Source organism: Mesocricetus auratus, unplaced genomic scaffold (assembly GCF_017639785.1).
Source record: "Mesocricetus auratus isolate SY011 unplaced genomic scaffold, BCM_Maur_2.0 Super-Scaffold_100010, whole genome shotgun sequence".
In the NCBI taxonomy this organism is placed as follows: Eukaryota; Metazoa; Chordata; class Mammalia; order Rodentia; family Cricetidae; genus Mesocricetus; species Mesocricetus auratus.
Window position 1 is genome coordinate 33,721,320 of NW_024429194.1, and position 142,517 is coordinate 33,863,836.

The 142,517-nt window shown below is 45.2% G+C and overlaps 4 protein-coding genes and 1 long non-coding RNA gene across 12 annotated transcripts in view; 1 reads left to right on the plus strand and 4 right to left on the minus strand.

Annotated features, from left to right (window-relative positions):
• Positions 1-11,939: 11,939 nt before the first annotated feature.
• LOC106021173 lies at positions 11,940-14,299 on the minus strand. The gene is made up of 3 exons (XR_001196510.3): positions 14,126-14,299; positions 12,927-13,043; positions 11,940-12,293 (listed from the first exon to the last, which is right to left on the minus strand). It is a non-coding gene; the product is annotated as an uncharacterized LOC106021173 (long non-coding RNA).
• A 1,845-nt stretch (positions 14,300-16,144) lies between these two features.
• On the plus strand, positions 16,145-25,868 carry Prkag3 (protein kinase AMP-activated non-catalytic subunit gamma 3). The gene is made up of 14 exons (XM_005070488.4): positions 16,145-16,505; positions 16,839-16,878; positions 17,435-17,587; positions 17,904-18,310; positions 19,502-19,583; positions 19,714-19,772; positions 19,857-19,902; positions 20,072-20,126; positions 20,577-20,703; positions 20,849-21,014; positions 23,482-23,519; positions 23,678-23,824; positions 24,124-24,358; positions 24,886-25,868. Exons 1-13 carry the CDS (start codon positions 16,473-16,475, stop codon positions 24,238-24,240), a joined length of 1,470 nt encoding a protein of 489 aa, XP_005070545.1. The 5' UTR covers positions 16,145-16,472; the 3' UTR covers positions 24,241-24,358; positions 24,886-25,868.
• Positions 25,869-26,975: 1,107 nt separating this feature from the next.
• On the minus strand, positions 26,976-55,374 carry LOC101842686 (sterol 26-hydroxylase, mitochondrial). Its single transcript, XM_005070489.4, has 9 exons — positions 54,934-55,374; positions 33,018-33,208; positions 29,549-29,748; positions 29,264-29,461; positions 28,972-29,144; positions 28,028-28,194; positions 27,755-27,836; positions 27,471-27,683; positions 26,976-27,327 (listed from the first exon to the last, which is right to left on the minus strand). The coding sequence occupies exons 1-9, from the start codon at positions 55,192-55,194 to the stop codon at positions 27,208-27,210; spliced, it is 1,605 nt and encodes a 534-aa protein (XP_005070546.1). The 5' UTR covers positions 55,195-55,374; the 3' UTR covers positions 26,976-27,207.
• Positions 55,375-63,619: 8,245 nt separating this feature from the next.
• Positions 63,620-102,454, minus strand: Ttll4 (tubulin tyrosine ligase like 4). 5 transcript variants are annotated; one of them, XM_013113784.3, is made up of 20 exons: positions 102,222-102,454; positions 91,917-92,090; positions 85,793-87,361; positions 84,881-84,990; positions 84,475-84,538; positions 82,028-82,152; positions 81,524-81,634; positions 81,157-81,233; positions 80,061-80,252; positions 79,894-79,976; positions 79,601-79,729; positions 79,167-79,289; positions 78,804-78,902; positions 78,028-78,162; positions 77,244-77,390; positions 70,003-70,105; positions 69,176-69,386; positions 68,963-69,033; positions 68,501-68,586; positions 63,620-68,081 (listed from the first exon to the last, which is right to left on the minus strand). In XM_013113784.3, exons 3-20 carry the CDS (start codon positions 87,265-87,267, stop codon positions 67,826-67,828), a joined length of 3,597 nt encoding a protein of 1,198 aa, XP_012969238.1. In that variant the 5' UTR covers positions 87,268-87,361; positions 91,917-92,090; positions 102,222-102,454; the 3' UTR covers positions 63,620-67,825. The 5 variants fall into 5 exon arrangements, with proteins under 5 accessions (XP_012969238.1, XP_040609239.1, XP_012969239.1 ...); XM_040753305.1 differs by having other exon boundaries at positions 91,879-92,090; XM_013113785.3 differs by lacking the exon at positions 91,917-92,090 and having other exon boundaries at positions 85,793-85,902; positions 87,124-87,361; positions 102,222-102,443.
• A 14,770-nt stretch (positions 102,455-117,224) lies between these two features.
• Positions 117,225-142,517, minus strand: part of Stk36 (serine/threonine kinase 36) — a 28,424-nt gene continuing 3,131 nt past the window's right edge. For all 4 annotated transcript variants that reach the window (XM_040753314.1, XM_040753312.1, XM_040753311.1 and 1 more), the window contains exons 5-27: positions 140,734-140,864; positions 140,016-140,265; positions 138,009-138,102; positions 137,573-137,742; positions 137,243-137,430; positions 136,277-136,379; positions 133,043-133,186; positions 129,659-129,838; positions 128,489-128,586; positions 127,905-128,010; positions 126,878-127,028; positions 126,377-126,504; positions 125,824-125,928; positions 125,133-125,231; positions 124,956-125,044; positions 124,631-124,694; positions 124,356-124,466; positions 122,509-122,583; positions 121,530-121,701; positions 121,168-121,315; positions 120,800-120,947; positions 119,517-120,263; positions 117,225-118,520 (exon numbers count right to left, since the gene is read on the minus strand). In XM_040753314.1, coding sequence (XP_040609248.1) covers positions 118,377-118,520; positions 119,517-120,263; positions 120,800-120,947; positions 121,168-121,315; positions 121,530-121,701; positions 122,509-122,583; positions 124,356-124,466; positions 124,631-124,694; positions 124,956-125,044; positions 125,133-125,231; positions 125,824-125,928; positions 126,377-126,504; positions 126,878-127,028; positions 127,905-128,010; positions 128,489-128,586; positions 129,659-129,838; positions 133,043-133,186; positions 136,277-136,379; positions 137,243-137,430; positions 137,573-137,742; positions 138,009-138,102; positions 140,016-140,265; positions 140,734-140,864 — 3,645 coding nt within the window. In that variant the 3' untranslated portion in view covers positions 117,225-118,376. The remainder of the gene's footprint in view (positions 118,521-119,516; positions 120,264-120,799; positions 120,948-121,167; positions 121,316-121,529; positions 121,702-122,508; positions 122,584-124,355; positions 124,467-124,630; positions 124,695-124,955; positions 125,045-125,132; positions 125,232-125,823; positions 125,929-126,376; positions 126,505-126,877; positions 127,029-127,904; positions 128,011-128,488; positions 128,587-129,658; positions 129,839-133,042; positions 133,187-136,276; positions 136,380-137,242; positions 137,431-137,572; positions 137,743-138,008; positions 138,103-140,015; positions 140,266-140,733; positions 140,865-142,517) is intronic.

Sequence of the window (142,517 nt, forward strand, 5' to 3'; positions counted from 1 at the left end):
ATGGAGAATGCAGTCACTGCATCTCACCCCCGGGCACGCCTGACCCGTTGTGCGCATGCTCAGATCCCTTACATTAGTCCCTTGTTTTGTAATGAAGCACTATTTCATATAATGCATACTGTCCTTAAATGAAGAGTGGAAAGGCTGAATGGGGTACAGCCCAAAGGGTTGAAAAAGAACCCTGCAAAACACAACATGCAAAACACACAAGCAAGCCCAGTGTACAGGAAGGACCGCTTCACGTTTTCCCCTGGTTGGGGTGCCCTGGAGCTCAGGCGAGCATCCTTCTGCATATCACTAGCACAAGAAATGAGAAGGCAAACATTGGTAGGCACGGTGAGCCAAGAGCAGTTTGTAAGTAGCTACTCAACCACTATAAAAGTTTGGGGTGTTGCTCTCAGGATGGGAGAAGGAGGCAGTTGTGTCTCTAGGAGCCCGTAGAGAGGGTTCACTAGCAAAAGTCTGTGTCTTTTCATGGAAATTCATCTCATCGATGTGCAATAAATTGTACATTTGTTTGATGCTCTTTTTGTATTCATTATTTTCAATAGAAAAAGTGTGTGTGTGTTTATATAGACACATGGTCACATTTTATCTCTACAGATTGGAAAGCTACAAGAGTAAAAACTCATTCTCTTAGTTTCCTTGCAGTGCTGAGATTTGAATGCAGGCCTTCATGCTTCACCACACCCCCAGACTAGAAATATCCTTCAGTCTGCCATAGGGGCAACCTTTGAGTTCTACACGGTCCTTGAAACAAGTACATAAAAGTCTCATGGGTTTTGCAGGAAACAGGGCTGACCTTAAAGAAGCCTGTCTATATTCTATAGAGAAACATCTAATGAAGTTAGGAGGTTGAGGATTATAGGCGTCTGGTTTTTCCAGAAGCCCAGAAGTAACTCCCTTGTTCTCCAACATCCATTCTGTACTGCTTAGTCACACAAAATGATGTTCCCTGCAGCGGGGTGACAGGAGCAAAACAGGAGGGGAATCAACATAGCACACCACGGTGGAGATTTCACTGGGGCATTAGGGCACGGTCAGTCCCATGGTTTGAGAAGATGGGTTATAACAAGAAGACTAGTTACGCCGGGCGTTGGTGGCGCACGCCTTTAATCCCAGCACTCGGGAGGCAGAGGCAGGTGGATCTCTGTGAGTTCGAGGCCAGCCTGGTCTACAAAGCGAGTTCCAGGACAGCTTCCAAGACAATACAGAGAAACCCTGTCTCGAAAAACCAAAAAAAAAAAAAAAAAAAAAAAAAAAAGAAGACTAGTTACAAGGCTCTGTGGCTGGCTGTCAAAACAATGTGGCTTTGACCTGGATGTGTGGCGGAGGGAAAAAGAGAAGAGAAAATGGTGGCCAGTGTCAAGGATGTGGATTGGACCAGGAGACTCAGTGAGAAGGCTGAAGGGAAACTCAAGATGCCTCAGAGTTTTTTTGTTTGTTTCTTTGTTTTTATGAGACAGGGTTTCTCTGTATTGTTTTGGAGGCTGTTGGTCCAGCCCGGCCTCGAACTCACAGAGATCCGCCTGCCTCTGCCTCCCGAGTGCTGGGATTAAAGGCATGAACCACCACCGCCCGGTGATGCCTCAGAGTTTTAACCCCCTAACAGCATGGATGCCAGCTAGTGTCATTCATCCTGTGAAGAGTGCTCGAGGGGGATCGACATTGGGCAAGGTTGTGTGGGGGAGTTTGGGTTGTGAATTCGAGATGCTTCCAAAGCAAACATTCATGAAGATTTGTCAGGCAAGCAGTTAGATATATGGGCCTGGTGCAGAGGGCTGTAGGGTACAATTAGTTAGATATATGGGCTGAGTCATTGTGATGTAGGGTACAATTACCCAGGACTTCCCAGAGGACAGTAGGAGGTTGAGAGTAGCCTTGAGGAAGATGGTCAGTCGTGGCTAAATGAGGGACAAGGATGCAGAGGAGACAGAGGAGGGGCTGCAGACAGGAGCCAAGAGCATGGCAGTTTCACTGAAGCCGAGGTAAGAGCCGCATCGGGAGGCAGACAGTGGACATACCTGTCAGCTCCTCTGGGAGGTCAACACTAGAAATGTCTTTTAGAAAGCAGGGAGGAAAACATCGAGTTAGCTAAGCCCCAGGCCAATTTTGCTGATGCCCAAACAGTATCTCACCACTTTCTTGCCGCAAAACTCTCATTGGCAGTGGGTGGTTTGCCAAATACAACCTGTCTTGGCATCCTCCTGCCCCAATCCAGTTTGCCTCTTGCTTGTCTCTCAGCTTTATCTTGCATTTTGTCTCCAGGAAAAGTCCTGGCTGTCTAAGTAGCCCTTGGTGGAACCCTAAGCCCTGGCCCACCCACTCTCCTGTACTCCCTGACATCACGTCTCAGGCAGCCCCAACTTCCACCAAGAGCTTTGATATCTGTAGCAGCCCCTCTATTCCCAGGAACTCACAGCACTTTAGATCTACTTCGTAGGAAATACAGTATTTAGACTGGGTTTGTGTATGTTTATGTATGTTCCTCCCCTTTGCTTCTGAATGTGTTACAGGGTTAGGGCTGAGTATCTGACCTGAGGATGACACGTCCTAACTCGACTGCTGTTGGTTTAATTGCTAGAAGGGGTGATAGCCTGCAGGGAAGGATAGCCCAGAGCAGTTTAGTGGAGAATGGTGTTATCCTCACCCAACCAGGTCTTCTGAGCCTAGATAAGAAAATGGAGAGTCTATCAGATTCCTGGTCTGGACCCTCTCCAGAACCCAGTTAACTCCACACTCTGGTTAACTCTAAAAGCCTCCTCACGAAGTCCTAGCACAGGGCCACAGCGCCATCTCCTGGCAAACCGCACACTGTTCCTTAGGAAAGCCCGAAAGCTTGCCCACAGGACAGAAAAATGTGAACCTAGAATGAATTCCAATTTGTAAGGTTAGCAGCACAGCTAACCTTAGGGGCTACAAAACTAAAGCCTTGAAAAGGCGTGGAGAAAGCCTTTGTGTATCTGGGGTGGAGCTGTACATCTGGCCTGGCCTTCCGGAGATCGTACCACCAACAGCGATCAGACACTTCATAGCCTTCTGAATTGATACTCAAAAGAAGTTCTTCAAAAGGAGGAAAAATACTATCTATGTGAGGAATTATAACTATAAGTACATTTTGAGTGTTTGAATAGCTGGAAGTAGCCATGTTTATACACAAGTATAACTTGACCGCTTGATAGAATATTACACAGGTGCCAGCCACAGAGAAATCATATCTCAAGCTTCCCCCCCTTAAATAAAAATCACCCAGGTTTTAAAATGCGAAGTATGTGTATTGTATTGGAACCAGGAACATTCGATATAAAATAATACCAAGTGTAATGCTTCCCCCGCCCAGGTCTCATTTGGCCCAGACCGAGTAAGTAGTCAAGGACGGCCTTGAGTTTCTAGTCCACCCCGCCTCTACCTCCTCAGTGCTGGGATGATAGGCGTGCATCCCCATTCCAGGGGTATGCAATGATGGGAAATGAACCCAGGGCCTTCTACACACTAGGCAAGGACTCTACTAACTGAGCCACACCCCCAACCTTGCTAATTTTTGTTATCCAAACATCAGCCATTTAATTGGGAAAAAACAAATAAGAGGGGGACTAACTAGGAAAATGTTGCAAGTTCACAAGGTTAAGTGTCCTTCAGGGACAGTCATGGTCTCTAAGCATCTCTTCCTTAGCACAGGGCCTGATACACCTGTCACCTTCCTCCTTGATGTTCTTCTCTGCCCTTCAGCCTGTGGCCTACAGTTACCCATTCTGACTGTAGGAGGTTTCAGCCTATGCAGGAAGGCTGTCACTGAGCCCCAGAGACCAACCTTACACTTCCCTCTGACAGTGCCTCCAAGTGAACCTTACATGGCCAGAGGGTGGCCCCCAGTGAGTCAGGTAAGTCTTACCTTTTAGATTCATATTGAGAATCACTGAGTGGAAAGTGAGTCCATGACTCTTTGCATCTTAGGCATGTAAAATGGATCAGTTACAGGATGGGTTCTGTAGACTTAAATGTTGAGAGGACATTGGGGTATGAGAGGTTTGCTTAGAGCAACATCTGTAAAAGATGGGAAGCAATAGGGTTGGGTACACAAAGCCTCAGTCAGTCTCCAACCCAGGAGCCCAGAGTACCAGAGGGATTTTGTATTGTAGGTGTCCCTTGCCAAGCTGAAATTGTCATGGCTTTGCCATCTTTGTCATTGGCTATGTGGGCAGCCCCAGCAAGGGTAAGAAATGTTTTCTGCCACCGAGGTTTTGGTTCTGGAGGATGGACATCTGCTAACTGCACTCCGGGTAGCTACTGAGAAACCCCTTCCTTGAAGAGGAACCTGAGAGGTTTGGCTCTGTGTTTACATGAATCAGGTGTTGGACAAAGAGAAAATTAGAATCACGGTCACCATCAGGAGTGAGATGATCATTCCAGGTTGTGATACTACCCTATCCCCCTCCCCAACCTGGTCTGTCTATCCCACACTGGCATTCCCCAGACAAGCTACCCAGTCCAAATCAGATTCCCATGGAGACACCATTGCCAACGGCCTGCCCAGAATGAGCCACAAGACACCCAGAATGCTCAAGAATGTTGTTTCTCCTCCTGACTGCCCTTCCCTGAGTTTCCTGTGCTCCACATCCCACATTTGCCCCTGCCTTTGTCACAACAAGTTCCAGTTGCTGCAGTCACACACCCACTGTCTGCTTCCCTGGCACACCAAGTATTTCTATTGCTCAGACCCAGTCTCCACTCTTACTGCTTACCTGCCACTGTGGGTCATTTTACTGTAAACTCCAGAAGGCAAGCAAGATCTCATCAGTTGAATTTACATATAGCCAGATGTGGTGGCCCCCAAGGGAGCTGCATTCCTAGGATATGTGACTTTGCTGGAGTGGGAGAGAAAGTGTGTCACTGAGGAGATGGACTTTGGGGTCTCATATATGCTCAAGATATTGTCCAGTGTCTCAGACCACTTTCTGCTGCCTGTAAACCAAGATGTAGGATACTCAGCTACCTCTCCAGCACCATGTCTGCCTGCATGTCTCCATGTCCTACCATGATGATCATGAACCGAACCTCTGAACTGTAAGTGAGTCACCACAATTAGACGGTTTCCTTTATAAGCGTTGCTGTGGTCAGCCAGACAATGGGGGGTACACACCTTTACACAGCACTCGGGGGCCAGAGGCAGGTGGATCTCTGTGAGTTTGAGGCCAGCCTGGTCTACAGAGCGAGTTCCAGTGCAGCTAGCGCTGTGACACAAAGAAACCCTGTCTCAACAAGCAAACAAAAACAGTTGTTGTGGTGGTGGTGTCTCTTCACAGCAATAGAAACCCTAACTAAGACACCAGATTACGATCAAATGCAGAAAAACCACTTATCAGCTCTGAAAATTTACCCAGAGAACTAGCTGGCCTGTGCCTCCCATGGGGAATCTCAACGTCAAGGGCCAGCTCCTCAGAGCTGTGTGAGTATTAGGTAGTATCCTGAAGGCACAGAGAAAGGCCAATACCAAAAGATACTAGGGCCGGTCTTGATGGTGTATACCTTTACCCCAGCACTCAGGAGGCAGACGCAGGTGGATCTCTGTGAGTTTGAGGTCTACTTGATCTACATAATGAGTTCCAGGATAGCCAGAGCTATGTAGAGAGACCCTGTCTAAAAAAATGCTAGGTATCTTCCCTAAAATCATCTTATTTTATTTTGGGGGGAGGGATCTCATATAACCAAGCCTGGCCACAAAGTTGCTGCGTAACTGAGACTGGTCTTAAACTCCCTATCCTCCTTCCTCCATTTCCCAAATGCCAGGGTTACAGGTTTGCACCCCACCCTCAGACGAAATTTATTTCTATATATACTTATGGGTGTATGTCTGAGTGTGTATATGTCACATGAGTCCAGTTGCCTGAAGAGACCAAAACATGGCATTGGATTCCTGGGAGCTAGAGTTAGAGGCTGACAACCAAACCTAGGTCCTCTGGAAGAGAGACAAGCACTCCTAACTGCAGAGCAACCCTCCAGGCCCATGATTTTTCAAGTGAAAAATTTAGGATAAGGATCAAATATTCCTGCACTAAATGAGGATAATTCCTAAAGAATCAGAGGTATCTATAGCTCCATTACCTTGGAGCTTTAAGTTAAAATAAGACAATTTGAAGAGTAAGTGCTAAGTCATAATAGTTTAAGTGGAACACAGATACCGCAAAATACATTAAGAATCACGTGGTGATAGCATCTGGAGGAACAGGACCGATACCCCGATGTTAAACTCATCCATGCTTGCGGGGGAGGCACTCCATGGGGATCAATAGGACCCAATGTCCCTAGGCATCACAAAGGACAACCTAAGCTGGCCTGACACTCTTAGCTGGAGGTCCTCTGTGTGACTGGTGCTCCTGAGAGGCTGGGGGATCTGGTCTGACAGCTCGTCAGTCTTTGAATATTTTCTCAACAATGGTGTGCTTCAGGAAGGTCCTGGGAGTTGAGCGCTAACTTTGTATTCCAAGTCTGGCCTTTCCCCCATATGACAAGGAAGAGTGGACCTGGCTGAGTGTAGAGCACACAATCCTGTGTGATGAATCATAGTAGCCAGCAGAGGGCGCCATACCCCCAAAGAACAAACTTGAAGCACACTCCAGGGATCACATCAGACACCCAGGGTCAGGAAAGCTCTTTGGGGTGAGTAAGATCTTGGGGGAGCTGCCTAGACCACAGCCCCAGTGGCCAAAGCCCCGAGAAGGGACAGGGTTAACCAGTGGAGTTCCGGGAAGTTGTTTCTCTAGAGCAGTGATTTTCAACCTTCCTAATGCTTCAACCCTTTAATACAGTTAGTTCTTCATGTTGTGGTGACCCCAACCATAAAATTACTTTCATTACTAATTCATAATTGTAATTTTGCTACTGTTAAAAATCATAATGTTGGGCTGGAGAGATGGTTCAGTGGTTAAGAACACTGGCTGCTCTTCCAGAGGACCCAAGTTCAATTCCCAGCAACCACGTAGCAACTCACAAGTGTCTGTGACTCCAGTTCCAGGCATAGGACACCCTTGTACAGATGAATGTGCAGGCAAAACACCAATGCACATAAAATAAAAATAAATAAATACTAAAAATAAAAAGAATCGTAATGTAAAAAATTGTGGAGATACAGGGTTTTTCGTGGGGCTGAGACGAACCAGTTGAGAAACACTGCTCTAGGCTAATAATTTAGAGTCTACCCTCAGCCTTCCAGAGTAACATTCCATTCTCGCACCACCCTCCCTTGGGGACCTCCACACTGGAGAGGAGGGAGGCTGCTTTTCTCTTTCTCCATCTTACCACTTCAAAGCGTTTGTAAGATGCTCTTTGGGGAAAAGAAACAGCATCTTTAGAAGCTGCTGAGTTCCACAGAAGACACAAAGGCACCATTTTTGCCTCTGAGTTCAAAGTGAATTTGTGATTTCAAGATGTTCAGGCAAAAGTAGTCTGTAGCCATTACTAGTGATGGTAAAAATAAAAACAAGAAAAATGCTCATAAATAGAAAGAGCATTATTCTTCTTACAGCAACTGATGGATGCTACAGGAACCAACAAAGCCAAGACAGTCTGTGAGTGAAATAAACTGGAGCATATCTAGGATAATCCTAGAAATGGTGGTGGTGGCAGTGGTGGTGGCAGCTCCTTCTCCTTCTCCTTTTCTCCTCCCCCACCCCCTCCAGAGAGGGTTTCCTGGCAGACCAGTCCCACCTCTGGCTCTCAAGTACTGGATTAAAGGTGTGTGCCACCATGCCCGGCTTGAGTTCTCTCTCTTTTTTTTAAAGATGTATTTATTTATTACGCACACAGTATTCTGCCTGCATGTATATCCGCAGGCCAGAAGAGGGCACCAGATCTCATTATAGATGGTTGTGAGCCACCATGTGGTTGCTGGGAATTGAACTCAGGACCTTTGGAAGAGCAGTCAGTGTTCTTAACCTCTGAACCATCTCCCTTGAGTTCTCTTTTCAAAAGCTGTTATGTTTTTATTTTAAGATAGGCTGTCCCCTACTTATTGCATAGCTAAGGATGACATGAACTCCTGATCCTCTGCCTCTGTCTCCTGAGGGCTGAGAATTCAGGCCTTTGTGACCATACCTGGTCAGGGCCTTCTGCCTGCTAGGCAAACATACGTCTCTAGCCTCTTTCCAGTTTTATGCCTGTCTTAATTCTTTGGAACTTTCTCATCATATGCATGTGTTATTTTTGAAATGCCAACCCTTCAAGGAAACTATTACTACTCCCATTTTAGGAATGTGGGGATCAAGGCTTAGTGAATGTTTGCTGTGATCGTCTGAGTCATGTGACCAGTGCAGGCATGTCTGCAGCCAGGCAGAGCAAGGACTCTGCTGAGACCCTAAAACAATTGAGGCTACACTCTACCCAAAGTCTGGTTTTTGTTTTTTGTTAGTTTGTTTCTGGTGCTAGGAACTGAACCTTGCTTGGTACACAATAGACAACCACTGAGCTGTAACACCAGTCTTACCCAAGAGTTTGCTATTGGTTCTGGGAGAACCAGAACTCTTCAGGATATACAAACAGCAGCTCTGTGGATAGGAATTTGACCCTGCCTTTAAGGTAACATTTGTTCATTTGTTTGTTAAGTTGTTTTTTTTTTTTTTTGGTTTTTTTTTTTGAGACAGGGTTTCCCTGTGTAGTTTTGGAGGCTGTCCTGGAACTAGCTCTTGTAGAACAGGCTGGCCTCAAACTTACAGAGATCCTCCTGCCTCTGCCTCCCGAGTGCTGGGATTAAAGGCGTGCACTACCACCACCTAGCTTGGCATATGTTTATTTTTATAACATCATTTTATTTCTCTTTTGCAGAACTGAGGGTTGAGCCTTGGGGGTACTCTCAGAGAAGGTGGGAGACCCTGAATTAACTCTCAGAAGACAGGCTATATTAGAATAACTTCAGCCATATGCCATGGTGAACTCAATTTAATTTAACTAATTGGAAATTGGTTGGATCCCTAGGGCACTGGGTGGAGGGCTGGCTTTTATTTAATTTAAACCAGGAACTCTGGTATGCTTTCCTTTTATCTTAGCCCTCATTTTCTCAAGCATAGAGATGGCAATATTAGTTCCGGGGTCCATGTCCCACATCCTGCAACCTCCATGGAGGAAGAGACTGCCATTTGTCTGGACTTTACAAGGAAACATCCCATATCCCAGTGGTTGGTCCCTGAAAAATCCTTATACCACAGCCCAAAGTCTCAGGGTGTGTGTTGTGGGGTTAGGGAGTAGTTCCTACTTTCGAAGATTACCAAATTCAATCTCACTGTCCAACCTGGATTCACCAATAACATCCTCCAATGACCAGGGTTAGGCTCAGCTCTACTGTTCAGAACAGCCTCACCCCTGCCATGCTTCTTTCACATACAGTGACTTAGCTTCAGGGTCCATCATTCTCACCATTATTTGTTCTCTGGATGTGGTTAGTGCTCTTCTGTAATCCCAGCCCTGGGGAGGTAGAGACAGGAGGATCCCTGGGGCTATCTAGTGGGCCAGCCTAGCTGAGTCAGTGAGCCCCTGGTCAAGGATGAGTCCTACCAATAGGAAAACTGGGGAGAAGTCCCCACTGGGCTCTTTGTAGGATCTGAGAGCAGAGATGATCTGTGCCTCATTTCCATTAAATAACTGATCATAAGGGGCTCCGTGATGAATCTAGGGACACAGATCTTTAGGAGCCTTCCAGAATGTTCCAGGCTCAACATGCTATCTGAACAGCAGAATGATTCTAGTACCAACAGCAATGCAGGAAAGACACAAGTTTGAAAATCTCAAGAATTTTCCTGTGACTTAGCATAGCAAAGAGACAACATGATTGGCTACTGTGCTCAAGAGGAGGCCAGATATGGAGAGAGAAAGCAACGGACAGAAATGAGCATGGACCTGTGTGGCTTACCAACTGAGGACTGGATGGGTGATGGATGCCTGTACTCTCAGATGATGATTGCAGACCAGACTCTCATTCTTACATCAGATCTCAGCATTATGTAAGTACACTCTCAGGGGCCAGGAGATGGTTGTCAGTAATGTGCTTGTGCAAGCATGAGGGCCTGAGCTCGGGTCCCCAGCATCCAAGTAACAGCTGGATATGTGTGCCTGTGACACCAGCACTGATAGGGGTGGGAACCAGGAGATTCCTGACACTCACAGGCCAGCCAGTTTAGCCAAATTGGTGAGCTTCATGTTTGGCAAGACACCCTGTCCCCAAAAGTAAGGTGGAGGGCTAGAGATGGCTCAGGGGTTAACAAGCTCTGGTGTTCTTCCAGAGGCCTGGAGTTCAGTTTGCAGCACCCATGTTGGGCAGCTCACAGCACCCCTGTAACTCCAACTTTAGGGGATCCGATGTCCTCTTCCAGCCTCCACAGGCACCTGCACTTACTTTCACAAGCAGTCAGCCACGCTGATACACATAACTCAAACAAACAAAATGAATATTTAAAATGCTAGAAATTCAGGAGATAAAAGCTTAAAATGAGAGAACAGTTGAGAAAGACGTTGATATAAACCTCTGCCTCCACGTGCATGTGCACGCACACACAGACTACACACAGACACACACACACACAGACAGACACACAGACACACACACACAGACAGACACACACACAGACACACACACACAGACACACACACACAGACACAGACACACACAGAGACGACACACACATGCACACACACATGCACACACAGAGACAGAGAGACACAGACAGACAGAGAACATTTTAAAATGCATAACACTGTCCCTAGTGTCCCTCCAGAAAAAGTTCCAGAGGGAGCCGTGAGGCCACCTGGGTTGCATTAACAAGACGCTGGTTCTGCCCAGGTTTTTGGGACTCTAGCACCCATTCTGTTCTCCAGCTATGGACAGGGTGGACAGAGCTTCTGTGCTCTGTGTCTGGTGACAAAACAGAGGCCACTTTCTCAGTGTCTGGACCACTCAAGCCCAGGTTACCCCATTTGCAACTTATCAGTGGTAGGTTTCATCTAGGGCACTCCACTCAACCTCTTCAAAGTGTTTTCATCCCTTTGATATGTTGAAAAAAGATAACACTTAACCTCATGTACCAAACAAATTTGCTCTGCAGGGATGGCAGCCAAATGCACCCTAGGGTCAAGGTGCACAGCCCTTGTTATGTATCCAGTAGGCAAGGGAGCCAAGAAGCAGGGTTACATGGAACATAACTCCACAGCCAGAGATGAAAACCAGTCACCAAAGAGGTATACATTACCCAGCTGAGGCCAGTGCCTTCTGCTGATTCGCCTTGCCCAAGGGGATGGGTGGGTGGGGGTGGGGCTGGCAGCAAGAGCAGATGTGGGAACAGTGGTCAAGGAGCAGGTGCAGGCAATGGGGGCAGGGTGAGGGCAGGGCAGGGCAGGGACCGGTAGAACACTCTGTTAAATGGGAAACCACAGTGGTTTCAGAACTGTACAGCTCTGTCCCTGCTGGAGGCTACCACAACTGCGATGACCACAAAATCAGAGCTATCCCACATGGTCTGTCTTCTTGGGATTGGAAGTCTGGGGACACAAGGAGCAGGTAGTGAGATGACAATAGTAACCACTTACTGAAAAGCTGGTACCTGCCAGACCTGAGCTTTTCACAAGTCTTCTCACATGTCAGCTGTGGCTGCTGGAATCCAGAAACGATAAATGTTAGTCCTGTCCCCATCACTTGGTATTTTTATCAAGTTACTTAGCCTATTTTTGCCTCTGTTTCCTCATCTGCAAAACAGAAATAATAAAACGATTCATCTCACAGGGCTGCAAGGGGCCACCTGCTCAGCTGCCTACGATACATTTTGCACGGTGTCTGGGAGATATTGAATACTGCATAAGCATGATATCAGCACACGGGAATGGCTAAGCCTAGCCCACTCCCACGATGTGCATACGCTAGCCATAGTGTACATACGATAAGCAACTTCTTAGTGGTTTAAACAAGGCAATTTATTTCTAATATAACTGTCCAGAGATAAGAAGTCAGATAAGGATGGGGTTGGGGATATGCTATGATCTGACTGTGTCCCCAAAGTTTGTATGTTGGAAAGGTCTACCCTATATAACAATACTAAGATGGGACTTTTGGGACCTTTGGGAATGGATGAACGCCACATTCATGGGAGTAGGCTGGTTATCTTGAGAGCGGGTTTTCCATTTGAGTTCAGCTTTCTCTTTCACTAAAACATGTTCCCTTGTCCTTCTGCCTTTTGCCATGAAGTCCCTGATGACTGAAGGTTCTTGGTCTTGGATGAGAAATAAATTTTATTGCGAATTACCCATCCAGGGATATCCTGTTAGGGCAAAATAGATAAAGACAGTTAAGTAGATCTAGTTGAAGGTAGAAGAGGTTCTGCCATTTTCAACCTGTGTCTTCCTTCATGGTGATCTAATGGTTGCTACAGTGCTGATTATCATATCATAAGCCCCATCAGGAGCCTAGAGGATGTTTCTCCCTTGTAAGGGCACCCTTATGAAGTTACTTGTGATAATGCTGCTGAAATCTCATTGGCCAGATTTTGTCACATGGCCACACAATCTGCAAAGGAAGCTGGGAAATATAATTGTGGGATCTTACTGATAGAGGAAGAAACAAAGACAAAATCCATGGGTTTGCCTTCTCCACAAGAAGAAAATGTTCATATCTCCTGAAGAACAGTGAGTCAGCTCCAGCTGGGCACCAGTTCTCTGAGGCATGGGTATCCCATTACCAGGTGGCCCTGCTCTGACGGCCCATAGCCTAACAGGCAGAGAGCCCGTCCTTCATACTACTCATTAATGACAGTGGAAGAGAAACAGGATGAATGTAATTAAGACATCCCAGAATAGGAAAGGATGACAAAAATGCAGAGTCCACTGAATAGTAACAACCTCTGAGTTCAGGCAATGCTCCTAACTACTGCTGTGTCTGTTCTCTGGGACCTCACCTTCCCATACAGGGAGCTTTGCCCATGAGAAGCTGATCCTCACTCAGTATCCACTGCAGCTGTGTGGGGTGGCATGCCTTTCTCATAGACATTCCAGTTTTCCCAGATGTTTTCCAGCTGTTGGAGACATGCAGGATGGATAATAACCAGAGAGAAGGGTCAAGTAAGGCCTTGATGGTCAGGTTTATGGATTCTTTGCCAGTTTGATATCCTCAAGACTCTTAGAAGGCTGTTTGGTTCCAGATTTGAGTAACTACAGCCAATGGAATCATGTAAGCATTGCTGACATGCCAGGATTCTCTAGACATGGAGTTCTTGCCTGTTCTCTCTCAAACTGGTACGGCTTTCTGGAAAAACAGGAGGAACTCACATTTCCTTGGCACATTTGTTGTTGGTGTTTTGTTTTGTTTCTCCGTCTAGCCCTCACTGTTTTGAAACTCTACTTTGTAGAGTAGGCTGAAATCAGAGATCTGCCTGCCTCTGCCTCCCAAGTGCTGGGACTGCAGACATGTGCCACCACCAGGCTGGTTCTCTCTGTCTCTTTGTCTCTCTGTCTCTCTGTCTCTCTCTCCGTCTCTCTGTCTCTCTCTCTGTGTCTCTCTCCTTCTCTGTCTCTGTCTCTCTCTCTCTGTGTGTGTGTGTGTGTGTGTGTGTGTGTGTGTGTGTGTGTTGTTTGGAACTCTCTTTGTAGCCAAGGATAGCCTTAAACTTCTGATCCTCCTGCCTCCACCTCCTGAGTGATGAGATCACAGGTGTGCACCACTAGCTGATTTTATGAGGAGCTGGGGATCAAACCACGGCTTCTTCATTCCCGTATCTCTTCCCATCCCCTTCGTTTTCTTTCCCTTTTCTCACTTTGCATGCTGCAAGGTTCTCACACATTTGATGTAAACGCTCTCTATCATTGAACTCCATTTGTAGCTTAGAAATCCCCTATTCTATGTGAGCCCTCTGACAAATCCCACTTCTTTGGAACCACCGGGGCAAGGACTAGAGTCCAAGCCCCACCCTTGTTGCCTCTTCCAACCTCCCCTGCCCCCCACTGATAGCCTGAGTGCATCTCTCTTGTAGGACTCCGATAGTAACAGCAGTAGCTTGGGTGTTCACGCTGGTTCCATGAGATACCAGCTCTGTGAACCATCCCCAAAGGCCTGCAATACAGTGGAGTTGGAAAAGCCACCCCAAGTCCCCCAGCATACCTCATGTCCCCTTCACAGACTCAAATCACACCCCTGCCTTCTCCCGCAACGCTCCAGTCTCCGTATTCCGCACAGGACCTCTTCCTCTAGCAAGTCTTCCCCAACTGTCTGATGCACTCAGATCTGGTACACCCTGCACCATGGCGTGTGTCGGGTGCCTCCTCCTTGGGGCAGAGCTGCCCTTCCATGTGCAAATATCTTTCAGCTCATTTGATTGCTGGCCCCTGGGTGGCCAAAATATGTTGGCTGGATGTGATGAAAAGTCCCTCTGGGGATCAGCCAGACCCAGTTAAGGTCCATGTTGGTTGTTTGCTTGCCAAATGACCTTGGAAAGCATGGCCTGCTTTCTCTGAGTTCATTTCCATGCCTGGATGATTGAATGAAAACATTCTGTAATAGAGACTGCCAAATGGGCCTACTGTCTAGTTTTCTTTCCTTTTCTTTTAGAGGTAGAATTGAATGAATTTCAACTAGAATGGCTGCCCACAATAATGACTGAGATCCTCAGCTCCCTGCCCCTTGAAGCCAAACATGGCCTCGTGGCTAAATATGGCCAATTAGACATGAGTGGAAGTGAGGGAGTAGCTTCCACTTCAGGGCTTAGAAGATGCATGAATTTATTTCCTTTTCCCTTTTCTGGCTGGATTACTAGTGCAAGGGTAAGGCAGAAACTATAATGACCATCTTGTATTCAAGATGGAAGATTCTCTGAATGACTTTACAGCCACCCTATTAGCTCTAGACTATCTATAGACTATTATTGTTTGAAGCTCCCTCCCTCCCCCACCTCTCTCTCTGTATAATATGTGTGGTGTATGCATGCATTCCCAGAAGCCAGAGGAAGGTGTTGGGTGTCCTGTTTTATCAGTCACCACCTTACTTCTTCCTGAGATAGAGTCTCTCACTAAACATGAAACTAGTCTGGAGACCAGGAAGGCCCAGTGATCCTTCTGTTTCCACACCTCCACAGAAAGTGACCACATCCAACTTTTTTATATGGGTTCTGGGGACTTGAACTAAGGTCCTCATGATTGCAAGGCAAAGTGGTCTTACCCATTGAACCACCTCTCAAGCTCCTGAGGCATTGCTTGTTTGTTTTGGAGACAGGATCTCACAATGTCCTGGAACTCACAGAGATCCACCTTCCTCTGCCTTCCTGGCTCTCCCGAGGCATTCTTAAATTGGATCTTTGTTACAGCAACCAAATGTCTATCCTAATTTTGTGTATGGAAGTGATGCTACTTAAAAACCTAAAACAAACACTAGTTTAGAGACTAGCAACTAGCAAGGAAAATACTGCACACTGGCAAGCTGCAGACCACTGTCACATTTCCGAAAAATGTGAGAGGTGTGGCTGTCATCTTAATGCCTAGGCAGTAGAGCGCATGCTGATGGACTCCGGTTCTTTGAGGTGGCCCCATTTGCTGGGCCTCAGAAGTTCCACTATTGGCAACTGATCCAGGCTCCATGAAAAGTCAAAGCCTCAGAGACAGTTGCAGGTGCTTTGAGGGAGGAAAGGAAATATGTTCAATAAATCCAGCAGGAAATCCAATAGTCCTTTTCTGAGTGTCCACTAGGGCCAGGGGGTCCGGATGGAAGAGACTGGAATGACAAGGAAGGGGAGGGACAGGGAGAGGGAAGCCAGAGCAGCTGGGTCAGGTCAGCGGTTCACATTTGGACTGTGACTCAGGCCCTAGGAATGCCATAAGGGAGTGAGCCGCCACCGGAGGCAGGCTGGGTTCCCCTCTGGCATAGGAAGATGCACAGCCAGTACTCAGTGGGCTAGGGGTTGGGCTCCTGCACACCCACTCATGTCCCAGCCACAGGTCGACTCAGGTATTGCTTCCTCTGCACACAGATACGGGCCCATGCTCTCAATCCCATCCTGCCCCTTTGAGATGACCAGCAGAGTGCCCACCTGCCGGACCTGCCCTCGCCATCTCTTTTCATCTTTCTCCTAGGAAGGGTTGCAGGACTCAAAGGGGCTATCTAGACATACCCTGGCTGCTCTCTCAGGACCGCCCACAACCCCCTCACCTATCTCCAGCCTCGAGTGTATCCCTCCTAACTCATCCCACCCTGGGCTAGGGAAGTTTGCACGGAGGAGAAAGTGAAGACGGCCAACTTTCCTCCTTGGAACTCTCAATTCGAAGATGAGAGTTCCGTCTCCGCAGCGCCCCCAAGCCGCAGTGAGAGAACAGCTGCGGGATGAACGTTCCCTCCTGAGACCTGACAATCAGAGAGAACCCGATCCCTGAGGGCCCGCTGCCAGAGGCCAGCCCAGAATAGTGCCACCCCGCTGCCGCCTGTCACACACTTGACACTCTAGCGGGCTAGGGCTGGCCGCATGGAGCCTGAGCTGGAACACACACTGCCTGGGGTACCGGGGTCCCAGGGGGCCGGCGCTGGGATGTAGGAAGACAGCAAGAATGTGGCCGTGTGTGTGTGTGTGTGTGTGTGTGTGTGTGTGTGTGTGTACACGCTTGCTGTGCACTGTACTCTGTGGGTGTGAGTGGGCCAGATCTGTGTATGTATGTATTTTGTGTGCCTGTGTGGGATTCTGTGTGTGCCAGGAGTGTGCAAATGTGTATGTTGTGCGTATCTGTACACACGTGGTGTGTGGGTAGATGTGCTTGTGCTTTTTAAAGGGGACAAGCCAGGGACTTTAGAACAGACAGCATTTTCACAACAATTCAGACATTCTCTTCCATAGACCCTGGCCTGGAGCCACAGTGGGGATCCAGAGGATCAAGGTAGGTGGAGTGCTGCTGCCTGAGGGTCTAGCCTTGTCTCTAGAGGGTCAAGGTGGGTGGAGTGCTGCTGCCTAAGGGCCTAGCCTTGTCTCTAGAGGGTCAAGGTGGGTGGAGTGCTGCTGCCTGTGGGCCTAGCCTTGTCTCTATAGCTCCCTCGTCTCCTCCCTTTCCCCGACCCCAATCCCTAACTCCTATCTTGGCTTTTGTCAAGAGAGAACCTTTCCCTTCTCTGCCTTCTCCCTCTTCCTTTCCCCAGTGTGTGTTCCCACCTTCCCTTCCCTCTTTGATGAGTATCTGAACTCCAGGGCTAACCTTACCACTATCCCAGCTGTGTGATTTGTGGCAAATTGCATAACCTCTCTGAGTTTCTGGTCTCTTGCTGCTAAATAGGAATGCTATTCCTATTTACAGTATCTGCCTTGGAAGATTTCTATGAATAGAAAATTGAGAAATATGTCTGGGGGGGTGGTTTTGAAAGCTTCCAATATCGTCGTTAATGACATTGTGCTTGGCTTTGTTGTAGCCCCTACTAACCAAACAGATCCTTTCCTTCCAGAGATGAACTTCCTAGAACAAGGAGAAAACTCATGGCCGTCACCAGCTGTGGCCACCAGCTCAGAAAGAGCCTGTGCAGCGCGGCTTGTCAAGGCTTCCAGGTGGACAAGGCAGGAGGCTGTAGAGGAAGCAGAGCCACCAGGTTTGGGAGAAGGTGAGGCCAAAGTCAGTTCTGGTGACAGGGGGCAGCAGGAATTCCGGAGTGGGACCTGACCTGAGATCTCTCCATCACATGGAGCTTGATCAGTCTCTCATCTTCTGGCCTTGGTCTTCCCACATGAGAGGCAGTAACTGTGCTGCTGATGCAGGGCCCTAGTGCAGCCGCCTTGGAAAGATGGAAGAGAGTTGCTGTCTGCTAGGACTCTGAGACTCCACAACATCCCAGCGCCCCAGTGCCGCCAAGCCCTGAAAGCAAGAAAACGTGCTTTGGAATATGCAGTGATTCCCCTCCCTGCCTTCTTCCCCAACAGGTGCCCAGTCCAGACCAGCTGCTGAGTCTGCCAGGGAGGAGGCCACATTCCCCAAGGCCACACCCTTGGCTCAAGCTGTTCCCTTGGCTGGAGCACAGACCTCCCTTACGGAGTGGGACCTCCTCTTGCCCAACTGTGCAGCCTCAGCAGTGGGCTCCAGCACAGGTGACCTAGAGCTGGCCATGGAGTTCCCAGACCCAGAGGCCTGGGACTGTGAGCTCGAAGGCCTGGGGGAGGACAGGCCTCAGCCTCGCCCATCCCCACAGGCCCCACTTCTCAGCTTGAGTTGGGATGATGAGCTGCAGAAGCCTGGGGCTCAGGTCTATATGCACTTCATGCAGGAACACACCTGCTATGATGCCATGGCCACCAGCTCCAAACTGGTCATCTTTGATACTATGCTGGAGGTAAGACTGGTTTGACCCTAGTTGACCTCAGGACTCAGCCTCCTGCCTCAGTAGCTGCCACTAATACACTCCTGGATGTCTTGTCAAGCTATGGTCCCTGCAAGTCCCTTTCTAGGACTCCTTAGCATCACAGAGAAAATAGGGTGAGAGCATGGCCTGTGGGAATCCCCTAAATGCCATCACAGCTCTGTCACCTTGAATCTGTCAAGCCTGGGGTTGGTCTCTTTATTTCCGTCATCTATAAAAATACAGACCAGAGGCTTGCTCCTCCCTGTATCAAAGGAGTCTCAGGACAACCCAAGACAAAGAAAGAATACTCTGTTAACTGTGAAGTGTATGTAAGACATCTCGGAGTCACTCGGGACCAAGAGGAGGGTACCCTGGCAGCAGGAAAAAAAAAGCAAGTTCTTTGGTAGCTCCTCTGCCATTAGACTAAACTGACTCCATTGTTATCAGTGTTGCCACAGAGCAAATGATGCATACATGCTCGAGGCACGGTATATGTGTCGTCCACAGAACCCAATCTGGTTCCTGTGCTTCACAGAAGAGTATATTTAATTTTGATAGCTTTGCTTAATCTTGATGTGTGATAAAGAGTTGGGTGCAGTGGTCCACATCTGTAATCCCAGCACTGAGGGGGCTGAGGCAGGAGGGTCTCAAGTTCCAGGCCAGCCTGGAAACCAAACAACAACATAGCGGAAACACAGAACAAAAGGACAGGAGAGAAGAAGGAAAAGAGTTAAGGAAAGGGAAGAGATGGGCAGGAAGGAAAGAGAAGATGGAAACCAAGCATTTTCAACACACATGGATAGTTTTGCTCAGGATAAGGATCCGAACAAGTTAGCATCAAATTTAGTGGGGAGCCTGTTGTAGCTCTGCCTATGGTATGTGTGTGCATGGTGTGGTGTGTACCTCTAGTATTTAGATGAGCAAAAACTATACCATGTCTGTATGCACATAGCCTCCACATGGAAGCCCTGATGTGTCTAACTATTGTCTGTCCCTCAGTGCCTCCAGGCACAAGCATCCTTATCTGTGTGGTAAACATGATGACAGTAGTCTTATGGAGACTCGTGCATGCGGAGAAGAATCAGAGAGAAGACCCATGGGAGAGCCCAGGTGGGGAATGCAAGTGGGGATGATGAGGGACTGTCAGTCCTCACCCTGCCATTGTTCTTTCCTGATCCTCAGATTAAGAAGGCTTTCTTTGCCATGGTGGCCAACGGTGTGAGAGCAGCCCCTCTGTGGGACAGCAAGAAGCAGAGCTTTGTGGGTGAGGAGAGGTGGTTGGGGAATGGCGGGAGAGACCTCACATGGTGTAAGATTGGCAGCAGGATGGGCTCCTCAGTGAGCCTGAACCTAGGCCCGACCTTCCCCCAGCTTGTCACCTGTCAACCCTGCAGGTATGCTCACCATCACAGACTTCATCCTGGTGTTGCACCGCTACTACAAATCCCCCCTGGTGAGTTCCGGGGACAGGGGCATCTTCAGGAGGCCTGATACTCCAGAACTCATGCCTGACCCTAAATCCTACCAATGCCTTTAGGTCCAGATCTATGAGATTGAAGAGCATAAGATTGAGACCTGGAGGGGTAAGTTGGAGAAGATTGTGGGGTTAAACTGGGGACCCAAGGCCTGGGATTTCCTGGAGGGTACAAGCCAATGGGGGAAGCCTCAAGTACCTGCAGGAAGGGAAACTGTTAGGAGACAGGGTGAGGTGACCGGGGACTCCTGTGGCCTGACTCGGGTTTTTTTCTTCAGAGATCTACCTACAAGGCTGCTTCAAGCCTCTAGTCTCCATCTCTCCCAACGACAGGTAAATATCTTCTCTGTTCATCTGAGCGATACACCCCTACCCCACCCAACTCCACCCCCATCTCAAAGGTTTTTGTTGTGACATTTATTACTTGCGAGCATGCATGCGTGTGTGTGTGTGTGTGTGTGTGTGTGTGTGTGTGATTATAGTGCACATGTGGAGGTCAGAGGACATTTTTCAGGAGTTGGTTCTCTTCTTCTGCCATCTGGAATGCAGGGATTGAACTTAGGCCATCAGCCTTGGCAACAAGAGCTATCGGGACTGGGCCATCTTACCATCTTGACTCGGCCTCTTGAATCGTGCCCTTGTGCTGCTCCACTCAGTCAGCCCTGAATTCACTCACTTCTTCTGGGAAGCAGAGGGATGAGGGACCCTGGTGTCCTGTTTGAGGGCCCTGGAGGGAGGGTCTCTCCCATTTGCTCCTAGTCTCACTGCTGCCTTTCTTTGAAGTCTGTTTGAAGCTGTCTATGCCCTCATCAAGAACCGGATCCACCGCCTGCCCGTCCTGGACCCGGTCTCGGGCACTGTGCTCTACATCCTCACGCACAAGCGGCTGCTCAAATTCCTGCACATATTTGTGAGTCTGGGATGGTGGGAGCAAGCAGGGAGCCATGGGAGACACTGATGGTCAAGTGTCCTAGCCCAGGCAAAGGGAGGAAGGAGCTGGAGGCCCTGGGAGCTGCTTGATCTGATGAGATTACCACTGTGTCCCATCCCAACAGGGTGCCCTGCTGCCCCGGCCCTCCTTCCTCTGCCGCACTATCCAAGATCTGGGCATCGGCACATTCCGAGATTTGGCTGTAGTTCTGGAAACAGCTCCTATCCTGACTGCGCTGGACATCTTTGTGGACAGGCGTGTGTCCGCACTGCCTGTGGTCAATGAATCTGGTACACACCCAGGGTGACAAGCTCTAGCGAGGGCGGGCAAGGAGCATGTGGGCCGGATGTGGCGGCAGAATCTTCAGGTAGTCTGCTGTAGGGCCCAAGATGGAGTGGGATTAGAAGTCCCTGCTTGCTTTGAATTTTGGACCAGTTATTTAGCCTTTCTGAGCCTCAGTTTCCCCAACTGTGAAAGGGAATCCCCTCCCCCCCCCGCCTCCCCACAGGGGTGTTGTTTTGAGATAAGTTATCATCCTGTAGCCCAGAAACTTACTATGTAGCCCACACTAGCCTCAAACTCGTGGCAGTTACTCTGACTCCTAATGCTGGGGTTTGGGAATGTGCAACCATGCCCCTTGTGTGGAGGGGACTCTCTCGTCCTTTATGCCTTCGAAGGAGCATAGATAAGATTATCTGCAACAAGATGACTATGGTAGGAGGAAATGGCAGATCCTTTTGTGTTTGTACTAGTCCACCCTAAAATTGACCATGGGATCTTATGTCCCCAGCCAGACCTTTAGGTCCTGTTCTAGAAAGATCAGAGGGACAGCAAGGGTATCTCTTTAGTTAGACTGTGTCACAAGTTATTTCATAGTTGGGACTGGGGAAATGGCTCAGTAGGTAAAGAGCTTCATGGCTAAGCCTGAAGACCAGAGCTCAGATCCCTCAGCATTCATACAAGTGTGGATGGTATGGAAGCCTGTAAACCCAGGGCTCAGGAGGTGGCAGCAGGGGATCCCTGGGACAATGAGCTGACCAGCTAGACCAGCTGGATTCTGGAGTATCAGGTTTAGTGAGAGAGCTTGCCTGAAAAAACAAAGTGGAAGGTAATAGAGGAAGACGCCTGGGATCAACCCCTGCCTCCACACACACACAAGCATACACACACACATGAGCACACACACACACATGCCCACACATGTGACAACACACAGACACACACATATAAGCACACACGGAAACATGCCCACACATTGACAACACACACACACACACACACACACACACACTACATATACTGCAGTAAAAAGAAATAACTCAAAGATATATATACCAGAATGAAGTTGAATATTATGAATATTATTTATTAAGCTTTTAAATTATACATAAATTTCAAAGGAAATGAAATGAAAGAACAGTATATCGCCATGATCAGCTCATCGTTTTTCTGAAGAAAGTCAGTTGCAGACATTGGATCATATCGTCCCTAGCACTTCAGTCTAAATCTCCTGCAATAAGCATATTTTATGCAACACAACTGTGAATAACTGGGCAGCTGAGATGGCCCAGCTGGCAAAAGCGCTTGTCAGTTAAGCCTGATGGCCCAAGCTGACTCCCCGGAGCACACGGCAAGGTGGAAGCAGAGAACCAATCCTGAAAGCCGTCCTCCTCTGGCCCCCACATTCACGCCGTGGCACGTGCACGCACAGCGATAGTAAGCAGTGTGCAAAGGCTTTGTGACGTTTATTTCATCGTTTAGGTGTGTGTGCACATGCATGTGTGTGCCTATGTGCCACAGTGCCTACAGGGTGGTCAGGAGACAACTTTCAGAAGTCAGTCCTCTCCTTCCACTGAGCGAGTTCCAGGGACCAAATTCAGGTTGTCAGGAATTGACAAGTCCCTTTACCCACTGAGCTATCTCACTGCCCCTTAAAGTATCTTTTTAAAAAGGGAACAGTTATTTTTAAAACTATGAATAATTTATTGTGACCTAATTTCCAATCCTTATTCTCATTTTCCCACTTCTCTCAAGAATGACTTAAAAAAAAAGTAACTTGTTCAATCCAAGTCCAAATGAAGTTCATGTTTCTTGTTTCTTCATTTGTCACTGAAGTCTGTTTAAACCTAAGACTGTTCCATTTCTTCTCGTTTTCATGGCACAGGTCACTGGAAAAGTCTGAATTAATTTTCCTATATCCTACCTTCAAGGATATAGAGATAGCTCAGCAGACAAAGACGCTTACAGCCAAGCCTGGTGACCTGGGTTCAATCCCCAGGACCCACACTGTAGGAGAGAACTGACACCTGAAGATTGTCCTCTGATCTACATACACACACACACACACACACACACACACACACACACGCACGCACGCACGCACGCACGAACATGCACTAACAAATATAGATTAAAAAGTTAAGAAAAGCATCCCATGTCCAGATTTGTCCATTTGCCTCCTGGAGGTTGCCGTGCCTCATTCCCATGTTCCTGTTTCCTGTGAACCAGAAATTGAACCTAAATGATAAATATCTGTACACTATGAGGCTGACATATTTCGCAAGTGATACCATGTTCTCCTTGCTGCTCACAGGAGCCTGAAGTCAGGCATCTCAGTGATAATGCTAAGCCTAGATAGGGGCAGCATGGGGGGACTATCAAGGAACTAGTTTCAAAAGTTGTCCCCATGTACCCTGAAGAACACCCTGGTTCTGAGCTGTGCTCTTCCCTGTCTTTTTTCTCCATTCCCTGCTGCAGGTCAGGTCGTGGGCCTCTACTCCCGCTTTGATGTCATTGTAAGTGTCTATGGGGACTGGGGAGGCTACGGGGAGGCTACAGTATGAGGCTCAATGAGAAGTATCTGTTGCTACCCTTTGCAAGAGTGTCGGAGTGCAATCTCCAGGCTACAGCCTAGGTAATGAGGTAATCCATGACTCCCTTCCCCCTGCCCCAGCACCTGGCTGCCCAGAAAACCTACAACCACCTAGACATGAGTGTGGGAGAAGCTTTGAGGCAGAGGACACTGTGTCTGGAGGGAGTTCTCTCCTGCCAGCCCCATGAGAGCCTGGGTGAAGTCATTGACAGGATTGCACGGGAACAGGTACCTTGCATCCCTCCCGGCATGCCCTCGGCATAGATGGCCTAGTTCTTTGCATAGCCTGTATGCTGGGCACTTGACCTGACTTCCCTCTCATGACCAACTTTTGGCATCTGCATTGGGAGGTGTCTGGTCCTGTTCATAGGGCCCCCGTGCCAAGATCCACAGCCAGCTGAGTGGCCAAAGCCATGGCCAACTGTTCCCAGGAGATGTCCTTTGCTCCTTGAGCTGTGTTAAGCTTCCCCCTTATTAGCTGCTATAGCCAAAGGCTCTGCCCCTCCCTGAACACTGTGGACCCACAGGTGCACAGGCTGGTGTTGGTGGATGAGACCCAGCATCTTCTGGGCGTGGTCTCTCTGTCTGACATACTTCAAGCGCTGGTACTCAGCCCTGCTGGCATCGATGCCCTCACTGCCTGAGAGTTCCTGAGTCCTCATTCCCGAGTCATCTTCCTCACCTGAAAACCAATGAGAGGATCTAGGGGAACTTGGCCTTCATCTTCTCCCACCCTCGTTTGCTGGTTCTGCTCTGGTACAGGTAGGCTCTGCCATGAGCTGTAGGGCTAGTACCTCAGTCTTTCTGAGATCCTTTACCTCAAGTTAGGGTACCCTGAGGATGACAGTGGCACCAGCCATGACTGAGCAGCCCCATAGAAACTGCCAACAAAGGCTTTACAGACCACTACTTTGTCCCATTTCCAGCTGAGGTTGTGGAGGTCCTGCCGGAAGGGATGGGTGGAGGTGAGGCGTCCTGAACTCTGGGAAGGTATAGCTGCCTTCTCTCCATGCTGTTCCCACCGGGAATTTTTTGAGAATAAAACAAGCTAGCAACCTTTTGTTGAATGTGTTTCTATCATCAGTATGGACTAATAAGGGAGGGAGTTTCCACCTACTGCTCATCTTATGAATTTGTCAGATTGTGGACTGTCCTGGTACCATGCTTGGTTGGGGGGCATTGCCAAAGAATGGGGCAGAAATTCCACCCAGTTGGCAGTAGGGTGAGACTCCTGTTGGGAAGGCACCTCCTCTTCCCGATTTGCTCACCATTTCCTCTTTTTCTCACAGGCTTTCCAGCCTTCACTAAATTGTCCTTGCTGTACCTCTACTCCCAGAAGCTTTTGGGCATGCGCAGAACACCAGGATGATGAAATTAAGCCCAATCAAGTCAAGCCTGAAAGTCCTGACCCAGAGGCACTGCGATCAGCCTAGAACAATGTGTGTGCCCCGTGCTTTCTTATGCCCTTCCCTCCGCCTGGGTCAGGGCTGATCTCAGTGTGGCAGTGAGCATTTAGCTGGGAGCCTGGAATGCTTGGTTCTGGATGCATGTCCCCAGCTCCTAGGAGCCCTGGTTGTTCTTTCTCTGTGGAAGCCACCATTGTGCCACCACCATCCTACTCTCCTGGCACTTCCAAGCTGCTGGTGGCCAATGTTGAGCAGCCCTTGATTCTAGAGCTGCCTGCTGGGGCTATAGTAGACATTCATCATGGCCCAGCAGGTGGCTTTTACTATCTACAGCTGAAATGGGACTGTCACGGTGTCCTTTTTGGGTGTCTGTAACGGGTCTGCCATTGAGGTCTACAGAAGCATGTGGTATTCTTGGGGCTCCTGACATTGCTGTACAGTGGATTCCTTAGCTCTCACCAGTGAGCACTGTTCTGCTCCCCTCAGTGTCCTCTACCCCCAGATAGATTTAGATCTGAGAATGAGCAATCAAGAAAGAAGAGCAAGCCATGACCTCAGATGCTATGGGCTTACTCAAACACTGCAGTTATTGAAATGAACTTGTGGCAAGCTCCTTGTGTCTCCTGAACTCAAAGACTTGAAGGAAAGTCTGAATTATCAAAAACTGCAAGTGGCCTTTATTTTGTGGGTAGACTGTTGTCTTTGATTTGTAACGAAATGATAAGGAAGACATTTATTAATTACTCACATAGTAGGTGAAACCCAGTCTACAAATGGGAGTCTGCAGGAAACATAACTGATCCTGTAATACTGGATGTAATTTCTACAATGAACTCAATTCACCAAGTAGAAAGAAATTAATCTCAGTTAAGTCGGGGTCTCTTTATCTGCTGTTACCAGGCCCCCTGATGTCATGAGCCCTCAGATCCAGAGGTCCAACACAGAAAGAGTGGATTCATATTTCTACAATCTTTTAAAATTCTTTTTCACTTACTTATTTCATTGCGTGTGCATGCAAGCATGAATGTGCCACAGTGGAGTGTGATTGTGTGTGTGCATGGGGGTGTGAGTGTCCCACAGTACAGATCAGTGGATGACCTCAGGCATGGGTCCTCCCTTCCACCTTGTTTGAGACAGGGTTTCTTTGTTGTGCCTCTGGGGATCTCCTGCCTCTCCCTCTCATCTCCTGGGACTGGAGTACTAGGATTCCAGACTCCACTATTCCTGTCTTGTTAAGCTTTACATGAATCCTGGGAATTTGATCTCAGGGCCTCACACTTGTGAGCCAAGTGTTTTACCCACTGAGCCGCTGAGCCGTCAGCCCAGCTCATTTGCTTTCCTCTCCTCCTCCTTCTTTTTAAATTTCTTTTGAGACAGGGTTTCATTACATACCCCTGGCTGGCCTAGAACTCATTATGTAGGCCAACATGGTGTCAGACTCCTAGAGATCCACCTTCCACTGCCTCCCAAGTGGTGGGATTAAAGTCATATGCCCCCATGCCCAACTGGTTAGTCCCATTTTTTATTTTTCTTGGGGGGGGAGATCTTCATACTGTTTACCATAATGGCCATGCCTTTAGTAGTTGAAGTACAGACTATGAACACTGACCTCCAAACTCTAATCCCCAGTCACACAGACACCCCACTCCGTTGCTCAGGTGAGTATTAAGCTCCTGGGTTCAGCCAACTTTCCTGTTTCAGCCTCCAGGGTAGCTATAGCTATAGGCCTTCACTGTGGTACCCAGCGGGTGGCTTTTACTATCTAGAGCTGAAGCAGGACTGTCACAGCCCTTTTTGGGTGTCCATAAAGAATCTGTCATTGAGGTCTACAGAAGCAAATGGGTCTCTCGGTGCTCCAAGAAGTAGGTCCAGCAGGGCCACCCACCATGATTCTAAGGTGCAGAAAGACATTCCCCACAAAAAGAGGGTCAGATGCTGAGTGATCAAAAAAGAACAACAAAGACCCCACCAAATTTGAATTTTAAATTTTATTTTAAATCGGACCCAAGGATTGCCATGTGATATGCAGTGCTCTACTGTCTTGAGTGGGTGATGCTCAGTAGAGATTGTGCCAGACATTTGGGGTCTATGGGAAGGGAATAGAGCTCCCCTGTCAAATCAGACATCCTGACATGTGACATGAGACTGGTCAGGGACAGCTGTGCCAGGGTTCCTGGAGAAGCCCCATGGAGGCAGGAGCCCAGCTCAGTATTGTCTCTGCAGAAAGCGCAGGCTCACCTTCCTGCTGGGAACCAGGACAATGCGGGCCACAGACTTCACTTCCCCCATCTCAGGATCCAGAACCACTTCATACTGTTGTATCAGCTGGCAGGGCGAGAGAGCAGGGCCACTGGAATCTTGATTTCTGTTCCTTCTGTAGACATCTACCCTGGACCTCCCTGCCCCTCCTCTCCCTGAATCCCTCCATCTTACCTGACCCACACAGCCCTCCCCACATCCCTGCTCACCCTTGACAGCAGTAGTTGCATCTCCAGTTCTGCAATCCTGCGGCCCAGGCAGGACCGAACCCCGTAGCCAAAGGGCACGGAGCCGAATGGGTGTTGGACCCTGGAGTTTTCAGTCTCTTTCTTCCTAAACCATCGGTGAGGCTGGAAGCTCTCAGGCTCAGGAAAGACACTGGGATCCCGGGACACCACGTAGTGGCATAACACAAACTGGGTCTACAGAGGAAGAATGGCATCAGTAAGGGCTGCAGGCATTCCTGGGCACCTGGTGCTCTAGCCCAACTCACGTTCTTGGGGAAGAGGAAGCCATCAATTTCAGTTTCCTTTTCTGTGATGATCCGGGAGTTTGTGGGGACCACAGGGTAGAGGCTGCAGCGAAAACAAAGTCTAGACTCTGCTTCCAGATAGGGTGCAGAGGCGTCTTACTCATCCCTGGCTTTCTGGTGCTGAGACCCTCTTCCCATATCACTCTTGTCCCTAGCCTTGGGCAGTCCCCACTTTCCATTCCTGCCCGATTACAGATCCTATGTAGACCCTAGGCACATGGAATCATGTCCTACCGAAGGGTCTCCTTAATCACAGCTTTGAGCAGGGGCATGTGGGCAAAGTCCTTCTGTTGGGGCACCTTCCCGAAGGGCACCACACCCACCACTTCCTTGTGCAAGGCCTCCTGGATTTCTGGATTCTTGGAAAGGTGATACAGGGCCCATGTCAGCGTGTTGGATGTCTAGGAGATAGAATGGGAGATGAAGATGAAGTAAGAGGACAATTTCTAGGGAAGAGGATAGCCAAGTGGTGGGAGGGTCTGTGAGTGGATGTAAATACAAGAAAGCTGACTTGCCACCAGGATGACAAGAAAAAGATATGATGATGGTTCCTGGGGAATCTCTGTGCTAAACGTGAACCCACAGGTTGAACAAGGGCCGATGTGGAGGAAGGTTGCATTTCAACCACTGAGGGGACTATAGCACGTAACAAGGAAGGAGCATGTCACAAAAACTGCTAGAAATGAGTCCCCTAAGTAGAGAGGGTGCTTGTGGATACGTTTCCAATTCTATACCTAAATCGCAGCAAGAGAGTTGGAATTCTGTGGGATGGAATCTCCCGGCTGGGGGCAGACAGACAGACAGACAGACAGACACACACACACACACATACACAGAGAGAGAGAGAGAGAGAGAGAGAGAGAGAGAGAGAGAAAGACAGACAGACAGACACACACACACACAGAAAGAGAAAGAAAGACAGACAGACAGACACACACACACACACACACACACACACACACACACACACACACACACACACAGAGCCAGGGGCCCAGACCTTGATGGAATTCCCCTCACAAAAAGGCGAGTCCTGTTTGCCTCAACTGGGCAAACAACCGCAGTGATATAGAAGAAGCTAGTATAAGAGACGAAGATGTGTGTCAGGAGGCAGGGTGGGAAGAGTACAGAATAAAATCAGGGAGTCCCTGGTTTCCCTGTCAGCCTTCCTAACATACCGTGTCCACGCCAGCCAAGAGCAGCTCAGGAAAGGTGCCGATGGCCTCCTCAGGACTGAGCAATTCATTGGTCAGCAGGAAGTGCAGGTAGCCAGATATCTGGACACCGTCTGGCCCGGCTGCCTGTAGCTGGGCTTCTACCTCCTTAACTTTCTGATCAATCAGCTTCTTCCCTGAAGGGGCCATGGAGAGCAGAGGAAGGTGAGCTTACACCACCGGAAAAGCAGGGAGTGTGAAGGAAGTCATGGGAGAGGCCAGCTTCCTTCCCTGGCCCCAGATTGGGACTCCTCACCAAAGGAAAAAATGTTATCCCAGCCATTCAGGTATCGCTTCCAATAGGGCAACAGAGGACGAGTCCACTTGGGGAGGAACGTGACATAGAGTGAGTTCTGGAACATGAGCCCGACGGATCTGATGAAGGTGGCAGTGTCCTCAGGGATGGAGGGCTCCAGGCAGCCAACCCTTTTCTCAAACAGGACATAGCAGATGGCTGAGAAGTACAGAGGCTGTCACAAGCAGGCAGAGCCAGAGGACTGAGAAAGCCCATTCCTGCCCCAGCCTCTCCCAGCAAGGGTACCTTCCAAGGCAAAGTGGTAGAGAAGGTGAGCCATGTCTGGCACCTGATCCCCCGATGCACTCTCGGCCTGCACCTGGCTCAGCCGGGTTATAAAGTCGTCAATCACCTCATTGAAGGCATTCGTGTAGAGTGCAGCCTCGGCAGGCTTCAGCAGCCGCTTGTTCAAAGCCTGGCGCAGCTGGTACCACTGATGCCCTTGCCTGGGGAATGTGGAGAACAGCACAGGTAAGCACGGGTCCCCAGAGAGTGGAGAGAATCTCAGACTCCTGGAGAACCCTTTACTAAAAATTGTTTTTGAGTGCTGCCGGAACTCCAGACTCCTGTCTGGGGTGAGTTGATTTTTAAAAAGGAAGACAGAATGAACCACAAACCTCAGAGTCCCGCCACAGCACTATGTGAATGGGTAAGGTGGCCTTCTAGAACCTAGAACTACCTAGGCTCAAATCATAGGTCTAGCCAAGGCTAGTGGTACATACCCATATTCCCTATGTTGGTTGGACCATCGTAAGTTGGAGATCAACCTGGGCTACAGAAATAAGATCTTGTCTCCAAATAAAAACAAACCAACAAAAATCATAGGTTTACAGATGACTGCCTGGGCAGCAGGGTTGTTTGAGTACCCAGATGAGTGCTTGGCACATGGTGTTTAGTAAATATTGACTGTAAGTATCTTTGAATTATGCAACTCTGGAATCTTTTGTAGTGCAATGATAAGAGCTGCACCCAGGCCTTCTGTGAGGAGGCTGAGAAATAAAATAGGATCAGGTTGGGGTTCCCTTGCTGCCAGTATTCTAAGCATCCATGCTCTCCTTGGTTCAGTGGGTCAAGGGGACAGGAGACCCACAAAACTGAAGCTTCCAGTCTTTGTTCTAACCACACAGTAGATGCTTAGATATCTATCCTGGTTTACAGGGAGGCCCAAATGGGTAGCAGACATGCTCCAAAGACATGTTTAAGGGCAGTCCCACACTCAACTAACTCCCAAACCCATACCCTGTCCTATGCAAGCTAGATCAAATCCTTAAGGCTAGCTGCAGAGCAACAAATTCAGTGTGGTCCTGTGCTATGAGAAAGAGAGGGACCCCCCCCACACACACAGCTGTGCGTGTTTGCACACTTCTGCTAAAGTGAGAATGAAGACTCAACAATTAACAGCACTGAGCGCTCAGGAGAACAGAATGGGGTGGAGGGGAACACTTAGCACTTCATAACTGAAAATTGGAAATTTTATTTATATAACAACGAGGCAGGAGAATCAAGATCGCTGAGGTCAGTCTTGGCTGAATAATGGGTTTAAAACCAGCTGGGACTACATGAGATCCTGTCTCAAACAAAGGAGAAAAAAAACAGTATTACTATCAAAAAATTTAAAACAATTAAGTATTAAAAAGAAAAAAAATGGGCTGGGGAGATGGCTCAGAGGTTAAGAGCACTGGCTGCTCTTCCTGAGGTCCTGAGTTCAATTCCCAGCACCCACATGGTGGCTCACAACCATCTGTAACTCCAGTTCCAGGGGGTCCGCTGGCATCTGCAAGCACTGCAGGAATGTGGTGCACAGCTGTACATGAAGGCAAAACACAAAACACACATAAACATTTTTTAATCTTAAAAAAATAAAGAAATTAAAATTTTTGAAATAAGCCTCAACCCTTGCTCCTAGGAGGTTTGCTTGTGTTTGAAGAAGGCTGTCACAAAAAATAAACTAAGAGTACTGGCAAAAAAGAAATGGCAATCAAAACAGATCCGTTGGGTTGTTGAGGCTTTTTCAAGGAGCTAGATGTGAAGACATTTAACAACGGCCCAGGAAAAAGCAATTCCGTGTGAGGAGGACTGCTTTGTAAAGGAAGATTCTAAAGACGCATGTGTCAAAACAAGGCAGGAAAAACAAGTAGCATAGCTTTGAAAAATAGCTTTTACTTATTGTTTACTTGGTGTGTATCTGTTTCAGACAGGGTCTCACGTAGCCCAGGCTGCCCTTGAATTCATCATGATCTTCCTGCCTCTACCTCCTTCGTACTGGGATTAGAAGCATGTGATATACACTTAGCACAAAGTAGCCTTTAAATGAGTACCAGTGACCCACATAGAGAATTGGCTCTAGAGTAAGAGGCACAACTAGATCCCCAAAGGGTCCTACATCATGTTCAGCTGAGTTGTCAAGTCAGACCCAGGCGGCCTCTCTCTAGCAGGCAGGGCCAGGGAGGTTAAAGAGGTCTTAAACATCATTCTCTAGCTTCAGAATTTGGAACAAAGATCCCAAGAATCATCATCTTAGTGATGAAACTGTTCACCTGCGAAGGAGACAGAAACAAGAAAGGAAACCCAAAGACGGAATCTACAGACATCAGAGACAGTTACAGTGAACCTAAGACAGGTCATTTTCCTTCCCAAGAACCAAGCCTATATATAATTCCTTGAGTTCCAGAATCAGGGAGATCTATTTCATCATTGACTAGGGGTGTCACCTCCCTTGGCTTCTGTTGCTTCATCTGTAAAGTGGGGATAGTAATACTGTCCACTCCAAGGCTAGTTTTAATGATAAAATTAGACCACAGCTGTATGGGGAGGAGCCTGGTGTCTGGCATTGTCAAGATGCACAGGTATGATCAATGTGGCAGCTATACGAAAACATGATGGGAAAAGCTACTTACTATTTTTGGAGTTCTACTGACACAGTTAGGAGACATCTGAATGTATCCAATTACAACCTGTATCCATCACAATTCTGTCACCCACTTCAATGAGCTTATCAGTAACAGTCCATCCTTCAAACGCCACTGCCAAAATAACTGTAATCTTTCTGGGCACAACTGAAATCTCTATGTATCTACATGTATGTGGAATGCATCCATGATTTGTGTATAATGCAATACACTCAGAGACATATTTTATGAAATGAAATGGAGCCCTCCCAACTAAATGATAATGATACTTTCTCAACAATAAATTGATGTGTTTTCAACCATAATGCAGAAAAATGAATCTGAAGCCAGGCTTTGTGGTTCCAGTCTGTAACCTCAAGATATTCATGACAACTTCATGATAGAAACCCTGCTTCAAAACTTAAAAATTACACAGGGGTTGGGGATCTGCTCAGTGACTGAGAGGTTGTACAAGTTAGGTGCCTAGCAGGTATGGGGCCTCAGGGCCAATTCCTCTACTACAAACAACTCTGAAAAAATCCTTGCTAGTATTTTTGTCCAAACACCCTGTATTACAGATCTGAAACACAAAAACAAGAAAACGGAAATTATTAGCTTGTCCAAAATGACACAATGTACTTGTAGAACCGACAGTGACTGGTCTCTGGGTTTCAGTCCACACCAATGGCTGCTTTCCAGATATGCAGCTGGCTCATGGGAATGCAGAAAGGTCCCCTCTGCCCGGCATCTGACTGGTTGCCTGTGCCTACTCTCTTCCCGCCTGGCCCTCTGTGGCCACACCCCAGGCCCTTTACTCCCCAGCTCACGTGAGAAAGATCCCATAGGTGAGGCCTGTGTGGTCTCGGTGATCCTTCCACTGCTCCATGTGGTCTCTTATGGGGTACTTGCCCTCCTGCCGCATCACTTGTTCCAAGAGCGAGGCGCTGGCCAGATTCACATGGGCTTGAGTCCCAAAGGGGGTCGTCCACATTGGGCCGTATTTGACCTTGTTCAGCGCCTGTGGGTGTTAACCAAAGTGGAATAACTGGGGTCCAGTTGAGATGACATTTTCTGGAAGGAAAGATGGAGTGGGAACCAGCGGGCAGTACGAAAGCACACTGTGCAAGAGGGAGGCACAGTGGTGGCCGTTGGTTCTGCAGACAGAGACAGAAGAAGAGGCCATACGAAGAGTAAGACTACTGACACCGATGTTACCTGCAAGGGGCGGGAGGACCCGAGGCCTATGGAGGAATATGGATACATGGGAAACTGGGAGAGGGGCTGTTGCAGATTAGGTGCAGATATTTGCTTTAGGGAGTCTGAGTAAGCCTAAAGTTCCTTCTTAGCATTTAAATCTACAGTAGCAAAAAGGTATAATGACATATTATGTATGAAAATGGCATAATAAAACCCATTACCATTGCCACAAACAACATAAAAAGTGAAAGACCTGTATCGCAAGAACTTTGAGTCTTTAAAGAAAGAAATTAAAGAATCCCTCAGAAAATGGAAAGATCTCCCATGCTCTTGGATATGTAGGATCAATGTAGTAAAAATGGCAATCCTGCCAAAAGCAATCTACAGATTCAATGCAATCCCCATTAAAATACCAGCACAATTCTTCACAGAACAATTCTTCACAGACCTTGAAAGAACAATAATCAATTTTGTATGGAAAAAACAAAAGACCAGGATAGGCAAAAAAACCTTACTTAACAATGCAACATCTGGAGACATCACCATCCCTGACCTCAAGCTCTATTATAGAGCTGTAGTCCTGAAAACAGTTTGGTATTGGCACAAAAATAGACAGGTAGACCAATGGAATCAAATTGAACACCCTGATATTAACCCATACATGTATGAACATCTAATCTTTGACAAAGAAGCTAAAAATATACAATGGAAAGAAGAAAGCATCTTTAACAAATGGTGCTGGCATAACTGGATGCTGGCATGTAGAAGAATGCAGATCGATCCATGTCTATCGCCAAGCACAAAACTTAAGTCCAAATGGATCAAAGACCTCAACATAAATCCAGCCACACTGAACCTCTTAGAAGAGAAAGTGGGTGGTACCCTTGAACGAACTGGTACAGGAGACAGCTTCCTGAACATAACACCAGTAGCACAGACAGTGAGATCAACAATTAATAAATGGGACCTCCTGAAACCGAGAAGCTTCTGTAAGGCAAAGGACACAGTCAGCAAGACAAAAAGGCAGCCCATAAAATGGGAAAAAATATTCACTAACCCCACATCTGACAGAGGACTGATCTCCAAAATTTACAAAGAACTCAAGAAGCAAGTCTCCAAAACACCAAAGGATCCAATTAAAAAGTGGGCTACAGAGCTAAATAGAGAATTCTCAATAGAGGAGTCTAAAATGGCTGAGAGGCACTTGAGAAAGTGCTCAACATTCTTAGCCATCCGGGAAATGCAAATCAAAACAACTCTGAGATACCATCTCACTCCTGTCAGAATGGCTAAAATCAAAAACACCAACGACAATTTATGCTGGAGAGGTTGTGGTGAAAGGGGAACACTCTTCCACTGCTGGTGGGAGTGCCAACTTGTACAGCCACTTTGGAGATCAGTATGGAGATTCCTCAGAAAAATGAGAATAAACCTACCACAAGACTTAGCAACTCTACCCTTAGGCGTATATCCAAAAAATGCCCATTCGTACAACAAGGATGTCTGTTCCACTATGTTCATAGCAGCATTATTTGCAATAGCCAGAACTTGGAAGCAACCTAGATGCCCCTCAACCAGAGAGTGTATAGAGAAAATGTGGTACATTTACACATTGGAGTACTATTCAGCAGAAAAAAAAATAATGGAATCCTGAAATTTGCAGGCAAATGGATGGCACTAGAAGAAACCATCCTGAGTGAGGTAACCCAGTCACAAAAAGAGAAACATGGCATGTACTCCCTCATATATGGATTTTAGACATAGATCTGGGGAGTGCCAGCCTACAATCCCATGGCCAGAGAGTCTGGGAAACAGAACCTTCATTCGGTGGCTGATGGAAGCAGAGGCAGACTCCCACAGCTAAGCACTGAGCTGAACTCAAGAAATCCAGTGACAGAGAGGGAGGACTGATGACCAAAGGGGTTAAGACTGGGCTGGCTCAACCCCCAGAAACAGCTGACCTGACAAGGGTTAGCTCTTGAATCCCAGACTGATGCCTGGGAATCCAGCATGGGACTGATCAAGACCCCCTGAATGTGGGTGTCAGTGAAGAGGCCTAGGTAATCTATTGAGCCTTGGGTAGTAGATCAGGATTTATCCCAGGTATACAAATGGACTTTGGGCTCCCATCCAACAATGTGAGATGAACTCTCACCCTGAACTCTTGGGGGAGGGTCTAGGCCCTGCCCTGGATGAAATGACAGACTATGGACACCCCCATGGAGGGCCTCACCCTCCCTGGGGGAATGAGGGGATATTGGGGGGGGGTTGGTGGGAGGGCACAGGAGGAGGGAAGGGAAAGGAGAGGGACCTGGAATTGACATGTGAAGCAACCTTGCTTCTAATTTAAATTAATGTAAGTTTAAAAATAAAATATATTTAAAAAACATTACCTGGCATACCAGCTTAGACAAATAAGATAAATAGGACCAGTGAGGTGGCTCAGTAAGGTGCTTGCCATCAGGCTGTGATCTAAGTTTGATGGCCAGTACCCACATAGTAGGAGAGAACCAATTTCTGCAAGTTGTCTCCTGACCTGCCCACACACACTGAAACATGTGCACACCACAGATACATACATAGCACACCATGCACACACATACATGCACATGTACAACAAATAAATGTAGTAAAAATTTTAAGTTTTAGGTAAATAGAAAAATGTTAAAGATAAATAAATCTACTGTAGCTTGTAGCATCATTGAGTTGAATAAAAATGTAATTACCAAGAGAAAGATAAAACACAATTAGGAATTCTAAGAAAATCATAATTTGAGATGAGAAATGCAGAGTCAAATATGAAGTAGGCTGTGTTTTATTTGTTTTTTTAAAGCAACAACAAAAGTAACACGTGTGTTATGTAATTCCTAAGTCTTTTCTAAGAACTGGGGGCATAGCTCAAAGACAAAGATCCTGCCTCGAATTCACCAGTCCCTGGTTGGATCCTGCACACAGACACATCTTAGACTTTCTAAGGCACTTACTTGCTAATTGATACTCTTAGCATCTGGGAAGTTGGCATTGCTAAGGGCTTAGGAGCATCATTCAGTGATACAAAGCTTGCTTACCTTGAGCAAAGCCCTGGCTGCTACCATGTAGTGATAGTTGCTGAATGACAGAGAAAAGAAGATGGAGGGGAGGCCTAAAAGGAACCTACAGATGTGAAGCAGAATTTACTAGCTAAGCTACACCCACATGGTGAAAGAGGGAAAAAAAGCCCTGTGGTCTCCCAGTCACTTCCTCTTTCCCAATTGTTGCTGGAGACAAGACTCTAGGTCAACTCTGTTACAGAAACTTAGGACATAGAGCTTCTGTGAAACAAACAGGTTTACAGAGAAGAGACTCCTCTCTGAGGTTCCAGAAGGAAACACCACCTGATCTATATATAGTCCAGAAAAACATCAATCTTCCTGGTTCTCTCTGAATCACTGCAACATAATTGCTCCCTACCCAGCTCTCCAGAATCTACCTGGTTAACAAGACTGCCCATTTCTCAGAAGGCAGTCTTGTCAAGACCCCACATCCATTTGTTCCACACTTCCACCTCCCAGGGACATGACATGGCGGGTGTGGTAGCATCCTGAATTGTTCAACCACAGCGACTACTCCTATCTCCCCTCAGGAAAATCAGAGTGCACAAACCTGACTGGTGGGAGTCTCAAACGGCTCATCCCTATACTGGAGAACAATTGGTGATATTTCTAAAAATCGCTACAAGTTTACAAATGGAGTACAGGATAGTCACAGAATGGAATACATTATCAACTAAAAAAGCACAAAGTGACCCTACTGCACTAACACAGAAAGATACTCAAAGTAGACTGTCAAAAAAAGAATTTACAACTGCTGCCTAAGAAAGCAGGGCTGGAGCCGGGGAGCTTGCTCAGTGGCTAAAGCCCTTGCAAGAGGATCGGAGTTTGGATTCCCACAAACCACATAAGTGGCAGCCCACCTGTAGTTCTGGCCTTGGAAGGTGAACAAAAGGGGATTTCTGGAGCACGCTAGCTAGCAAGACTAGCTATATTGAGGCCGGGCGTTGGTGGCGCACGCCTTTAATCCCAGCACTCGGGAGGCAGAGGCAGGCGGATCTCTGTGAGTTCGAGACCAGCCTGGACTACCAAGCGAGTTCCAGGACAGCCTCCAAAGCCACAGAGAAACCCTGTCTTGAAAAACCAAAAAAAAAAAAAAAAAAAAAAGACTAGCTATATTGGTGATCTCTGGGTTTGACTGAGGCCCTGCCTCAAAAAATAAGTTGGAAGAATGAATAAGAAAGATCCCCGACATCAACTTTGGACCTACTTATATACCTGTGTGCACATGTGCATGCATCTGTACACACATGGGAGCACACATACACACACACACAAGCATACCATACACATGAAGGAAAGAAGCAGGGAAGGAGGCTAAATAAATACTCACTTTCATTAAGGAATACTAGATGGATATTTCAGACACAAGCATGATTAGCCAGGGTAGATAGGGAAAGGAGTGAGTGGATTAGTTACTCTGAGACTTTGAGGTGGAGTTTTCATCCAGACCACCACAGGGATAGAGACATACACAGCATGGTATGTTGTTTTAAGTTTTGAACTATGGAAATGTCTACATTTTTAATTTAAGAAAAAAAGAAAACAATGTTTTCTGGAACACATGTCACTAGCCATTGATCAGATAATTCTAGAAGGCAGAGAAACCTGTTGAACCCCTGCATTCATGCAGGTACTCCAAAATTTATGTGAACCTTACTTATATACATTTTTCTGTAAATGGGTTTTGTTTAATTTTCTTAAAGTTTCCATTTAAAAAAGTAAAAGTAAAAAAAAATTAGAAGAGCACTTGTCTAGTGTACATGAGGCCCAGAGTTTGATTCCTGGAGGTCAGAGGGAGAAGACAAGGACACAGACCACAAAAACTGGAGTTAGATGTATGGCACATGCCTGTAATCCTAGCACTAGGGAAGCAGAGGCAAGAAAATTACAGGTTCAAGACCAGCCTGAGCCACATGACAAAAAAGAAAAAAAAAAGTTGAGTAAGGTAACATTTTATTACAATGTGAATGGTGGTGACCTTCTGCAGTGACAAATAGTGCTCTGTAGATAAATTTACTTAGTTCTTTATACTGTGATTTATTTTCCAAATTTTCTACCACAATCTTGGAATCAGGAAAAAAAAACAATCATTTTTAAAAGGTCCAGTAAGGGGGCTGAAGAGATGATGGCTCAGTGGTGAGAGCTATCTCTTCGGAGGAGCCAGGATGGATTCTTAGCACACGCATGGTGGCTCATGATTACCTGTAAGTCCAGTTACAGGGGAGCTGATGCCCTCTTCCAGTTTCCACCAGAGCCAGGCATACACATGGTGCACAGACATGCGTGTAGGCAAGGCACTCATACGCATAAAATAATAAACATTTTGAAGAAAAAAATAGCCACTGAGTTGGACACAAGTGCCTTAACCTCAACCCGTAGCTCCTGAGGTTTCCTGACTCTCGGGGCAGAGGTTTCGATTTCTCCCTTTTTCCTTTAGACTTCTTTCTGTCAGTTTACTGGGTGGCACTTTGCAAGGACCTCCTTATGTAAGGACTTATTTTAGAAAGACACCAGGATACTTGCTGAGAGACGAGTGCTGCCCGGTGTGCCCAACATTAGGAGGTAACCTGAGCCAGCCAGGCAGTTTTCACAGAGGGCTTGCTGCCTCAGAGCTGCCCGCTGAACTGACATGTCATTGGGATGAATGAGAGGGCCAGTCCTCACTTGGAGGAACTCCAGAGATGGAGAGCGAGGAATTCATCAGCTGTGGCCTGGGGAGCTCCCATCCCTTCCTTCCTGGGCACAGGTATACAGCAGTAGCCACTGCAGAGAACTCCTGAGCCCAGAGTCCATGGCCCACTGACAGCTGAAGAGTGAATTACATATGCTCTCAAATTGCTTCCTAAGTATCCCGTAGATGTCTTTTTATTGTTGTTTTGTTTTGCTTTTTTTTAAAAGGTCTGTCCTCTGATCTCCACGTGTGCACCATGCCACACACACACACACACACACATACTCCAAATCAAAGTTACAATATTATATCATTCTATGCCCAGTAGGATAGCTTGAAAACTTCAACCAACAAAAAATAAGCAGGAAGTAAGCATTGATGAAGAACAAATTGGAACTCTCATGTTTTGCTAGTGGAGAATACAACAGGGTACTCACTGTGGAAAAGTTTGACATGGAATTATATGCGACTCAACAATTCTAGTCCTCTGTACAAAAGAAAGGAAAACATGTCTACACAGACTTGTCTACAGTGTTTACAGAAACAACAGCAAATGGTAGGCCAGTCCAGACACCCACCAAAAGGATGGTTAAACAGATAACCAAGCTATATACATACAATGGGGTATTGTTCAGCCATGAAACAAAATGCTGACACATGCCATAACTTTCTTAAAAGCACATGATAAGTAAAGGAGAGGGACACAAAACAAAAGGTCGCATGTTGAGGATCATCCTCTCCCTGTCTCCCTTTAGAATTGTTTTACCCAAACACTGAGTCCACATAAAAATGGTGGTCAGGGATGCCTGTAATCACAGCATTCCGGTTAAGGCAGAAGGATGGCAAAATTGAAACCAACCTAGGCTACATGCAGAGCCTGTCTCAAGAAAACAAGTCTTCTTACACACTTGAAATTTTATATTACTGTATTACTCCATTTCAACACTAAAAGCAAAATATCTTATGTGTATGTGTGTGTTTACATCTGTTAATTTCATGTACATATTAAATGTTGTATCTACATACATGATAAAATCTAATGAATTCTTTTCCGATTAGTTTATAGATGAGGGATCATGCAAACTAAAACTGTTGAATTAAACCAAATGTCTTGTGTTCACATAAAAAAATAAACTTTCAGTAAAGAAGTTGGCCTAAATTGGTTGGTAAACTAAAAATGAAAATGTCCTCAGAGTCATTAGCATACTTCCGTGTCCCGGTTGGGAGATCATGTTTATCTCTGCTAGATGTTGGGGCTTGACCCAAAGTCATAAAACTACAACTGCAGCCTAGAACAAAATGATCTCTGCTATAGCTCTTTGATAAACAAGACTAACACTGTTAGCTGAATGAAAGCACATCGCTAAAACTGTCAGTACTAATATATGGTAGACACACAACTTTCCTGTGTGGGTTATTTTAGATCACAGAAGTCTACATGTGACCTAAGAATAAATATGTAAATAAAAATTTAGCACTCTATCTCCTGTATCCTGTGCAGCAAGTTAATGTGAAGGCTATATTCTTCGGCAAGGAAACATCTCACAGCTCAGTTTTCATAATGGATCTAGGCATAACAGCTTAAATCAATTACATAGACATTTATACCTTTTCCCATGCCTTAAGATTCTAAAATTACTATAAAGCTGATAACAGGTATAAAACATCTGAGTAACTACTAAGTTAAAAGTAATTACTAAGAAAAAAGGTCTCAAATAAACAAAAACAAAAAACAAAAGCAGGTTAGTGGTGGCACACACTTTGGGAGGCAGAGGCAGACAGATCTCTGTGAGTCTGAGGCCAGCTTGGTCTATAAAGCAAGTTCCAGGACAGCCATCGTTATGAAAAGAAACCCTGTTTCAAAACATACAAACAGCAACAACAACAAAACCCTGAAAAAAGTCATTAGAAATTCAGGCATTTTTGACTTCTTATGTTTAATAGAAAAGATCATGTGTTTGGATCCACATTTTTTTCAGGAACTGGTAACATGGAAAAATCCAGTGCTGGTTGGTATCTTTCCGGGTTCTCATTAAAAAGGTACTAAGATCCCACAAAGGTAATTACCATATATAATTTTATATGCAAAGAATAAAACTGAGATATATTTTGACGAAAAATGTAAGATATGAATAGAATTCTCTCACTGAGAAAAAGAGCAATTTTTTTTTCTAAATTTTGACGTGATGAGAGTATTGGTGATCCAGCCTAAAGCTTTGGGCATGCTGGCCAGGTCAGTGCCCAGGCCACTGGGTTAAATTTACAGTCCTGATGCTTTTTTCTTCTTTGTACTTCATATACTCTCTAGGTACTCGCCTAGATTCCCAGCACTTGAAGCAGAGGCAGGTGAATCTCTGTGAGTTTGAAGCCAGCCTAGTCTACACAGCAAGTTGCCAGTTAGCCAGGGACACATAGTGAGATCCTGTCTTAAAAAAAAAAAAAGAAGGAAGGAAGGAAGGAAGGAAGGAAGGAAGGAAGGAAGGAAGGGGAGAAAAGAGAGGAGGAAGGAGGAGAAGAAGAAAAAGGAGGAGGGATTGGGATGGAAACAGAGAGGGGGGGATAGAGAGGGGAGGGGTGGGGAGGAATGAGGAGAAAACTATTGATTTTCAAACTCTATAGAAAAAGAAAAAAGAAAAATATTTGCTTGTGAGAATGCCACATGGCCTAGGCCACACAGGTACCTGACAAGCCAGGCACAGGCTTTATTCCTGCTTTTTTTTTTTTTTTTTTTTGGCAGTATCTCACTAGATAGCCTAATGGCCTGGTGTTAAGGCATAGGCCACCATGCCTGGTTTTATGCAGTGGCGGGGACTGAACCAGCAGGACTTCATGAGTGGCAGGCAAGCACTCTCCCAACTGAGCCACATTCTTGCCTCCAGAGCTTCAAAAATATTTTTACTAATTATTTAAGTTTTTTGAGAGCTAGAGAAATGGCTCAGTGGTGAAGAGTACTGGTTGCTTTTCCAGAGGACCTGAGTTCAATTCCTAGGACCCACATGGTGGCTCCCAACCATCTGTAACTCCAGTCCTGGGGAATCTCACACCCTCTTCTGGTCTTTTCAGATATCAGGTACACATATGGTGTGCAAAACACTCAAACACACAAATGAAAAAGAAATAAATCTTTGACAAAAGAATGTTATACAATATATTTTGATCATATCCACCCTCCACTTTTCCCTGTAACTCTTCCCAGAATAACCCCTTCTCCCTCACTACCTAACTTCATGTGTTCTTTTCTCTGAGATCCTCCATTGAAAGGTGGCTCACCTGGAGAGATGGCTCAGCAGTTAAAAGCACCGGCTGCTCCTCCAGAGAACTCAGGTCCTAGTCTCGGAATCCACAGATGGCTCACCCCATCAGTAACTCAACTCCAATGGGTCTGACACCCTATTCTAGCCTCTGAGGGCACTGCATGCATGAGGTGTGCTTTCATACACACAGGCAAAATACCCATACACATAAAATAAAAAGAAATAAAGAATAGCCCAGCAAGTACAAGTTGTGTTGCCCATGTACTTCTGATGCGGGGCTGTCCACTGGTGTATAATATAAAATTACCAGGAGCCACACCCTTAAAAAAACTGACTCTCCCTTAGATGCTACCAACCACCACTAGCTCCTCAATTACAAACTCCTTCCCACTCTATGCTAGAACATTGACTCCGCTGCAGTGTTTTCTTCACCTGTTTATTTGTTTGTAGACAAGGACTTATTGAGTAGCCCTGGCTAGCTGGGCATGGTGGTGCTGGCCTTTAATCCAAGCACTCTGGAGGCAGAGGCAGGCAGATCTCTGAATTAGAGGCCAGCCTGGTCTACATAGCGAGTTCCAAGGCTACAGAGAAAAACCAACAACAAAAAGCCAAAGCAAACCAATACAAAACAAAAAAGATGCCAGGGGAAGGGAAGACATCTCTATTAGAGAGCTAGTGGAGACGCTGTGCTAAGAAGATTAGTCACAGATGCCTAGAGAGTCAGGCCCTCTCTAGACAGGAGTCACTGTCAAAAAGACATAGTCAATAGGCAATGACTCTCTTTAGTTGTGGACCCAAAACTTGCTTGACGTCATCACCCAGAAGGTTCCATTGGAGAGATAATTACCCACCAAATGTTGTGGCTCACATCTGTAATTCCAGCACTCAGGAGGCTGAGGCAGGAAGACCAGGAACTGGAGGCCAGTTTGGGCTATGTAGCAAGCCATAGAGAGAAGGCAGGAGGGGGCAAAAGCACACTGTGTATCAGACGGTGGTATACTCGGGAGGCGGAGGTAGGCAGATCTATGAGTTCGAGGACAGCCTGGTACACCGAGTGAGTTCTAAAACAGTCAGGGCTAACAAAGAAACCCTGCCTCGAATCCTCTCTCCACCGAAAAATGTACACTATGTTTAGTGGGTGAATCTATGTCAACAGCCCTAGGGAAAGCCTGCAACAAAGCACTTTATTGAATCTTATCAAGTCTGATTCCTGGCAGCATAGGCTGATGTCTACCAGCAGGGTGGCATCATGAGCAAGTCTCAGCCCCTCCTGGGACATAAACAGATGGCTGTGGCAAAAGTCGGCTTGGGGTTAACACAAGTGGAATGAATAAGTTGATCAGACTATAGTCTCCTGGATACACCATTACTTAGGGCCCAGTAATCTATGTTCCGTTCAATCCGAGCCACAGAGATTGCAGGGTGCCAGGCAAGAAGGCTCAGGAGCAATCCGTGGTAAACGCTCAACTTCTTTTCATGCCACGCCTACACTTATGGAACCAAAACTATGAGAATTTGTAAATAGCAAGGATGAGGAAGTGAATGGCTAGCTCTGCTGGCTGATCATGAGCGGCCACAGAAGGTGATGGTGATGTTCATAAGGTGACAGATCCTAAGATGGTCTTTACGAGGGCCATACGTCAGAGAGCAGCGATGTTTTAAGATGACAGAAGGTATAAAGGGAAGAAGGTATAGGGAAGAAGTCATTGAGCCACTTTGAGACAAACATGGAGACACGTGGAGAGATGAAGAAAAAGGATATGTAACTGCTGTTGAGACCAAACACTGAACAGTAGAAAGAGAGCAAACCTCTGCCTCAGAGGATGCTGGAAGCCAATCCTGGTAGATCAGGAGTCATGGAAGAGACTAAGATCTCTTTTTTGGTTCCTGTCCATACTTCATCTCATCTGAGTTGCTACCATGCCTTAGTTAGGGTTTCTATTGCTGTGAAGAGACACTATGACCGTGTCAACTCTTAGAAAAGAAACCATTTAACTGAGGTGGCAGCTTACAGTTCAGAGGTTCAGTCCATTATCACATGGCGGCTGGCAGGCAGACATGGTACTGGCTTCATTTTGTTCAAAAGGCAACAGGAAGTAGGCTGTCTCAGTGGGTGGTATCTTGAGCACATATGAGATCTCAAAGCTCATTCCTACAGTGACACACTTTCTACAACAAGGCCATACTTGCTACAACAAAACCACTCCTCCTAATAGTGACACTCAAATGAACTTATCAGGCCAATTACATTCATACTACCACATACTACCAATTTTTAACCTGACAAATGGCGAATCTGAACTCTAGAACTTATAGGAGCTTCCCAACAGCCAGACCTCAGAATGGCTCAGCCTCCATGAAAGACAATAGGACAAGATCAATTTTCTGATTTGGTGTCTTTGATCTCACCCGCCTGTCGACATCTTTGGTGTTTTTTGTTTTGTTGTCACAGCTTACTTGTTGTTTGAAACAGAGTCTCTCTATGCAGTCCTGGCTGTCCTGGAACTCACTGTGTAGACCAGGCTGGTGTCAAACACAAGGAAATCTGCCTGCCTCTAACTCCCAAGTGTTGGGATGAAAGGAGGGCATCGACACATGTGGCCTTGTCACAGCTTGTTTGAAGGCTGACAGCCAGTTAGGTGCAGCTGTACCTACATGGGATTGATAACATCTCTAGTTAGTCTCCAAAAAACGTGCTGGACCAAATCTGTTCTCTGAGCAGGCCAGACCTACCTTCACAAGATCATGTATCCACTGTAGTCAGATGTTGCCTAAAACAAACAGAGGGGATTTGATACAAGCCTTTTTTGGTAAATTTATGAGGCCATCTGAGGAGAGTGACCTGTTTCTGGACTTTTTTCGGTCTTTCCTGTTAAAAGGCCATGGGAGGATTATTAGAGAATGACCTCCAACCCTGCCAGCTTTGTAAATATCTATGCCAGAAATACCTTGAACCTCAGACTATGAATTTTTTAAGCAACCCTGTTACCCTCCTGAAACAGATCAGAATCAGAACCCTGGCTGGAGCTACCTCAAGGCAACTTTTTTATTGGCCTCATCTCACAAGGTTCTGAGGTATCCTGAGACTTCCTGCCTATTCATCTTAGAAAGCAGTTGCAAAGCCAGGCACAGTGGCTCACACCATTAATTCTAGCACTTGGAAGGCAGAGGCAGGTGGGTCTCTGTAAGTTCAAGGCCAGCCTGGTCTACAGATGGAGTTCCAGGACAGCTAGAACTATACTTTCTCAAACACTGCCTCAAAAAAACAAAACAAAAAGGAAGAGGAGGAAGAAGAAAGCAAGTGAGAATAGACTGTCCAGTAAGGGGCTTCTCAGACTGGAGGTTATCCTGCAACTCCCACTGAGCTTATGGTTGCCTGGTGTGTGGGTGTTGTGTGGTGGGGCAAGGATCTGGGGGAGTCAGCACTTTGGGCTTATTCACTTTTTACAGAAAGTAACAAACTATCCAAAACCTAAAAGTATTTCTTTGTGTTTTTACTGGCTGAATCTGTTAGGCCTTGGCTGTCTTACACATAAACGAGCATGTCTGTTCTTGTCAGTCAGAGAGACTTGTTGGAGTAATCGGTCCCAGAGATGGAGAGAAGCTAGCCTATGTATTCAGAGTGGAAAGCTTAAGGCAGGTCCTGGAGGCTGTTGATGAAACTATATAAGTATGGTGCCTAAACGGCACTAATCTAGTTCCCAATGAAGAAATGAGGGTGCCTGCTAAATAGAACCATGTTTCTCTTGAGAGTGACAACTACATGAGTCAATGAGTCTACTAAAACAATTGAGTGTTAAATGACTGAACCACATAGTGTTGATTATCGAAATGAATCTGTTACTGGGCCCAGGGTGCAGCTCAGTGGGAGAGTGTGGACTTAGCATGTATGAGGCTCTGGGGCTCGACCCCCAGCACTGCACACAGGAAGGAGGCAGGGGGAAAGAAAGTAAGGGAAGGTAAGAGGAAAAGAGCGCTCAACTCAACGCAAAGCGAAAAAGTACAGCTGCATTTTGACATCTCCCAACTAGGGCCCTGTTTGGTTTAGTGATGTGAACTTAAGAAGTTCAGCAAAACACAAACACTGCTCAAACAAGTCAACAGTCCTGAAAACTAAAGTACACTCACGAAGGTCAAGGTCTATTTTGCCATGTCAACGAGCCAGTCCTCGAGAACTGATAGTCACCAGTTAGACAAACAAGAGTAAGCAGGCACAGGTTGCTCTTTTGCCTAATCTGGTTGGCAAATACCAGAAAGAAGACTCATTTGGGTCCCAGGCATGGGAGTGCAGGTGAGACAGCCTGTCTCAGTGCTGTCAGAGTGTCACCAGACTTAACGCCTACCCCACACACAAGTAACCACATCTCCGAGTAACCAGAGGTAGTAAGTAATTAACAGCATTCCAGCCTCCCCTTGCTCTGAACCTGGGCTTGAATAAGCTTTAACCACACCAAACCAAGCCAGTAGCACTAGTTGGACTCATGATAAGGGGCATTGTGCACAGTTTATTTATGAAGCTGTTCATGTTGGAAATTGAACCAAGTAACATACAGACTAAGTACCACTATAATCCCAGCACGGAGGCTGAGGCAGGGGTCACTTGAGTTAAGGATCAGCCTGATCGATACAATGAGACCCAGTCTCAAAAAGAGAGAGCTGGAGGTGGGCATGGTGGTGCACTTTGGTAGTCCCAGTACTTCAGACATAGTAAGGCAGGAGGATTTTGAGCTCAAGGCCAGCCTTGGTTACATAGTGGTCCTAAGGCCAGGCCAACTGAGCTACTAACACTCTACCCGGCAGACAAAACAAAGAACAATAACAACAACAAAAACAAACAGTTGAATTCACTACAACTGCTATCCAGAATTCCACTGTATGAGTACGTATGATTTGTTATTCAAGTGGATGGGCATTTCACATGTTTCTATTATATTTATTTCTTTTTTTGTTTTTGTTTTTTAGAGACAGGCTTTCTCTGTGTAGCTTTGGAGCCTATCCTGTCACTCGCTCTGTAGACCAGGCTGCCTCCCGAGTGCTGGGATTAAAGGCATGTGCCACCAACGCCCAGTCTTATATTTATTTCCTTATCATCACTAATTTTCAGAGCTGGAGATGGTATCCAGGACCTAGGGAATGCAGGCAGGAGATCTATCATTAGAGCTGTGACACAAACCCAACCAAAAAAGAAAAGTTTTTGTGCAAGTGTGCAGTGATTATTTCAGTGTCTGAAGAATGTCCATTTTTATGAAAGAAGACAGAACTGTCAAAGACCACAGAGATTCAAACCAGACATCCTGACAGGAAAAACTTCCCACTGATTTTGTAGCACAGGGAAACAGCGTGATACAATGAGGTCAGGGTAGATGAGGGTCTGAGAGTGACTCTAGAGGGGCTTTGCCTGTAACACACCCAGGAAACTGAGCACCGCTTAGCTCTGTACTCAACTCCCGTGGCAGCGCAGCGCAGCAGCCAGATAGAAAGCTGGAGAGACCAGGGCCGTGACTCACACCTTTAATCCCAGCACTCAGGAGGCAGAGGCAGGCGGATCTCTGTGAGTTCGAGGCCAGACTGGAGTTCCAGGACAGGTTGAGAGAGAGAGAGAGAGAGAGAGAGAGAGAGAGAGAGAGAGAGAGAGAGACAGAGACAGAGACAGAGACAGAGACAGAGACAGAGACAGAGACAGAGACAGAGACAGAGACAGAGAGCGAGCGCTCGGGAGAACAGCATGCACAGCATTGTTGACAAGCCCCCAGCATCCTAGAGTAAAAGCGAGGATAAGGAACAAGGAGTGGAGGACCAGATGCTGAACCTGGGAGCAGGCAGACCCCAGCACCCGGAAGGTGGGGCACAGAGGTGGACAGACACAGTCTTTTCAGACAATGATGAGAGACCCAATTCACGAAATGACACACATAAGCAGTGACTACTGGGGTCCACAGGGAGTACTTCAAACCAGGGAGTTTTGAACAAGACATAAGGGCTTTAGGGGTGAGGCTTCATGAAGCAAAGCAACCTCTGCCAATATGAAAGACCCAGGGAAGGGCAGTTAAATTACATCAAGACTTTCAACCAACTTCTGTGAACACAGCTGAACCAGGACACCTGAAGGAACATGAAATGGCTACTTAAACCATGAATCTTGCTGTAGACAGATTTCATTCCCCCAAAGGTTAATGGACAGGAAGCCTAGGCCCCAGTGTCACAGTGTTAAAAAGTTAGGGTAGAGTCTGGGCTGTGGTTAAAGCACTTTCTGTGTAAGTATGAGGGTCAGATCTCACATAAGTGCTGAGCAGGTGTTGGGGCCCACCTGTAATGCCAGCTTTGGAGGGTGGAGACAGGGGATCCTAGAAAAGCTTGCTAGAGACCCTGGCCTCAGAAGCTTTGCTTTAGCACAAAAGTGGATGCAGACAGAAACTTCTACCAAGGCCGAGAAGTGTTGCTGTGAGGGTGCCCTAGAGTGTGGTAGTGGCTTTAGAGCTGGTAAGGCTCAGAGGCTGGAAGAGTCTGGAGGACCAGGCTAGGAAGGGTCTGTATGGCTGTAAACAAAGCGTTCAAGGCAGCTGTGGGGAAAGCTTGGAAGATAAGGAGCCTCGGAAGGAGCTATGTCTTCTTAGAGACTGGCTGAGCAGTCATGACCAGGATTTTTTAAGGAATATGCACAGTAAAGGCTATACTGATGAGGTCAAGGGGAACAAAGACTCAAAGGTGGGGGTGTTGGTGTTCCTTGTTATAAAGCAGCAAAGAATCTAGCTGAATTGCATTTATGCCCCAGGGTTTCTGGAAGGCCAAATTTAAGGATGATAACTTGGAGAATTTGAAAGAAACTTCTAAGCAACATACAGGAGGAGCTATTTGGATAGTTTTGTGGTTTTTTTTTTTAAACAAATGTCAAAATTTAATGGCAATTAAATGTATGCAGTACTTTAAAATAACACTCAGTTATGGTCCAGTCTCTGGTAACATATAGATAGAATTATAAAGTGATTGTGTTCTATTAGTGGAACTGTGAGGAACAATTTTTTTTAATTTCATTTTACATTCCAACCACAGTTCTCCCTCCCTGCCTCCCCCACAACCCACTCCCAATCCACAATTTGGGTAGGTTTAAGCCACATGCAGTAAGATTCAGGAGCAGTGGTGATGACCTAACGGTAGAATGTATCATTAAGACAGTGCTTGCCGGACCTGTAGAAAGTCCAAGTTTCATTCCACAGCACCTTTATTTTTTAAGATTTATTTATTTATTATGTATATAGTGCTCTGTCTGCATGCATGCCTGCAGGCCATAAGAGGGCACCAGATTTCATTACAGATAGTTGTGAGCCCCCATGTGGTTGCAGGGAATTGAACATAGGACCTCTGGAAGAGCAACCAGTGCTCTTAACCTCTGAGCCATCTCTCCAGGCTTGCCAGTGAACTTGTAGAGGTGGTCACAGCCTTTGCTCGTGGTTTCAGGTGCAGATGTGACCTCTTAAGGTAAGGGAGGAGCGCATGCTTTCTTGGGTTGCGGAGAGCATTGGAAGAGCAGAGACTGCATCTTCGGTGGTTACTCTTATCCATGTAAATCCTTTCCTAATAAACACCTGTTTATCATTTACCTTGGGTCTGAAGAACTTATTTAAATCCTCGCCTCACTTCAGATCCAGAGGTTCAGGGGGAGAATGGTTGCAGGGTAAACCTGGGGGCTGCTTTCCAGGGCTACTTTCCTAGACCTCAGCTTGTCCTTTCCCAGAACAGCCCCCCAGTCGCTGCTTAAATGGGCTCATGTATAGCTGGTGTGACTGGTGAACCAGAGGGTAAACTAAAAGTCCTAGCAGAGTGCCAGGAGTATTAATTCAATGCACATAGAACACAGTAGCTATGTGACCACAGCCGTTTGGAGAGATTAGAGACAAGAGGAGAAGTAGGAGGAGGAAGGAGAAGGAGAAAGAAGAAAAGGAAGGAGGAGGAGGAGGAAGAAGGAAGAGGGAGGGGGAAGGGGGAGGGAGGAGAGGAGGAGGGAGGAGAGGAAGAAAAGGTAACCTCCTGGCAACTTGGTCCAGCAGATTGGAACTCTGGAACTCACATGGTAGGAGAAAGCCATCAATTATCCTCCAGACGTGTATCATGTCACACTCATGGGTACACATGCACATACACACACACAAACAAACGAATAAATAAAATGAAAAAAAACTTGTAACTTATAGCAAAAAATAAAAAAACAGAAACACAAGCCTAGATAGTCAGTCAGGAGCTTGCCAGAGGGCATGGCACCACAGTCTTCTTTAAAGGCCTCAGAGAGCCATACCTAGGAGCCCGGAAAGGTAGGGTAACATCTCATGGAGAAGCCCCGCAGGTGAGACTGCTGAAGAGGTAGGGGGCATCCCCAAACCAGTGTGCAGAGGACGCAGGTCTTGGGGTTTTAGGACATGTCCACACTGGTGGGTTTCAGTTTTACAGGGCTCTGTGACCTCTGTCTCTGGTCCATTTCCCCTTCTCTCACTCTCCACATTGTCTTGGATACAAACAAGTAACTTCTTAACCTCATTGGCTAACAGCAGAAAGGGGTTGTTTGTCTTGATCCCACTCTAGACTTTCTGGACTATTGCACAAATGAATGTATTTTGCCTTATGAGGAGGACATGAAGTTGGGGGTGGGGTGGAATCCTGCAGTTTGGAAGTGGTCTTCCTCAAAGACAGTGTGTCGAAGGCTTGATCCCCAATGTAAGAGCACTGGAAGGCTCTGAAGCATCTAAGAGGTAGGGCCTAAAGGAAGGAGTTTGGGTTATAACTACCCGACTCCCAAGAGTGAATTAATTCCTAAAACAGGCTGTTATTTAAAAAAGAAGAAGGAGGAGGAGGAGGAGGAGAAAGAGAAGAAGAAGAAGAAGAAGAAGAAGAAGAAGAAGAAGAAGAAGAAGAAGAAGAAGAAGAAGAAGAAGCCTGGTCTCTTCCCATACTCTTTCTTTCTTCCTTTCTCTTTCCTCCTCCTCCTTCTTCTTTTTTGGTTGTTCAAGACAGGGTTTCTCTGTATAGCTCTGGCTGTCCTGGAACTCACTCCGTAGACCAGGCTGGCCTCAAACTCACAGATCCACCTGGCTCTGCCTCCCGAGTGCTGGGATTAAAGGCAAGCACACACTACTCTCACTTCTTTTTTTACCATGTGGCCTCCCTCTTGAAACCACAAGCAAGCTCCTGTCATGTGATGTTACCCATCATGATACATACAGCAACAAGACCTCCATCAGAGGCTAGCTAAATGGAGCCGCCTATTTGGACTTTTAATTTTCAAAGTTGTGAACAAAGAGCACCTTTTTCTATACAACTTACTCATTCTCCAGTGACTCAGAGCAGATCACACCCAAAGGACACTCAGCTGTAGGAGTTTTCCATCTTAGCATAACCAGTTTAAAAGTTAAACCAATTCTTTTTTTTTTCTTTTTTCTTTTTGGTTTTTATGAGACAGGGTTTTTCTGTATTGTTTTGGAGGCTGTCGGACCAGGCCAGCCTCAAACTCACAGAGATCCGCCTGCCTCTGTCTCCCCAGTGCTGGGATTAAAGGCGTGCGCCACCACCGCCCGGCAAGTTAAACCAATTCTAACTGATACAAAGCAAGTTATAGCAACACGGTCTTCCTCAATAACGCCGTCGCTGGGTTGTATGGATGTACAACACTCCTGTTAACTCACAACAGCCACAGCACGTTCAGATTGATTTATTTCTCTGGGGCTGGGGGGTCATAGGTTCTGAAAGAAAGCAGACTGAAACTGGATGCTGGCATGTAGAAGAATGTGGATTGATCTATATCTATCGCCATACACAAAACTTAAGTCCAAATGGATCAAAGACCTCAACATAAATCCAGCCACACTGAACCTCTTAGAAGAGAAAGTGGGTGGTACCCTTAAACGAATTGGTACAGGAGACAGCTTCCTGAACATAACACCAGTAGCACAGACAGTGAGATCAACAATTAATAAATGGGACCTCCTGAAACCGAGAAGCTTCTGTAAGGCAAAGGACACAGTCAGCAAGACAAAAAGGCAGCCCACAGAATGGGAAAAGATATTCACTAACCCCACATCTGACAGAGGGCTGATCTCCAAAATTTACAAAGAACTCAAGAAGCAAGTCTCCAAAACACCAAAGGATCCAATTAAAAAGTGGGCTACAGAGCTAAATAGAGAATTCTCAATAGAGGAGTCTAAAATGGCTGAGAGGCACTTGAGAAAGTGCTCAACATTCTTAGCCATCCGGGAAATGCAAATCAAAACAACTCTGAGATACCATCTCACTCCTGTCAGAATGGCTAAAATCAAAAACACCAATGACAATTTATGCTGGAGAGGTTGTGGTGAAAGGGGAACACTCCTCCATTGCTGGTGGGAGTGCCAACTTGTACAGCCACTTTGGAAATCAGTATGGAGATTCCTCAGAAAAATGACAATAAACCTACCACAAGACCCAGCAACTCCACTCTTAGGTGTATATCCAAAAGATGCCCATTCGTACAACAAAGATGTCTGTTCCACTATGTTCATAGCAGCATTATTTGTAATAGCCAGAACTTGGAAGCAACCTAGATGTCCCTCAACAGGTGTGGATAGAGAAAATGTGGTACATTTACACATTGGAGTACTATTCAGCAGAAAAAAAACAATGGAATCCTGAGATTTGCAGGCAAATGGATGGCACTAGAAGAAACCATCCTGAGTGAGGTAACCCAGTCACAAAAAGAGAAACATGGCATGTACTCCCTCATATATGGATTTTAGACATAGATCTGGGGAGTACCAGCCTACAATCCCATGGCCAGAGAGTCTGGGAAACAGAACCTTCATTCTGTGGCTGATGGAAGCAGAGGCAGACTCCCACAGCTAAGCACTGAGCTGAACTCAAGAAATCCAGTGACAAAGAGGGAGGACTGAAGACCAAAGGGGTTAAGACTGGGCTGGCTCAACCCCCAGAAACAGCTGACCTGACAAGGGTTAGCTCTTGAATCCCAGACTGATGCCTGGGAATCCAGCATGGGACTGATCAAGACCCCCTGAATGTGGGTGTCAGTGAGGAGGCCTGGGTAATCTATTGAGCCTTGGGCAGTAGATCAGTACCCATCCCGAGTATACACATGGACTTTGGGCTCCCATCCAACAATGTGAGGTGCACTCTCACCCTGGACTCTCGGGGGAGGGTCTAGGCCCTGCCCTGGATGAAATGACAGACTATGGACACCCCCATGGAAGGCCTCACCCTCCCTGGGGAAATGAGGGGATATTGGGGGGGTTGGTGGAGGGCACAGGAGGAGGGGAGGGAAAGGGAGAGGGACCTGGAATTGATGTGTGAAGCAACCTTGTTACTAATCTAAATTTAAGTTAAAAAACAAAGCAGACTGAACAAGTCAGGGGAAGCAAGCCAGGAAGCAGCCCTCCTCCATGGCCTCTGCATCAGCTCCTGCTTCCAGGCTCCTGCTCTTTTGAGTTCCTGTCCTGACTTCTTGGTGATGAACAGCAGTGTGGAAGTGTGAGTCATTTCCTCCCCAGCTTGTTTCTTGGTCACAGAGCCTCATCACAGCCATAGAGACCCTAACTAAGGCAGGCGTGGCAATAAACATACACAATCCCCTTTCTCAGAAGGCTGCGGCAGAAGAGTGGCAGCCAACCTGGGCTACATAAGGAAACACTGTCCTAACAAAACAAAAACAAACAAAACCCATATATGCATGGTCTTGTTTCCTTGTAAAGTCATCTAGAATTACATTCGAGAAAATCCCCCTGAGAAAGCTTCAGTCCACGGCCCTACCAGGCATTCCCCAGGCCTCTCAATTTCTACAGGATGAAATCAATCTAGAACTTTTCAGTCCCTTTCTTTCTTGGCTTAGAGGTATCAGGTCTTCAGGAATGTCTCTCTCTGCCTCTGTCTCTCTCTCTGCCTCTGTCTCTCTCCCTGTCTCTGTCTCTCTGTCTCTCTGTCTCTCTGTCTCTCTCCCTGTCTCTGTCTCTCTGTTTCTCTGTGTCTCTGTCTCTCTCTCTCTCTGTCTCTCTCTCCCCCCTGTCCCTCCCCTCCTCTCCCTCCCTTTCTTCTCTTCTCTGTCCCTCCCCTCCCTCACCCTCCCTTTCTTCTCTTCTCTGTCCCTCCCCTCCTCTCCCTCCCTTTCTTCTCTTCTCTGTCCCTCCCCTCCCTCACCCTCCCTTTCTTCTCTTCTCTGTCCCTCCCCTCCCTCTCCCTCCTCTACTCTACCCTCCCCTCTCCTCTCACCTGGAATCAGCTATGTAGACCGGCTGGTCTTGAATTTGGAGAAATTCAGATCCGTTTTTTGCCCAACACAACCTCTTCCTCTCAAAGCTTGTGTCCGCCACACTGCTGGTGACACTCATCATCTGTTTTAGCTCAAAGGGTTCTGTCTGAGTCTTGCACTAAGTCTCCACGGACCCTCAGACACTGGCAAGCTAAGCTCCCCTATCATTTACTATTTATCACGTTTCTCCCTCACTTCCAGCTTCGCCATCCCAGTGCCCGGCCCCAGGTAGTTACGCAGCTGCGGGGTTACCTGTAGTTCATGCAAGCGCAGCAGGTAGCCCTGTAGGAATAGCTGGGATAAAAAGCGCAGCTGTCCGGGACCGGGAAGATCCTCCAGACTCCGCAGCCGCCGCTGGTCCTGACCTCCTCTTGGACCCTCCACATTCTCGTCTGCCCGGAGGGCGGCTGGGATCGCAGCCTTGGTTCTGGCCCCCTGTGGGCAGAGTCCACGGCCCACCACACGCGTGCCCAGGAGGGCCCACCTCAGCCTTGCGCAGCTTAACGCAGCCATGAATCGTGCCTACGAAGTCAAGAGTTTGAATCCAAGCAGAGGCAGAACCCAGGGCTCTTGGGACCCGGCGCGTTTAAAAGTAGAGGTGACCTGGGGGCGGGCCGATAGAAGTCCAGCCAGATTAGATTCTTGATGTTCTTTCCAGTCAGGATCTATCAAACACACGAATGCCACTTCCTCCTGCTGCAAGATCCCCACCCAAGGAGGCAGTCAACAGTGGACGGTGTGACCCAGGGACAAAGAAGTCAGGAGCTCTCGGGCGGGCCTTAGCAGCCTCCACAGATTCACAAGAATTTGGCTGGCTGTGAGCTGGAGCACAGAGGTCAACTTCCAAGACCCTCAGACCCCACCCAGCAAGACCCTCCTTTGCTTGGCCGGAAGAGGGACATCTCTGGTGTCCCTCACTTTTTCAGAAGGCCCTGGAACGCGCTGCTGTTCCCCCTGAGTGTGGAGCTGGGAGAGCTAAAGCAGGCCAGTGGCAAAGGTCATGTGAGCCAGGAGTGGAGGAAAACAGAAATCGCGGTTTTAGTGGTGTTTTAAAAACGCAGTGCCCCCCACTACCGCCGCTACCACCACACCTTTTCACCCAAGGCTACTAAGGCAGGATTTTCCAACCTTCAGGTTAAAGAACAGATTTAGGGATTTGATTTTGTTCTCTTTTTCCCATTTTTTGTTTTTCTTTTTGTTGTTGTTTTTGCTTTTTTAAGACACAGTCTCATTGTGTAGCCCAGAATGGGCTCAATTCTCCACCTTGCTGCCCCAACCTCCAGAGTGCTGGATTAAAGATCTTTCAAGGACCAAATGTGGGTGAACACCCCTTTAATCCCACCACTCGGGAGGCAGAGGCAGGTGGATCTCTGTGTGTTCCAGGTCAACCAGAGCTACATAGTGAGGCTCTATCTCAAAAAACAAAACTAACAGTAATAATAATAATGAAATTTTTAAAAGGAGGAGGGGCTGGATAGATGGTTGGTCTTTCAGAGGACTCTGGTGGCTCATGAACTTCCAAAACCTTCTGCTGGCATCAGGCATGCAAGCGGAGCATAGTCAGCATGCAGGAAAAACACCCACACATAATAAATACATTCTTAAAATTTTATTTAAAAACTGCACTTCATGTGACCTGGCTTTAGAATTATTTTAGTGAATTATTATTTAGTGAATTATTAGAGTGAAAAAGAATGAAATGCTACAGAAAACTTGCTGCAAAAAGAAAAAGTCATAGTATTTCATGAATCCTTTGTTTTATGCATATTAGAAGTTTATTTCTTTTGTTGTTGTTGAGGGGGTTGTTTGTTTGTTTCCAGACAGGGTTTCTCTGGGCAGCTCCAACTGTCCTGCCTCGTCGAGTGTTGGGATTAAAAGCATGTGCCACCACAACTGTCTAGAAGTATAGTTTTCAAAAAATTAAAATCGCAGGGCTAGAGATGGCTCAGCAGTTAAAAGCACTTGTTGCTCTTGAAGAGGACTTGGGATTGGATTCCCAGCACCCACATGGTGGTTCACAGCCATCCCTAACTCCAGTTCCAGCAATCAGTTGCCTACTTCCATGGGGGCCAGACATGAACATATACATATACATATACATATACATACACATACACATACACATATACATATACATATGTGCAGAGGGAAAAACCACATAAAATAAAATGAACAAATCTCATTTTTAATGAAAAGCACAACTTGTGCAAATGCAGAAATAAACATGGGGTTTAGGAATACAGTTCAGTGGAAGAGCACTTGCCTAGTATGACGACTCCCTATGCTTTATCCCTGGTATCCTCAGCTACATAGCTAGTTCAAGGCCAGCACACACTACATGAGACCTTGTCCCAAAGAAAATAAATAAGCAAAGGATCGAAGATGATTTAACCAGTAAATGTAGAAGCCAGCAAGACAGAAAAATAGTTTTAGCAGCAAGTGAACATTTTTGTTGTTGGTGGTGGTTTTTCTGTTTGTTTGTTTTTTGTTTTCAGCCATCCAGAAGAGAGAAACAGGCATATTGGTTTCAAGCAATTGGACTAACAGCTAATGTGGCGAGGAGTAGAGTTCTTATTTATTCTAGTGTTCATCTCTTTAACCCAATGCAGAGGGTTAGCCCCTTAGGAAATGGCAAGACCATAAGCACAACTAGACAATAAAAGAAGCTCATTACCTGCAGCAAGTAAGGAAAGCACCAGGGGTAATTTTAGAGACAGTATTTTCCCCAGGGAAATAAAGGGCTTTTTATTAGAGTAAACTATGCATCTTTATATAGGAAAGATGTTGAGCTCATTTCTCTCTCTCTCTCTCATCTACTCTTTCCTGCCCATCTCCCTTTCAAATAGCCCCTTCATTTATGTGTTAGACACACACATGCATATACACACTCTTTGTATATGTGAGTGTTCATGTGTGTGCATGCCTGTTCATGAATGGGTAAGTAGAACTCAGAGAGCAACTGTATTAGTTCTTTTCTATTGCTATGATGAAACACCATAACCAAGTTTTTATGTTGTTGTTGTTTTGTTTTTTGTTCAAGACGGGATTTCTCTGTGTAGCCTTGGCTGCTCTGGAACTCGATCTGTAGACCAGGCTGGCCTTGAACTCAGAGATCCACCTACCAAGTACTGGATTAAAAGCATGGACCACCATCTGGCTATGCAACAAGTATTTTGTTGACTGAGCCATGTCCCCAGTCTCTAATATTGACTTTAAATTCAACAAATGAGAGAAAATAGAAAGTTTTTCTGTATCTGATGCATTTGGCTAAACATAACAACCTCTAGTTCAATTCATTTACTGACAATCATCTTTAGAATACTGGAGTAAAACTTCATATTGTGTATGTTCTACCTTTTATTTACCCATCTGGGCTGGTTCCATGATTTGCCTGTGGTGAATAGTACTGCAGTTAACATTAGAGGTTGTGATGGATACTTTTATGTCAACTTGACACAGCCAGAGTCATCTGAGAGGACAGAACCTCAGCTGAAACAATGCCTCCATCACAGTGGGTGTGGCAAGCCTGCCTGGCGTTTTCCTAATTAGTGACTGATGGGGAATCCCTGTCTAGAAAGAAAGAAGAGAGGAAGGAAGGAAAGTCCTCTCTACCTGTATCTGGAAATGTTTTACCCAGCCATTTCAAAAAATTCATCTCTGGAAAAACATTTTACTGTATGTGTATATGTGTGTACCTGCTTGTATGTATGTGTACATGTCTGCAATACACACTGCGTGCTTAGAGGGCTATCAGAGGCCAGCAGAGGGCATCAAATCCCTAGTGAACTGCCACATGAATGCTGGGGACTGAACCTAGTTCCCCTGCAAGAACAGCAAGTCTTCTAAACTGCTTAGCCATCTCTCCAGCCCTGTGTCCATTTCTGCACAGCAGGGCACAGGGATCTTGTTTCATATGGTTGTCCAGTTATCCTGTTTGGTGAAGAGACTGCCTTTTCTCCAAAACGTGTCTTTGACAACTTCCTTGAAAATGATGTGTGTGTAGTCACATGATTTTACTTTTGGGCTCTCTCTCTCTCTCTCTCTCTCTCTCTCTCTCTCTCTCTCTCTCTCTCTCTCTCTCTCTCTCTCTCTCTTTCCAAGACAGGGTTTCTCTGTGTAGCTTTGTAGACCAGGCTGGCCTCAAACTCAGAGATCTGCCTGCCTCTCTCTCCCAAGTGCTGGGATTAAAGGTGTGTGCCCAGCCTGGGTTCTCTGTTCTATTACACCAATTTACATGTTTTTGGCTTGTCTTCATTGGAATTTGTAGATCACTTTAGGTAATAGTCATTTTCACTATGTTAATTCTATCAGTTTTTGAGCAAGTGAATGAAATGAAGGAGACCCCTACATAGCTGGGGGAGGCCCTTCCTCCTGGACCCTGGATTAAGTACAAACATCATATCCAAACACATATTTTCACAGAGAGCCTTTATTAACCATGGCAGAAATTAATATGGCTGCTTTGTGATGCAGACAGAAAAGCTGGAGCAAATGACCTTGCAGGTGTAATTTTAAAAAAAAAGTACATTGGTGTTTGGCCTGCATGTCTGTGTGAGGGAGTTGAATCCCCTGGAACTGGAGTTATAGACAGCTGTGAGCTGCCATGTGGATGCTGGGAATTGAACCTGGATCTTCTGGGAAGAAAAGATAATGCTCTTAACCATTGAGCCATCTCTCCAGCCCCAACAGCTGTAATTTTTAAGAGGACCAAAAAACGGGAGGTCTGTGTTAGATGGGTTAGGATGTGGTAAAGGAGATAGAGAAGGGGAAAGAGGCAGGGAAAGGGGGGAGGGGTGTGTGTCCCAAGGGGACACAGGGCTACCTCTGGATAGAGGAGACAGATGTGACACACAGGCAAAGGGCAGTTTATAAAGGTAAAAGGGGAAACCCAGTGTTAGAATAAGGTGTTTCATTTTAATTGGAATGTCAATTGGGTGAGCCAAAGGGAGCTTCCTGATCCTGAACTTTGGTTGTGAGCCTCAGGAGGAAGTAACCATAAGGGGATAGTCCTTGGTAGCTAGCTTTAGGAATGTAATCCAATGGTTTTTAGGAAGGAAGGGAGAATAGTGGAGAAGGGCAAGGCTTGCCACAATCCAGCTGGTCAGAGTCCCTTCAGGGAGGTCTTTCTAGTGTCTTCAATGTTTTTCAGGATCTTAAAGTTTTCGTTGTACAGATCTTCTTTTGAAGAGGCTGCTTTTTCTTCAATGTGTCTTTCTGATATCTTTAAAAAAGATTGGATGTTTGTAGGTACAGGGTTAGCTGGGTCTTCTGTTGGATTTGTGATCTACATGTTTACTTTTGTGCCAGGACCAGGCTATTTTTTGTTACTATTTACTCAAGGCAGACTAAGACAGTTACTGTGATCATGAGCACTTTTCTTTCCAGATTTCAGTTCTACTACCTGGGTGATTCTCCTACTCTTTAGTGCAGTGGTTTTTCAACCTTCCCTAATGCTGTGAATCTTTAGTACAGTTCTTCATGTTGTAGAGACAACCCCCCCACCATAAAATTATTTTGTTGTTACCTCGTAGCTGTAATCTTGCTACTGTTGTGAACTGGAATGTCAAATATCTGACACATGGAGGAGTTGTGACACGCAGGTTGAGAACCACTGCTTTAGAGTGTGGAAAGCTGACTGTCAATTACCCAAAGGTTTATGGGGCCATTCCTCTCTCCAAATACCTCATTCTATGACTAACCCTCAACTTTCACAAAGCAAAGAATTGACTATTATTTTTCTCTGCTGTGGCATCACATTTCTGAAGGGAAATGATGTTCATAGCCTGAGACTGCTCCCCTGCAGAGGTCTGGAGTCTAACTCCTCCTCCTGTGCTGTACTTAATAGACAGGCTGAGCCTGTGGTATAGTCTGTAGCAGAGCCAGCACAGTCCATTCGGCCCCAGGTTTTCTGTTAAGTGTTACTGCATGTCTGTCCTTCATTCCCTCACTTGCCACAGTCTGGTCAAAGTGCCAAGAAGTAGAATGACACACCCCAGCCCTTGCGTCCTTCATGGCTGGGTCCACTTGGAAAAGACACTGGGAACCTTATTAACCTCTAAGCACTTAGGGATGAGGTTTCTTATCTTTTGGCTTGGGGCATTTTTGATTGTTCTGCTTCTGAATCATGGTCCTAAAACACTAGTTAGCCTAAAACTCTCTATGTAGGTCAGGCTGGCCTTGAGTTTGCTGTGATCTTACTGCCTCTACCTCTGCTAGGATTATAAGTATGTGCCACAGTGCCTAGCTAGGTAGGCTACCTATATTGAAACAAAATAATTCAACAAGAGGCACTGAGTGGGGAGCCGAGACGCCCTGAGTGAATATGTAGAGTTAACATGGGCACTGCCATGTTAAGGACCTAATACCTCACACCCATGGGAATGGCACGGCCTTCCTCTAGTCCAAGTGTAAATGTTCACAGTCAGGGCAAGTACAAGTGTTAAAGAATAACCCACCAGTGTGTGCAAAAACTAGCAACTACAGCTTCCTCCTCCTGGATGTTTCCAGCCTGAGACTATGCCTCTGCAAAGATCTACAGAGCTTAACTCCTCTCCCTCCCTGTACTATACAAAATAAACAAGCTGAGTTTGACTATTTTGTTCTCGTGCTCTATCTGAACCAGCAAAGACCACATCATCACCCCAGCCTTTCTGTGTCACTGTGTCTGTCCTTCATCCCTCTCTTGCTAGTCAGGTCAAAGCGCCAAGCCTCTATGGATGCAGAGGCACTGGAAAAAGCATAGCTTTACTAAAATGTTTATGTCTCATCACTGAGAAGAGACACAAGTCATAAAATCCTTTCAGCAACTCTCTCACATGATTGGGAGGATACATACAAAGTTGGTAATGGTGATAAATCATATAAAATTTATTTCCTTTATACTTCCTGGCATGTTTAAATTAATTTTTTAAAATAAGAAAAAATTTCTAATGTTAAAGTACATGGAACATGGAGTCTCTGCCAACTTTACTTGTGATAAGATTAATATTTAGAATATATAAAGAACTTTTTAAATCAAATACCAACATCTCCAATGGGCAAATAAACTGAACAGTTTTCAAAAATAATTACAAATAGTTGCGTTAAAACTCAATTAAAAAATAAATACATAAAACTGTTCAACACCCTTAACCATCAGAGAAATACAAATAAAAATTATGTTGAGATTGCATATCACCCATTCAGACTGGCTATTAAGAAAACAAATGCTATTGAAAATGTGGGGGAAGAACACTTACACATTGTTGGTGGGATGTAGTTAGTGCAGACACTATGGAAATAAGTTCTAGTGAAACTTGAACTACCATATGGCCTAGCTATACTCTTCCTGGGAAGACACCTGGGGGAATCTAAACGTACCACAGAGAGACCTACACATCTATGTGAAATATAGCAGAGCTAGTCACCATAGCCAGATTCTGAACTAGCCTACTAGTTCATCAGCTGATGGATAACGTTGCACATATACACAGTGGCATTTTACTCATCTATAAAGAATGCAACTGTGTTTATCATCTACAGGAGAATGGATGGAACAGGAGGCCATGTTAAACATAATAACCCATGCTCATAAAGACAAATACCAAAGCTGGGTGTGGTGGCAGACACTTTTAATTCCAATACTAATTAAGGTAGAAGGATTGCTACAAATTCAAGGCTAGCCTGGGCTACCAAACCAACCCACCAAGAGCTTCAAGGGTTGAGATGGCTCAGTGGTTAAAAGCTGTTATAGAGAACCCAAGCTGGTTCCCAGCACCCACATCAGGTGGCTCAGAACTGCCTGTAACTCTAGCTCCAAAGAGATCTGACCTCTCAAGCCTCTGAGGACATCTGCACTTATATGTATACATACAAATTAAATAACTGTATTTTTAAAAGAACCCTTCCCACACTGTTTTCTCACATTAGCGTAGCCTTTATTCAAAGTGCACACACATACGTACAGCAACTATCAATGAAGAAGGAGACCAGGAAGAGAGGGACAGAAGGCAATAGGAAATAAATATATATGATGAAAATGTCATGACAAAACCCATCACTTCCTTCAACAAATAAACTAGTAATAAAAAAGAATGAAGTATTGACTTGTTTTACAAAGTGAATGCTGAACTCACGCTAAGTCAGATAAGCCAGATACATAAGATCACAGTTCTGTTTATGTAAAACATCCAGAACCGGTGTACCTATAATAACAGAAAGACTGGTGATGACTATGGGCAGGGGGAAAGTGGAGGGAAGGAGGAGGAGCAATTGCTTAATGGGCAGAGTTTGCTTTCAAGTTTAGAAAAATGTTCTAGGACCAGGGGAAGTGAAAGTTATCCAATATTATTAATACCACTGAAGTGTATACTTAAAACGCTAAAATTTAACACATCCGTTTCACTTCCATTATAAAATGTTGTCTACAAATGCACAAGTTTTACACAATTCAGTAAGTTTAAGCAAGCATGTCATCCACAAAACAACACCCAAAAGTGCGGCGTTACTATCAACCCAAAGGTTTCTCCTTTACCATTGTTATGAAGGCAACCACCAGTGCTTTCAGCACCCATAGCTGAGTTTCCCTCCAAATTTCAGTTAACTATATAATATGCCTTTCTATGTCTGGCTTCTCTCAATGCTTTGGGTCACAGGTAGATATGTTGTCTTTATAAATTACTGCAAGGGTTCAATCATGATCAACATCTTATGCGTACACAAGTCACACATGCAAGCTAGCAATGGCTTTACCCATTCCAATTGGTCACAACACCTTTCAATCTTAACTGTACTCCTGTTACCTCATTGTGACCATGGTTTTAATTTCTACATCTCATGAAATGGGTAGTAGTAGTTGTGTGTGTGTGTGTGTGTTGTTGTTTCTTAATCAGCTTTGGGCCAAGGAGTACCGCTTAGCCGCAGAGTACTTGCCAGCACTGAAAAATGAAAACAAAACATAAAAAGGGAAGAAAATCAGCTTTATTTATTTACATATATACTCATTTCAAATGTACAATTTTGAGGTCTTCCAACTATATGTAGTTGTTATGGTAACCACACTTAAGACAATTTCCAATGTGCCTCTTTACAGTCAATCTCCCACTCCCCCCATCATCTATAAGCAATCCTCAGCAATCCCTGCCTTCTATGATGAGCATGTCCATTTCTAGAATAGAATCAGAAGGAGCACACACCTGTTTATGACTTCTTTCACTTATCCCAACTTTTCCTCTTATGTCTAAACAGTGTATACTGAACAGATACACTAATTTGTTCTTTCAGTAATTGCTGGCCACACAGGCTGCTCTACTTTTTAAACTACCAAACTGTCAGTCAATGGGCCTGTGTATCCTTGCCAACAATACAGGCATTTCACCAATGACTGTGCATTTCCAGACCTGGGAATTTCAAACTTTAAGCCTATTAGTGTAAGTTTAACTTGTGCCTCTGGCAGCTGATAGGGTTCTAAACTTTCAAACTAATTATCTTGATCAAATCCACAGCTCTAATCTCCCATGGGCAGAATCAAAAGCACAGTTCTCCAGTCAATGTGAGGGTTGGTTCTAGGACTTCCCAGATATTAAAGCACACAGATGTTTCAATCCCTTAGGTAAACGGAGTAACACTTGCCAAATTTAACCTGTACACATCCTCTGATGGACTTCAAATGGAGTCTAGATTAAACTATCATACCCATACAATGGAAGTGCTACACAAATAGTTGTACCGTTTAGGAACACCAATATAACAAGTTGGGTCCTGTCAGACACAGCCACCACAGGCCTGAGAACAATTGCTGAGCTGACACAGCTCTACCCTGAAACCCCTGGTTCTGATACTGCTACTCTAAGAGGGAAGCAATTTGGTAATCATTTTGATATTTTAGGATTTTTTTTTTGAAATCTGCACTGTGAGGTGTGTGTTTCTGTTTGTTTTGTTTTAGATGTCTTACACCCAATTTAATCCCCATAGCTACATCTAAGGAATTGATACCTGGTAACTAAACTGAAATTTAGAAGATATGAAAGCATTTCAAAGATTGACTTCTCCTGTGGTATTCCAAATCTCAGCACACTCTGATTGTTAAGGCACAAATGGGTCTTAGAATGCTGCACTATTAATCCCACTGTGGTATCTCAGTCACATAAGAAATCCACTAAGACTAATTTAAGACTGTTTGCTACTCTCACTGACCTGAAGCTGTTGGAGAGAGGTCAAAGGAATCCACACAGGTCCTCAGGTATTAGAGGAATGTTTAAGGCTAAGTAAGCATTGCTGCAGAGGCTGCCTCAACTGACAAGATACAACTCTCTAAATCCATCATTTCCAGACCCAAAGCAAACTACACAGTGGAGCAGTAATCAGAGAGAGCTTTCAGTACTAGCAAGAAGCCAACGGGAACGCTCTCTAGTAGCCTTTGACCATCATCTTATTCCAGGTAACTAATTCAGCTGAAGAGCGTGGAAATTGCTGTGTGTGCATTAACCTTCTTCACTGGCCCTCAACAGTGCTGAACTGCTACAGAAGCCGCCAAGAATGTTCTTTGGCTATGGTGACAGGAAGTCATTTTCAGCAAAACAGCTGCCACCCTGAGTGTGGACCTGAAGTGACATCATCCCCTGGTACAGCTGCTAAGTCTACACAGCAGGCCTCTGCCTCCTACTTGACTCAGGATCTGTCTTCTGTACTGTTTGTCTTTAGACACCAGGAATGCACTCACTCTTGTTATTCTTTGCCAATCACAGTTCTTGGGATAACCAAATCACCAATTCACACACATATTCATAATGCATAATGCTCCCCTCTGTGGGACACTTGCATGCTGTAAAGGTGAAACCAGACAAGAGATTCCTGCTGGAATGCTAACATTCAAAGGAATAGTGAAAATTGTGCTTGGTGAACACTAGGTAAAGGGTAGTGAGGTGTCTACACACTGTTCTGGCCTCTTCTGGGACATCTTTGTAGCTGTTCCCCATCCTTCAAGGAAAGGTTTATTGGCTTGTCTCTACTTACTAAATGCTGGGATTAAGGACAAGAGCCACCATGCCACTTCAAGGGAAGATTTTTATGTTTCTTGCACAGAACAGTCCCCAGTCCTTTTGTTTGGTTTAGATTTTCACCACTCTGCAGGGTAGGTCTCCTGTTCATGCTATAATGAAAAAGACTGTATTTCACTCCTTGTCTCAGGAGCCTTTGCTTCCGTTCTTCTAGAGGCTGGGTAAGTTCTTAACTTGGGAAAACAACAGATGCAGTCTAATAAATATGTATCCAACTACACTTCCAAATTTAAAACTTTCAAAATCCACTACTTTAAAAATCCCTCATTCAATTGAATGCTCTCTATTGTTGACTAGCCAGTGCTAAAATATGCAGTAAAATAATTTATCAAAATCTCACTCTCTTGGGAATGAGAGGTAACTCCCACTAACAAAACAGAGCCACCAGTTTCAAATGTAATGAAGATTCAGTAAATACAGTGTGTGGCTGGGCCCAACAACACATGCAGGTCATAGCACTTACGAGGCAGGCCTGGGTCACAAAGTGAGGTCTCACCTCAGAACACAAAACAGAAACTGCCAGTGTACAGCTCTCATTGAGGGGTCCCCAGGTCCCTCCCTCTGGTGGACCCCAGACTGCTGCAGTTCTGGTCCTTCTCTGCAGTTGCAGGGTTGGAAACTGACTGTGATGGGGATCCTCAGGCATGCCAAAGAATTAAGTCCACTTTGAAGGAGAAAGCTGGCTTAAACAGGCCTCTGCACCAAAGACATGCATTAGGCATAATGTTGAGTAAAGGCCTGTTTTCTCTTGAGCAGACTATGTCCCTTTGTCACATGTGCACTAGAATACTGTAACCAAGAGGACAAGAGGGTGTGGGCTATTGGCCATGGACTCTCCCTCCCACTGGGGACTGACCTTGAAGCCTTTTATCATTGAAACAGAAAGTACTGCTTAGAACTTTGCTATCCAGCTTTCTTCACAACTGTCAACACAGCCTTAGGACTGACTGTCACGCCTACCTACTCTCTGTGACCTTGAACCCAGTCAGATCTCTTTCCAGGCTCCATGCTAATTGGCCACAGGATTCTGGGAGCCATGAGCAAAGTCTCCCTCTTTCCAAAGCTCAGAAGAATGAGGACGAGACCAGGGTGAGACTGAGTTGCTGGACTTCCAGCCTGTTGTACAAAGGGCAAAGCCTGTTTATCAGACATAGGGCCAGTTGGCTTCTGATATGCCCCACTGCTCGACAAACTAGAACAGGTCAGAGAGGCGGGGGGGGGGAGTGCTAGGCTAAGAAGGACTCTCCCACCCCACACTGGGGAGGACAGCAGTGCTTCAGGGGCCAGTGTGCTTGGAGAGCTGTATGCACAGTTAACTCAGGGCTTGTTCAATGCTCAGTGTTCACTGAGTCCAGAAGGGAGGTAGATTTAGCTGAGTATTAACTGTCAGAGATGAGACGTCTGCCCTACAAGAATGATTGTGCTAAAAACCCACCTGCCAAGGCATCAACCCTGCTCAAAGCAAAACAGACTATAAGACTTCCTGTATTGAGGGGAAACAACTCATTCTACCCTCCTCTACATAACCGGAGTCCTAGGAGAGTCACAGAAGATATGTTATGGAGGTCACCCCAAGACTAGGATCCCAGGAAATGGGTGCAGCCTGTCATGATTTCCCCCACTTATCTTTGAAGAAGACTGGAGGTTTCTAAAAATGGCTCTTTAAGACAAGTACATGCAGGGGACAAAAGACTTAAGGAAATCAGGACCTTCCAGGAATTCCTCTCAATTACAGAACAAGAGATTTCTGTGTGTTTAGCACATTTTCTCCTCTTGAGCAACAACTCAAGCCCTGCACCAGGGTCTCAAATAAATCACACATGGCTCTCAGAGTAGAAACCAAACCCTGCTTTATAAGGCTGCTTGGCCATCACTGGCTTCTCTACTGAGATAATAGGTGCCAGCCAGGCAGTGAGGTGATAGAGGGTGGAACCTTCCTCACCTTCTCCCCATTACCACCACCCTTCCAGCCCTCCAGATGCCCATATCTACAATAGAACCACTTCAAAAAAATACTCTGATGAGGGGCAAAGTGGAGGGGGGTAGAGGCTCAGGCTGATCAAGAGGTTGGTTCACTTGAGGTAGCTGAGTGCTCCTGCGCAGAGCAGTCATGGGCTCACAGCAGTCAGGAGGGAGTCACTGGCTGACTGCAAAGTGGAGGAAACAGAAAGTTTGGAACTCTGCCCAGAGTACTTGAGTACAGGTAACACCTGGGTAGAGTGGTTGGCCTCTTTGCTGGTGTTCTCATTGTTCTTTGAGGATGAAGTCTTCCTGGATATGGGGGAAAGGCCAGTTTGACTCTTCTTGGGCTTGGGTGTTGTCCCATCTTCAGACAGCATGTTTCCCTCGGAGCAGCTTTGCTTTCTGAAAGCAAAAACACAGCTGAAGCTAAGACTAACATAATTTATGCCCCTAGAGTCTAAGGCAAGTACCCACAACATTACGGCTCTGTAGACTACTATATGGACATACTAATAGACATAAAATACATTTTATTACTATGGCAGTGAGAACTCAAGTGCAATGACCAATTGAAGGAAAGGGTAAGAGAGAGGCCTCAGGACTTCCTACAGAGGGTACAGCTAAAAAGTGTCTGTTTCTGCAGATGGGTCTTTCCGGAGCATCCCACAAGTTACCAGGAGGAAGATATCGAGGCTGTATATTCTGACACTTCTACCAACCCCCAAGTGGAGAAATCTTTTTGCTGTCACTGTCTGGGGAAGAGGAAAGAAACTCCAACTCCCCAACTCAATAAAGTCCTCTCTCGCTGAACTAGCACTCACCTTGATTTGATGTGTTCTGATTTGCTGATGGCACTGGGTGTCCCATCACCCTTTGAGCCAGGCATGAGCGATGCTGGCAGAGACCACTATGAACAAAGAGAGCAGTGAGGTAAAAGGGCCAGGTTGAGTCCAAAAAGGAATATCCAGGGTCTTGGGGTTCTTGTTCAGCTCTGACACTCTGTGCACACAGAGACCTCACCTGCCCTGTGCTACATCATGGACTCATGCAAATAATTCTTGGCTCTCTCCCAAAAGAGACAGAAAGTTAAGGCTAGGGATCAATTTTTGATCCTTCAAAGGCAGGCATCCAGTGCATTCTTGTAAATAACTATATACTTGAAAGGGAGACAAAGAGGTGGGAACTAGCAGAGATGGGAGAGGTGGGTACCCACATGCCTATAAGCCAACCATAATGCACTCGGGAGTATGAGAAGAAGCTTTGCCTTACACTGGCACACTTACCAGAGGAGCTGAGTCAGAGACGATCCCCGTGTGGAAGCCTTTGTAGCACCAATTCCGGAGCAGATCCACTCCTAGGACAAGATGAACAGCAGTTGGGACTTAACAGGGAAGAAGCAATTGCTTGCCTCCTTTCCAAAGAAACCTATCTCTTGGCCTAATGGGATTTAATCTCCTACTAAATATAGTCTCCTGTGGGCCAGAAAGGTGTATCACCTTTGAGCTTGTTTCCATGGTACTTCTGTTCCCACTGGGTGGTGAGAATGTTGAAATATCGTGGCTGCTCAAAAAAACGAAGATAACGAGAAGAGATTCGAGAAGGAAAAATTCTTTCAAATTGACCACGACGAGAAAACTCATCTTCCATCTCGACCAGAACCCGAACATCATCTGGTGTCAAGACATCCAGCACGGATGCATAGAAGTCCTGTGGCCCAAGGAATAGGAAGAAGGGCAATGTGTGTGACAGTGTGACTCAGACATTGAGACAAGCAGCTGGGGTAGAGAGCAGAGCTCTGGGACACTAGGACTGCTGTGGGACTCCCAATGCCACCTGATCTGAGGTAAGTCAGATTTCCATCCTGTCTCTTCCTGAATCCAACAAACTGAGCTCCTGGGGGAAGACACTGTTGGCTAGCACCAAGGAACCATTCGGGCTGAGGTGGAAGAGTGAGCTATTGAGTAAAAGCTGGTGCCTAGCAACTCAGATTTGGCAGCCTATGCCTTCCTTTCTCACACCTGGACCCCACATTTACTTTGAGAAGCTCAAACCTCCTGGGTCTTCCAATGGCTCTCACGAAAGGAAGTCCATAGGGTTAAATGTGATGGCTCCCACAAAAGTGAGCTAAGACAGCACAATGCTAAGAGCATGGTGACAACCATCCACTTTCCCAGAAAGACACAGGTGCCAACAAATCTCTGTCCATCACAAGGTCCCACTTCTTGGTAAGAAACTCTGATCTAGACAGGAAAGCTGATCTTCCTGGAGCCTCTGATGTTTGACTGAGGGTTGCTGGGAACTGGAGGGAAAATAAATCTCCTACCTGGTCGGGAATTTTCTGTGTCAGGTAATAGGCTTTCTTCATCTTTTGTGCAGTAAAATGCTCTGGAGTCATTTGACATTTGTCCCTAGGAGAGCTTGGCAGGCTAAGACAGAGATGAACAAAAAGCAACAGGCAGGTCAGCAGCTTCATTGTGTTAAGAAAACACGGAACACGGAGAGAGGATCCAGTGTGAAACTCCTTTCCAAGCACAGTTGAAGACAAATGGAGATGCGTGTCCCTTCAACAGATCACTCTAAAGTATACTCCATTCAAATAGCTTGTCATCCACAACCAAGTACCACGGGATAACTGAAAGAGGCAGGCACACCAATTTGACAAAAAGAAGCCTGCAGTAAGTCTGATTATTGGACGCTTCAGTTAACACCCATTACAAATCAAGCTCTGCCATACTGGCTAGGGAACCATGGGCGAGACAGTTTCTGGTACTTTAGGTTCATTATCCATGTCATTATGATCACTATATCACTTTTTTTTTTAAACTTTTTGAGACAGAGTCTAAGTCTGGAACTCAAGATGGCCAGGAACTCACTCTGTAGTCCAAAGCTAACCTTGAATTCATGTCAATCCTCCTGCCTCCTTACTTATGGGATTATAAATATGGGCCACTACATGGCTATGGTCATTGTTGAGATATAAAAATGACTAGCAGGATAGTGAGATGGTAAGGGTGTTTGCCACTAAGCCTAATGACCTGAGTTCAACTCCTGGAATCTACATATATCTGATACTCCAGGATATTTGTTCCCAAAGGAGCTCGAAGAAAAAGTAGTCATTTTCCCTATCTCTGGCAAAAGGAACCTGTGGCTCTTCTACCAACAACACATGACTGTGGTGCCCACTGACTTGTCAAGGTCAATGCTAGCCTCTAGGCTCACTGAGTCCCTGCTCACAAGCTCCCTTTCTCCTGTTCCCACTAACCTCATCACTTCTCTCTGTTTTCCCTGGAGAGAGACTCAGCGCTTAGAGTAAACGTTCCCTCTCAGCCAGAGTGGCTTCTCTTTCCTGCACTCACTTTTCATTCTGCTGGAGCTGAAACCCCAGGAGCAGCATAAACGGGCTCCCTTCCATTGGGCTTGGCTACCTCAAGCCAAGCTGCTGATCTGACTCTCCTAAGGTATGTACAGATCAATTATTTCTGCTGGCTTTTGCTACCCACCATATTTGGCCTCATTCCAAATTCTAGAGTCTACCTCTCCTGGAGCTTGCTATGCCCACATGGCAAGGTCTCTCTAGTGGGTTAAGTGTCACCACGGAGCAGCCTGCTTTGTTTACTATTACTATAAAAGCCACACTAATGTGCCAGGAAGCTCCTGCCACCATCCCTTAAGCTCCACTCACAAGGACAAGAACACCTTTCCCCTGTGATTTGGAACATTTCTCATTGACAAGTTTCCCGTTCTGCTTGGGGACACACCAGATAGAAATTCTTATCACAATGACACTTATCCACCTCAGTTCAGCTAGCTCTCTCTCACCTTCTTTCAGTAACTACAGTTCCGCCTGCAGCCCCACCAGGCTATCTCTTGGCTCCCACTTGCTACCTACTCTGATCTATCTCTTCCTTAAGCCCTCCTAGATCTCTCCTTCCTCAGGCAGCTTCTCTAGACCCAAGCACAGCCAGTCTACACACTCTCTCTCAGAGCATATAGTAACCCCTCTGTTGCAGAACATTTGTTTACCATGTGAAGATGTGTCTTTGCCAGGGCACCTTAAGAAAGAGATAAACAGCCCATAGATAGGCAAGAAGAGGTTAGACAGGACTTCCAAGGACAGAAAGGACTCTGTGAAGAAGAAAGGTGTAGTCACCAGCCAGACAGGAAATGCAAGATAGAAAAGAGGTAATACCTCATGGCAAAACACAGACTAAAAAATATTGGTTAATTTAAGTTATAAGAGTTAGCTGAGTCAAGGCTAAACTAAAGGTCAAGCTTTCATAACTAATAAGTCTCTGGGCCATTATTTGTGGGCTAGCAGTACAAAGACAGTCTGACAAGAAAGCTTGCTACATACAGTGCCCAACATGGGGCCATGTATATCCATCCTGAGAAAGCTTTTTAAAAAAAGTTCAGAACAGAGCCAAACATGGCTTCCTGGTAACCACAGTCTCTTGGATAGGCTCAGCATACAGAGGCAGGGCTCTTTTAAAAGGCCCTGCTGTGCAGCAGAGCACTTGAGCAACCAGCCCACCAGATAAACAAACAAACAAACAAAAAACCCGCCTACTGCTGTGTAGGGATGAGCCCACAAAAACTCTTCATGCCCATAAGGGCGGAGATAGGGAAATTTAGCACAGGTAAGGATAAAAGGAAGTGAAAGAGAAAAGGAAGCTCTCTTTTCCTCTGGAAGCCTGCCATGCTTTCTGTCCCCCCAGCTTGTATGTAAATAAATATATCATATTCCATATTGCATTGGCCTCCCGTTTCACTGCTGGGACTCAGCAAATTCTCAGAGTTGGTACAGGCTGACACAAAACTAGGCTCTCACAGAACTGAGTGGGGTGGAGCCAGCCCCACAGCCAGTCTAGCCATTTAAGGTTTGTCTCCCATGTTCAAAGAAGGCTATGGGCATGCAGTAAAGTGGTTCAGACCAAGAAAAACTTTAAACAGATGCAGTAAAAAATGGGTATAGACAGTCATAAAAATAATTTAAAAATAATAGTCTTTAAAGAAAGAATAAAGCAATAGAAAAATAATAAAGTCATGTAAAGATGGGAAATACATGAGGTATCTGGATCCTCTATGTTGTTTTGTTGACTTTGTTAATGTACAAAAAAAAAAGCTGCTGAGAGACATTGGATTATGGAAACAGCTAAATTAAATGTATCTATATATTTTAAGAATGTCTTAGCTTCAAAATGGAAGTCAGGAAATGAGTTGTGTTAGGGAATAGGTTCTGTCTTTGCTTCCATAGGAAAAAAAAAGTTATGGTTCTCTTTAAAGTTAATAAAGATCAGATTGATTGGGGAAAGACCTAAAAAATCTTGTGCTATAGACATGAAGACAATAAAATAAGAAAGACTACAGAATAGACAATGTAGTGCTGATCCCTCTATTATGGGAACAGCTCTGAGACTAGATGAGACATAATCTTGTTGGCCACAGAGTCCTTATGATAACTTGGTTATGCAGTCCAAATGGACTTAAAAAGTTGACAGATGCCTTTTACCTCCTCAAATACAAAACAAAAATCACCTTTAGCTGACTTGTGCATACTGCATGAATCCTTGTGTTAATGTAGATATATATGTTACCTTTAAAAGTTTGTGTGTTTTCAGAAAAAAAGGACCAGACACAATAAAGACAAGCAGCCCAGGTGATCCAACCTCTAAGAATGCCTCTGTTGCAGTTTCCTCAAAATTCTGCACCCAGAACAACTTCAAAGCTGCTGGCTGAGATGCTCTAGCCTCACAGACTATCCAGTCAAGACTTCAGATAAGCACTACATTTTCCCATCACACAGAGAACAAAAAATAATAGAGCCAGCTCTCCCAAGACTTGACCATTATCCCAATTTTCTCAGGGTCCCCTAAAGATGCCAGTGTCCCTAGACAACAAAAGGCAGTCTAGAAAACATGACCCCCCCACATTCCCAAGAGGTGGCAGGTGGTTTTTGGATGTTTGGTGGGTTATGGATGTTTGTCATCATTTAGGGGGGTTGGTTGTAAATAGTTACTGGCCATAGTAAGGGAGGAAATTAAGCAAGGGAGGTTAGCTTCAAGGATCTCTTTCTGGGAAAAAAAAAGGGGGGGGAGGATATAGGGATGCTGATAAAAAGTAAATTACTGAATTTTCTTTAAGCTAAAAAAGCAATGATTAATCTCAAATATTTCACATTAGTATGGATTTTTTATTTTGATACAAATTTAAGGTTACTTTTATTTTAATATATATGTGTGTGTGTGTTTCTACTTTTGTTTAAGGTATTATACCTATGCAGCTCATTTAACAATGTAAATTTCTAGTCCTTGAAAGTTATTATTACTAACTATTTATGATAATTAAGAAATACAGGTTAATAGTCATCTAACAATAAAACTTGTGGCCGTGATGAGTATATTTTCGATAGACTGACGGTCTTTGAACACTTCAGAGACCTACAGAATATGGCACTTAAGATGTTTTAACAACCTAAGACTTTCATGACAGTGAGACACGTCTGCTCTTAGCAGTAACAATTTACTTCAAAAAAAGATGATGGAAATCAAAGAAACTCCATATATAGTTTATTGTGGCAAAGTTGGCCATTGGGCAAGAAACTGCCCTTGCCTCAACTGCTGATAATATGCTGTCCAAATTGGACAAGACAGACACAAAAGAAGACCACTGATGAACTTTGCCAAGACAAGGCAGGAGGGACAGTCCTTCAAAAATTTTTTGCTTCACAAAAGTTTGTCAGGTATTCTAGGCCTGTAGGTCAAAGATGGATTCCCCAACATTGCAAAGGAACCTTGGGGTGACTATCTAGGCAGCCAGCTGTTTCTGTTATTTCTATAGTTTTGGAAGTTGCTTGCTCTGCACTTCCTGTTTACTCAGGTAATATTATATCCTTCTTGGGTCTCTGATGGAATTAAAAACTAGATATAGTTACAATGTTCCTTGTTACTAAATTCAGAAAAGAAACTCACAAAAGAGGTATAAAGTGTATAAGGTTGAGAAACATAAAAGCTTGTTTATCTAAGAAAAGGTTTTAAGGTCTAAAAAAATATTTTTAGGAGGGTAATACAAGTTATGATAGAAAGTGGTTTAGGTATGAAACTTTGGACTCATTAAGATAGGATAGATAACACAGTGCTTTCCCCAAATTTGCCAAATACAAATGGACTGGATATTGTGATAATTGTCCTTATTGTATATAATTTTACTATGTTAGAGTTGAAACCGTCCCTTTTTATGTAGAAAATATCTGATAATTGTTCTTATTATACATAGTTTTACTGTGTTAGAATTGAAAAAGCTTTTTATTTAGACAAAAAGGGAGAAATGTTGCAGAATATTTGTTTACACTGTGAAGATTTGTCTGATTGGTTTAAGAAAGAGCTGAATGGCCAATAGCTAGGCAGGACTTCCAAGGCAGGGAAGACTCTGGGAAGAAGAAAGGTGCAGTCTCCAGCCATATAGGGAGATGAGACAGGAAGTGCAAGACAGAAGAGATATCGAACACCACACAGCAGAACACAGATTAAAAATATGGACTAATTTTAAGTTATGAGAGCCATATGCTAACAACTTCTGCCACTGAACAAAGAAATTAAGCCAAAAATTGCTTACACCTTAACTTGCTCTGCTGTACACTTCCAAGTCTCTTTAAGGTTTTTCTACTTCCCACTTAAAAATTTTTTATTTCTATGATTTTCCTATGTTCTGCTCCCAAAAAGACTAAGACTATGCTGCAAATTTTCAAGATTTTTAAGTTCATTGGGTATGATTAAAAAAACAACACCAACAACAAAAAAAAAAATAAATTTGGCTTAAAACATAAGAAAAGGCTTATAGCTTTTGTGGGTAATCTTAATTTACTACAACTTACTATACCTGTAACTTGGATTCAACTTGTTTTTTTTTTTAACCAGAGGCTTTTTTTTTTTAAGATTTTATTTATTTATTATGACTACAACATCTTTCTGCCTCCCGAGTGCTGGGATTAAAGGCGTGCGCCACCAACGCCCAGCTTGACTACAACATCTTGCTTCATGTATGTCTGCACACCAGAAGAGGGCACCAGATCTCATTATGGATGGTTGCGAGCCACCATGTGGTTGCTGGGAATTGAACTCAGGACCTCTGGAAGAGCAGTCAGTGCTCTTAAGCCCTGAGCCATCTCTCCAGCCCTGGATTCAACTTTTGTTTAAAAATATGGACTTAAAAAGAAAAAACAGATATTTTAAATAGAAACCACATGATTGGCAACCATCTTTACTAAGGTTAAATGATACAGGGCAAGTGACTTCACCATCTTAAGATAACCACTAATGCAATACCTATAAAATCTTAGTCCTACTGACCTTGGTTTATCATTGCATCTCCTTTTAAACTAAGGAAGAAACAGCAAGTGTCCAAAACACTTTGGATTAGTATGGATTTTTGTATGATTAGACATTTCTAAGCCAGGCAAGGGTGGTGTATGCCTTTAGCCCCAGCACTTGGAAGGCAGAGGCAGTCGGATCTCTGTGAGTTTGAAACCAGTCTGGTCTACGAGAACTAGTTCCAGGACAGGCTCCAAAGCTACACAGAGAAACTCTGTCTCCAGAAACAAAAACAAACAAACAAACAAACAAACAAACAAACAACAACAAAACCCCAGAAATTTCTAAGGTTAGAAAGGTATACTCAAGTTAACAGAACATAACTTAGAAATTTATGTCTAACTGCCGGGCGGTGGTGACGCACGCCTTTATTCCCAGCACTCAGGAGGCAGAGTCAGGCGGATCTCTGTGAGTTTGAGGCCAGGCTGGACCGACAGCCTCCAAAACAATACAGAGAAACCCTGTCTGGTAAAACCAAAAAAAAAAGAAATTTATGTCTAACCATGCTAACTCTGTTCAACACCAGGCTTCTAAAGAAATTTTAAAAAAGGAACAGCATAGGTATGTTTGATAAATCAGGCTTATAAATTCTTAAGGTCTACTCAGGCTCACAGTCATATGTTTAGCCTCTATGTCTTTGCTAACTTTGTTATGCTTCAGCTATTTGATAAACTGAGTCATTCCTTAACTACCCTAGTACTTACTGAATGTTAGTTCCCTCTCCTCAAGAGTAGTTTCAAAGCTTTGGAGGTATGAAGGAAAGCCTCCATACTGAGGTGTTTCATAAAGATGTCTAGAACTAGGCTTTGATGGATAGATAGGTAATCTGGATGAGGGGCATCTGTAGAATGAAGAGACCACATAAACAGAGGAAAGAACACTACCTAGTCCTTAAGGATCTGCCAGGGCACCACAATCAGGCAGAGGAGAAACATACACCCAGGAAAAGTGGCTGGGGCTGTCAAAGTCCAGGTAAGGAGGTTAAATGCGATCGTTGGGTCCTGTGGAAACTTCTGGACAGAAGCAATCAGACTTACTCTCAGGGTACTGGTGTGGCCGTGGTGTGTGGACAGACAGCAGGGGCAGACTGAGCCATGAAGGAACCAAGCAGGAGAGAGGCTCCCGAACCCATTCCCTCCCCAAATCACAATGGGCTGCTCATGCTGCCACCCCACCCTAGCGAAGCTGAGAATCAGACCTGGTGCTTGAGCCGGTGGTGCTGCTGGGGCTGCTGGAACTGGAGAGGATATCCTCCATGTTGGGCAGAACAAAGCCTGCCAGGTTTAGAAGATCTCGAATCATCTGACCTTTGATGCTGATGTCCAGGGGAGAATTGGAATGGAGGCTGCAGGGGAAGAATGCAAAATAGGGTCAAAGCAGCATTCCAAAACTGTTTTGGGTTCTACATCCAAATCAGGCCTTCTTATTTCCTGGCTTCTTTACAAAAAAACCCAAAAAACCAAAAACCAAAAAACAAACAAACAAAAAGAGACTCCAAAGCCCTCATTTGTGAGCATCTTCAACAAATACACTCAGCTGGGTGTGGTGGCACATGCTTTTAATCCCAGCACTCAAAAGGCAGAGACAGGTGAATCTCTTGAGTTCAAGGCCCGCCCAATCTACAGAGTGAGTTCCAGAACAGCCAGAACTACAACAGAGGAAAGCCTGTCACAACCAACCAACCACAATAACAAAACAAATACCTCAAAGACAACAAATACCCTCACGAAGCTAGGTGAACCTGCCCGTGCCCTTAGTTTTTGCTAGACAATGGTAGGGATCAGCAAGGGTTTGATAACCCTTCTCTATCCTCAAAATTCCTTAAGATAACAACAAAGAATCACTGAGTCAGTAAATACAGACCATGAAAGGAAGATACATGTCCTAGTGAAGGAAAGACCTTCTCATGTCAACAAGATAATGACAAGGATTCTGAGGATGAAAGATGGATTCTACTCTGAGTAACTAACAATACCACCTACCTTGGGGAAATGTTGACTTCTAGGACCCAGGGCTTTAGGTTCTCATCCAGCATGATGTCAAAACCAAAGAGTTCATGACAGCTGTAGGGGCGCCGCACATACAACTTCAGTAGGTTGGTCACATAAGGCTCTGACCTGCCAGTGGGGGGTATCTTGAGTTAGGAGGACAGAAGCAACTTTCTCTTCAAAACTGCCTCCTCAAAGTCCACATAGAAATACATGCATGCAATCCCCATGTAGAAAGCAGGGAAAAAGAAGAAGCAGGGAAATTAGGAGCTCCATCTCAAATATGAACACCATCACTCCCCACCCCAAAACAATAGCTCATAAGGGTGATCTGGGTCATCATCTTGATTAAGTCTGGTAAATGAACAGTATGGTGGTTTGAATGAGAACAGCTTCCATAGGCTCATATATTTGAATAGTTGGTTCCCAGTTAGTGTAAATGTTAGAGAAGGATTAAGAGGTATGGCCTTGTTGGAGAAGGTGTATCACTAGTGGTGGGTTTTGAGGTTTTAAAAGTCCAAGCCATTCCCAGTTAGCTCTCTCTGCTTTGTGCTAACACCCTGGAATCCTAAACCGGAATTAAATTCTTTCTTTTATAAGTTGCCTTAGTCATGGTGTTTTATTACATCAACAGAAGAGTAAGAAAGCAGAATTTAACTCTTCCTAACCCCTGTCCTCAAAATTGAAACCCAAAATGAGTACAGCTTAGAGCACAGCAGAGAGACAAGAAGAAAATATGAGGGTTCAGCCAGAGTAGCACCGAAACTCACGAGATGATGGTTTTGACAACAACATCCTTTATCTTCTCCCAGATAGCATCACTATTAATTCCCTTCTGGCTCAGATAATTCCACAAAGCCTTCAGTGCCCTGAAGGGGGAGAAGGAAGTATTTACAGTTATGTCCTAAAAGTGACAAGAGAAAAAAAATAAGGAGTAAGGGGCTAAAGATATCTGTTTTGCATCTCCCAAGTGATATTTTGAAATAAGAAAGAGATGCATCTGGATGCAAACAGACCAATTCTGAATTGACAAGTACACTAATACTCCTCAACTACTGCCCCAAACCTCCCAAACACAAAGCCCTTTCTGGGTTCAAGACAGAGTTTTGATAGGGACACACTGCCCTCAGTACCATTTGTGGCCCTGGCAAGCTGTCTCATCAGCATTGGCCTGGTACTCCGCATTCTTTTTATTGACACTGTAGTTGGTCAGGTGCATGAACTTGTTGCTAAGACTCTTCATGGAAGGGGAATACCTGGAAGTGAGAAGAAGGGCAGAGGCAAGATGGCAAGAGCAGATGGAAAACAGTCCAAATATTTCCCCAGGAAGGAGATAAAGGACAAGGGCACAGATTTGTTCTGTTCCTGAAAGGTCCAAGTTCTAGAAAAGCACAGCTAATCTACTTGGCAACTTCAGTCCTACAGGAACTCTTTCCTCATTTCCCACCCTCCCACCTTCCGTACTGATGAAAACCACCAAGTTATCTGTGCCTTTTCTGCTAGGTGTCCTCATCCTGAGGAAAGGAATCTCCCAGTGTCAGGGGAATGCCTCACCACCAGCACATACTTGCAACTGGCAAAGCGGACGAGTCCATCCGAAAAGAGGTAAATCCGTAGAGGATCATAAGAAGTAACATAAACGTAGATCCGAAGATCAAATTTGCTGCCACTAATGAGGTAGGGTTTGTGTAGATACCTATAGAGAGGAAAGGCTAACTTTATACCCAGCCAGATGAGTACACAAGCTGTGGTGAAAACCCTCAACAGTCGACTAAGGAAGTTCTTGGGCTGGGAGGTCACAAGGTAGAACACTATAAGAAGGCAGGAAGATGGAGAGGAATGTGAGCTAGATAGGCTCACCTCTGTACCAGGAGGGGCCTGCGCTTGGGGAGCTGACTCCACTTGTGAATGACCTGAATGCCAATGCCTCGAGCAGATGCTGGCTAGAAGTCAAAGGGGAAGGAGATGAGATCTGCTCTGTCTTTCCACTCTTGTCCCATCATCTACTTTTCCCTTTGCCCACTCACTGGCTTCACAATCCACTTCTGACGGCTGCTGCTCTCCCAGGCTTTGCGCAGGAGCTTGGCATCCTGGGGCAGGATAAAAGACTGGGGGAAGAAACTGAACTCTTTCTTGCCAAAACGGCTCTGCATCCGAGACAGGTTCCGCCACAGCCGGTCTTTCCTCCCAATCTGGAAGGAGCCTGGGAAGTGATTTAGCTACAGAAGGGACAAGAGGCAAGGAGAAGGAAAGGGCAGACATGAGACCAAGAGGAACAAGGTAAGCCCCACCCATCACTTCAACATCCTTGCAAAGTTAGTCCCTTTTCTATCTTTCTGCTACCATCTAGACACAATTGTCACCTGGAAAGAGTAAACCAATCAAGGAACTGCGGCCACCAGACTAGCTTGTGGGTATGTCTGTGGGTATTTTCTTGATTAACTATTGGTGTGAGAAGGCCCACACCCCTGCTTGGGCAGGACTATCCCTAGGTAGGTGGTTCTGAGTTGTATGAGAGAGCAAGCTGAGCAAACCATGGAGAATGAGCCTGTAAGCAGTGTTTCTCCACAGTCTCCACTCAGTTCCTGCCTCAATTTCCCTCAGTGATGAACTGCAAGCTGTAAGGCAAAGTAAAAGACTCTCCTCTCTATACTGCTTTTGGCTAGTGCTTTACCATAACAACAGAGAAGCAAACTAGGACAGTCATGACAGTCCCTTTGAATACAAAGGGAAAAGCTATTAACTAGTGTCCTATGACAGCATGGGAGACAAGGAAAGGAAAGCACCAGGCCATTAGGAGTCTAGGGATAGGAGGACACAGTGTTCCAACAGAACCACAGAACCCTCTTTATATAAACATAGCTTGTGCAGTGGAGTCAGTTAGCAGTGGTAACAGGGAACTCATCCAAATGAAAACAGACAAGTCCTCTAAGACATGGGATGAAAGCACCCGAGTGGCAACAGGACTACGGTGGAGACACTATGCTGAGATCCCCACTGTGCTCTTTCTAGAACACTTCTAACTGTCCTCCCATGACTGCTATCCAACCACTCCCTCTCACTGCCCCCACATCACCCCCATCCTGGCCTCGTCCATGGGACAGCTCCTGGGAAAGCACCTACCTTCTGATGCTCTCTAATGGATCGAAAACCAGGAGACTTCATGTGGTGACCCCAGCAGCCCAGCCAGTCATCATTCCCTGCGGAAGGCAATCAGGAAGCCAGTTGACTCTGGGACAGAAGAAGGCCTCACCACTGTACTCAGAGGTGATTTTATGAGGCCTCAGGACCAGGACCAGAACAATGGTCTTCTGCCTCCCAATTCAGAGCAACCAGCTCAGCCCAGAGGACTTTCAGAGCTACACCCTTCTATGAGGTTGGAAACTTCAAGACAGGACCACCACATACAACAGGGCATCTCTAATAAGGCTCTCTTCCTGTCCAAAACCCATCTGGTAGGGCAAGGAGGTGAGTGGGGAGAGTAACTCACTCTTGCTGATTTTGAAGTGTGACCGTCCAATGGTCTGCTTGACAATATTGGGGGTCACTGTGCTCATCTTCCACCGGAGCAGCTTCCTCTGTTCCCATGGAAGTTTCTCTACTGGAGAAAGGAAAGGGCAGAGATGAAAAAGATGGCAGTGGTGCTTTTCCTGGGCAGACAGATCAGGTTTTTAAAAAGTGCACTTTATGGAAGGAGGGGGCTGAGCAGGAGTGAGGAGCAAAGGAAAGGTTGGAAGGAGAAAGAAACTAATGAGAGGCCATGTGCTAAGCTAGAGACTATAGACTGAGAAAGGCCAACAAAGGACAGACAAGAAGTCTACTGCTGAGCCTACATACTGCTGAGCCTACAACATCCCGGTGGAACTAAGCACAGGGCAATACCTACTTCAACAGCCATTCTGGAAGCGCTCCCCACCCCCCACCCCCCCCCACCCCCGTCCCCTCCACCCAGGTTAGCTGGCATCCTCCTGGATTTTGCCCCATGGTACATTACCTCTTTCATCCCGAGTTCCAAAATAGATGGTAGGGGATACATTGGGGAACAGACTGTAGATGAGGGCTGGTCGTACAACTTTCTCATGATTGGGAAGGGATTTGGACATGAAATCCACACAGTTCCTGTGATGGAAAACAAAGAATGGGAAAGTAACAGCTATGAGATGCTAACAGGATTGCATATGACTCTGAAAAGACAAATGTTTGATTTTCATTCTGCAAATATGAACTCATATTAGAACTAACCTACCTATAGTTATATATACCACTAAATGACACCAAAGTCAAAAAGGCTAGCACTCTTAATAGCACATCTCTAGTATATCCCGTGATAAGCCAGTTTGGGGAAGACAGAAAGAGCTCTGAAAGCGGGGTCTGAGTGGACACTAGAAGACTATGACACTACAAGTAGGGGAAGAGACAAAGGATGGCAGTGACAACTAAAAGAAGATACAGAAATGCTTTTGTTTTGTGTTTTGGTTTCTATGTAGCTTTGGCTGTCCTGGAACTCACTCCAGAGACCAGGTTGGTCTCGAACTCACAGAGATTCATCTGCCTCTGCTTCCCAAGTGCTGGGATTAAAGGCGTGTACCACCACCACCACCTAGCCCAGAAATATTTTAAGTGAAGAAGGAGGAAAAGAAAGAGTGAAACTTCTATTCTGTGAGCACATAGCTGGCTCAAGTCCTTCTCTACTCTGGTGGCAAGGCAGGTCTGGGTCTCACAGACAGAGGGAGGAGGACCCTGGGCCGTGGGCTACCGAGGCTGTGCTGCTGAGCTGACTCTCGACAAGCATCAGCCGTCACTCAGGTACAAGGCACTGGCCAAACAATTTCTTTAACACTGAAAAGTGAAGAAAGGTGTTCCTCTTTACATTCTTTACGTTGAACTGATATGAGCCACAAATATTACTGTAAGATTAATTTTCACATTGTAAAGAAAAGAAAAAACAAAACAAATTATCTCAGTGTTTGAGTCCTTGCCTAGCAGACAAGGCCCTGAGCCTGATCCCTAGAACTATGATAATATTTTTTAAAGTTACTCTTGTTATTTTCAGTACAACAGAAACAGGCTCTACATGTAAAACAATTCAGAGTTCCCTAGTTTTTAAGACAGGAGTTTCTACACAAAGGCAAGACTGGTCTCAAATTCCCAATCTCCCCACCCTCAGCTTCTCAAGTCCTGGCATTAGACATGCACCACCATGCCTGGCCAGACAAGGGAAACTGAAGAAAATGAGCACTGATGCACAGCAAAGAGGCAGGAGATAAGGTGGCACAGAAAGCATCTCTCCCGTAACTAGCAAATGCCCAAGAAATCAAGACTGCGAATCCAAGACTGTGTTATTTACTAGACAAACCTGTTTCTAGTCATTGTTGGAGTTATTTACTAGAAAAACCTGTTTCTAGTCATCGTGTGGCTCAACTCTAGCACACATCTTTAATCTAAGAGCTTTCTGCTTGGATATTGTAAACAGGATTAAAATAAAGTCAACCATAAGTCAAGCACCATATGACAGGAAGTGAACATGGGATATTAAGAAAAACCGAGAAAGTGAGTCAGGAGGACAGACACACACACAGGAAGTAGAGGGAAGGGACGTTTAGTCTAAAGAGTTTTTGAGATGGTATAGAAGGGGGAAGCTTCTGGGATGTCAGGAGGAGGAGAATAAGGTCAGCCAGGTGCTTTCTCTGCCTAAATTAGCAGACTTTCACCCCAGCATCTGTCTCTCAAGTCTTTATTGGTAAAAATCAAACTATTACAAATAATGCTGTTATGTACTGAGTTGAACGGATGTCCTTGTGGTATAAATGTGTATCCTTTGGGTACACGCCTAAGAGTGGAATTGCTGGAACTTGAGGTAGACTGATTGATTCCCATTTTCCTGAGAAAATGCCATACTGATTTTCAAAGTGGCTGTACAAGTTTGCATTCCGACCAGCAATGCAGACCAGCAATGCAGGAGTGTTCCCCTCTTTCCACATACTCTCCAGCATAAATTGTCATTGGTATTTTTGATTTTAGCCATTCTGACAGGTATAAGATGGTATCTCAGAGTTGCTTTGATTTACATTTCCCTGATGGCTAAGGATGTTGAGCAATTTCTTAAGTGTCTTTCAGCCATTTGAGATTCCTCTACTGAGAATTCTCTATTTGGATCTGTAACCCATTTTTTATTTGGATTATTTGGTGTTTTGGTGACTAGCATACCATTAATCACAGCACTCAGGCAGAGATCTCTGTGAGTTCAAGGACAGCCTGATCTACATAGTAAGTTCCAGGGCAGCTAGGGCTATGTATAGATCCTGTCTCAAAAAAATCAAAACAAATACTTCTTAAACTACAGCTGTACACAAAAACAAACCAGAAACTTGATGAGAATGAATTAGGGTTCTCAGGGCCAGTAAGGAATGAACATCTGCCAATGATCTGCATAGCACTCACCGAGATATTATTGCCACCGACTCACTGGGGGAGACAATACTTAAGGAAGAGCACTCTGAGTCTCCTGTAGAGGAAGAACAGAGAAATCCTTTCTAGAAGACAGTGCTGCATGTGCACCCTCATCAAGCCCAGGCAACTATTTCTGTAACATCAAGCCCTTCTTGAGGGAGCAATGAGCACCACCCCTGCTCTGCACTGCATTCCTTGACCTTAACAGATGACAGTAGCCAAGACCAGTGGGACAGAGGCTAGAGACCAAAGTTCCTCACAAACTCTCAAGTTAGGCCCCAAAGCAAATGACTGATGCAGGATAATGCCAGTCAAGCCTGGCACATACTATCCTCCCTCTTCCCTAGTGGATGGTGACCAAACCCCATAGTTAGAGGCAAAAGGATTCCTTACTTACCCTCCTCTTCTTCATTTTCATCATGGCTGCAGCTATCTTCCAAACCATCTCCTAGTTCATCTTCTGAATCTTCAAGCTCCACCTGGTTTGGCCGGAGGTCAGTAGCTGAACTGAAAGAAAGGAATCATGCCTCCACCCGAGCCAACTCCATAAAGACATCACACTGGAGTCTCACTCCTACACTATCTCCTCAACACTAATCTGTTATCTCTTGCCTGGACCTCATAAACTATTTCTCAGGTCCTTCAAATTTAGGTCCAGATATAGTTTCTCAGCTTTACACCCCTCATCTGCATATCATCTTCTCTGAAGTCTCTTAATAGTTATGTAAGTTTAAGATTCTGCATACAAAAGTCATCAATGAATATCTGGTAATTTATATGTCCTTGAGATGCTCACTGGGAACTCAGAAGGCCTTGGTGGATCAAGGTTCTGAACAGTAACAAGACACAAGAGAAGGGACCAACTATGTCTATATCTTCAACTCTGAACTGCTATCATACCCAGAATGCAATTTGGTTTGGAGTAAGTAGAAAAGTCACAGACCCTAAGATGTAGTGTCTGGAATTCTTACTTCTTCCCTGGTAATAACCTAAAACAGGAATGGGCAAATTCTCCAAAAGAACCATCAGTAAATATCTTCAATTTTGTAGGCCATTCAGTCACAACTTCACAACTCTACTGTTGTAGCAGGAAAGGAGCCAAAGATAACAGTAAACAAATGATTTATTTAGTCTATGAGCTAGTTTTCTTTCCCCACCTTAAAACGAATCCCTACGTTAGAGTGAAAACTAAAACTTGTAGGACAGTTAAAAATAAAGCCAACTATAGAGATTGAGGGTGCCCGTGCCCCCAGATTATGCTGTAACTACTGTACTGTTCTAAATGAACCAAAGACAGGGTACAACTTACCAACTACCTCTAGCACATGAGTTCAGCTCCTTGGCTTCCTCAGGCTCCTTCTCAGGCTGGCCAAGATGGACAGAAGAAAGGCGAGTGGCCACTTCAGTTACACCAAGAGGCTGGAGGGAAGAAGGGGGAACAGGAGCTCTGTCTTCTCCAAATAATTGGGGGTCAATTGCAGACCCACAGGTAGGGCTGGGGCTGAGCCCATGAACATGTGAGGCAAGGAGGTGAATGCTGATCCTTTTGGTACAAAAGACTGTACTGTCCAACCCTAAGGTGTCTGAGGCACCAGGGAGGATCTCACTGTCTAATCCAATATCCTCCTGAGGAAACCGCTGGCCCATCAGAGGTTTCCACCGCCTGCTTCTGTTGAGAAGACCCCACTGGAAGCTGGGGTTCACAAAACAAGCCTGTTCAAACTGGTAGCCTTGCCGTGGCATCTTCTCAAAGCCTTTTGCAGTCAATTTCCTCACAGCCTCAGTGAAGTGTACCTCTTTAGTAGCACTCTGGGAATCCAGGTTTTCATCCAGGCCACAGGCATGTGCCTCCATCCTAAAGTTACTCTGACTGCACTGGGAAGAGGTAACACTGGCTGTGGATATGTTGAGGGTGCTAGGGGTAGATGGGGTGTCAGGGGCAGTGGTATCATCTAAGACAGTGCCAATGCTTTGGGGCACCTTATGGTCACCAGGCTGGGGTATACAGTCTCCAATACCCCCTAAGTGATGCCAAGAGACAGGCTGGATCTTGGGTGAGGATAATGGCTTCAGGCCATCTGTGGCTTGTAATAAGGGCACTTTAGTGCTATTTGGCCTCATGAAGGAGTTGTTGTTCAGCATGGGCTTGTAGGAAGACAGTGGAGATGCAATCTTCCCTGAGATGGCAGAGGACAGGCTCTTCCTTGAAGGATTTTCCCCAGCTGCTGCCAGTGAAAGGTATGGATCAGTGGGTGAAGATGCCATGGGCTGAGCCATGGGGAAAACTGTAGAAGATGTGGCTTTATTGGCAGTGACACTGACAGGGAGACCCTTCTGAAAGAGAGAAAAAGATCTTTTCTCTGATGGGCTGGAACGCGAGCAGAAAGATTCCAGTTGCTGGTATGGTTTGTGCCTCACGTTGGTGCGGCGGTACAGCAGAGTATTGCTGAACAAGTCAGGGAGAGATTGCAAGTAACAGGGATTGCTGTGGCCTGCAATGACAGCTGTAGTCCCAGGGCTACATAAAGTGCTAGGACAAAAGAAATAGGCTGGCTGGGGTGGGACTCCCAAGAGACTGGTGCCCAGCCCTGCTGACAGTGTGCCTATGTGCTTCCTTTCCAGTTTCCAGATTGGCTTCACCTGTTGATGGGTCTGAGACCAGACTTTGGCTTCCGAGGGTTTCTCAGGTAGTAAAGCAGACACTGTGCCTGAGGGACGTCTCTGCTTGAAGCTGTTTCGTCGGCGCAGGCCAATATTGTAGTGCTCTGTTCCTGCTGAGGCCATGAGGGGCCCACATCATGGCAACATGGCCTCAGCGCCTGGCTCAGGTAAGGTGCCACACACCTCTAGCACCAGCTGCATCCTTGAATTCGTCAGCCTGCAGGGAGAGAAATGATTGGAAATGCTGCCGGCTTGTAAGGATGGGTCTATGCTATGTAAGTAGGAGGTCTTGCTTCCACTTTAGTGACCAGGCTTGGTCATCATTTGGGGTCCTGGGAGAAGAACACATTTCCAGGGAGCTTGCAGTGGCTTTCCTGAGGCCTTCATAGGATCAAATCTGGCTTTATCAAGGACTAAGGCTGCTCATGTGTCCATACTCTCAGAAAGCTTGCCTGTCTCCAAAGAGAAGTAGTTGTTGGGTGGCTATGATCAACACACACACACACACATATATATAAATATGGAACTGTCAAAAAAAAAAGTTATAGCTTTTTTTAAAAAATAACTATCACCATCCCAGACTACACCTGAATGGCTACCTTCTGTACTGAATGTGGCAGGTCTGAAAGTGGCAAAGATCAGCCTGTATTTGCCTCTCAACTCATACAGAAAGCCCAAAGGTATCCAAGAACACATGTGCTCTATTTTTCTGTACTCCAGCTCAACTGTCTTTACCCTGGTGCTTTAAAAAAAAAAGAAAGACAAAATTCAGAGAGAAACAGAATTTCCCAATTTCCCAGCTACCCTGAAATTTGTTTGAGCAGAGACAGAAATCTCAACTCTACAAGAATCTTGTCAACCATTCAGACTAAAATTCCAACCCACATACTGATCAGAAACAAGGACTGAAGAAAACACCAACACTATTATCTTACTTACAGTGACTTTTTCCTCAGTGTCCACAATGGGACAGAGAACAAGAGAGCGGCAGAGAGGCAAGAAGAGAACAGCACCTTCCACTGCAGGACCCAGACTGCAGTTTTGTGCTCTCTAGAGTAGAGAACTCGCCTTGTATGTACTCTCTTTCAAAATTTTCCCTAAAGCAGTATGTCCCCAGCCTTGTCTGACAATTTCTTCAGCATGGTCATTGTCTATATAGAACTCACAAAACATTCTCTAGTTTTCATAGAGGTGGGGAAAGGTGGGTCTGCCTGCATGAGCACATCCAGAGGGAAATAACACCTGTCTATTCACCCCAAATGATGGAGCCATAACGTTCCTATCAAGAGGTCTAGAGAAAAGGAGTCAGCAGGGAAATTTTTGTTCTAGTTGTACTTATGATATAAAAATAGGAAGAGATTTTGTATTTTGATCAAAGTATTATCCAAGATCCAAGATTCCTGTCTACAATTTACTGGAGGGAAGATACCAACAAAGAGCCTGGAGAAGTCATGTGACATTGTCCTCCTTTCCTACAAATGCTGTCCTACAGGGAGTCCTTTTCAAGAATTCAAAAACATACAACATGACAAAACGGTGGTGAGCTAAAAACAGTATTAAGGTCAGTATCCTCAAAAAGAAGAGACAGAAAAAAATGCAACTCCGCTCAAGTCCACATGATGGAAATAGTGTTTAGGGGACATTTACCCTGTACACATACACTGAAAGAGTCAAGCCCTACTGATGACTTTGTGAGACAGCACATGTGAATGCATGTATGAATGCTGGATACATTCAAAAGACTCACAATTCAACTTCTTTCAGGAACCCATATCTTGCTCTACCAATGCAACACAATAGATACCTCAAAGCAATAGGACATAAGAGCTAAGGAAAGAAAGTCTAAGGCTCATGTCCCCTGAGAAACAATTTCACTAATGGTTCCTCATTCACCTCCATGCTTTTGTAAGTTCTGGTCCAAGCTTTCATGGGTGAAGTGTCTAAGAGCATTCCATAAATTTCTCACCAATTCCACAGACAGTCCCACTCTCCACTACAGCTATCAGTCAGATCACTGCATGGTACCTCAGAGTTAGACAGCTGGATAAAGAGACCTTCCTTCTGAACATACTACTCACTTTTCCTTCTGCAGCCCACCAGGTAATCCTCTGTGTTATCAACACTGAACACAGACACCAACTGGTTTGCTCTTTTTTTTTTTTGACAGGGTCTCACTATACAGTTTTGGTGAGCCTGAAACTCAATATGTAAACCAGGATAACCTCCAGCCCACAGATAGTTACATGCCTCTGTTTCCCAAGATCTGGGATTAAAGGCATGTGCCACTCACTACCCCTGGCTTGCCTTTTAATACAACTAAGAGTCAAAGGCTAAGGGTAGTTTGCTCCCATATGGTGTCAAGCTGGCAAGCTGAGTTAGTTCCAATGTAGGTGAATTCTTTTCTCACTGATGAGATCCTCACGTCTCTGAGACAATCATTCCCACTTCTTCTGTTCTTTTATAAGTTCCATGGTATACAGGATAACAACCTAGAGGAAGGCCTTTGTCTGTAAGAAAAGTGCCTGTACAGAGGTCCAGGAAGGTGAGATGGTTTCTTTAACTATGACAGAGTTCCACGGCTCATAAGAGACATCTAGGATTGGCTAACATGGCAGTATCACAAAATGCCAAACAAAGACAGATCTGCTGTCACGTACTCTGTAGACAATGGCTCCAAGAACAAAGTAAACAGTGCCACTCCATAACAGTATCACATAGAGGTACCTCAATCCTATTTTAATTCACAAGTTGTTTTGACTCAGACAAGGAAATGATATTTGCTAAAAGCAACTTCTTTCTCTTGTGAAAATTCCTAGTGAAATCAAAACTCAGTGTCACGGGAAGCAGAGAGTTAGTGACAATATTCAAGTAGCTTGTGTCCCCACCACTGCCAAGTGCCTACAGAAATGTGAGTGTCAAGCTTAGGCTTGAAAGGGTCCAAATTCTAATAATTTGAGGAAATAAAACTATTTCAAATCAGTTTGAAAATAGTTTAAAAAAGCTAACACACTAAGAACGGTGGGTTCAAGCTGGATATATTGGCACATGCCTTTAATCTGAGCAGTGGGGGAGGTGGGGTAGAGACAAACAGATCTCGAGGTCAGCCTGGTCTACACAGTGAGTTCCAGGACAGCCAGAACTACACAGAATCCTTGTCTCCCAAAAAACAAAACAAAACAAAAACAAAAAGTGCTGAGCTCCAACATCAAGTTAAAAGTCCACACAGACAAATACCCTCACAAGGCAGCTTTCTGCTGGGTCGAGCCTGAAGTAGTCTCTTGATTTTACACACAATGTCATTTCTCAAGCTTTTTCCCAGGGAGCCCTACCCCTTAAATTTTAAGTGTGCTGTGATAACATACTCTACTTAAACAATCTGTCTATATGCTGTTAGGACCCAGGGAACGGACTTGGACTGCCCTTCTCCTAAGTAAAACATTAGGATGACCCCCTTGGGGAAAGAGAACAGGGAGAAAAGATGTACATGTGGAAGGGCCATGCAGAGACCATTAGTAGAAGTCTTCCTTCACAAATATTCAATTCGCCTGGTGTGTTAGTGCACGCCTTTAATCCCTGCATTCAGGATGCAGGTGGCTCTCTGTGAGTTCAAGAATAGACTGGTCTATACAGTGAGTTCTAAGCCAGGCATGGTGGCACATGTCTTTAATCCCAGCTCTTGGGAGGCAGAGCCAGGTATAGCTCTGCATAGTGAGTTTCAAGCCAACTAGGGCTACATAGTGAGACCCTGTCTCAAAGAAACAAACCTCCCTCCCCCAAGAAGAAAAAAAACTTAGCATGCACATGGTGTACATACATACATGTAGACAAACGGATACACATAAAACAAAAATGTTTAAAAGTAGCCAACTTAAATCAATTTCATAAATATAGTTGATAACTAAGCAAATTAAAAAGAATTTTCTGAGGCTGGAGAGATGGTTCAGTGGTTAAAAAGCACTAGTTACTCTTTCAGAGGATCAGGGTTCAATTCCCAATACCCAAACAATAGCTCACAACCATTTGTGACTCCAGTTCCAGGAAATCTGGCCTCCACAGGTATCAGGAGCATACATGCAGGTAAAACAGTCATACACATAAAAAGAGAATTTTCCATAAACTCTATTATTTTCATACTTTTAAAACCACACACACACACACACACACACACACACACCTCTTAAAGACAGGCAAAGGCATTTGTACTTATTGTCTCTGCCCATAACCAAATGATCCAAACAATACTGCCTGACCCTCCTATCAGCTCCTTGTAAAGAACTTACTAAGAGAGCCAATAAACTGAGCTTACCTGGAAAAGAGCAGTTTGAATAATATAACACTTATGGCGCCAATGAAATTACATGATTCTTGTCCCTATATATTAACCCTGAAGAACAAACAAGGAGAGCTAAGAGGAAGAAGAGTGTACAGACACTGAGCTACTGCCTGTGGAGTTCAAGTTTAAAAGAACACAAGTCTGTTTCTGTGGCTAAGTTCCTCCATGTAGGACCAGCTGAAAGGGAAGGAAAGGTTAACTAAGACCACAGTAATAGTTGAGGAGAGAATTCTTGGAAAGTCCCCCTGGAACTTTCAGGACATCTGAGTCTATGTGTGTAAAACTAAAAGTCTGGAAGAATACACACTGAGCCGTTAGTAGAGTCAACCTGGGCAGAAGGATGGGATGAAGGATTGGGCAGGGGAAGGTGAGGGGATATCTGATAATTTACTTCAAGACACCTGCATTGTTTGATGTTTCAAACAAAAACCCGCATTACTTGAGTGAAGTTTTCCAGGAGTCTCCAGGGTACTCTTCCTCTTCCCAGCCACGCTGCATTAGCAGCTACCACCTCACAGGAGCTCCGGCCAAGCAGAGTCCTGGTCAGCAGTTCACCACATTCAGTGCTTAGCAATTAGTCACTTTCAGTGCTGGGCCTCACAGCTGCAGTATTCTGGGGAAGACAGGAGAGAGGAAATAACTATAACCCTACTAAGTAGTTTCCAGAAACCACATAAAGTACATAGAAGCATGGTGTACCAATGGGCATGATGGCACACCCATAACCCTAGCAGAGGCAGAGGACTGTCGGTTTTAGACCAGCATAGTACCTGACCCATAATACACCGGCAGTATGGGAGTTACTGTTCTTTGTTACTGATACCTGTCTTGTTTTTGTTTGATTTTGTTTTTTGTCAACTTAGCACAAGTTAAAGTCATTTGTCAAGAGGAACCCTAAATTGAGAAAATACCTCCATTAGACTAGCCTGTAGGCAAGTCTGTGGGGCATTTTCTTGATTAATGATTGATGTGGGAGGATCCAGCCTCCTGTGGGCAGGTGGTCCTAGGTTTCCTAAGAAAGGTAGCTAAGCAAGCTATGGAGCACAAGCCAGCAAAGTAAGCAGCACTCCTCTACAGCCTCTGCTTCAGCTCCTGCCTCCAGGTTTGTGACTTGAGTTGTTGTCCTGCCTTCCCTTCAGGATGGACTATAACTGTAAGATTAAATAAACCCTTTCCTCCCTAAGCTGCTTTTGATCATGGTGTTTTATCATTATCAATCAAAGGCCAACTAGAGCAGTACCCAAAGACCCTGTCTTTCCTGTCAGTCTTTTTATAAGCTGCTATGAAAGGAGAAAAATAAAAGGAACAGGCTGAGGTTTGTTTGACTATGTGGGACTGGGGAGGTGGTTCAGTGGGTAAAAGCACTTGCCATGCAAGTGTGAGCCTCTAGGCCAGGAACAGTAGCTAAAGTTTCTGCAGTGACATGTTCCTGTGGGGAGACAGGAAGCAAAGACAAGAGACTCCCTGGGAGCTTGCAGGTAGCTAACCTGGCATATGCAGCAAAACACCAAGAGCACTTGTTTTAAACAATGTTGAAGCTGACCTACACACACATACACAAAAAATGAATTAAAAAAAAATTTAGTTGGTTTTTATCAGTCTTCTACCCTCTAGCCTTACTAAAGCCTTTCTAAAGTTCCACTAGGAATTTTAAAAATTCACCTAGGAAAAGCAATGTTCTCTTATAAAGATATCATTAGAGCTAGGCAGGATAGCAGCATGGGGTGGGGGGGTTAAGGGGGAGACACACACACACACACATACACACACACACACACACACAAAGTCCTAAGAAATCTATAAAAATCCCAAGAAGCCTACAAAAGAAAACCTCCTAGAAGATTATTCTCAGTTAGTCGGTGGTGGTGCATGCCTTTAATCCCAGTACTTGGGAGGCAGAGACAGGCAGATCTCTGTGAGTTCAAGGCCAGCCTGGTCTATGAGAGCTAGTTCCAGGACAGCCTCCAAAGCCACAGAGAAACCCTGTCTTGGAAAAAAAAATTATTCTCAGTATGAGGCCAATCTGGGTATACCAGACCCTGTCTGCAAAAACCAAACCAAACCAAACCAAGACTGACCATAGCTCCACAGTAGGGCAGTCAGTAATGCACAGTCCCTGAATGTAATCTCTAGCATTGCACAAGCAAATCAGCAGTTCCATTTACAGTATCATTAAAAAGAACTAAACCACTAGGTTCCTGTTTGGGTTTTGATAGGCTACTTTTAGGTTGGCAAAGGGTCTAGCTGTGTTGCTTAGGCTAGGTTCAAACTCCTGGACTCAAGCCAGTCTTCTGCTGCTGTCTCATGAGTAAAGACTATAGGTGTCTATCAATGTGCCCAACCTTAGGAATAACTTTAACAATAAAAAGTGTAGACCTATACAGTAAAAAATATAGAAACTGCTAAAAGATATTAGAGGTGTAAACATACGAAGAGTTAACATGCTCATGAATCAATCAGAAGTCTGATTATGATGTTGGCAATTTTTTCTGATTGATACAGAGTAAATGTAACTTATCAAAATTTCAGAAGGCTTTTCTGAAGACAATGAAAAGTGGATATGAAAGTCTATATACAAATATAACAGGTTTAGAACAGGAGACATAACAGCTAGGAGACTTACTCTGCCTAATTTCACAATTTAGAACAAGGCTATGACACTAGTGTTAAGAAATAGACATGTAGGCCAATAGGACATAGAGTCCAGAAATAAACTACATTCTGGCCTCAGCAATTTCATAGGAAAGGGACCATCTTTTTAACAAATAACGTTGATGCAACAGGATGTTCATGTTCATACATACCCAACTACCTAAAACAGGATAAACAGGAATTCACCGGTCATGCTCCAAGGAACAGAGCAAGGTCACATGCCCATGAGAAGTCCTTTAAATGTAGCTGTTTTAAAACTACCTGCCAGTAAAGTTGCAAACTCTGGTTTAAGGCAACTCAGAGAAGAGGCAAAGACCAGGGACTGGCAGATGAAGCTTAACAAAGTGCTTTCTGGGGCCAGTCAATACACTATGGGATTGGGTCCTTCATTGCCTGAAGAATGTCATTAAAACCTGATTCTCCATGGAAATCTCACTGCCCACAAAACCCAAGTCTTGTCCTCAGCAGAGATAGCAGGTACCATCCACAGCTGAGAAGCAGGAACCTGAGAGGCTGAGATATGGCCTCTGGTGCAAGAAAGAATGAAACAAAGGAGGCACTGTGGGAAATTCAAGGGTTTCTATACCCACTGTCATTCAAGAGGGAACAAATTATCTTTTAATCTCTTTAAAAGTAGATGGCAATGTCCAATATTAGGAAAGTCCCACCAGAGGACAAGAGAGGAGCACCAATGACACCAGAATGAATCAATCCTTCTCCCCTGCCCAATTAAACTTTAATTAGTATCAGGGGCAGGAAAGAACTGATATTCCATATTATGCACTTTAATGTACTAAAATTCCAAACCAGGTATGGTGACAAGGACACATAATTTCAGCACTCTTGAGGCTGAGGCAGGAGCAGCATAAGTTTGAGGCCTGGGCTACATGGTGAATGAACCACTCTCAGAAAAAGGAAAAAAAAATATCTACGGGAAAGAGAGGGTCTCAGACCCCAGAACAGAAATTGTAACATAGAAATTTACAACTTGACAGGAGTAATGAGGACTTGATCCTAACTGATGCTGACTCTATTTCCAGCTTCAAAGAAAGTTTGTGGGGTTTTGTTGGAGTTTGTTTTTTTCCCCCCAAGACAGGCTTTCTCTGTGTAACAGTCCTGGCTGGCCTCAGACTCAAGAGATCAGCATGCCTCTGCCTCCCGAGTACTGGAACTAAAGGCACATACCCTGTTCAAATTAAGTTTTTTAATTAATTGTTCCCTATCTCCAGTCACTACCTTAAAAAAGCCACCTTAATCTGTCACCAGCTGAATTCTCTACTTCTATACTTACCCCTCCTTAGAATCTCCTTTTACTTTTTGGTGTTAGTGTGTGCGAGCATCCAAGTGCTAATGCTACCTATAGTGCTCATGTGGAGGTAGGACAACCTCAAGTGTTAGTCCTTACATTCTCCCTTGTTTAAAGCAGTGTTTCTGTTTTTCCATGGTATATACCAGGCCCATGAGCTTCCTGCCAGCTTCTGAGTAACTTCTGTCTCTGAACAGGAGCATTGGGATCACAGATGTTGTGTTGTTACATGGGTTCTGAGGATTCAAACCCAGACCCTCCCTCGTGCCTGCATAGCAAGCACTTACCAGCTGAACTTTATTCCCAACCCCTTACTCCCCCCACCCCCATTTCATTCTGTAGTTCAGGATAACTGAATTTGTGGCAATGCTATTAGCCGTCCTAAGTGCTGTATGCATCACCACAAATGGCTCACAGTGCTCTCTTAAATATAGCTTAAAGTCATCAGATGCTCCTGAGTCTGCCAGGCCTAATAGTACAGATCTGTAATCCAGTTACTTGAGAATGATCATGATGATCATGGGTTCAAGGCTTTCAGGAGCTACAGAATGAATTCAAGACCAATTTGGGCAACTTAGTGAAAGACAGCCTCTAAATAAAAAGAAATGGCCGGCTGGTAATAATGCACGCCTTTAATCCTAGCACAGGGGAGACTGTCTATAGTTCAAGGTCAGACTGGTCTATAAAGCGAGTTCCAGGACAGGGCTACACAGAGAAACCCTGTTTCAAAAAACAAAACAATAAGTAAGAAGTGTTGGAATGTAGCCTAGGACAGAGTAATTAATTGTCTGGCATGCACTGAGGCCCTAGGTTCAATCCCTAATCATATTTTCACTCTCAGACAGACACAGACACACATACACGCCTCAGAGACAGTGTGTGTCAGTCTATTCTGTTCTGTCCAATCTGCAAGGATACTTCTGCCTTGTTTCCTTAAGTGAGAACAATTAGTAGCCTATGCCAAAGAACCTATGCTGTCTCAAAATCACCAAGTCTCCAGGGGCCAGACCCAGCTAAACTTGGACAAGCATCTCTTCCTACAGAAAGCAATAATTTATTATGCACTGATTAAATCATTATCTTGGATGTGGCACTGAGATTTGTAGTTTCCTTTACCTCCTCCATCTAGTTGTTTCTGTAGGTCACCTAGGGAATTTGGGACACTGGAAATGGTTCATTATCTATATATAATCCACAGGGTTCCTGACAACATCCTTTGATGGGATGTAAATAACTCACCTGGCAATGGACAGACAGGGTTGAGTGAAGGAATCAAACCCACTTCCTCTGACATGATAAATCCCAAGCTCTAGCTCCCTAAAGTAAGTTGGAAAAGCAATGAATTTAATAATTTTTTTAAGATTTATTTTTACTGTGTATGTGCTGGTAGTCATGAGTATATGTACATCAGTGCAGGTACCCCAGAGGCCCCTGGAGCTGGAGTTACAGGCAGTTGTGAGTGACCCAGTATGGATGGTGGGAACTGAAAGCAGGTTCTCTGCACTTGCAGTGATAAGCTCTCTGCCACTGAGTTGTATCTCTAGGTCCAGTCAAAATGTATTTCTAGAAGTCACACAGAAGAAAGTCAAACTCTGGCTTTTATGAAAGGAAGGTCAGTATTACTACAAGTGAAGATTAGTGAAGTCTTGGGCAGTTTAGCAGAGCACAATGCAAGATTGCAAACTGAAAGAGTAAACCATGAAAAAGATACCGATCACAACAGTTGGACCCAAGAGGGTAAAGCTACAGATTACTGACTGACAAGTGAAACCACTTGAAGCTTTATATGGCCAGGTGATTAGCTCTTCTCAAGTTTTGATTTTTATCAGTTTCCACAAACACCTCCTTCCACAGGTCAACAGCAGTCCTCAAAGGATGGATCACAGAGCCTGAGGGAGCCCCTAGACTCTTTCAGGGTTCTACAGGTCAGAACTGTTATGTACCAGAAATAAGAGGGCATTTGCCTTTTCCACTGTGCTGCCCTTTCCTCTGATGGTGCAAGAAAAGCAGGGATGAGTGAAGCCACTGCCCCCCTGGCCAACTCAAGACGCTGGCTGCCTAGATTCTTCCACAGGAGGTATACTGGCTGGCAACACACTGAAAGAATGCCAAGTTTACCTCATAGTTTAGCTATATATTTTTTTCAAAAAGTTTTAAATAGTCTATGTGACAAAACAAGAGGCAGGATCTGAGAGTGCAGTTCTTGGATAGCACTTGCCCAGCAAGATGGATGGTCTAGTTTCAAGTGCAGTCAGCACCTGGGTGAGGCAGCGAAAAAGAGCACTTAGATACACGTGTGGGCGTGGTGGTACAAGTCTGTAATCCTAGCACTAGGAGTTTAAGGCTATTCTCAACCACAGGATGAGCTCCAGGCCAGCTTGAGCTACATGAGACAAAAGAAACCAAACACAACACAATACCACTTAAGCTGCATACAGAGGACCATCTCTAAGCAAAACAATTGTGTGACTGAACTGCCAGATTTTTCTGTAGAATACCATGTTTACTTGAAAGAATGAATGACATAAGCAACAAAGTCCTTCAGACGTTGGTGTTTGGCACACTTCTGGAAAACAAAACAAAAGCCTGTCAATTCAAGTAAAACAGCTGATAGTAATTGTTGCCAATGAGAAAATCTGAGCTTCCAAGAGAAAAATCAGAATTTTTGCAAACCTATATTGGCCACTTGAAGCATGACTGCTTTTCTGGAAATTGTGATGCTAATACAAATGCCTTTTTATTTTACTTTATATAATTTTTTGTTTGTTTTTGTTTTTTGAGACAGGGTTTCTCTGTGACTTTGGAGGCTGTCCTGGAACTAGCTCTTGTAGACCAGGCTGGTCTCCAACTCACAGAGATCCACCTGCCTCTGCCTCCCAAGTGCTGGGATTAAAGGCTTGCGCCGCCATCGCCTGGCTAACTTTTAACATTTTTAAAAATCTATTTGAGTATGTGTGCACATGAGTATCACAGTATAACGTGGAGGCCAAAGATCAACTTTCATGATTCTTTTCTTCTTCCATTATGTGGGTTCCAAGGATTGAACCCAGGTCATCAGACTTGGTAGCGCCTTTTGCTGATGAGCCATCTCAATGGCCCACTTTTGGTGTCTTCAGACAAGGTCTTGCTATGTAGTACAAGTTGGTCTCAAATTTATATCCTCTTGCTCAACAGAAATTTCAGGGCCCAATAGAAATTAGCAGATCTCACAGAAAAGGTGAAAAGTTCAGGGTGTTGGAGATAAAAACAAAACATCTTTCTCTGTACTTCACGGGCAGATCAGAGCATCTGATCCCAAACTAAAATCCAGGGAGCTTATAATCAGACTATTCTAAGGTCATAGAGTCTGGTGGAGAAATCATACCCAACTCCAGATCCTAAGTATGGAACACATCCTGCAGCACAGTCGCTTTCCCGATAGCAATGCTTTCCATCTGTATATATCCATGGTTTTCCTTGGTTGCGCACACTTGCTTCCTCTCCCATGCTCACCTTGCTTGGCACACAGTAAACACAGTAGGGACACTGAAATCTTCATTGCCGCTCTCCCAAGAAACCCTCTTTAATTCCCCAACTACAGTCACCGCCTACACTCCTGAAGAGCTCCCGGCTACAAAATGGCTTCTGGGCACTTCTTCCTGGATGTGTTGTGAACAAATCTCCGAATGTAACTCTAATCTTGCCCTTCACAGCTGTGGCTCTTACTAGTTCTTAACAGTTCTCTGGCCCATGCGGTCACTAAGGTTGGAAACCTTGATCATTCCACTATAATCCTTGCCCAACTTTCTGCATCATTCTGCCACTAGATCGTCCATTCTGCCAGATTTAGCATCTTTCTAAACTGCATTCCCACAGCACAACCATAAGATCTTCCCTATCTCGGGACTGCTTTCTCACTGGCCATGAGACCGGGAGCCAGACAGACTCCTTGATAAGCAGAAAGACGGCCAGTTTCTAAGATGGCCAGCTTCTTCAACCTTCAGCCTTGAGCAGAAAAAAAAATCTTTTTGTGGTGCTTGAGATTCCTCTGCTGCTACCTGTTTCACTTCAGATTTTTCCTGCATTTTAATTCTTTAACTGGGAGAGAAAATGAAGCAATCAAGATCCCTAAACTGTATCATTTTTAGGCTGTATCACTTTGCTCTCATCTGAAATCCTCAATCTACCCACCAGCCCTTCTGTACTCTTAGAATAACAAACCTAATGTTATTCTCCTGCTTTTTTATTTTTACATGAAACATACTTACAATTTTACTCGTTCCTTCCCATAAGCATTTTTTAAATTGTGTATTCCAAGCCAGACCCAGTAACTCACACCCATAATTACAACACCATAGAGTTCAAAATCACCCTGAACTACATATACAGTGAGTTCAAGGCCAGTTTGAGCTACTTAGAAAGAAAAAAAAAAAATCACAGTCAGGTGGTGGTGGTACATGCCTTTAATCTTAGCACCTTAGAGGCAGAGGCAGGTGGATCTACTGAGTTCAAGGCTAGCCTGGTCTACAGAACAAGCTCCAAGATAGCCTGGGCTACACAGAGAAACCCTCTCTTGAAAACAAAAAACAAAAAACAAAAAACAGATGGGGGAGGGGAGGGAGGAGAAAGAAGAGGAGGGAGGGGAACATGAGGGATCAGGAAGATTGAGTAGGGAGATGAAAAGAGGAGAGCAAGAAAAGAGACAAATCAATAGAGGAGTCACTATAGGTTTAAAGAGAAATCTGGCACTAGGGATTTGTACAGAGATCCACAAGGATGAGCCCAACTAGGAACCTAAGCAATAGTGAAGAGGTTACTACCTTAAACACCATCCTAGAGCCTTCATTCGGTAGCTGATGGAAGCAGAAGCAGAGATCCACAGCTAAGCACTGAGCCAAACTGGGATCCAGTTTCAGAGGGAGGAGTGACTAACAAAGGGGCCAAGACCATGCTGAGAAAACCCACAGAAACACCTGACCTGAGCAAGTAGGAACTCAATGACCCCAGTCTGACAGCTGGGGAACCAACATAGAACCAAACCAGGCCCCCTGAACGTGGGTGTCAGCTAGGAGCACTGGGAAGTCTATGCACAAACAGACATCAGGAGCCCATTCCCCATGGAGGGATACTCTCTTAGCCTAGACACACAGGGGAGGACCTAGGCACTGCCCCAAATGACTTCGCAGATTTTGATGATCCCTCATACAAGGCCCTACCCTCCCTGGGGAGTGAATGTGGAATGGGAAGGAGAGGGAACTGGGATTGATATGTAAAATAAGATTGTTTCTAATTTAAATAAAATTTACTTAAAAAAAAGAAAAACCCCAATGGATGGATGGATGGATAAAATAATAAAAAAGAAAAGAAAAGGTCTAGTCACATTTACCTGCTATATTCTTCTGAATTTAGAATACCCACAAAAGGAATAATCGCCCTGTCATCAGTGTGTATTAGGCAGACAGGAAGAAATTTACACTGGTTTAGAAGGTAGCTTAATCAACATCTCTAAAGTATTCCTAGTTTGGCATTTAAGGAATTTTTTTCTTTCTCATACAAATTTGCAACATGTGAAAGATACACCCCTCCCATTCCTTTTAGGATCCTCTTAGAAAAGTTACCTAGAAACTGCAAGTCAGGAAATGGATTCATTTAAACTTACATGTAAAGTCTTAGGCCCTAAAAACCCCAGCTCAAAAACCACGGCTCTGGAGGATACAGTTCTAATCTACTCTTGCCATCTGTTACAGAGTGGCCCCCAACAAACCAACTCAGGGCTGTTCTTTTCAGACCTTATTGTATCTTTTCAAAAGCTACTTTGTAACTTGAATGTCTTCCCACCTCTACACTGCCACAGAACATTCAAAACTTCTAAGGCCAGGCTTAGAGTCCAAACAATAAGTAGCCAGTAACATTCCGGGCAACAAAGGAGAGAGTTTTATGCAAATAAGTCTGGTACTTATTGCAACTAATGAAAGTATAGAATCAGAAAGTATCTTCTCTCAAAGGGTTCTCCAGATTACTGCAGATTGGCCAAATAAATAGGCGCTGAAATTAAGGAAGAGACTTAGAATATCCAGCATGACTCCATAACGGATGGGTTTCAAATAAAGATTAAAATATTGCCAAAATTCAGAAATGGTATGTAAAGACTGGAGGTGGGATGACGTACTTTTCCAAACAAGTCTCGGTTAAACGCTCCATTTCTATCACAGCACATACCACAGTATGGCAAATACTTGATTAAAAACTCCCCGTTCCGTAAACTCCTGAAAGCATGTTTGTCTTGCTCGCCAATGTACCCTCCCTAGGAACCTTTCCTAGTGGCTTCGCTCATTACCTATTTGTCGATGTTTATAAAAACTGTTTGTAAATGATTAAATGAAGAAATGGCTGGAAAAATGAGTAAATTACATAGGATCACAGCTCCTGCTTGGACTCTAGGGAAATGTTTATGGAAGAAACTCTCAAAGTGGGGTCGAGGAAAAGCAGGCCTTGAGGAGAGCCTGGACTCCAACCCAAGTCAGAATTTAAACCGCAGCGCGGCGGGAAAGAGGACATGCTGGAGCCAAGACCGTGAAGGCTGCGGGGGCTCAGGCTGCCCGAGAAGCCAACTAAGTTCTCCCCGCGTGGCGGCTGACGAGGAAGGCTCGGGAGCCGGCCGGGGAGGAGGCCGCGGCCCCGGCCTCACTGGAGAATGACGAAGTGGCGAACCGGAAGCTGGACTAGGGGGACCGTGCCAAAGGCCGGGACCCAGGCAAGCGGGAGCGGTCGGCCTGGGTCGGAGTCCAGTTCCGCGGCCACACTCACCTAGGGTACCCCTGCTTCACCTCGGCTAGGACCGGCTCCGCGCTGCTACCTCGCTGCGCCTGCTGGACGAGCGGGCAACTTCAGGTGTCCCTAGCAACCACGCTCCGCCACGCGACCCGCGCTCAGCCACCGTAGCCGCCAGCCGTCTGCTGCGCACTGCGCGCGCCCCTAGCGGACAGACTGAAGGACAGGAAGGGATGGGCGGGGGACGGACACGAGGCAGGCGCGCCGAAACCGAGCGCTTTTGCTGCCTAGAGAAGGGGGGGCGGGGTGGAGGTGGGGTGGGGGAGGTTTTTAAAAAGAAGTGCAAGGGATTTGCGCACGCGCAGGCCTGGTGGCACTCTGGAACACTGCGAGCAGAATTCTGGGAGCTGTAGTCCTGCATTTAAAGGCTCCGCTCTGGGACTACAGGACTCAATTCATTCTACTTAACTACTTTGGACTCTCTTTGACCATTCCGCGCCCAGACTCTATTAAAGAATTTAATTAAAATTTCATGAGTTTAAGATAGATAAGAAGAGCTAGTACAAGCCACTTTGACTCCCTCCAACTCACCTTTCTCTAAATTCAACCATGTAGAAGGACTAAGTGGGACCTAACTACAACTACCTGTTCTATGGGATTCCAGTAAGAACTTTAAGAAAGTGTGAGTCCCTTCATTATCTCCCCACACAGAAAAGATCTGCCGCCTGTTTCGATGTCGCTGGACTTATTGAATTTTGAGACCTACAGACACAGTTGGAGGGCAAAAGGATTTTTCTCAGGCAGCAAACTACAGAAATTTAGAGAATAAGAAGACTAACTTGATGAAAACAATTCAGACCACAGCAAGGATGCTCAACAAAATATGTAGGCAATCGTCACTGGTAATATTAAACCATTAAAGGATTACTTAACAATCTTAGATCAGAAAAGCTGTTGTCCAGTTTCTCCGGATGTGATTTGGATTACACAGCAGTACTTTTGAAGTCCAGTGTATTTTATCTACCACCCAAGTACTAACCAGGTCCGACCCTGCTTAGCTTCCAAGATCAGACGAGATCAGGCACATTCAGGGTGGTATGGCCGTAGACAAGTACAGTGTATTTTATAAAATGTTAATTTTTAACAAAATTTTTAAAAATTGAATCTGAATCTAATCAAGCATTGGCTGTAACTTCCAGTATACAGGATATAAAGGAAAACAACTGAATAATGTCAGATAAATACAAAATTTGAGCCAATATGCAGTGTGAATGAACTTTCTTCAACAAAGTGGAAGAGCTGGAGCTAAAGAAAAAAAAACTCATGGTTAAAAGCACACTGCCTTTCCAGAGCACCTGAGTTCCATTCCCAGCACCCATGTTGTATGGTGTACAAGTGCTATGACTCCAACTTCATGGGATATGACTCCCTCCTCTGACGGCTGAGGGCACCTGCAGTCACTTGGACATAACCACCTGTCCCCCCCCACAAACACACACACACACACACACACACAGAGGGGGGGAGGGAGGGGGAAGGGAGGGAGGGAGGAAGGGAAATTTTTTTTTTTCAAGATAGGGTTTCTCTGTAGCTTTGGAGCCTATCCTGAAACTCACAGAGATCCCCATCTCTACATCCTGGAGTCATGGAATTAAAGGTGAGTGCTACCACTACCAGGCTAAATAAATATTTTTTAAGAAAGGAGAGAAGTGTTTTAGATGATAATATGTAAGAGATCGGGTCAGCTAGATGGCTCAGCAGATATAGGTGCTTCCCACAAACCCTGAAGATCTAAGTTCAAGCCTTAGGAATGACATGCTGGAAAGAGAGGACAAACTTCACAAAGTTGTCCTCAGGACTGACACATTTGTAGTAAATTCTTATGAAAGTCACAGAAAACTAAACCAAGTATTTTGGTATTTTGGTGATTTAGGACATAGTCTTGTTTTCTAGGAAGCATAGAAGTTCTGAGGGTATCAATGGCATAATGCTAGAGGTTTGCTGTTGTTTTAAAAGTACTGCAGGAAGGGTAGGGAAGGTGAGTCAGTCAGTAAAGTGTCTGTTGAACAAATATGAAAAACTAAATTCAGGCCAGGCTGTGGTGGTGCACAGCTTTAATCCCAGCACTCGGGAGGCAGAAGCATGTGGATATCTGAGTCCTAGGCCAGCATGGTCTACAGAGTAAATTCCATGACTGTCAAGGCTATACAGAGAGATCCTGTATCACTACCCCCCACAAAAGGAAAAAAGGAAACAAAGTTCATATCCCCCGCACCCACATAAAGAGCTGGGCTCAGTTGTGCAGGCATGTAATTCCAGTGCTTGGAAGGTAGAGACAGGAGGATCCCTTCAACTTGCTGGCCAGTTCATCTAGCTTATTGGTGGCCTCAAAGTTCAGTGACAGGCCACATCTCAAAAATTAAGATTGTGGGTCTGGAGAGATGACTCAGAGGTTAAGAACACTGGCTGCTCTTCCTGAGGTCATTTTTTAAGAGCGGTGGATGTTCTTCTAGAGGTGTTGAGTTCAGTTCCCAGTAACTCTATGGTGGCTCACAACCATCTATAATGAGATCTGGTGCCCTCTTCTGGTGTAAAAAACATTGTGCAGGGTCTTGGTGACACAGGCTTTCAATCCCAGCACTCAGGGGGCAGAAGGCAGGTCGATCTCTGTGAGTTTGAGGCCAGCCTGGTTTACAAAGCGAGTTCCAGGACAGTCAGGGCTGTTACACAGACAAACCCTATCTCAACCCCCTTCAAAAAATTTGAGATTGAGCGTGATTGAGGAAGCCACTCCATACAAACTCCCTCTGTACATAAACATGTACATGCATAAAATGTAAATAACCAAGTAAAATGCTACAAAAAGGTCAAGGGATATAGCTCAGTGGTAGGATGTCCCACGCTACCGTCTCGCCAGCAAGAATGACGCAGGACACTCGGATCCTTCTGCAGTAAAGCTTTAATACATCTTGAGAGATAGATGATCAGCTTCTGAAAGGGAGACCCCAAGCTAAGAAACCCAGCCCCTTATATAAGCCTAGGAGCTCCGAGTGAGACGTGTAGAGCCGGGATTGGTGGTTTGCTCATCACCCCAGATGACGGGTGAGGCACAGCTTAAACGGTAAACTCCAACTGACAGCAGATGTCAGCGCCATCTTCTAGTGGCGATAGCGATAGCGAGGGCGGCTCCTCACAGTAGAATACATAACCTAGAGAGTATGTTCAAGGTTATAGATTCAGTTCCCATCACAAAAACCAAACAGTTGGGCATGGTGGAATACACTTTTAATCCCAGCACTCCAGAGGCAGAGGTAGGTGGTCTCTGTCAGTTCAAGGCCAGCTTGGTGGAAATAGAAAATCCCAGGTCAGCAAGAACTACATAGTAAGACTCTGTCTCAATAAGTAAGCTAATACATAACTAACCAAAGCAATGATAGTAAGAAACCCCCAACACCTACAGAAAACACACCTAAGTAATAAGGAGTACAATTGTCATCCAGCTCCCCTCCTCTCTCCTTGTTTGTTTTGATTTGGTTTGGTCTGGTTTTTGAGACAGGGTTTCTCTGGGTAGCCCTGGATATCCTGGAACTCACTCTGTAGAACAGTCTGGCCTTCAACTCAGAGATTCACCTGCCTCTGTCTCCCAAGAGCTGGTATTAAAGGTGTGGGCTACTACCGCATGCCATCACCACCCAGCCCAGCCAGGTCTTAGTTTCTAATACATTTTTCCATGAAAGGGAACCAAACATCTTTGGGAAAGAAACTGATTCTAGTTTCAAGCAGAAAATAGATGAACCAGGAGTCCCTTGTCAAAAGCTAAGGAAGTCTTGCACACAGCCGCATCCACATACAACCTCCCCCAGTGCTAGGAAAGAAGTGTGTCACTGGAGTTAATTGAAAGAGCTCCCAACAGACAAGGCTGAAACAAATTAAAAGCAAAGTGAAGACATACTTTTTCCTAACCCAAATAGCCATGTGCCCGTCCTTGGAATCATTTGGTACCTTAACTGAAAGGACAAATCTAAAGAGAGGAAATCTAAGTATGTGGACACTCTATCCTGAAAGAGGAGAGTAGTACGCCCTCTCCTTAATTATGGGCTATGCCTATGTGGGAGAAAAAAGAGTTATTTTACAGTGGAGAAATCTTACAAACAGAATAAGATGTGGTGCTGTATGCCTATAATCCCAGTATATGGGAGACTGAGGTGGAAGGACTGTTTAAGGCTAGCCTGGGCTACATGGTGAGTTCCATGTTGGCCGGAGAGCCACATATGAGACCATGTCTTAAAAATAAAATCATCTGCCTCGAAAAAACAAAATAATAATATAATATAATAAATAAATAAAATCATACCAGACATTTCACTGGTTTACCAAGATCAGCATCAAGACATGAATCATGTTCATGAAATGTACTTTGGATATGGTCCGATAAAAATTACACTGTAAATTGGGCATTGTGGGTTTACTGTCATATGACACTGGTTTCTGGTTTGTATATGTGCATATTTATGTGGGCATGAAAGTAAGCATCGGTGACAGAATTAGAAAGGAGGTGTGATGGATCTTGGTTGTCACCTTGACTGGAATCAGGAATCAACTAAAGTTCCTGTGCAGTCCTGTCTCTTGGCCAGACTACTTGAATCACGAAGACCCTCTTGAATGGGGGCAGCTCAGATAAAAAGCCACGAAAGAAGGAAGAGTTTGCCTCCCCCCCTCACTCGTCTTCACTGTTGCTGGAAAATTCATGCATCCTGTCACTACTGCACTCTTTCACTGATATTAAAACCAGCTTCTTGGCTTCAAATGTAGACTGAAGACCTGCAGCTCTCCAGAAATACTCTAGACCTTCAACACCAGATTGGGACTGCTGAGATGTCAGGTATTCTAGTGTGAGGCAGCCGTTGTTAAACTACTCAGACCATATTGTGTAAGCCAATGTAATAAAACCATTTTGATACATACATTCATCTGTCAATTCCGTTCCTTTATAGCATGGGTTCTTTTTTTTTTTTTTTTTTTTTTTTTTTTTTGGTTTTTCGAGACAGGGTTTCTCTGTGGCTTTGGAGGCTGTCCTGGAACTCCCTCTGTAGACCAGGCTGGCCTCGAACTCACAGAGATCTGCCTGCCTCTGCCTCCCGAGTGCTGGGATTAAAGGCGTGTGCCACCAACACCCAGCTATAGCATGGGTTCTTAACCTTCCTAATGCTGCAAACTTTAATTCAGTTCCTCATGTTGTGACTCCAACCATAAAATTATTTTTGTTGCTACTTTATAGCTGTAATTTTGCTACTGTTATGAATCATAATGTAAATATCTGATATGCAGGGTATCTGAGTTCAATTGTCAATGACTACATAGTGGCTCACAACCATCTCTAGTGGGATCTGATGCCCTCTTTTGGCATAAAGGCATACATGCAGATGGAGCACTCATACACAAAAGAAAGAAATAAGGGGGAGGGAATGGGAGTGGGGGAAGGAGAGGAAACTGTGGTCAGATTGTAAAAAAAAAAAAAAATCCAGGTGTGGTGGAGCATGCCTTTGTTCCCAGTGCTCATGAGGGACAGGCAGGTGAATCTCTGTGAGTTTGAGTCAGCCTGGTCTATAGAGTGAGTTCCAGGACTGTTATACAGAGAAACCCTGTCCCTAAGACAAAAACATAAAAATAATAATACTTTGGTTTTGGTTTTTTTTTTTTTTTTTTGGTTTTTCGAGACAGGGTTTCTCTGTATTGTTTTGGAGGCTGTCCTGGAACTAGCTCTGTAGACCAGGCTGGCCTCGAACACACAGAGATCCGCCTGCCTCTGCCTCCCGAGTGCTGGGATTAAAGGCGTGTGCCACCAACGCCCGGCATAATAATACTTTGTTAAGTATTAGTAAGATATCATAATATATAATATGCAATATCTATCCTAAATAGTAGAGGAAATGGAAACAGGGTCCTATCCACCCAGTTTTCCTATAAATTGAAATCTAGTCTAAAAATTAAGTATACATTTTAAAAAAATACATCAACTGAAATCTGCCTAGACTGTATTGTCTTGGTGATCAGAAGCAACTTCATCAATAATGACAGAGAGCAGCAGTTGGAGCTGACCCAGGGTTTGTAGTGCTTTCCGTCTCGCTTAGTTAAGGTTCCCCGCCCCCAGTGGGTATTGGTTCATGAAGGCACCCAAAACTTGTCAAAATGATGAGAGTAAGTGACTTCTGAGTACAAAGCCATGGGATAGGATATTCATACTAACTCCATCCCCATTGAAGGTGCAGGGAACTTTGCAAAAGATAGGGTAGGAAAGATGTACAGGCTGTGCTGAATAGTGTGTGCCTTTAATACCAGGACCCAGGAGGCAGAGGCAAGGGAACACAGGTCTCTGTGTGTGAAGGGTTTACTATGCCATTCTCTCTAGTCTTGTGGTTGAAAATTTTAAACATCTTTTGACTCCTAAACAAAGTCAAAACATTCATACACACAAAACCAACACTGCCCCAGACCCTTCAGCCTTTCAGACATTCTCCAAATTTCACATCCTCAGACCATTAGCACTTTGTCAGCACTTCATGCAACAATTGCTGGATTAAAAAGATGTTAATAAAATGGTGGGTCACACCTTTAATCCCAGCACTTGGGAGGCAGTGACAGGCAGATCTCTATGAGTTCGAGACCAGCCTGATCTGCAAGAACTAGTTCCAGGACAACCTCAGTCTCCAAAGCCACAGAGAAACCCTGTCTCAAAAAACCAAGAAAAGAAAAGAAAAGAAAAGAAAAGAAAAAAGCTGTTGATACATTGCTAACTTTTTACAGGGTATGCTTCCAAACACAAGGGACCCATTTTCTTACTGTTTCCTTATACTCAACTATTATTCTATGTGATAACTTCCATCAAATTTTTATAAAGTAGGTAAGATACTTCAAGCTAGTATTTAATGAACTGTATGACTAGGGGAATATTTCATAAGTTCCTCTGTTTATCTTTTAGGAAAAATTAGGCTTCAAAATACAATATCTGTTATCTAATTGAGTTGTTGGCCAAAGAGGCCCTAGGAGATTTCCCCCAAACAACCCAGGCTGTTGCTAAGACTATAGCTTGCTCTCCACAAGCTGACAACAAGGCCCCACTGCTGAAGACAACATGTACAACTCTTTGAACATGGAGATATGGAGCTGGTGCCTACATAGAACCTTCACCCCAGGTTCCAACATCTTTGTTACAGGAAAGTACTCTGCACACTATCAAAAAGAAGTATAAATCCCAAGCCATCCCCAAACCCTGTATCCACAAAGGTGTACAACCTGCAAGGTATGCTGGGGCAATGCTAGCACAAAGCTTGTGGGAGTCACCAACCAATGTCTGATGTGACTTAAGGTCCACTCCTTGAGAAGGAACCCATACCCAACACTGCTTGGGTGACCAAGAACCTGAGACTACATAGCCCAGGAACCTAAGGCCAGAAAAATAATAATAATACTAGTCTAAATAAATCAAGAAAAAATAATACATGATGACTCATAATTACATTCTGCTGTACTCATAGATCAGAGTCTTGTTCAACCATCATCAGAGATGCTTCCTCCTGCAGCAGATGGGAACAAATACAGAGACCCATAGCAGACATTAGGCAGAGAGTGAGAGACCTTGGAACACTCAGCCCTAAATAGGATGTCATCATCAAATCCATGCCCTAAGAGATCAGGGAACCCTGCAAACGAGGAGGAAGAAAGAGTGTAAGAACCAGAGTGGATGATGGAGGACATCAAGAAAGCAAGCCTCATATGATCTCACAGGGACCAAGGCAGCATGGGCAGGCCCTGCACAGGTCTGCACCAGGTCCTCTGCACTCACTCATGGCTTCCACTTTAGTGCTTTCATGGGACTCCTGAGTGTGCAAAAGAGTAGTCTCTGATTCTTGTGTCTTCCCTTGAGCTCGTCCTTCTGTTGGTTTGTCTTTTCCAACTTTGATGTAAAGCTTTTTATTTTATCATATTATATTTTATTTTGTTATATTTTTAAAATGAATGCATGTAAACCTAAACGCTAGGGTAAAGGTTAACAATGGAGCGGTCATTTATACTTTCTGGGAGAAGGAAAATTAGTTTTCTTCAATACAATAACACTGGGTCTGTCAACAACTCCAGAGAGGGTCTAATGTTCAGGAGCAGTTGGTGAACCAACAAAAAATGGATTCTATCATTTCTTTGTGTGTGTGTGTATGCGCTTTTATTTGATGTTTTTCTTTTGATGTGTCTTATTTTCTAGGTTTTGAGTGTTTTGTTGCCATGTTGGGTTTTGGTTTTGGGTTTTTTTAAAAAAAAGAACTTAAAAGTCAGGTAGGTAGAGAGGAGGAGAGGATCTGGGAAAACTTGGGGGGCGGGGAATAATATGGTCAAAATATATTTACATTTAAAAACTGTTTTAAATAATAAAAATAATGGTATTTGTGGGCTGGCTATATGCCTAACATGCATGCATGAATTTTATCCCTGCTATCAAATACCATGTAGTAGCTCTGTAAGATGTTCAAGGTCATCCTCAGCTTACATTTATGGGCTAGAAGGATGGTTCAGAGGCTAGCACAAACATGAGTTTGTTTCCCACAACCCACATAGTGGTTCACAACTGCCTACAACTCCAGTTCCAGAGGATATAACCTCTGCAGATGCCAGCATGCATGAGATGCCTATAAATTCTTCCAAGAAAGCACACCACCATAAAATAAGTAACATACATCTTTAAAGAAATAATACTACACAGCTGTGTGGTGGTTGTAAACACCTTTAAGCCCAGCACTTGGGAGGCAGAGGCAGGTGGATCTCTTTGAATTTGGTGTGGTCTACAGAGTGAGTTCCAAGACAACCAAGGCTACACGGAGAAACTCTGTCTCAAAAAAAACAAACAAGCAAAATAAGCAAGCAAATCAAAAATAATAATACTATATTTGCCCACTCAGAGATGTCTTAGAAAAACATAAAGTCTAGGTCCTGATCTAGTCACAGACACTTCAGTCTGAGCAATGAAATTTTCAGGAGGCAATTATTTCTCTTTTTTTTTTTTTTTTGGTTTTTCGAGACAGGATTTCTCTGTATTGTTTTGGACCCTGTCCTGGAACTCGATCAGTAGACCAGGCTGGTCTCAAACTCACAGAGATCCGCCTGCCTCTGCCTCCCAAGTGCTGGGATAAAAGGCATGCACCACCAATGCCCGGCTGGCAATTATTTCTAAACACATCAACTACTTAGATTAAATGGCCAATATCCAAGATTTAATAACTAGTACATTTCCATATTTAAAAAATGAGAGGTTGATGAGCCAGGTGTTGGTGGCGCACACCTTTAATCCCAGCACTCGGGAGGCAGAGGCAGGCGGATCACTGTGAGTTTGAGGCCAGCCTGGTCTACTGATTGAGTTCCAGGACAGGGTCCAAAACAATACAGAGAAACCCTGTCTTGAAAAAAAAAGAGAGAGAAAGAGAGGTTGAGCCTGGCAGTGGTGGTGTACACCTTTAATTCCAGCACTCAGGAGGCAGAAGCAAGTAGATCTCTGTGAGTTCAAGGCCAGCCTTGTCTACAAAGCTACACAGAGAAACCCTATCTCAGGGGAAAAAAAAAGATAGCTTAGTTGGTAAAGTATTTACTGCATAAGCATGAAGAAAGACCTGAGTTCAACTTTCAGCACCTACATAAAAGCCAGAGTGTAATGGCATGTGCTTGTGCTTGTGTTTGTAATAGCAGCACTGGAGAGAGACTGAGACGGGAAGATCTCTGAGCCTTGATGGCTAGCGAGCTTAGCCTAGGTAGTGAGCCCCAGTCTTAGAGAGAGAATCTCTATGGAAAATAAAGAAAGAAAATATAGGGTTGGGGAGATGGTTCAATGGATAAAGTGCTTGCTGTGCAAGCATGAGGACCTGAGTTTGGATCTGCACACCACACATATATAAACTAGGTGTGATTGTGCACATCAGTAGTCCCAGAACTCCCAAGATGGAGGCAAGAAGATCTAGGAGCTTGCTGGCCAGCCAGCCTAGCAGAAATGGAAAGCTTTAGAGCTCTAGGCTCAGAGAGAAGAGAGAGAGAGAGAGAGAGAGAGAGAGAGAGAGAGAGAGAGAGAGAGAGAGAGAGAGAGAGAGAGAGAGAGAGAGAGAGAGAGAGAGGGGGGGGGGAGAGAGAGAGAGGGAGAGAGAGAGAGAGAGAGAGAGAGAGAGAGAGAGAGAGAGAGGAGAGAGGAGAGAGAGAGAGATCCTGTCTCAAAAAATAAGGTAAAGAAGCAATTGAGGGAGATATATCAATGTCAACCTCTATCTAGCATCTTTTCAGACTCATCTGGGTGAGTGTATTCACACACATGCACATACAACACACACAAATAAGAAAATATAAACAAGTGAGGTATTGCCTGTGATCCCAGTTTTGGGAGATAGAACTAGGAAGATGTGAGTTCAAGTCCAGCTGTGGCTATATACTGAGTCTGAGCTAATATGAGACCCTGTCTCCAAATTGTGGGAAATTCTGCTGGTCAACTGAATACTTTAATAAAGTTGTATAAAATGTATCAGAAATGATTCTATATTGAGTATGTGTGTGAGCACATATGTGTGTCAATGTTCATGCATCACAGTGCCTGATGTTTACATGGCTCTGGCAATCAAACTCCCAACCTTATGTTTGCACAGTAAGTACTTTTCACACCAAGCTGTCTCTCCAGCCCCTATACTGAGTTGTAAGACAATCCATCCAATGTTCTGTTAATATCTCCATTTGAACAAACTGTGAATAAAGACTACTGATGTAAGATGAAGTAGTTAATATTAAACTATTACTATTAATTTTGTCATTTGGTACAGTACTGGAATTTTGTTCAGTGCAAAGTCCTAATGTTACACACACACACACACACACCAAGTACTTAGGAGTAAATTGTTGAGATTTGTTTTAAAATGTCTAAACAAAAAAAGAACACTGTATGTGTTCACGTGGCAATGATGTTCATTAACCTATTGTGTGTATATGATGTGCCTCTGTGTGTGTGTGTGTGTGTGTGTGTGTGTGTGTGCGCGCTAAAACGATAAATACCTAGTGTTGACCTCTGTCCTCCACATGCCATGAGCACCACCCTCCAAAATTGGTCTGACTTTGAACTTACAGTTCTTCTGACTTTTCTTCCTGAGAGATGGAGTTATAGAAATGTATCACCCCCACCTCTATATTTTCCAACCAAAAGACTTAATGTGTCCAAAGCTGAATCTTCCCACCCATCACTATTCCACAGGTGTCTTCCGCCTTTCAGTCACTAGAAATTTTACCTTTCCAATTACTCAGGCCAAAACCTTAAGGATATCCTTGTCTGCTTAATCTTTAGTCACCTTCCCACATCCTATCAGCCAAGAAATTCAGTTCACTTTATGTTCAAACTTCATGAAAAATCAGACTACTTTATCACTCCATTGCTATACCCAGTTCAAGATGCCATTCTCAGCTGATCGTGGTGATGAGTGCATTTAATTCCAGCACTTGGGAGGCAAGTGAGTTCCAAGCCAGGCAAAGGAACATAACAAGACTTTGTCTCAAAAGGATAAAATAAAAAGATGCCATTGTCTATCATCTGGGATATTTCCTAATTGTCCACCCTTCCTCCCACCCTCCTTAGCTCTCCACATTTCATTCATACCACCAGAACAAAGTGACTGTGAGTGTGTGCATGTGTGTGTGTGTGTGTGTGTGTGTGTGTGTGTGTGTGACTCTCCACCTTATTTTTTTAGACAGGGTCTCATTAAACCTGGAGCAATTTGGGCTAGATTGGCAGGCCAGCAAAGCCAGATGTCTCTATCCCCACAGTGCTCAGATTACAGCGGCACACCACTATAATCAGCTTTCACTCGGTCCTGAGGATCTGGAATCAGGTCTGGAATCAGGTCTTCGTGTTTATGACACTTTACACACTGAGCCATTTCCCCAGCCCTCGGAGTAATCTTTTTAAGGACATAAAGAAAAGCACACTGCTCCTCTGTGCTAAACCCTCCCATTGGTCCCGACAGCACTTATAAAACTCTCAACCCCAGAAGGTCTACAAGCCTGCACCTGGCCCCATCACTACCTCCTGCCCTTGTTACCTTTTCCTACTCTCTTTTCTTTCTGAAACAGGGTCTCACTAGATAGTCTAAACTGGCTTCAAATCCACAATCCTGCTTCTGCCTACCTAATGATGGAATTATAAGCATAAGTCACCATGCCTGACTGCCTTTCCTATCTCTCTTTTTTCTCTTTCTTTTTTGGTTTTGGTTTTTCAAGACAGTTTCTCTGTGTTAACAGTCCTGGCTATACTGGGATTAGCTTTTGAAGCTGGCCTCAAACTCACTGAACTCTGCCTACCTCTGCTTCCCAAGTGCTGGGATTAAAGGCCTGCACCCACACAGCCCGACCTGCCTCTCCCATCTTTGCTTTTTTGTAAGCTGGCTTCCTGACAACACCGCAAGCATTGCAGGGATGGTAAAAGGACCTTTGAAATGACCATCCTCGCTGTCTAGGTCATTCCTTCGGATAACTGTTCTCTGCATTACACTTTCTTCCACTATGAGCTCAGAAGCACCTTCCACGTGAGGGCCCACCTGACCATTTAGCTTAGTACTTTTTTAAAAAAATTATTTTACATCCCAGCCACTATTTCCTGTCCCTCCTGTCCTCCCAGTCACTTCCCCCATCCCTGCTCTGTTCCTACCCACCCCCCAATCCACTCCTCCATTTCTGTTTAGGAAAGGGCAGGTCTCCGGAGTATCAACAAAATATGGCATATCAAGTTGCAGTAAGACTAAGCACCTCTCTATGTATTAAGTCTAGGCAAAGTGGCTCAGTATGAGTAGGGTCTCAAAAGCCTATAAATGATACAGCGCCTATTGCCACTGTTAGGTGTCCCATAAGAGGATCAAGCTACACAACTGTAACATATATGCATAGGGCCTGGTAAGTCCCATGCAGGCTCCATGGTTGTTGGTTTGGTCCCTGTAAGCCCCTATGAGCCCAAATTGGTTGAGTCCGTGAGTTTTCTTGCTGTGTCCTTGACCCCTCTGACTCCTGCAATCCTTTCTCCTCCTCTTCTGCAGGATTTCCCAACTCTACATAATGTTTGTCTGTGGGTCTGTATCTGTTTCCATCAGTTGCTGGATGATGCCTAATGACAATTGGGCTAGGCACCAATCTGGTCCCAGATGGCCAGTTTAGGCTACGTATCTGATATTGCTAGGAGCTTAAGCTGGGGACCTTCCTGGGAAATTCCCTCACACCAGGTTTTTACCTGATCCCAAAATGCCCCCCATTTCCAGTTGTCTCTTTCAGTATTCCCCAGGCCCCCAACCTGATTGCTTATGTTCAGTTTGTACAGCCATTTTGGAAGTCAGTGTGGTGGTTTCTCAGAATCCTGGGAATCAACCTACCACAAGGCCCAGTGATACCACTCTTGAGCATATACCCATAATATGTTCAAACATACCACAAGGACAGTTTCTCAACTATGTTCATAATAGCTTTATTTGTAATTGCTAGAACCTGGAAACAACCTGGATATCCCTCAACTGAGGAATGGATAAAGAAAATGTGGTACATTTACACCATGAAGTACTACTCAGCTGTTTAAAAACAAGGACACCAGGAAATATAAAGGCAAATGGATGGAATTAGAAAGGATCATCCTGAGTGGGAGAACCCAGTCCAAGAAAGACAAATATGGTATGTACTCACTTATAAGGGGACATTAGCTGTAAAATAAGGATAACCATGCAGCAATCCACAGCCTTAGAGAGGCTAGGTAACAAGGAGTATTCATGGGTGGACACCCAGATCTGTGGGAAGGGGAAGAGATTTCATGAGTGGACTGAGAGCAGGTGAGGATGGGAACCGGAATGACCAGCTTAGCATTTCTTAAGCCCTTTCTTTGCTTTTCTTTTTAATTCCAGAGCATTTTAAAAATTTATATATATTTTTTTTATATTTATAAACAATCTTATTTTACATATCCCAGTTCCCTCTCCCTCCCATCCTCCCATGCTCCCCACTGGTCCCCCAAACCCACCCACTCCCCAAGGATAGTGAGGCCTTCCATGGGGGACCATCTAAGTCTGTCATATCCTTTGGGGGAGAACCTAGGCCCTCTTTCGTGTATCTGGGCTGCAACAGTATCCCTCCATAGGGAATGGGCTCCCAAAGTCCATTTGTGCACTAGGGATAAACCCTGGCTCCACTGTTAGAGGTCCCATAGACTGCCCAGGCCTCCTAGCTGTCATCCACATTCAGAGAGCTTGGTTTGGTCCAATGCTGGTTCCCCAGATTTACAACTAGGGTCTCTGTGCCCTCACTAGGTCAGGTCAACTGTTTCTGTGGGTTTCTACAGCACAGACTTAATAGAGTAAGCCAGTATAGGTTTAGAGTGAGGTCTGGCACTAGGGAAAAGTTCAGGGAATCCAACTAAGAATCTAGGCAGTAGTGGAGAGGCTGCCTTTGATGCCCTTCCCCTGTAATGATATTGATGACTACCTTGGTTGCCATCCTAGAGCCTTCATCCAGTAAGTAGCTTATCAAAGAAGCAGGCACCCACAGCTAAACACTGAGCCATACTCCTGGAATCCAGTTGTAGAGAGGGAAGGGGATGAGCAAAGGAGCCAAGACCGTGGCTGGAGAATTCCAGAGCATTTTAAAAATCACCTTTCTACACAGTTTGCCTGGTTAACTCATTGTGTGAGTGTCCAGGCTGGTCCTGAGAATGTGACTCCCGTTTCAGCCTCTTTAGTAGTTGCTGTACCATGCAGCTTCAGTTCACTTATTTCAGTAAGTTCGTTTTTCTGACCAGAATGAAAACTCTGTGGCAGGCTCAGTTCTATCTTTAGAGTTTCAAACAGTATCTGGTACACAGGAAGGGTGTGTGTGTGTGTGTGCTGAATTAAAATAATATAGAGAGCAGGAAATTAAGGAGGGTCTCAGAGAAATCTTGCTTTTGCTCAGGTGTAACTAAATACAGTGGATAAGGAGAAAAGTGCCTTATAAAATATGGATAATCACTCATCTTTCATTTCTTACTTTAATCAAGGAAGAACAGAAAGGCACCTTTCTTCCCTCTCCCCTTTCTGCTGGGGACTGAACCCAGACCCTCATACACAGGCAGCAAGCACTCACCACTAAGTCACATCAAGAGGAGTCTCCCCACTTATGGATTGAGAATCTGGGCCCTGCAAGTTTGTCTCAGTTAAGCTTCCTAATACACATAGTTAGAGTCTCACTAATATATCTACCAAATACCCTTTCTGGTAAATTGGAATGTTCAGTTGCATTAGATTTTAACTGATGGAACTGTCAAACACTCTTTGCTGGAAAAATCCCAGTCTCCATAAACAGCTGCTCTCCCAAAGCAGCTAGGAGTCCATATACATTGACACTGTAAATATGAAAATGACTGTATTATCATCTCAAAGCACTCAAATTACCTCTTTAGTCCTACTCTTCTCTGTATCAGCTCCATTAGCCTTGCCTTTGGATAAGCAATTCTCCAAACTAGGACTTTGTGTGCACAGGGTCACAGGGCTTCCAGTGTTACAAAGAAGCTAGAAGAGGGTCTGAGCCTCCCAACCCCTTACCCTGGAAGCTTCAAGTAGGAGTAGACACATTCTCCAGTAGGTGTTTACAAATAGAACACACACACACACACACACACACACACACACACACACACACACACACACAAGGAGTGTGGGTTAAGGGCTGAGGAACCCCCAAAAATAGGGGTGATGACATTTATCCCCACAAGCTAAAGCTGAGATAGAGACCAGAGTATGGAAGGCAAAAATAGCTGGGCACATCACAGGCTATTCAGAAAGGAAGAGATCCAGCAAGGCAGACATGTTTTCCTGAGGCCTGGGAGGATGGCATGGTCCTGGGTTTAAGGGCACATGACTGGAGTATGTAGAAAGGATAGGATTCTCTCTGGCACCAACAGTGTAGAAGTTTACTGTTTCAAATTGTCATGAATCTAGGGGAAGGAAGGAGCTTTAATATAAAATCTCTTCTAGTTTCTTGCTCACAGGGGAGTTGGCAGCTTATCACTCTTTTTCAGTCTCTTCAGCTCTCAGCTGAGTTAGTAGCTTGGGTAGGAGAATAAGGAAGCCTTGGCAACAGAAGGATAGAGAGGGCTGGAAGAAGAGCCCCAGAAGTCTGGGGTCATGTGCTGTGGGTTGGCCTCAGGAGGTGGATGAGTTTCCTGCAATGTCTGGCAGAGGCAGGCCTGGTGCTGCTATTCGGCAGTAACTGAGTTCCCAAAGAGAGCAAGGCTAATTTCTCACTGGCACCCATGGACACCAGCACCTGTGGGATAGGAAGCAAATGGCAGAAAATGATGTAAGGGTGAGAAACAGTGGTGTTGGCACATGCAAGGGCGTCCCTTTAACCGAGAAAAGGGAAAGGGGCCTTTTGGGGGTTCAGGATAGACTGATCAAGACAAGAAATCTCAAAGAGCTATGAATCAATATCCAGGTATTTATTTACACTCGCTTTGGTACTGCCCATAAAAATCAATGCACCAGGTGACCCAGTCACTTGTCTCCAGTAAGAGGTTAAGGAAAGCAGCAGAAGCTGACAGAAAACCTGAACATCTGCTTCCCAGTGGGTCCCTCATTTCCGACCAAGCTTCTCTTTCCTTGTTTCCCCATTTGAAATGCGGAAAACTCTTTTAGTGCCAGCAGCCACCCTGTCAAATGCCTGTGGTTCTAATGTTACCACACTGACCTATTCTACTCTGTGGTCTCTCTGATGTGTGATTCCCTCTGGGTTCTTTAGAGACTCAACATCAAGCCGAAGAAGCAAAATAAGATGGTATTTGATGAGTACAGGCTATATACCCAGTCTCACCTGGTGGCACTGTAACTTTGACAAGTCACTAAACTATTTATGCTTCAGTTTGCTTACCCGCAAAATGAGGGTAATAAGAACTTAAATGAAATAATAAAGGTAAAATGCTCAGCATGGTACTAAAAGCAAAAACAGTTGGCATCTTCGTGGCCTCAGTATCTCCTGGTTTTCCCTATCTCCTTCCTGTTTTGTGTCTGGAAGAGATAAGCTGAGATCTTGAGATCTCAGGCATGTCCTAGCCCAGGGGAGCTTTCCAGATTCCTTCCCTTCTCTAGGCTGGGAGAGGGTAAATGGGAAACCTATTTCTAATATACTGTCTTTGAGTTTCTTACACCCAGACAGGGACATATTTTGCATTTCTAGGTGTCTTAGGTCCTCACAAATTACATTAGAGAAATGCTGTGAACTGCAGGGGCCTTTGGTCATCATGGCACATAAGTCCCCTGGCTTTACCTGATGAATACGGGGCTCTTGTCGGAGGCTGCGAAGGGCAATGAGGGCGGCCTCCTTGACAGTTGGCTGAGGGTCCCTGCATGCCATTTCCAGGAGCCGCTGGGGTACTTGGCACTGTAATAGTTCCTTGCCCAATCCTTCAGGTCCCAGATTGCCCAGAGCTGAGGCAGCATTGCGCCGGATACCATCCTGAGGATCTCCAAGCAGCTGGGTCATACTGGGCACTGCAGCAGCCAGGGCAGGTCCCAAGGGACCAGCCTGGTAGGCTGCATTGCCCACAGCAAAGCTGGCACTGCGTCGCACGGCAGGGTCCTTGTCTCCAAGCCCTATCAGAAGAAGGCTGAGCAGTCCAGCCTGGCTCTGTAGTGCCCCACGTAGGGCCATGCTGTGTTGTAGTAAGTGTCCCAGAAGCCTGTAAGTATGGACCCGCACAGTATTCTCTGAGTGGCCCAGGAGGTTGCGCAATGGCCAATAGGACTCATCAGAGCCAGACAGGAGCTCTTGGATAAAAGACAAGTGACTAGGGGATAGTACCCGGGCTGTGTGGGTCAAGAGGGACAGAAGGTCAGAGATCATGCGGGGTTGATCACTCAGTAGAGCAATAGAGAGGAATGAGATGATGGTTCTAGAAGAGGTAGCTACTGTATCCACAAACTGCTTGAGAGAGGTGGGATCCATGAGGGCCAGGCGTGTAAGGAGACCAATGGGCAGCTCTGCTTGTAACAATGGAAGGTGGTGGCAGCAGACCTGGAGGAAATCAGAGTTGAGGTAAAGGGGTTAAAGAGAGGGAAAGATACATTGCAATGGGGAAGGGAGAGCCCCAAAGCTGGGCGAGAGAAATGCTAAGCCAAGGAGAGAAATATCCCAGTAGCAGAGCCTCGCTCCATAGCACAATGCATGAAACCCTTGTGGAGCCCAAGAACAGGTCCTTTTGACACTGACACCAGGCTCTGCAAGGGCACAGTTTCTGCCCCCAAAGATCCAAGGCATAATGACAAAGAGTGCCAAGGCTGACTAAGGAGCTGAGCTATAGTGTCTGGCCTCCCTACTGAGTTCCAAGAGAACCAGACAAGAGACTAGTGGACAGTGGAGACCTTAGCTCAGTTTCAGCTGCATGTTTGACTGGGTCTGAGCATTGCCTCCACTCCAACACTTGGTCAAGCTAGATGCCCTACTCTTTGAGGGTCTAGGAGAGCTCTAGAGCTATTGGGATGTAAGTCCGAGGATACAACACTGACCATCTTCCTTTCCCACCACCACGCCTAAATAACTTCTGCAAGTACCTGCAGCAGATAGACTGCAACTTCTGAGTCCCTGAGGTCAGCCAAGATGCCCACAAGGAGGTCAGCATCCATATCCAGGGCGAAAGGGAAGCAGAGCAGCTGGCACACAGAGTGTACCACCACAGGGAGAAACTCAGGCCCCTGGGGCCTAGGAAGGGAGCAAAACAGGCGTACCCTTTATGATGCTTCCCTCCCTCGCTTCACATTTCCTCCCCCAACTCCACTCTCCCAATCTCAGCTACTCCTTAGGTTCCCAGCCTAACCCTTACCCCACATCTAGCCTTATAACTCAAGCGGCCAGCTATTTGTCTCCTGCTCCCACCTCCATTTCCCCTGACTCTGAGTCTCCTGTTCTAGTTCAGACTCACGCTTGGCTCAGGTGATGCAAGAATCTGGGGGAAAGCAAGTGCTTCAGGGTCAACATGAGGATACTTCCATGCTGGGACAGATGGTTCAGGCATAACTGGGGCTCCTGGGTGAAGATGGCCATGGCCAGGCTCAGCAAGGCTGCCATGCCTGAAAACAACAGAGAATGCAGACCTAGTGAAGCATGCAAGATGTCCAGATGCCCCTGATCACCCAAGGGTCCCATCCTTTCTGCCCCCCCATTGGTGTCTCTGACACCCTCTTGCATACAGCAGGAGCAATTATTTGTAGGCTAACTCAGTTCTAAGCTGCCTCCTTTTGAGAAAGGACCTCTACCAACAGTGCTGTGCTAAGAGAAAGACACCTTGGGGTGAAATCAGTGTCCAGTCTGGCTCTAGGCTGGGTGGATTTGGCAGTGATAGATCATCTTCCTGTACAGTCACCTCCTCAGGTAGCCTCAGGGCCATGGAAAAGCGGTGCCACAGAATGGTCCACACCTCGGAAGCAGCCACATCCCTGATCAGGCCAGGTTTCCCCTGTTTGGGAGGAGGATATGCACAAGTCAGGGGTCCAAATGCCTTGTCATTTCTGTTCCTAACCATACAGGGCAACAGAGCCTGAATCTCCCTTCTGTCTTCCTACCTAATATTTCTGTATTTTCCTTCCTTTCTTTACCTGTTTCCCCTTTATCTTTCCTCCTTTCCTCCCTCCCTTCTTTTTAGAAAACAACATCTCGTTATGTATTCAGGCTACCCTCAAACTTAAGATCCTCCTGCCTCAGCCTCTCAAACCCTAGGACTGTAACTCCATCACCACACGCAGATTTTGTTCCTTTCCCATCACAATCTAACCCAATCTCTCAACCTATGTGTGCACCTATGGAAAACCAGGAAATCATCCTGTTCAGATCGGCTCATGTCAAGGCCAAGTTGTGTACAGGCCTCCTATTAAAAAACTTGTTTTGGTATGTTGAGGCAGGACCTATGTACCTCAGGCTAGCTTCAAACTCACTATGTGGCCAAGACTGGCCTGGAACTCCTTGATTCTCCTACCTTTGTTAAGAAAAATTCATATAAACAACAATAATAAAAATCCATGAACCCAAACCCCAAGTCTGACCCTAGAGAAGTTATTTTTCTCCCTGGGTCCCCGGGGGAGCGCAGTTTAAGAGCCCACTTCAGGGGTCCTGTTGAGGGTGAGGGGAGGCGTAGGGATCAGGTTAGTAAGGTTAACAGCAGTGTGAGAGGATGGGCAAGCATGGGCCCTTCACTTGTCATCCAGTGGCTTCCAAATACACCCAGTTCCCCTCTCTGCTTCTCCCCTATCTCACAGCACACCTGTACCTGTGTAAGGAGCTGAAGCAGAAGAATGAGGAGGCCATCGTAGAAGCCGCAGCTACATGGCGGAGTCAGCCGGACCTGTCGGAGACAGGCATAGGAACACAGATATTCAGGAGAGACGAGGTCGCTACCTAGACCAGGCTCCCAGCACCTGGGTGGGTAGAAAACTCTTCCCTGGTCTGGCAGAGTGGGACAAGTTTCAGATTTAGGAGTTTTGGTTCTTTCTTATTCTTCCATCATGTTCCTAAAACACATAGTCTAGTAGGATAAGCTTTTGGGTCCCAAAACAATTCCAGTTTAGGAAGATGTTAGTTAATCAAGAAGTTGGTTACACAATTGAATGTGCATAACAGCAACCCCTAGAGGCAGGAGACATATTCAACATTTTAAAAGCAGGGCTGGAATGTAGCTCAATGGCAGAACATTTGCCAAGGTTGTGCCAGACCCTGGGTTCAATCTCTAGCACTCCAAAATAAGCAAATAAGAAGGTAAAGACAGAAAAGGGAAGGAGAAAGCAGGGCATCCTAAGAAGTGCAGAGCACAGAACACAGAAAAGCTGGTGGTATAAAAGTTCATAATGAATTCTGGAAATGAATGACAACTCTTTAGAGACCACCAGCATCAGATAAGTTGTGACAGTGTACAGCAGTAGTTCTCAACATTCCTGATGCTGCGACCCCCAACCATGAAATTATTTCATTGATACTGTGTAACTGCAATTTTGTTACTGTTATGAAATATACTGTAAACATCTGATATACGACACTCATAGGGGTTATGCCTCACAGGTTGAGAACCACTGGTTTACAATCTGAACTGTTTCCTATAAGCAGTGGGAAGCCATTAAAGATTTATGCAGCCTGATTTATGCTACACATTAGCAATATTTTGTGAAATAACTCATTCACTGCTTTATTCTCAGAATTTAGAACAATTCAAAACACTCAACATACAATTCTATGTTCAAAAAACAGCAGTTGAATACATGACCGTATTTTCCCTTTTAAAAGCTCACTCTGCCAGGGTAGTGGTGGTGCACGCCTTTAATTCCAGCACTCAGGAGGCAGAGGCAGGCAGATCTCTGTGAGTTCTAGGCCAGCCTGGACTACAAAGGGAGCTCCAGAACAGCTAGGACTAAATAGGAAAACCCTGTCTTGAAAACAGAGAGAGAGAGAAAGAGAGGGAGGAAGGGAGGGAGAAGGGAGGGAGGGAAGAGGGAGGGAGGGAGAGAAGGGGGGGGAGGGAGGGAGGAAGAGTCAGTCCCAAAGGGCCTGAAAAGGAAAAGGACCAAAACAGGGCCACATAATGGCCTGGTTTCCTAAAGAACACACAGGGTATCAGCTACCTCTCCATGTTCATTAAGGAGAAAAGGCAGGAAAGGTAGAGTGGACACTGCAGGAGAAGAGAACAGGCTAAAGCTTCAGGAAGGACTTCAGTCGCAAGAGCATGAGCTCCTGGAGGGGACTGAAGCAGGCAGAGGACCTCTCACCTCAGATACCTGGACAAGGGGAACCTCTCACCTCAGATACCTGGACAAGAGAACCTCTCACCTCAGATACCTGGACAAGGGGAACCTCTCACCTCAGATACCTGGACAAGGGGAACCTCTCGCCTCAGATAACTGGGCAGCTTCCTTTCTTTCCCTCCCTGCCTCCATCTTTGGAAGTTCTGTATCAGAAGAGAGACCCTGATCAGCCCTGCTTAGAGCAGCCCACTATCTGGTGGAAAAGGAAAGGACGACTTTTCCCAGTCTGTAGTTTCCTTCAGGCTTCCTGGATTTGGTCTTTCCCCTGGAGAGTGTCCTGGTGTTGGACTCAAAGGAAGCATGTCTGGCCCTTCCCCGTCCTCACCTCTGCAGGGGCAGACAAGGCATGTGCAGCTGCTGCCATCCACTCCTGGGGCTGGAGGTCAAAGATCACCCCTTGCTGACCAAGCTGTCCTAAGAGACAGGCTGCTGCATTCTGTGAGAAAGGTAGAGGAAAAGAAGGAGCATTTGAATCTGAATGGTGCTCAGGGCATGGCAAAGACGCTTGCAGAAACAGCTGCTGCGAACAGGACAATGGCTGCCTGCTCCCAAGAGGGTTAGACAAGGGGTGGAAGGAGAAGGAGAAAGCTGAAAACTCACCACCAGAGAGACGACATGTGAGTGGGTAAAAAGAGTAGCAACCTCACTGCCTAGCTTCTCCAATCTGGAATAGAGAGTGACAATGGAAGGTGACAACGGGCTGATGAGCGTCCTCCCTCCCTTGCACTGCACCCCCCCACCTACGCTGCACTGCGTGTCCGCCTCCAAGGCCCAAAGGTGATGAGGACCCAGGCCTGTTCTTTCCAGAGAAACGTCACTCTCTGTCTCAGAGCCTTCTAGGAAAAGGCTAAGGGGTGCCATTCCCTGTGTCAGGGTCAGCTCTGTGGGAAGGAGACTTTAGTAGAGACCTGACTTTATGACTCACCCAGAAGGCAGATCTTGGAGCCGAAAGACAAGGAGGGACAGGAGGTAGAGGGCCACCTCAGTGGACTCTTCCCAATCTGCTACTTTTACCTACAAAGGAAAGCTGAGCTATCAGAACAACTTCTGGGTGAGATGGACCACCCTGAGACACCCAGCCATGTTAGTGTCACTGGCTTACCTTGCCCTGGACCAACATCAACAGTGACTCCAAGGCCAGGGGCTCTTGCCCCAGAATATGGCACAGGTGCTCACTAATATAGCAGCAGGAGTAGAGAACCTAGGGAAGGTGACAGGAGCTGTCAGTGGACAGAATAGTCCTGAGGACCTACTGTGGAAGGCTCTGCTGAAAAGCAGGCAAGCCTCTTAGTAGAGCTGGTGTCCACATGTGGGGACTGGGATAATTGCGACCGTCAATGACTGGGGTAGGGAGAGCCTAAGGAGAGCACACCTCTGAGTGTTTCCGTGAGGGCCTTTCCAAAGGGGGGAAACCTGTACTGGACGTGCATGCACCATCCCCAGGATGGAATGAAAGGGGAAAGGAGACCAGACACCACAAATACGCTTTCTCTCTGCTTCCTGGATGCCATCATGTGGACTGCTCTGCTCTTCTCAGCCATGCCTCCCCATGGAGCTTTTCTCCTCTATGTGTTCCGGCTACCCAGAACTCACTATGCGGATCAGGCTGGCAGGCTGGTCTCAAACTCACAGAGATCAGCCTCCCCTGCCTCCTGAGTGCTGGAATTAAAGGTAAGCATCACCATACCTGGCTATGGATGATTTCTTTTTTACTCTCTCTCCTTCCCTCCCTTCCTTCCTTTCCTGGGAGTTAAAAGAAATCTGAAGTGTTGGGAGCTGTGGGAAGGAAGTACCTTGAGAAGGTGGAGGCATAGGATGTGATGCCGCAGACCAGAGACAAGGGATGGCCTCAGTTGGCTGCTGTCCTCGGTCAGCTGATTGGCCAAATGCCAAGAGACCTATGGAGACATACTCAGCTCCATCCCACCTCCCATATTCCACTTCCATTCCCCACACATCTTCAATTGGCCAGAACTCTCTGATTCTTGCTGGCCCCTCTTAGGCTCACTAGAAATCTCAGGCACCATTCTATTCCCAGTTTCTGCGGCCAGTGGAGAAATGAATCCTGCTCTAGTCTGATCTTAATGTAGGCAGGTAGAAAGGAATGTGTTCCAACTGGCTACCTTATCACCTGGGTAGTTACTGCCGAGCCAGGTAGCCAACTCATGGAATTTTTGCCATCCCATAGTGAACAAGTGACTCAGACCAGTATGGGAGTGTCTGTTTCTGGAAATCCTGAGCAAGGAGATACCCAAGTTTAGTTTTCTGTCTCTCAGCAGCAGTTGTGAGCAGACTCCCAGTTCCAAAACTGCAGGGAAGAAAGGAGCAAGAATTTGCGTCTCAGACCTGCTCCTTGGCATCCCAACAGCTCGGCAGCCCCACGGGAGCGGTACACATGGCTGCCAGGGCAGAAGAAATGGCTCCAGGTATGTCTTCACACTGCTCCCGCAGTGGCTGGCTCACTTGTGGGGCTCCTACAGAGAGACGGAAGCATACTGGCAGGTCTGGCTGCTTCTCATAGATTCCCCCAGTCAGTCTTTTAGGATTTTTGTTTTGTTTTGTCTTGCTCTGCTTTTTGGCTTTTTGAGACAGAGTGTCTTTATGTCCCAGTCAAGCCTTAAACGGTGAAGTTGAAGATAACTTTGATTTGTCTCCAGAGTGCTGGGATTACATGCATGTGCCATCAAGCCCAAGGCTGCATGCTAGGCAAGCACTCTACCAAATGAGCTACATCTCCAAGTTCAATTTACACTTTCTGAGCACCTGCCAAGTTTCAGGCACCATTCTAGATGATGGAAGTAGGAAGGACATAGGCAGACCTATGTATGAACAAGAAGGTCGGCTCACCTGGCGGTGTGTGGAAAAGCAGCTGTGGAACTGTTAGGCCATGAAGGAGCCCGTCCAACACAGCACGCTGTGTGGTCAACAGGCTGGAGTAAAAGGCATTGGAGATGGCCTGGCTGTTGCCATCCACAGCTTCACACAGGACAGCAAAACACTGAAGGGGAGAAGAGCAGAGGCAGCTGGGCATCAGAAACCTGGCTGGGCTTTAGTGAGAACCAAGAATACCTCAGGAACCCAGGAGAGGCATTACGAGCCCAGCAGACAGAAGTCTAACCTAAGAATTCTTTCCAGGGAAAATGCACCCACTGTCTTCCTGGTTTACAGAGAAGATTTGGGGGAGAATCCGTCCCTTTCTCTTTTTCCTCCTACTGACACACACATACTCTCTTCTCCTCTGTCTCTGTCTCCTCTGTCTCTCTCTATTTCTCTTTCTCTCTCCAGGGGTTCAACCAGTGCTGAAATTAAACACATGTGCCATTATGCCTGGCTTTTTAAAAATCTATTTATTTATTTGTTTGTTTATTATGCCTATATTTATGGCCCCCGGTGAATGCCAAACTACTCAATGCCTCTGCATTTTAGATATGGTGCTCTTTCTATCTAGAGTGGCCTGTCTCCTTCCCTGCCCCACCCAAGATGGCAAGCTGCTATGTATTATCTATCTATCTACCTACCTACCTACCTACCTACCTACCTATCTATCTATCGGCTTTTTGAGACAGGGTTTCACTGAGTTGTGTAGCCTGGCTTGTCTTGGATCTCACTCTGTAGACCAGGCTGGCCTCAAGCTTACAGAGATCTACCTGCCTCTGCCTCCTGAGTGCTGGGACTAAATAAAGGCGTGCACCACCACAACTGGCCCTACTTGACTATCTTTAGTCTCTTCAAGGTGGAGACTCTGTTACTCATGTGGCATATAGCACATGGTGAGAATTCAGCATTTGTTGTAGTAACACAGTCATAAGAAATACACTGGGAGAAACACAGGAAAAGACAGGAAGACAGAAATCTGGAAGCAGGAGGAGATTACCATAAGGCTGTCCCTCCGAAATGTCTGCTCGGAGTCATCTGATTGGGCCAACACCTTCCCCAACAAGTCCAAAAAGAGGTTGGCAGCCTCCTGAAACACCTGTAGGCTGGGGAAGAATGAACTCATGGCATCTTCCCATCCTCCCACTAAAAGCCTAGATATGGGTATGGAAATGGGCCAGTTCTGGAAAGGTAAGAGATCTTTGCTAAGGAACACACCAGAATGTTCCTCCTTTCATCTCTGCTGACAGACACACAAACAGAGCAGGGGAGGCAAGCAGAGGGAGCTGGGGATCTCATACACCATTCAAGCCTGTTCTCAGCTGTTCTCATATTCTGATCGCTCCACTGAGCCCATCTGTGTTGGGCGATCGCTGACTCTTAGAAGCTGACTGTCCTGGGACAAAGCTGCAAGTGTCTCAAGTCCTTATGAGGATCAACTAAATTCTGAAGGCTCGCCGGTGTCTCTCTAACCCTGTCACACATCACCACTTCTCACTTGCTCTCTTCCTATTGAGGAGGGGAAGAAATGTAGTAGAAACTGAGCCACACTGGCCATGAGGGCAGAGGTGTCTCTTCCCCCACCTGTCACCTGTCTGGCTCCTCTCCAGATTGAAGGTGCACGAAAAGTAGGCCTGAACCACAGCCACCAGGTCCCTTAAAAAGGCCCCATACCAAGGTTGCTGTGGAGAAAGGAGAGAAAGGGCGCATGAGGAACGGAGACCAAAGGCACGAAGAGCAGCAGTGAAGGCATGCAGAGTGCCCTGCAGCTGGCCAGGTGGAGGAGCAGGGGAGGAGAAAGACAAGAGTGCCAGCCAATGGGCTGCAGATCATCTGGAGAAGCCATCTGACTTGAGCAGTATGCCGGAGTAGAGGAGGGACTACTTCCATCAAACTGTCCTCTTCAGTTTCTTACATTTCCCTGAGTTTGACACTTGGCAGCAGAGTGCCTTAGTCTGCCTCACCACACCCTCGTCATCTGGGGGGGGGGGGGCTGTTCTCTGAGCTCAGCCATGTCAGGACCTAATGCAGGGAAGTAAAGGTTTAGCCCCAGACACACCGAGTCTTGATCCTAGCTCTCCCACCTATCACGTGGCCATCTGCAGTGACTGCAGGGACCAGTCTTCCAACTTCAGTGTCCTGTCTTGAAAACCAGATAATAGGGCTGGAGAGATGGCTCAGAGGTTAAGAGCACTGGCTGTTCTTCCAGAGGTCATGAGTTCAATTCCCAGCAACCACATGGTGGCTCACAACCATCTGTAATAAGATCTAGTGCCCTCTTCTGATGTGTACATGGAGGCAGGGTGTTGTATTCATAATAAATAAATTAAAAAAGAAAAAGAAAACCAGATAATAAAGCAGAAGTCTAACCCTCTGAAGCAACTCTTCCCAATATTGGAAAACTACCCTTTTTTTTAAACTCTGATTTTTATCTTCTCTTAGAAAACCAGATTAGGTACATTGACTCAAACTTCTTGGTGACAATGGGCTGGAGCTGAGAAGATGCTCCATTCAGGGTGGGGTGTCTAGCATACTCCCTATACTTAAACAGCTGTATACCTACCTGGCCTTCTTCACTGACTGAACTACTTGTTTAGCCCCAGAAGGCATCAGAATTTGCAAGTGATGGTCTGGGAATTAGAAAAAGAAGGATAGAAAAGAAGAGGCGGTCAGGTAACAGATGGCCACCCCAAGGGGAGTAGGCAAGGAGAAGGACCACCTCCTGTCTTTAGAGGCTGCTGGGCTGCTGTGTACCTGCTGGATACTGCTGCTCTGCTGGCTGTGTCTAAGGAGGCTGAGAGGCAGCCTGGGCAGTCCGGCCTCTTGGCAGAAGGAATACAAGAGCGCAGAGTCACTGCAGCTGGACAGGAGACTGCTCAGGACACGGAGTGCAGGAAGCAGGGGGGAAGCATCCTCTAGGATGCCTTCCAGGATCTGGAGAACATGAGAGAAAGAGACAGCAATCGGTATAATTATAGGTAAAAGAAGAAGAGTCACAAATAGTGAATGGCTCCAAGGAGTTAGCAGAACAGACCAAATATCAGGGAGGAAGCACAGGGAGACTGCACCAGAGAAGATGACTCTGGAAGGTCACCTGACATAGAACACCAGTGACCAAGGGGCAGGGGACCTCAAGATCTGTCACCAGACCCAGTACCATTGTTGTCTGTTCCCTCCCTTCAATAGACCTTCACCTTAAAGACAACAATAACATGGGTGCTGGAGAGATGACTCAGAGGTTAAGAGCACTGGCTGTTCTTCCAGAGGTCATGAGTTCAATTCCCAGCAACCACATGGTGGCTCACAACCATCTATAATGAGATCTGGTGCCTTCTTCTGGTTTGCAGGTATGCATGAAGACAGTACACTGTATACATAACAAATAAGTAAATCTTAAAAAAAAGACAACAATAACAGCAGCAACAACATCACCACACACAGTCTTCTGAAAAATAAAAACAACAGATACAAAACAATGTTATTTAACTCCAGAGAAACAAGACGTCATTCAGTTCTAGACTGCTGACATTTCACATGCCAAATTTAGCCCAACACATATCTGTATACAGCCTGCACTCTAAGAATAGTATCATACTTTTAAATGGTTATTCTTCAAAAGAATAACATTGACACCAAATGTCTTACATTTTTGTCATTCTCATAACATTGACACCAAACGCCTTACAGTTCGGAGTCCTCAATTTTGACATTTATTCTCCCATTTCCCAGTGTGTAGTAAAGAAAACTATTCATTTTAAAGACAGGGAACTGATGCATCTGTATAGATCAGAGCCCCATCAAAGATCAATCTAGGTCTTCGTGAGTTCTGATCCAGGGAGTCTTATGTCAGCAGCCAAAGACTTCCTGTTTTCTGAGAGGTAGGGGTTGGGCTGGTGAGACGGCTCAGCAGGCAAAGTGCCCACTGCAGAAGCCTGACGATTGGAGTTCTAGCAGAACCCACTTAAAGGTAGAATAGAGAACTGACCCCACAAAGCTGCCTCTAACGTCTGTATACTCATGCACTATATAGTGTGCCCCAAATTCATTCATAATAACTGGTTAATTTTTTTAAACAAACAGAGGTCCCATTATATTGTCCAGGCTGGTTTCAATCTCCTGGGCTCAAGAAACCACCTGAACCAGGTGTGGAGATGTACTCCTTTAATTAAGGCAGGGATAGGGGTGGGGCAGACGGGGGCAGGACCAGAAGCAGAGGAATCATTTGTGAATTTGAGGCTAGCCTGGTAGAGAGACACTGTCTCAAAAAAACAAAAAAAGACAGGCTGGAAGATGACTTGGAGGTTAAGAGCACTGACTGCTCTTCCAGAGGTCCTGAGTTGAATTCCCTGCAACCACATGGTAGCTCACAACCATCTATAATGAGGTCTGGTGCCCTCTTCTGGCCTGCAGACATACATGCAGGCAGAATACTGTGTGCATAATAAATAAATAAAATAAAACCTTAAAAAATCAAAAAAGAAAAAAGAAATGGAGGGAGGGAGGAAAGGAGGAAGGAAGGAAGGAAGAAGAAATGCTATAATTCAGTGGGAAAAGATTTTTTTCAAAATCACAAAAAGAGATGAACTTACTTCATGATGAAACATTTACTCAAAATGGGTCAGAGACCCTCGTGTAAGGTTTAATGGAACATTTAGAAAATCTTCAAGTCAGGGCTACATAGTGAGACCCAGCCTCAACAAGAAAAAAATGTGGAAACAAATCAATGGCCACCAGGTGGCAAATGAATGAATAAAATGTTATTTGTACTTAGCAGTATAAAGTGAAAAGGTTGAGACCAGTATGATGGCTTAGTGAGTAAAGGTGTTTCTTTCAAGCCTGGTAACTTGAGTTCAGTCCCTGGCACCCACATGGTAGGAGGAAAGATCCAACTCCAGAAAAGTGCCATTTGACCTCCATACCTATGCCAAGGCACAAGTACTGCTGTGTATTCACAAGCAAATGTCGCAAGCATTTCTATTTCTTTTTTTTTTTTCTTTTCTTTTTTTTTTTTTTTTTTTTTTTTTTGGTTTTTCGAGACAGGGTTTCTCTGTGGTTTTGGAGGCTGTCCTGGAACTCGCTTGGCAGTCCAGGCTGGTCTCGAACTCACAGAGATCCGCCTGCCTCTGCCTCCCCAGTGCTGGGATTAAAGGTGTGTGCCACCACCACCCGGCTTGGCCCAGCTTTTTACACGGGTGCTGGGGATGTGAACTCAGGTCCTCATGTTTGCTTTTGGTTTAAGTTTTTTTGTTTGTGCATTTGTTTTGGTTTGTTTTGGTTTGGTTTTCAAGACAGGGTTTCTCTGTATTGTTTTGGAGTTTGTCCTGGAAACGACCGCCTCCAAAACAATACAGAGAAACCCTGTCTCATAAAACCAAAAAAAACAAAAAAAAAAAACAAAAACAAAAAAAAAAAAAAACAAAGCTGGGCCAATCAAATCAGAGCTGGGGAGACAGAGCTACAGGGGGATTTCCCGGGCTTGTTAACAAGCCTGTCTACTACTGGAACCAGTGAGTCCTAGCTTCAGTGAGAGATCCTGACTCAAAACAAATACAAGGTGAAGAGTGATAGATGCTGATCCCTAACATTGACCTCTGTCCTCCACATGCACAGGCACACGTGTGTGCATACATTGACACATAAAATGTCAAACTTATAATTTATAAACGGAAACCAGTGCTTGTTAAGTTCCTAGGAGGGAAGAGCACTGTTCTGGAGATGCAAAGAAGGGCTTTAGGAGGAAGGAGCCTAACTTTTAATGCTAATTAAAATGTTGCCCCTGAAAAACCAAAACAACACAAACTCAATCATTTCATTAGTTACCTACTGTATACTTGTGTAATTATATTTTCATTTGTTTCAACATTTTGTGGAACTATGTTTGCTCTCCCTTTATAAGTACAAAAGAGCCTCCATTTTTGCCTCTTGGCCCATGCTGCCCACAGTGTTTGCTATGAAGAAGCTCACTGATTCCTGTTCTAGACAGGTAATTTTTTTCCCTTCAGAAAGAGAAATCTGAGGCTTGCTCTGTGTTCTCCTAAGCTTTTCCTTGAAAAATCTGGAACAGGACAGCCTCTCCGCCTCCTTATGGCAGTGACATCATCTCCGAAGACTGTCCCAACCTCTTCCACAGCCCGTTACCTGCTCGGCAGTCCCTCGCAGCTGACTCTGGATGCGCTGGCAGAAGTCAGGGTTACACAGCAGAGTGAGAGGGGCCTTCAGATGCACTGGCACGGACTCAGTAGTCTCTAGGAACCGCTGCCACTCGTCATCACTGTCTGGATCCTGAGCATTCAGAGTGAAAGAGGTCAAGAGGAGTGAGTGCGGGGCTTATAGCTTTCAACCCCAGATTAGAAGCTGAGTGGTATGCCCTCGTTTCTCTTCAGATTACATATGTCTTTCACCTCTTACTAAAGAAACTGAGTGGTTTGTGAAGTAACGATAAGTAGCCGGTGGCTCCTTTAGCATAGGGTGTATTGTCAGACACTGCCAGGAAAGACACAATAGGCAGTATAGAAGGGATCTTGAAAGGTCCCTTGTGGAACACTGGGGTATATGCATAAAGAGGTACCCAGAAGTGCCCAATGCAGCACGGCTGATAATAACAAAACATGGAAATGTCCTAAAGCCAGTTGGGAAGGGAATAGTAAACCATGCTCTGTCTCTAAAAGGAACTACTAGAAAGTCTTTAAGTTAGATCACATTACTGAGGATTACCTGCTATAGGGCTTCTACCCAAAAATACGCAGGCTGAATCTAATCACAGAAGAACAATTTGAGGAACACTGCAAAATAATTCACTTGTATACTGTTCTGGCTGGGAATATTTCAAGTGTATTCTCCCATAGTTTCATGCTTTAAATCCCTACTCCCAGCATGGTAGCTGGCATTCAGAGATGCTGAGACCACCCTGCAGGAAGCATTAAGATCTCCCTTCCTCTGGGCAGTGGTGGCGCACGCCTTTAATCCCAACACCCGGGAGACAGAGGCAGGCGGATCGCTGTGAGTTCGAGACTGGGCTGGACCGACAGCCTCCAAAACAATACAGAGAAACCCTGTCTCGTAAAAACCAAAAAAAAAAAAAAAAAACCTCCCTTCCCCTGCACCCTCTGCTCTGTAGTAACTGAACGTGAGTCCTTGTATATCCAAGGCAAGAGGCAAGCAGCACACACTATCCCACTGAGCCACACACCTAGACAGGAACAAAGTATTTTTCTTGGGACCTTGGTTAGGTTTTAAGATACTTCTTTTTTTATATACAGGGTCTCACTATGTTGTTCTCTGTAGACCATGCTGCTGGGAACTCACAGAGATCCCCCTGTCCCTGTCTCCCAAGTGCTGGGATTAAAGACCTGTACCACACCTGGTTCAAAGCGAAATTTCTAACTATAATAGTGCAAGGGAATGACTTTATTCTTGGGAAATATGCACCGAGTATTCTTAGGTAGAAAGGCATGTCTGCAAATTGCTCCAAACTGATTAAAAAGACAGTATGTCCATCTGTTCATGGAGACTCATAAAGCAAATGTGACAAGATTGTGACAGGTGACTGAATCTGGGTGTAGGAAGGACTACAGCTGAATATTTTTGTCTTCTCTAAACTATTTTGTGTTGGTAACTTAATTTTCAAAGCAATGGTGTTGGGAGATGGAGCCTAATAGGAGTTTTTTGGTGGGGGGGTGGCTTTTTTTTTTTGGGCCATGAGCTCCAACACCACAAACTAATTCATGCTGCTTTAAAAATAATTTCCAGGGCCTAGATGGATGATGGCTCAGTGATTAAGAGGTCTAGAGGACCTGGGTTTGATTCCCAACATGGTGCTTCAGAACTCTCTGTAACTCCAGTTCCAGGGGATCCAATGTCCTGTTGTGGCCTCCATAGGCACCAAGCAGGTATCTGGTACATGGATATACAAGCAGGCAAACACATGGACATAAAATATATTAAACTGCTAGGTCTTGAGGATCAGTCCTATAAAGCCAACATTCTGGTGGGTGAAGTAAGAGCACTGTGAATTCCAGGTAAGTCTGGGCTACACAGTGAGAACCTGACTCTTGATTTTCTGTAACATGGAAACATAGCATTCTTCCCCCTACAAATGATGTGGTACTCAATGGACCATTTTAGAAGAACAGAGATTGAGCCTACCAACATGTTCACTTCAGACTTCCCAAATTTTTGTTCATTACAAATTACTCAGTCTCTGATATTTTTCTTTGGCAACACAAAATAGACAGAGATAAGGGTAAGGGGACACATGGAGTCTATGTTACAATTTTTTTTCATTTTTTTCGAGACAGGTTTCTCTGTATTGTTTTGGAGCCTGTCCTGGAACTCGCTCTGTAGACCAGATCCTCCTGCCTCTGTCTCCTGAGTGCTGAGATTAAAGGCATGCACCACCAATGCCCAGCTATAATTATTTTTTTAATTTGAGTGTTTGCCTACATATATGTCTATGTATAGGACAGCCTCCAAAACAACACAGAGAAACCCTGTCTCAAAAAAAAAAATATATATATATATGTCTATGTATGATGTGCATGCCTGAGGCCTGAAGAGGTCAGAAGAGATATTGGATCTCTTGGAACTGGTACTGTGGATGGGCGTGAGTCACCACATAGGTAGTATAAACTGAACCAGTAGTTTTTGCAAGAACAAGTGTGTGTGTGTGTGTGTGTGTGTGTGTGTGTGTGTGTGTGGTTTTTAGAGGCAGGGTTTCTCTGTGGGACAGCCATGGCTGTCCTACAACTCATTTTGTAGACTAGGCTGGCCTTGAACTCACAGAAATCTGCCTGCCTCTGCCTCCCAGAACAAGTACTCATAACTGCTGAGCTCACCAGTTCAGCTCCATGATAATTCAAGTTGAAATTATTTCAAAATTAGAACTCTAAAATGGACAGAAAAGGTCAAAGAAGGAACATATGCTCTGATGTAGAAACAAGTCCTAAAATTGGTGATATAGTAAAAGAAGCATGGTGAAGGAGTAAACAGGATAAATCCAACAGTGCAGAAACAGCCAAATTGTACATGTACATACATGTGAAGTTCAGAGAGTCTGAAAGGAGACAGATTAGTAATGGCAGATATCTCTGGAAGTGAGGTAAGGTTCAACCTTCATTTTTATTTGTTGCTGTTGTTTTGATTTTTGTTTGTTTGTTTAGATAAGATACCATTATGTAGCCCAGGCTAACTAGATATTTCTGGGCTTAGGAGATTCTCTTCTCTCAACCTCCCCAAAATTGGAACTATAGGGAACGTGTTAACATCCACCTTAGAACCTTAAATCTTATCTGTGCATTCTAATTTTTGAGTCATTTTTAACGAAAGGGAGCTCATACTGTTCCAGGAAAGCACTCATTAGACCTAACACCCCACCTCATTTTCTAGATCCATTGCATCAGTGTTCTGCTGGCTCATCGTTGTCTCTGGCCTCAGCTCCGGGAACTCTTGTTCACACTCCAAAGTGATGTGGTTTTCCCTGCCAAAGCAAAGCAAGAGTAAGATGACTTCTGGACCTGTGAGACTTAAGATTTGTTGCCTTGTGGCTCCCTCCAGGCTCAGGAAAAAGTCTAGGAGAACCAGTCATACAAATAAGTAGAGGGCATTTCTTTTGGGTGGGGTTCTGGGATGTGGTCACTTCAGGACAGGATTTCTCTGTGTAGCTTTGGAGCCAGTCCTGGCACTCCCTCTGTAGACCAGGCTAGCCTTGAACTCACATAGATCTGCCTGCCTCTGCCTTCCAAGTGCAGGGGTTAAAGGCGTGAGCCACCACTGCCCTTCCAGCTTGATCTTACTATCAAGGAGACTTGATTTTTTTTTCACCCTTGACTTTCCACTCAAATATTCTTCCCTTTCGGACAGAAATGCTCCTAGTCATTTCAAAGCACAACTGAGACAGGAAGACAAAATCCTCAAGTTTCCTGATGAATCAAGAAATAATTAGAGGGCCTGGAGAGATGGCTCAGTGGTTAAGAGCACTGACTACACTTCCAGAGGATCCAAGTTTTATTCTCAGCACCCATATAGTAGCTTATAACTGTCTATAACTCCAATCTCAGGGGATCCAATGCCCTCTTTCGGCTTCTGAAGGCATTGTACACATATGATATACAGACATACATGCAAGCAAAACACCCATATATATAAATAAAAAGAAAAGAGAAAAAGTAAACCAGAAAGAATTAGGACCTAAGAAGCTAGGATTCAAAGTCCTAAAGCCCTATCTATGTTTTGGCAGAGGTGTTTCTGCAGATAACTCCCCACCTCTCCAACACACACACACACACACACACACACACACACACACACACACACACACACACGCCATTTTACTCTTCTTACCGGGATGTGGGGGTTGTTTCTCCAGCCCCCCAGTCTTCCCAGTTGTTCTTCATTTCTGAGTCCAATATACTAGCCAAGAGACTTGGTTCCTGAGGAGGAGCCTTTAGTCCAGGCACAGGCGCTGTGCCAAGAGTCATCTTGCTGGGCCTGTCTTCTGGTTCAAGGGCAGGTCCTGCATTCTGGTCTTTCTATAAGAGGTGGGTAGGACACAAGAGAACTATTTGGGCAGCATGGATCCTATTCCCATCCTTTTGCCAATTCGATAAAAGTTACCAATTCTCCCAAGTCACTAGCCTGTTCTTGTCATATGTTTTTCTCTGACCCACACACCTTCTGCTCAGCTTCTTCAGTCATGCGTTTACAGGCCTGGCGCAGGATGTGAGACTGGCTACCCTTGGGCGCCAGCCGATGGGCCTGTTCATCCTTTAGGACCTGAAGTTCTGGCGGTAGGCGGCTCGTAAATGGGGTGCCCAAATCTGAGCCTGCTGGTTCAGTTATTACTGCAGAGAGGGAGGAGGAGAGGACATGACTCTTCCAGGACTGTGGCTACCATGGCCACTTGGCCAGGGACAAGTCCAGTGTGCCTGGGACCCTGTGGAAAGTGGTCATTTTGACAAATAGGAAGCAGGAGTGGTAAAAGCTAGGCTATAGAAGAAAGATGTCCAAGCTGGGGAGGAATGAGGTGTGCGGCATCAGACAGTGAGGAAGGAGGAAGCTTGAGAAGATGCTATGAATGGCCAGAGCCCTGGGAACCCTGATGACTCACTGGTGACACGGCCAGCAATAAAGGGGTGATGCAGGAGGTCTGGCCAGGACAGCCGCTGCCGGGGATCCTTGGTGAGCAACCCCTGCAGGAAGTTCTGTGAAGAGAAATAAAGCATCATTGGCCCTTCCTGCCCTTCCCTCTAGGCTCTCCCTCAGCTCTCAGCAGTGCTGGCAAGAAAACTCCTGCATTTGTGCTTACAGCCACTCAAACACACCCCTAACAACCGTCCCCTTAAAAACAAATCTTCATGCCACCAACTTTGAAGAGGCATGTCACTTTCACAGTTATCTTCAGAAAGCAAACATTCATAGTCATAGACTGTTTGTGAATGGGTATGAACTGATGATGCATCCATGATTAAACACATACACAAACGAGTAGTGGCTCAAGGATGTGTTTGGGAACACTCAAAAACAGAAAATTTCAGTGAATTTTCAGATGGAGAAGGGACAGAAAGGGTATATCTGTTAAGAAGAAACCCTTAATTAGGCCTGAAACAAGAAGAGAAGGTAGGCGTTGCAGAGATAGCTCAGCAGTTAAAAGCACTTCCAAAGGACATGAGCTTGCTTCCCAGCACCCATGTCAAGCAGCTCACAACTGCCTGTAACTAGCTCCAGGAGGCTATGCCTCTGGCCTCCAACTTGTGTCAGGCCTGTATGTTGAAAATCTATTCCATACTGCCAAGAGTTCAGAGAGCCTGGACTTCTATTGTCTTTTAAGATGTCACCTAATGGCTGCAGAATGTCCTGGTCTTGGTGGTGAACAGCTCCTATCTAAATAACAACACAGTTAAGGAGTGTCTTTAGGATTAAGGGAAATAATTGCCATCTGCCCTTTATACCTGATAATAGATGTCTTCTGCCATTGCCCCCACCTTTGGATGGTTACTTAAGATTATGCATCAATAAACTGGGTGCTTTCAGTATTAACTGACCACCCTCCTGATTATGATCTTATATCTCTAGCCTTCCCTCATCCACACTCCCCCACTCAGGAATGGAGCTGGGGCTGTTTGGCTGGTTCTGACGGCAGCCCCAAAGATATCAATGCAAGACAAACTTGCACTAACACATACACACTTAAATAAAAATGGAGGGATACTCTCCAGCCTAGATACATGGGGGAGGGCCTCAGTCCTGCCCCAAACGATATGACAGACTTTGATGATCCCCATGGGAGGACTCACCCTCCCTGAGGTGGTTGGTAGGTGGGATGGGAAGATGGTGAGGGAAGGACTGGAGGGAGAGGGAACAGGGATTGGTATGTAAAATAAGATTGTTTTTAATTTAAATAAAAAACAAAAAATAAAACCTTTTAAGAAAGAATACTTTTTTAAAATCTAAATAAATAAACCAACTAGAAGTTATTAATAGACTATGAATGCTGTTCTAAAATGTGGTGACTTGTATTACTATAGCTATTGCTGAAGATTCCTGCATATCTACTTAAGGAAGAAGGAATATTCTAGGTATACTTTCCTCTTTAAAGATAATTTATTTAACATTTTTGAGAATTGTTTGAGCATCCCCAACTATGTAAGTTAGGAAAAGCATGTTCTCTTCCATCCTAGATAAACCAAAGGAAACCTGTAATGAGACTTTATTCTGGGAGAAGACTGTATTTGAATTCCATTAAGGCCCACAACCTTGCCCTAGATAAGAGATGAGTATAACAAACTCCTCATCTCTCCCCCACCTACCTGCTGGGGCAAAGTTACAGTGAGTAGGTACCACTTCCCATCACCCACCCCTAATGACCAGCCACTCTAATAACTGAAGAGCACTGCAAACAGTGTGGGAGCAGCTGGATTGCATCTGATACTGCCTCTGATAGGGGATCAGTGGAACGGGGGACACATTAAAGCCCAGTAGCTCTTTCCTCCTGTTGCCTTTAAATTACTTCCTACTGTGATAGAGCTTAGCTTGTCTGCACGGTTTTGGAAAAGAGACAGAAATAGAGGAAGGTAGGTTTCTGATATAAAAGCTATCCCCCTTTATCTCCTATTACCTTGAAGCAGGGACTGATGGTGGAGGGCCAGCGCACAGGGTCCTTGAGAATGAGGCTAACCAGTTGAAAGATGCTGGTGGTGTAGAAGGGAGGAGTGCCTACAGCCAGCTCATACAGGATGCAGCCTACAGACCAGAGGTCTGCGGTGTGGTCATATGGTCGCTCCTCCACCAGCTCTGGAGACATATAGAGTGGTGTGCCTTTGATGGATGTCAGCACCATGGTGTTAGTGCTCATAGCTCGGGCAAATCTGCAGAGGTGACAGGATAGAAATGAAAAAGATCTTCCTGACCTTGTCACAACTAGAAAATTACAGTGGAGGACACGGGCCCATGTGATGGCTCAGTGGCAAAGGTGCCTGCCACCATGTCTGATGGCTTGGGTTCCGCCCCCCAGGGCTCACACAGTAGAAGGAGGGAAATGACTCCTGCAAGTTGTTCTCTAACCTCTACAAGCATGCCATGGCGTATGAGTGCCCACATCTCCACATGCACAATAAATACGCATCATAAAAATACCTTTAAAAGAGAAAATTAAACCTGGCCATTTACTACCTCTTAGCACATGGGATAACCTGAACCAAAGCAGACACAGTACCTTTGATCAGTTCCAAAGGCCCAGTCAGAGGCCCAACCTCCAGCTGTGGTTCTAACATGAGTCTTTGGGTAGTCTAGGACTCCCTGAAGGAGAAGCACAGATGGAAGCTCAGAAACCCTACCCAAAGTCACAAAGTTTGATGCCACCACCCTTGGCGAGGAGAATGTTCTGAGGTTTCATGTCTCGGTGGAGGATTCGGTGAGAATGCAGGTAGTACAGGGCTGACACCAACTGGGCAGCAATGGCCTGAACCTAGGGGTCAGACAAATGAAGGGAAAGGCAGAGGAAGAAGCCAGCTGACAAGCCAAAGACTTCCAGTGTCGAGACTAATTTGACTTTCTGTTCTTCGCTTCTCTTTTAGGACCTCACGTTACACTACATCCTCCTTGGTTCTGGTTCCCCTTAATTCATCCTTTTGTTTGTTCAAGGAAAATCTATTGTATATCTTTTACTAGTTTCATCACCATGAACAAATTATTCTGTGTTTCCCAGAGTTATCATCTATAAGGTGACAATAATATAGCGCCTGCCTCCCAAGACTACTGTAGAGATTAATGGAGCTAAAGCATGTAAAGTAATATGCAGAACAGTACCTAATATGAAGGAAATAGTCTGTGCATAATAGCTGTTTTCAATAAGGTAAAATCCCTTTTCTTAATATACACAATCACTTAAACAAGGCAGACAAAACAGTAAAATAATTACTTTTTTGTTCGTTTGTTTGCTTGAGACAGAGGCTGGCCCTGAACTTTTTATATAGCTGAGCATGATCTTGAACTCCTGATCCTCCTGCCTCTACCTCACCAGTGCTTGAGATTACATCTATGTGCCACCAAGTCTAGTTTTATGTGGTACTGGGAATCCAACCCAGGGTTTCATGCATGTTAGGAAAGCACTCTACCAACTAAGCTATATAGCACCAGTTTAAAATGACTACTTACAACAGTAATGGCACTTCTGGGGTTGGAGGCTGCCTACTTGTTAAGAGTATAAAGAAACACCTACAATGAATGTAGTTAGAAACTCCTCAACCAAATCCCATTGCCAGCCTCTTTGTCTTAAAGGTGAATCCTCTGTAACCACAATGCTTCTCTTAGGGCCCTCTCTGATACTAACTTTTCTTCCTTAAAGGAATAATAACTATGACCAATATCCACAAAATTAATCACTAATCTTCAAATAGCCTTACAAGGTACATATTATTACCATCTTCATTTTATCAGTGAAGTAACTAAACACAAAGACATAAGACTAATTTGTCCATGGGAACCCACTAGTGAAGGGCAAGATTTGTACACAAATATTGTGGTTCCAGCGTCCCAATCCTTAACTCTCACCCCATATTGCCTCTATATATACCTAGAGACTAGTACTCTTCTTGGGGGTTTTAAAAAAAATTGCTGGTGAGATGGTTCAGTGGGTAAAGGCACCTGATGCCAAGCCTAATGACCTGAGTTCAATCTCTGGGACCCACATGGTAGAAGGAGAGAACTGACTCTGCCTCTTGCAAGTCTTCCTCTCACTCCACATGTGTGCTCTGGCCTGCATGTATACACACACATACACACACACACACACACACACACACACACACACACACTAACATTTTTAAAGGAACTGTCAGGTGAAGTGCCCATTGAATAAGTATTAGGACTTGGGAGTTTAGATTCTCAGCATCTATGTTAAAAGCTGGGTATGGTGGCACACATTTGTAGCGTTGGTGTTTGGGGAGGGGGTAAAGATAACAGGCAGATCCCTAGAGCTTGTTAGCCACACCAGTCCAGTCATTCCACAATCTGAAGGCTCAATAACAGCTTGAGAACCAGACAATAAAGGTGGAGAACAATTGAAGAAGACACTGGTCCTAACCTCTGGTCTCTACATGAATGCGCATGAACCTACACA

Bases quoted from the DNA above. Each gene is read 5' to 3' on its own strand.
- Ttll4 (XM_005070490.4), bottom strand. From the start codon at position 87,267: ATGGCCTCAGCAGGAACAGAGCACTACAATATTGGCCTGCGCCGACGA. The intron at 81,234-81,523 runs GTGAGTTACTCT...TGCCTTCCGCAG, and splicing joins ACACTTCAAAATCAGCAAGA to GGAATGATGACTGGCTGGGC. The intron at 79,730-79,893 runs GTGAGCCTATCT...TCCTCTCTATAG, and splicing joins AGGCCCCTCCTGGTACAGAG to GTATCTACACAAACCCTACC.
- LOC101842686 (XM_005070489.4), bottom strand. From the start codon at position 55,194: ATGGCTGCGTTAAGCTGCGCAAGGCTGAGGTGGGCCCTCCTGGGCACG. The intron at 29,749-33,017 runs GTGAGCTGGGGA...CACATTCCCCAG, and splicing joins ACCTATGGGATCTTTCTCAC to GCAAGGGCATCAGTGGTACC. The intron at 28,195-28,971 runs GTATGTTAGGAA...TCTATCTCCTAG, and splicing joins TCTTGGCTGGCGTGGACACG to ACATCCAACACGCTGACATG.
- Prkag3 (XM_005070488.4), top strand. From the start codon at position 16,473: ATGGAGCCTGAGCTGGAACACACACTGCCTGGG. The intron at 16,506-16,838 runs GTACCGGGGTCC...TCTCTTCCATAG, and splicing joins TGGAACACACACTGCCTGGG to ACCCTGGCCTGGAGCCACAG. The intron at 21,015-23,481 runs GTACACACCCAG...TCCCTGCTGCAG, and splicing joins GCCTGTGGTCAATGAATCTG to GTCAGGTCGTGGGCCTCTAC.